Source organism: Bos javanicus, chromosome 14 (genome assembly GCF_032452875.1).
Source record: "Bos javanicus breed banteng chromosome 14, ARS-OSU_banteng_1.0, whole genome shotgun sequence".
Classification (NCBI taxonomy): domain Eukaryota; kingdom Metazoa; phylum Chordata; class Mammalia; order Artiodactyla; family Bovidae; genus Bos; species Bos javanicus.
In genome coordinates, this window is record NC_083881.1 from 72,087,553 (window position 1) to 72,231,731 (window position 144,179).

Below are 144,179 nucleotides of genomic sequence, written 5' to 3' on the forward strand. Positions count from 1 at the left end.
TTTCTCTTGTTTGAGCTCTGATGTGATCTTTATTTCAATGAAGTCTTATCATACAAACTTTTTTTTTTTTTTAATGTAGTTGCCATTAAGACAAATAGACTTAGGGCTTGATGAAGAAGAAAAAAATAACTCACAACCCGCTAAATCAGATCACATTTGTTTTTCTCAGTGCACAATTTTAGAGGATTCTGTTGTTTCTCATCTTAAGACCAATAATTCTAATAGAATTTATAATGATCATTGAATTGTGACATTGGTTTCTCTAAAGGATATTTAAAAGCATTCTTTATGCTTAGTCTTTGAACCATTTAGTTTTTTACTCTGATTTACCCAGTGTTGGATCCTTTGCCACACTGGCCTGTGTTTTAGTTCCTGGAACACAAAAGCATGTCCTACCTCTAAGTGTTTGCACGTGTAACTTCACTGCCAAGAAAACACCTGTTACACTCTTCATGATCAGCATCTCTGCTTCATGTCTGCTTCAGTGAAAGGCTTCCTAGTGATGCTCATAGTAGTTTCATTCATCTCAGACCTGGATATTGTTCATGGAGGAAAAAGAGTCAACCTTGTTCTCTGAGTACAGGTCCCCACACTGCCTAGTGTAATAACCTTGGTTCAGCATAAGCACTTTTACATTTCTTAAGGCTCAGTGAAAAGCGATGTATCTACAATTTATCTGGGCTGTGGGCACATGTTCTCAGTGTAGCAGCAGACATAACTCCCTGTGCTAAGGGAATGTGGACAGAAGACCAGCAAAATCCGTTCCAGCCAGCAGGGAGGCTGTGTCGTAACTTGGCTTCTGAAAAGAAAACATAGCTAGCTATCTGCACAAACTAATACCGAGCGTGTCTTAGAAGTTGCTGTAATGTGGGCAGGCAATGCTGAGAGTGGGACACTCAGCCACACACCCTTGTCAAGTAAATCAGTGTCAAGTAAGTTGGTTTGATTTCAGGGTGACAGAATGACAAGTAGAAATCTGGCTTCCGTGAGGTGGGGACTTACCTGTAGCCTGAATAATCTCTTTCTTTTTAATTGACTAGAGTTCGGAGGAGTTGGATGGGGGAAGAGAGGAGTGGAAGATGAGTGAAAGGAACCCAGGGGATAGAAGAGAAACAGGGCTCTGAATAACTACCAGTCTGAAGAATGTTCTCTGTAGTTGGGGAGATGATGCTTTCGGGGGGCGCCAATCTTGCTTCTGTTTGCAGACATTGGCGGGTGCATGCCTGCAGGAACATGAATTATATGTCTCTGTGCCTGATTTGTAACTACACCTGTACACTCTTAGAAATGCTAATAGAAAAATATAAATTTAGGTACAAAGGAAAATCTAATAAGAAGAGCATTTGAATGAGTAAGAAATGTCTAATTTTTTGCAGTCATTAGGACTGGAGGAACATGCTTAGAGTAATTAGGTAAGATTGATTTCGAGGCCGAACACCACCCACAATTTGTGTAGTCTGGGGGTCAGGCGGGCAGCTGCAGAAACCGCTCAGCTAATTATGAGAATTCACTGTTCGTTAATAGAATCTCTCTCCACAAACAGCAGCTGTGTGTTTGCTCACGCAAATTATTAATTCTGGCCTCGCCTCAGCTGCAAGTTTCTGCTACTCGGAAAGGAATCCTCAGATAGAAGTGTCAGTTATCACCCAAGCGATACTGAGGAAGGAAGAAAAATATGAAATGAAAGTAAATATCCTCTAATCACAGGTGTATAAAGATTTTGCATCTCCCTCCCTTTTCCGCCTTTCACTCCCAAACAATTGAATGCCAATTTGGGAACTCATTAATCTGTAGGCAACCCAGCGAGATCTAATTTATACCTGTCAGGGGCAATGGGCAGCAGCTAATAGGAAAGTAATTGCAATATAAGTCTGCTTTCCCACTTGATAGTACGCAAGATTCTAATGACAGCCCTTCTCTATTGGAGTATCAGACTGGTCAACAGATACGTCTTCTCTTTTCCAGACTCACATTGTGAACAACAGAGATTCTCCTTGGGTTTTATTATATACTACGAAGAAAGTGGTAACGGCATAGTAGAGGGCCCACGGACGTGCACCCGCTTATTCTCTGGAAGAAATGAAAAGCAGCATTTTTCCTGCCACACAAACTGTGAAGTAATATTCTCACATTTTTATTTTGCTACAAAAAATATCTGGCAGGAATCTAATATCTACATAATGTATTTTCTCCTGTTTCAAATTGAGATCGAGTATCTGTATTTAGTAATAATGTGGTTTGAGAGGTCAAGGAACTTAAAGGGACTTAGAATTTCTCATCCTGTATCAGAGTGTTTAGAAAACAGAGGATAGTATTTACTACATAAAAAGGAGGGAGGTATCTGTTTATTCCACACCTTTCTTATTCTTCCTGGGATTGTCTTACATGGACTTTTTCCATGAACAAATAGGAAACATTAAAGGTTGCCTAAGTTTACAGATTTTGTTTGGTAAAACTGTCTTTCAGACCTGACCTCGTATTTCTTTAGCCATGGTCCTCACTGAGTGATCTTCTAGGTGGTCCTTTGGTTCAGGACAGGGTCTGCAAAAAGCATAAGTTCTGGAACATGAAGCCTAAATCCAGATCCCCTGATTTACATGTGTTCTTTGTGTACCTTTGAACAACTTCATTAACCTCTCTATCATATGCTCCCTCCCCTTACAAACCTTCACGGGGTTATTATGGTCTTGAATTATCTAATTTGCCTGATTTCACTAAGATCTACAGTTTCAATAAGAATGGCCAAGTTTCTGCTTCACTATGTTCCATTTGATTGAAGATTGCATAGGATTCAGAGAGACCAGGGACCGGTGCCCAGTCATGCCATTCACTCTTTAAATATGTGATGCTGTGAGTATTAGCTAACATTTCTGAACTTCTGTTGTTTCATCTGGAAAAGAGGAAAGTTACGCCTTCTTGAAAATATGTACAGAGAAAATCGTACATTCTTTCTAGTACACAGGTGCCTCTAAGGCAGAAAACATTCTGCTTTCACATAACTGGACTTAGAGAAAATATTAGAACCAGCTCTGTCACTCGATATAAGAGCTATGGACAGATCTCTTGTCTTCAAAATCCCCTCCTATCTTGTTTGTAATGTCATGCCCCAACCACCTCATATCTGGGTCTGCTTAAGGGGAACCCAAACTATGAAAACACTCTCTGGCCTAGATTAGACATCCTGGTATTAATTCTACAAATATTCTGGTTTAGAGTGTGTTCCAGATAGCTATTGCTACATAGCACACCACGAGAAAACCTGGAGACTTAAAACAGCAGCAGAGTCTTCTGATGTTTTTATCTAATTAAGAAGGATCAGTGTCCACATTTAATCAGTTTCACTTTATTTAAGAGTAATGTTCATAATAAAGCCCTGGAATTAGGGGTGTGTGTGTGTGCTAAGTAGCTTCAGTCCTGTCCAATTCTTTGCAACCCTATGGATGTAACCCCCCAGTTTCCCTGTCCATGAGATTCTCCAGGCAAGAATACTGGAGTGAGGAATTAGGGATAGTAGAAAGGCAAATCAAAGAACATCAGACTGGCAAAATGGTATTTACTATAAACTTTATAGTGACTTTTAAAAAGCCTTTGTAAACTTTTGCTAACTTTATAATCTGCACCCCCCCTGCCCCCCAAGCTCCTGAGTCTTCCATTTGGGCAGAGTTCAGCAGGGAGGGCTCATCTTTATTCCCTGTGCCATCAGCTGGGCTTCTTTTCCTGGGGCTGGAAAATCCTCATCCAACATTTCTCATTTATATGGTTGGTAATTCAGTGCTGCCTATTGTGTGACTTCCTCACAAATTAGCGTCTGCATTACAAGAGTCCGTGTCCCAATAGACAAGGAGTGGAAGCTGCCGATTTCTTAAAACCTTAGAATTGTGTCACTTCTGTGTGCTATTGGTCAAGCAGTCACAAACTCTGAATCCAAAGGGAGATTCCACCTCTCCATGAAAAATATGTGCAAAGTATTTGGGGTCCATGTTTCAGAACTGCCTCAGTAAATGGTGGAACCATGGTTCAGTGCAGGAAACAGCTCTCACTCTAGGTATTTTAAGTAGAAAGTATGTAATAGAAATAGATGCTTATGAGAGTTTAGGATAGATAGAAGAAGCAAATTTTAGGGTGATCCCCCTCAGACTTCCAGAACAATACAGGTGGCCCACTAGGTCAGCTCCTATCTGGAGGCTGCCTCTGAAACCACGCTAAACACAAGACACCAAGGTGAGGGATATCATTGCTTCTCATTTCAGAGAGTCGGGAGAATGCACACTCTTTTCAATTAGGAAGTCAGATCAGGAAGATGCATCTGCTTGATTGCATCTCAGCATTCAGGAAGGTAGAAAATGGACTGTTGTGCAAGGCAGCCTTGTGTCCACTATGTTCCTAATCAGCTACCAATAGCCTAACGGTGGTTTCAAACTTCAGTGTACATCAAAATCAAATGGAAAGCTTAAACGAAAACACGGATTGCTGGAGCTACCTCAACAGTTCCTCAGTAGGTTGGGGTGGGGACAAGACTTTACACTTCTAACAAGTTCCCAGGTCATGTTACTGCTGCTGGTTCAGGGACCAAACTTGGGGAACCACTGGCCTAGAAGTCTCAGAAGGTGACCCTTCCTTCAGGTCCACCCACCAAGTCTCTATAATGGGTAGAAACTGGTTTGTAATCAGAACCATGCTTGTGAGATAGCATAAGAAATCCAATTTTTAACTTTCCAACACTTTCAAAAAGAAAAAGGTTGTAATGGATAAAGGAGCTAATCTAGACACTTAATACACAGAAATCTAAACCACTTACCACGTAAAACCATCCATGTACTATTCTGAGTTGTTTCCAGAAATTCAGAATGGATTAACGTTCACCACTATCAGATTCTGCTGTGTGTCTTTTTGCAATTATTGTAAAAGCAGTAAAGCCATCATTGTGAACATCAAAAAACTCTATTTTCTATGTGTGTGCATGTGAAAATTAAGTTTACAATGGAGTTTTCCATGGCTTGGTTTCCAAAAGAATCCCAGTATGCACATGCATTCTGTATGTGGAACATTTTCATGAAACCTAAAGGAAAGATATATATCACACTATCTTAAACTAAATTGGCACTTTCTCAATAAGAAAAATAATTTTATTTTTTTTATTGGTTCTCTTTCCAAATAATAAATTTTGGTACACATACCTTCCCATCAGCTTTTTATTTCCCTTTCTCTTTAGCAGATCAGCTTTGGTAACCATAAATATGCCTGTCTTATATTAATTCAATACTTCAAATATAAAATTGGAGATGAGAAATCTATATTCAGTGGTGATTTGAAGAAGGAGCAGATGAATTTTATGCTGTTTGCCAAGTTAGTTTTCGTTTGATTAAATAACGTGTTTGCACTAAACAGAAGAAGCAGGACAGGTATAAGAAGGAAGACAGCCTACCAGCAGACAATGAGTTGGCACAGATGATGATCTGAACATCCCATGGGTGATGGTGGCTCATGTGATAATTATTTCACAGGTGAGGCAACCTCATTATTCAGGTACATCAGGAAGTGCTAAGACAATTCCCAGCAGAAGTAAAGGTGGTGCTCAAACAGTAGAAACTCAGCTGGGTACATCAAATGACATGGGGTGTTTCTGAGTCTGAGGCTTTCTGATAGCTACAGGCTTGTAATAGTTTTGCCTTTCCTCTTCATAAGTAGATATTTTTGCTCTATATTCTTGTTTGATACGCAAAGCTGAGGGTCTCACTTAAAAGTATATGTATGTAGTTGTTGTTTAGTTGCTAAGTCGTGTTCTACTCTTTGTGACCCCCCAATGGACTGTAGCCCGCCAGCCTCCTCTCTTCACGGGATTTTCCAGGCAAGAATTATGGAGTGACTCATTTCCTTCTCCAGGTTTCGTCCCGATTCACGGACTGAACCCATGCTTCCTGCATGGGCAGGCAGAGTCTTTACCACTGAGCCTTCTGTTTAATTAGGCAGATATGCATCCAGAGCATAACTTTTCAACTATCTAATCCATAACTCACTCCTGATTTCAGCATCCATATCTCCATGCCATATCTCCATGCCTCAATATTTTTAAATGGCCACATAAATTAGAGCACCTTTAAGAGCCTTTCTTGAAAAAATAAATATCCCATGGCTACCTCCTAAATGATGATTGCTAAATCGGTTTTTAGTGAAAATGGCTGATGGTAGCCCTCTCTTTGTTGAAAGAAATTCCCCAAACAGATCTGCTAAGTTGTTGCAGCAATTTTTTGTATTAACTTCTGTAAAAAAGAGCATTTCATTAAACATGAATATAAAATTTTGCAATGAGTCAAATGCTATGCAAAAATGAGAAATAAGAAAGGGAGCTAAATAAGGAATTCTTTTGAAATGTGACTAAAATGTAAGTAAATTGAGATTTGTAAAAGCAGAAGTGTCTCCTTTAGGATTATATAGGTCCAGATTTCCTTTCCTCTGAATGTCGTAGTATCAATTCGGATCCAGCCATTTGGAAATCAGGCATTACAGCACTGCTGACCTGTTGATCGTCAGGACCACTAATTTGGCACCTAGCATATGCTGCCTAGTGTATTTCTCTGTTCGTTATCTTTAAGTTTGCTAAAAATAAACATATATTTTATCATTCAGAAAAAAAGTTTTAAAGTAAAACAGGTTACTCTGTGACTTTACAATGGTTCTCTGTCAATGTACTACAATTAACACAAGTATTTTGGATAGTTTATGTCTGAATAAGACCCATTTTTTATCTGGGAAAGTATCAGAGTCTCAGATGGATGGCATGGAACGCAAGGACTGAGAGGAGAAACAGAAAATGAAAACATAGGGCAATGGAGGCAGAAACTTCTTCCTGCAGCCTTGATTAACATGGCAAATGAGAAACAGCAGGGTTTACATACTCTGAGTTTTAATCTACATTCTTTAATTTGCTTTCATCGAGGTGCAGAAGAAAATGAGTTTTTGATAGGTTGTTCTAAAGGACTAAGGCTAAAGTTGCTTTTTAATGTCAAAGCTATACATTTTTAAAAGACGGAGAATTTTGTTTTAGCAACAATGTTGCAGTAATATCAATAGAAGAAAAATCATGGTCAAGCAAAATTATAATTTTTTAGTGATGTGAAGGAATATTTGTTTAAGAGTTCTAAGAACTGTGAGAAGTAATGACTGGTGAGATGATATGCTAAAACTGTGAGAATCCAGAGTTGGGCAAAAGACAAACAGATAAAGTTGCGTAGGAATTCAGGCAATTGTATCTGAGGGGTTGGGAAGAAGGTGGTGAATCATTTATTCCTCCACTCATTTGCTCATTCATTCACCACGTATTTCCTGAACGTCCCACTATATGCCAAGTTTTTGCTCATGTCGCTAATAGTCAGGATAGATCAGGAGGGGAGAGAGAATGAGACGCATAACATTCTTACATAACAAGGCTTACATAAGAAAATACAAGAGCAGGTTAATTTCCAAAAGGAATAGCATATAGAAAATAGAACGTAGAGATAGAACAGGTTTTGGAGAATAAACAAAAAACAGACAATGTGTTGAAAACAGTTAAGAATCGGGAATACATACAGCAGGAGCCAAATCAAAGCGCCTAGAAGAAGGGGCTTCCCTGGTGGCTTCTCTAGTGGCTCACACAGTAAAGAGTCTGCCTGCAATGTGGGAGACCATGTTCAACCCCTGGGTTGGGAAGATCCCCTGACGAAGGGAATGGCAACCCACTCCAGTATTCTTGATTGGGAAATCCCATAGATGGAGGAGCCTGGTGAGCCCCAGTCCATGGGTTCACAAAGAGTCAGACACAACTGAGTGACTCACACACAGAAGGGCCCAGGCAGGAATTAGTGAGGTTTGAACTGACGTGGGCCTTGAAAGGAGTTCAGTGGCTCAGACAGTAAAGAATCCAATTGCAATGTGGGAGACATGGGTTTGATCCTTGGGTTGGGCAGATCCCCTGGTGGAGGGCATGGCAACTGCACTCCACTATTCTTGCCTGGAGAATCCCCATGGACAGAGGAGCCTGGAGAGCTGCAGTCCATGGGGTCACAAAGAATCAGACACGACTGAGCAACTAAGCACATGGAAAAGAATGAAGGGAAATTGGACACAGAAATGTCAACAGGATTGGCTAAGGGCTAGATATAGGACCCGAATGATAGAAAAGATCCAGTGATAAATTTACAATTTTAGGCCTGACAATAAAGACATTAGAAACAGCATCCTTCCGAAATATAAGGTAGAGAAATGTATTTTTCTAGAAAGTTGTTTGGTTTGGGATGTTATTTTGTTTGAAATAACTGCAGTTAGCTGAAAATGTCCAGCAGACAGCTCAAAATGCAGGACTAAACATCAAACTTAAGGCATAAGACTTGGATGTGAGTGAAACCCAAAATCAAGTGATAATTGAATAAAGCTCAATATCAATAATTCCTCATACATATATATATATTATTAATTTATATGTTTATTTATCTCATTAGTCTTTGATTCTTTCATTAAAATTGTGTTTATCTAACTCTATATTCCCAGTACCAATAGAGCAAGTGGACCCTAGTATATGTGTAATAAATATGTAATAAACAGATGCATAAATGAACAAAATTGTATGCCTCCCCAGAACTTTGTAAGCAAGATAAGACTGATAATCAGTGACTGGTCTGGTCATATTTGTTGTTTATAACTAATCTATTCTGATTAGCCAATGTACCCATTCTGCTTGATCAGGATCCATGAAATACTAATTGTGAAATATTTTTAGTATCACCCCTGGAAATAGTTGTTCAGTTCAGTTCAGTTGCTCAGTCGTGTCCGACTCTTTGCGACCCCATGAATCCCAGCACACCAGGCCTCCCTGTCCTTCACCAACTCCTGGAGTTCACTCAGACTCATGTCCATTGAGTCAGTGATGCATTCCAGCCATCTCATCCTTTGTCGTCCCCTTCTCCTCCTGCCCCCAATCCCTCCCAGCATCAGAGTCTTTTCCAATGAGTCAACTCTTCGCATGAGGTGGCCAAAGTACTGGAGTTTCAGCTTTAGCATCATTCCTGCCAAAGAAATCCCAGGGCTGATCTCCTCAGAATGGACTGGTTGGATCTCCTTGCAGTCCAAGGGACTCTCAAGAGTCTTCTCCAATACCACAGTTCAAAAGCATCAATTCTTTGGCGCTCAGCCTTCTTCACAGTCCAACTCTCACATCCATACATGACCACAGGAAAAACCATAGCCTTGACTAGACGAACCTTTGTTGGCAAAGTAATGTCTCTGCTTTTGAATATGCTATCTAGGTTGGTCATAACTTTTCTTCCAAGGAGTAAGCGTCTTTTAATTTCATGGCTGCAGTCACCATCTGAAGTGATTTGGGAGCCCCCCAAAATAAGGTCTGCCACTGTTTCCGCTGTTTCCCCATCTATTTCCCATGAAGTGGTGGGACCGGATGCCATGACCTTCGTTTTCTGAATGTTGAGTTTTAAGCCAACTTTTTCACTCTCCTCTTTCACTTTCATCAATAGGCTTTTCAGTTCCTCTTCACTTTCTGCCATAAGGGTGGTGTCATCTGCATATCTAAGGTTATTGATATTTCTCCCATCAATCTTGATTCCAGCTTGTGTTTCTTCCAGTCCAGCATTTCTCATGATGTACTCTGCATATAAGTTAAATAAACAGGGTGACAATATACAGCCTTGATGAACTCCTTTTCCTATTTGGAACCAGTCTGTTGTTCCACGTCCAGTTCTAACTGTTGCTTCCTGACCTGCATACAGATTTATCTAGAGGCAGGTAGTTTTACTATTCCTAATTTGGGCTTCCCTGATAGCTCAGTTGGTAAAGAATCCACCTGCGATGTAGGAGACGCTGGTGTGATTCCTGGATCGGGAAGATCCCTTGCAGAAGGGATAGGCTACCCACTCCAGTATTCTCGGGCTTCCCTTGTGGCTCAACTGTAAAAGAATCCGCTTTTGATGCAGGAGACCTGGGTTAGATCCCTGGGCTGGGAAGATCCCCTGGAGAAGGGAAAGGCTCCCCACTCCAATATTCTGGCCTGGAGAATTCCATGGACTGTATAGTTCATGGTGTCTCAAAGAGTCGCTCAGGACTGAGTGACTTTCACTCTCACTTTCATTCCTAGTTCACCAAATAGGAAAATGATGTTTGAAAAGTTTGGAAATGTTCACACAACGTAAGCCAGTAAGAGCTAGAGGTGGGCTTCATGGCCTCTTCTCAGGTTGTCGGATCCTAAACTGTCTGTCTTTCATCAGTCTTCTGTCATAGTTTCAACTAGATGGCCAAGAAGCAAGGAAGTTTAGCTTAGACTGTTGTGATATAGTGATTTAAGAAATGCATAGTCTTTGTCCCCATTTCTGGCACAGGGCTCCTAAAACTCTTGAAATTTCCAAAGTGATGAGAGTCTTTTGTTGTGATAATCGTGACTTTTGGAAAGCATCGTAGGATGGGAACTGAGAGTTGGGACAGCCAGCCCTGTGACTTCTGACTTCCAGGGAGGAGAGAGGACCTAACGGTCGATAGTTCAGTCAATCATTCCCATGTAAGAATCTTCTCTTAAAAATGCCCAGAAGAAGGTGCTCAGAGAGCTTGTGGGTGAGTGACCTAGAAGGGCCGAGGGGGTAGTACCTGAAGAGCCCACGAAAGCTCCCCACCCTTTCCCCACACCTTGTCTCTGTTCTTCTTGTCCATCTGGCTGCTCCCGAGTTATATCCTTTTATGATAAACTGATGATCTAGTAGGTGAGATGTTTTCGCAGTTCTGTGAGCCACACTAGCAAATTAACTGGAGAAGGAAATGGCAACCCACTCCAGTGTTCTTGCCTGGAGAATCCCAAGAATGGAGGAGCCTGTGGGCTGCCATCCATGGGGTCGCACAGATTTGGACACGATTGAAGCGACTTAGCATGCATGCATGCATGCATTGGAGAAGGAAATGGCAACCCACTCCAGTGTTCTTGCCTGGAGAAACCCAGAGGCAGAGAAGCCTGGTGGGCTGCCGTCCATGGGATCGCACAGAGTCAGACACGACTGAAGGGACTTAGCAGCAGCAGCAGCAAATTAACGAAACCCGAGGGAGAAATCTTGGGACCATGCAGTTTACAGTCTGTCAGAAATCCAGGTAACAGCTGGGCCCTTGGCTGGCACGTGAAATGCCCTTGGTTGGGGCGGGGAGAGGGGTGGGGACATACAGCCTTGTAGAACTGAGTCCTTAACCTAGGAATCTAACACTGTCTCAGGTAGGGTCAAAACTGAGTTGAGAATTCCCAGACACCCTAGTGCTGTCTGAGAATCGCTTGTTGTTGTGAGCAAGCCCTGCTCCCCCCACCCCCACAAAACACACACACACACACATTAGCTTCACAATTGGTTCCACGAACCCCAGAGAGCTATACATTGTTGAGAAGCTTTATTTTCAACAAACTGGATCTGTCATGTTTCACACACATGCACGCACGCACACACACACACGCACACACACATACATACACATGATTTTATTGAAACTTGTTAATTTTAAATTCCTAGTTCTATTGGAAATTCTAGCCCTGCTTTAAATTTCACAAAGCATTAGGTTATTCTGTAACACTTCTTTTTTTTTAATGACTGAATAAGGTAAAATATATTCCTCTAACTAATTGATTATGATATACAGTATATGAAGATTTCAGAACAAGGAAGATGAACTCTCGCAGCAAGAATGCTCTGTGTTGAGTTTGAACTCCTCTCTGGTTGGTTTTCCATGTTTACATTCATTGTTAAGGAGCTGCTCTTGTTCTTTCTCCCTACTTCCCAAACACTGGGCACTTGCAATGCTGCATCTTGCATAAAAGAATATTTCCTGGCCTTTTGCTTCCTCCATGCACTTCTCAGATGGATCCATCTATGAATAATAGTATTTCCTGCTCCTGAATTTCTCTAGGACTTTATAAAGTGTCTTCAGTCTCAGGATGGTGTACTTTTCTGACACGCAGTCATTTGTATCATCTTTGATCTTTATTTTTGAACCAACTTTAGAGTTTTTTTCCATCTGCTTTGTGTTCTAGGATCCTCATTGATGTTTTTTATTTTACTTTATTTTTTTAATTTTTATTATTATTTTTTTTTTTTACTTTACAATATTGTATGGGTTTTTAATCTAAACAATTCTCTTTTACTCCTTCACTATTTCCACTTAGGATTTGTTTTCTCTTAAGGACTATTTTGCCTTACATTCTTGCTCTGTTTGTTTGCTTTTTGGTTTTCTCCTACTTTAATTTCCATTGTTTTATGGAGCCATTATACTTTCCAATAACACTAAAGATCCATCTACAAAGAATTTTATTTCAAAAGTTGTTTATCTCTATTTCATTTCTTTTTTTAACTCATGTTTATAAAGTAGGATTTCTTGACAATGATACTCGTATTTTGAACCAAATAATTCTGAGCTGTGGAGACTGTCCTGTGCATTATATTATAGGATGCTGTTGAATATCTGTGATATCCTCCAACACATACACACAAGTTGTGACTGCCAAAAATGACCTCAGATATTGTGGAATGTTCTCTGGAGGACTATATTGTTCCCAGTGGACAACCACTGGTGCAGAGGCTGATAAGTCTAGCTTATTTGAGTGATTTTGGCAGGCATTTAGGAGGGGCCACAGAATCTTGGGTTGAGCCCTGGTTCCTTCATTTATTAGCCTAAAATATTGAACACATAATTTCATTTATATGGGCTTTCAGTTTCCTTATCTGTAAAGCTAGGTGTGAACAATTACGCTAACTGGCTCAAAGAATAATCTTGAAGTTTCCATGAGATAATATGTGTAAAACTCACTGCACAGTCTGCAGCATCAAAATAATAGCTCTTCTTCTTTCTTTTTTCTTTTGGCTTATGAGAGATAAAAGAGAGAAAAGTCTCTAAAATTAGATTGGATCAGACAATGAAGCCTTCTATTTAAGACGGAAAATTGCCCCAGTTGGCAGGTTAACTAGATTGCCAACCCACTCCTTCCTTTTCTAATTTCCCAGACTATGAAGAAAACACTCAAAGGGCTTTGTTTCCATTGGAAAATTTCAAGCCCACAAAGTTCTCTTGGGCTTTCTAACCCCACTTGTCCAAAGCAATTAGTATGCCAAAAACCAGAGTTATGGCTCCAAGTTGAACTGACATCCTTTAGGCACTGATATTATTTTTAGATGGAGCAAATAAGTTGACAGTAAATGTAATGTGTTACCCACAGCACTTTAGGTCTAAAATATTTTGCCTATAAACATTTTAACACACGTTTCATCACATTAACATAATACGCAAAGAAAAGAGAAAAAGTGCATAGGATGAAGAAGATACACTTAACTTATCTCAGAGTGAGATTCGAAAAACAATGTCCTCTGGAAATTTGGTTTTCTCATGAGGTGCTCTCGAGTACAAAGAGGAAAACAGGCGCCACTTGGTAAGAAAAGAGATTCACGTCCTTGCATTTCATTTTTCCATGCTCACATTACACTGCAATTCAGTTGCCGCTTCAGCTTAGTGACCCCCTTAAATAACCTCATTTACATACACAGATTTTTTTAACTTGGTATAAGAAACAACGTGTGTGTTTCTTATACCAACGTGTGTGTTGCTTATACGTGTAAGTTGCTGGTGTAAGTTGCTGAGCTTTTCATTCAGTTGAGATCATTTCAAGACCATAATGATACCCCCTGAAATAAATTATTTAATATATTTTTTGGAAAAAAGAAAAGCAACTCTTCTGGGTAACTGATGAGAGGTAAGCTACAGCATTGGTTGTATATTCATTTTTCTTCAGTGTATGCAATTATCCACTCAGCCTGTACCCATTAATATTATTTTTCTTCCTAAGCTGGAATTATTTAAAGCCATTAGAAAATAATCCAAAGAATTCTATTTGCTGAATAAATTTTAATTTACATGGCACCAGGAATTTTTTTATTAATGGGAAATAAATTATTGCAATCTTTGGGAAGGAGACAAGTTAATAGCTTTGTGAAAAGCAATGGAGAGAAAATGATCTTGAAAAGGTCAGGTCTCCTGTCACAGTGTCTTTATGCACAATTAGAACAAGTCAAGAAAGTGGCTATATAATCAGGACCATGAATATGCATTATATCCTAATGAGAGTGTGAAGATGTAGCAGGCTTAGTGCTAAAGTCATGGTGGGGTGGTGACATAAAAATGGTAATTTGTGATGTAGTATTTAACTGTGTTTCTCTTCTTATGCAAAACTTAACTCTTTGGTAGCTAGTCCATCCTATCTCGGGTAATTAAGCTCTTTCTACTTTCCATGGAACGGCGCAACAACAAAAATAAAATTAAAAGGACAATCTTGTTCATTCTGTAAGAGAAAGAAATATCCAAACATTATCTACTGCCATGTTTGAGTTAATTTAAGGACTAAATTTTCCATTGTGCCATCAATTGCTTTCATCTTTCAGATAGTTGAATACGTCTGTGTGTGTCTGAGCACATGTGTAAGGATATTTTAACTCAGAATAAATTTTACTAGTCCTGTCTTTTAGGGGTCATATCTGAGCTAGCCACGTTACCTCTATTTTTCTATCACCTTTCTTCACTCAGTCCCCCTAGGATGTTGCACGAATCCCTAACAAAAGACAAGGAAATAAAAATAGCATCATGCTTTGATGGAATTTTTCAAAATCATGGTCAGTTTTCATCCCAAACACCCTATTACAGTGTATATTGTTTATGAGTGCTCTTTCTGTAGGAAAAATCCTTTAGAAATGACATTAGCAGAAATAACTGGCTACATCGAGAAGTTAACTTAAGTTCTTAAGTGGTCAATTACCTCTGGGTAATGGCAGCTTCCCTGGGTCATACTGCTGCTGCTCTGTATGCTATTGAGTCAGTTCTGTCTATTCTACATTTTAATTGAAAAGCAGTATGAACATTCTGATTCAGTGGTCATTTAATAAAAGATAATGATCACTGAACAATGATTCTGATTAGCTAATGGCAATTTAAAGGTTTATAGAACCTTTCACAATTCTGCCTGCTTATTCTGGAATATTAATAGAAGACCTTGAACTAAGATTTCTGTTTTTATCTTGATAGGAAGGGGAAAAAAATTGTATCAAAGCAGGAGCTTCTTTTCATTCATTTTTGATGGCAACTGTAAACAGATAATTTGGAGTGTTTTGACAATCAGAACCAATACGGTCTTTGTCTCCAAGTCTGCTAGAAGTGAACCCCTGTCATCCTGTTAGCGTGGTTTCATTTTTCAAAGAATTGTTTCAATGTTTCTGCCTAGGGACTCAGTTTATACTCTCTAGTCTTTTATATTGTGAGACCTTACCTTTAGGGCTCTGTAAAGCTTAAGAGTGACCCTTTGTTACAAATAGTACACAACGCTACCTTTATGCTGGGATTTCAGAACAAATCAACAAGCCCCTACATATCTCCTTCTATCTGATGCATTTCAACAATTAGAGACTCATTTATTTGGCTGTTTAAATTTATAGCGTTAAGAATAATAATACATATTACAAAATGCTACACAGAATTCAGAAACTAGGAGCTAAAGATGTTGAAAACAAATTTCATCCATTTATGATTTTCCCAAGGGTCAGCCCTAATTATATGCTAAATTGTATAATACTACATATTGCGTAGTTTTCTTTGTGTAAGACTAAAAAATATACATATGTGATTAAATATTCTCTTTCTTTCCATCAGTGCTATTCTTGCCTTATATTAATCATTAAGTACACATTGCTAACTACACAGACCTGACAAGCACCTGAATCAGAGACAGGAAACAAAAGTATCCACACTGGAACAAGTTGTAAAACTGAATTCATCACTAGCAATACAGTGATGGTATATAATTTTTTAGGGGAGATAGGTAAACATACTCTGAGATATTCACTAGATGTAATAAAAAACAAGCTTGATAATACTCAACTAAGTATCAATCAAAAACATTATCTGGACTTATTATCACGAATACTCTGAAATAACAAACATTCAATCAGCCAAAGACCAATCAGCTTGAAAGCTCTGGGCTTTGTTTGTTTCATTTTGAGTGTGACCTTTATTCAAAGGATAAGCCCCATGGACCTTGGTCAGTACCTATTAATATGCAATATAAACACAATTCTAAAAGTTGGCTTGCTTGGGTCATATTAGGGAATGTGTGTATCTATGTGGATTTAAACTCATTTAACAAGGAGTTTGGGTCCAGTTCTCACATTTAGTTTAATTGCAGTTCTATTTCTTAGTAGCCATTTGACTTAAGCAAGCTAATTAAATTTTGAGCTTAATTGTCTTTTGACCAAATGAACACAGTAACAATAGCCACTTCACACGGCTGCAGCAAAAGTGTGTCAGTGTCTTAGCAGAGGATCTGCTTAATAGCAGGGCACTGAGACAGGTTGGTTTCCTTTTATTTTCCTTCAGTCTGAAGTGGGACAGCTATTCCATTGCCCATGGCACCTCCTTTATAAAGTCATCCTCGGTGATGAGATTAAAGGTAGGTTCTAAGGCCCTGGAGTGCACTGCTTCCAATGGCTCCCAGGGAGAGGCAAGAAGAGACATCCCTGACAACTTCCCCCCTCCCCATCAGGGCAGACGAGGCAGAGAGCAGCGTTCTTTAGTCAGCGAGAAGAACTGGAGCTGTGGAAGCCGCATCGTGTTTCTCTCCCCTTCCGGCCACTCCTTCCCCTCCCTTCCCTTTCCCGTTCAGACTCCCTGGGGATGTGAAGGGGTTCGGAAACGTCCAGACTCCGGGCAGATGAAATGCAGTCCTCATCCAACAGCAGGCTGACATCAGAGCCTCTCAGCCTTGTCTTAGGAAAGTGTGTGGAGCAGAAGGAACAGAAAGGACAACTAGAAATAGTCAAAGAAAATAAAATGCAAGATAAAAATGGAAATTTTAAGAAGTACAGTATGGTTCAGTTCAGTTCAGTCGCTCAGTTGTGTCCGACTCTTTGCGACCCCATGAATCCCAGCACGCCAGGCCTCCCTGTCCATTACCAACTCTCGGAGTTCACTCAAACTCACGTCCATCAGTCAGTGATGCCATCCAGCCATCTTATCCTCTGTCGTCCCCTTTTCTTCCTGCCCCCAAGCCCTCCCAGCATCAGAGTCTTCTCCAATGAGTCAACTCTTCTCATGAGGTGGCCAAAGTACTGGAGTTTCAGCTTTAGCATCAGTCCTTCCAAAGAAATCCCAGGGCTGATATCCTTTAGAATGGACTGGCTGGATCTCCTCGCAGTCCAAGGGACTCTCAAGAGTCTTCTCCAATACCACAATTCAAAAGCATCAATACTTCGGAGCTCAGCTTTCTTCACAGTCCAACTCTCACATCCATACATGACCACTGGAAAAACCATAGCCTTATCTGTATACAATTATTAGTGCAGAACTGTAAATTTAATACTGAATCCTTACGGAGGTGAATGGTATTTTTTTCAAATGTTTACCACTGTCATAATAAATTATCAACATACTGATAAACTAAAAGTATTTTTTCTAAAACTATACAGTAATTGAATAATAATATAAAATAAAATCACAGATTATTGGTTTAAGAAGGCTTGGGTGCCATGAAAACAGTTGCATATTTTTCAAGAAATGGGTCTAATGTCACATATTCACTCACTAAGCAGATAGTTATTAAGAGGCCTAAATAGGGAAAAAATATTTTAAATGAGCAACCATTTAACTCCAAACTACACAATAAAAATTTTAAAAATACTTTGGTGTTGATTTTTTTGTAAAATGTATTTGAAGAAAAGCTGTGTTTTTCCAAACTGTTTTTCCATATCATGCCATATTTAATATTATTAGCATGCATGAAATGGGAATTTCCACAGGTAGGCTTCCCATTTGAAAGATGAAAACCTTGAGGCAAGGAAATGCTATAAAATCGACCAGGCCACCCAGGCAATTAATCTCAGAGCAAGAAATGGATGGAAATTCTTTGCTCCTTAAACATGATGGAATTTCTCTGTCCTTAGACAATACTAATTGATTATAGGATTTGCCTTTAGGACCAGAACAAAGTCTAATGTCTAAATAGCAATTGCCCCACCCAAGTTTTTTCACTTTTCAGAGTTACTGACTCAAAATACAATTACTTTAATGTCTATATTCTGAGTTCCTATAATGCTGTTGAGCTCAGACAAGGCTAAGTTTTTCATTATTCTTATAAGAAACTTGTGATCTAATAAAATTTACCAACCTGCAGGTTTATAAAACACCTTCATGATTCTCATTGTTTTCCAAATTCTGCTTAACCAGAAGGCATGTTAAATTAATATTATATTTTAAAAATATATCATGATGCACACATCCTCAAATTTCTGTCTGCTTAAGAATTTCATGGGCTGGTTGGTCAATTAAGACTCTGACTTAGTAGAGTCCAAGCATCTGAAAGGTCAACAGTCACCCTTATGTGATTCCAATGCCTGTAATGAGGACCTCACTTTCAGAAACTCTGCCTCAACCTCCTTTGTTGTTCTGCATTCATGCTGCCCCTGTGTTATTCTGGATTTAAGGTAGGTAGCCAGAGCTGCAGGTTACAGCACTCACACAAATGCTAAAGAAACACCGACCATAGTGTACAGGGAAGTCTGTGTGTTAGGGAGGATTTTTGTTTTAAAATGAGATGAAAGATGAAGACACCAATAAGAAGGAGGCAGGAACACATCTAACATGGAAGAAATGCATTGTTGGAAATGAGGATATAGGGCTAATCAGAGTAAGGCTACTCCAGAGTGGAGACAGATCAAGGTCCATTAAATGTGAGAGAAATCACCAAGAAGGAAGGCTGCCCAAGACCCAGTTCATCAGGTCAGATGATTACAGAATCCACTCCCCTTAGCTCCTTTCTCAGTCTTAGAAAAAAAAAAAAACAATAGTCATGCCAAGGAATAGCGAAATATTTTCCAGCTGCACCGATTACAAAGACTTCTGTATTAAATATGAACATTATGAAGGGACATGCTTGATTAGGGCTTCAGCATTCAAGTGATACTACCTTCTTCTAAAACAAATTATGGAAGACTGTGACTTTGAAGGATTGTATATCCTCAAACTCAAATGACGGAGTTCATTAATTATTTTAATATGCAGGAACCAGAATGTCTTTTTGATGCATAGAAATTTTTTGTTATCAGTGGTTCATCTGCCTGCCTTTTTTCATATTCAAATTCATTCATTCATTCAGGGAGTGTGTATTGTTTGATACTGTGTGTGAAATAATGTACAGAGAAAGAGGAATTTAAAAATTTAAAGTATGGTTTTTCCTAAAGGAACCTAACTTTAGATTATAGAAATTGGACAGATTAAAGAGGAATTTAAAAATTAAAAGTACGATTTTTTCCTAAAGGAGTCAAAATCTAGATTATAGAAAGTGGACAGATTTTAAAATAAACCAATATAAGATAAAAGGTAATCTCTTTATTAGAGAACTAGACAAAATGTAGAAGAAAAATCATAACTGGTATGAGCTCAAGGAAAATGAAACTATAATGAAGTAATTAGCCAAGTAATCCCTTCCAGTGCGGGATTTCAGGGATGTTGGATGGCTTTGGCTGTGTAGCTGAACTGGACTTCCCGCCCAAGTCTGGGATGCTCACTATCCATTTACATCCCAAGGATATTTGCAGTTTCTGATACAGATTGAGGTCTCTTATACGTCCAAGGCCAGGGGCAGCAGCCAGAGTGCCAGGCTGCAAAGGCACAGGAATGGCCGAGAGGAGCTACCCAAGTCCGAGGTCAGGGGCGGTGGCCGAGAGGAGCTACCTCACACCCCCATGCATGAGGCCAAGGGCGGCAGCCGGGAGGAGCAACCCCACATCCAAGGAGAGGTGGCTGAGCGGGTGCAGGAGGGCCTAGAGGAGCTATCCCACGTTGAAGGTCAGGAAGTGTGGCGGTGAGGAGATACCCCTTGTCCAAGGTAAGGAGCAGTGGCTGCGCTTTGCTGGAGCAGCCATGAAGAGATACCCCATGTCTAAGGTAAGAGAAACCCAAGTAAGATGGTTGGTGTTGCAAGAGGGCATCAGAGGGCAGACACACTGAAACCATACTCACAGAAAACTAGTCAACCTAATCACACTAGGACCACAGCCTTGTTTAACTCTATAAAACTAAGCCGTGCCTTGTGGGGCCACCCAAGACAGGTGGGCATGGTGGAGAGGTCTGAACAATGTGGTTCACTGGAGAAGGGAATGGCAAACCACTTCAGTATTCTTGCCTTGAGGACCCCATGAACAGTATGAAAAGGCAAAATGACAGGATACTAAAAGAGGAACTCCCCAGGTCAGTAGGTGCCCAATATGCTACTGGAGATCAGTGGAGAAATAACTCCAGAAAGAATGAAGGAATGGAGCCAAAGCAAAAACAATACCCAGTTGTGGATGTGACTGGTGATAGAAGCAAGGTCCAATGCTGTAAAGAGCAATATTGCATAGGAACCTGGAATGTCAGGTCCATGAATCAAGGCAAATTGGAAGTGGTCAAACAAGAGATGGCAAGAGTGAATGTCGACACTCTAGGAATCAGTGAACTAAAATGGACTGGAATGAGTGAATTTAACTCAGATGACCATTATATCTACTACTGAGGGAAGGAATCCCTCAGAAGAAATGGAGTAGCCATCATGGTCAACAAAAGAGTCTGAAATGCAGTACTTGGATGCAGTCTCAAAAACGACAGAATGATCTCTGTTCGTTTCCAAGGCAAACCATTCAATATCACAGTAATCCAAGTCTATGCCCCAACCAGTAACGCTGAAGAAGCTGAAGTTGAATGGTTCTATGAAGACCTACAAGACCTTTTAGAACTAACACCCAAAAAAAGATGTCTTTTTCATTATGGGGGACTGGAATGCAAAAGTAGGAAGTCAAGAAACACCTGGAGTAACAGGCAAATTTGGTCTTGGAATACGGAATGAAGCAGGGCAAAGACTAATAGAGTTTTGCCAAGAAAATGCACTGGTTATAGCAAACACCCTCTTTCAACAACACAAGAGAAGACTCTACACATGGACATCACCAGATGGTGAACACCGAAATCAGATTGATTATATTCTTTGCAGCCAAAGATGGAGAAGCTCTATACAGTCAACAAAAACAAGACCAGGAGCTGACTGTGGCTCAGACCATGAACTCCTTATTATCAAATTCAGACTGAAATTGAAGAAAGTAGGGAAAACCACTAGACCATTCAGGTATGACCTAAATCAAATCCCTTATAATTATACAGTGGAAGTGAGAAATAGATTTAAGGGCCTAGACCTGATAGATAGAGTGCCTGATGAACTATGAAATGAGGTTCATGACATTGTACAGGAGACAGGGATCAAGACAATCCCCATGGAAAAGAAATGCAAAAAAGCAAAATGGCTATCTGGGGAGGCCTTACAAATAGCTGTGAAAAGAAGAGAAGCAAAAAGCAAAGGAGAATAGGAAAGATATAAGCATCTGAATTCAGAGTTTCAAAGAATAGCAAGAAGAGATAAGAAAGCCTTCTTCAGCGATCAATGCAAAGAAATAGAGGAAAACAACAGAATGGGAAAGACTAGAGATCTCTTCAAGAAAATTACAGATACCAAGAGGACATTTCATGCAAAGATGGGCTCGATAAAGGACAGAAATGGTAAGTACCTAACAGAAGCAGAAGATATTAAGAAGAGGTGGCAAGAATACACAGAAGACCTGTACAAAAAAGATCTTCACGACCCAGATAATCATGATGGTGTGATCACTCACCTAGAGCCAGACATTCTGGAATGTGAAGTCAAGTGGGCCTTAGAAAGCATCACTATGAACAAAGCTAGTGGAGGTGATGGAATTCCAGTTGAGCTATTTCAAATCCTGAAAGATGATGCTGTGAAAGTGCTGCACTCAATATGCCAGCAAATTTGGAAAACTCAGCAGTGGCCACAAGACTGGAAAAGGTCCATTTTTCATTCCAATCCCAAAGAAAGGCAATGCCAAAGAATGCTCAAACTACCACACAATTGCACTCATCTCACATGCTAGTAAAGTAATGCTCAAAATTCTCCAAGCCAGGCTTCAGCACTATGTGAACTGTGAACTTCCTGATGTTCAAGCTGGATTTAGAAAAGGCAGAGGAACCAGAGATCAAATTGCCAACATCCGCTGGAGCATGGAAAAAGCAAGAGAGTTCCGGAAAAACATCTATTTCTGCTTCATTGACTATGCCAAAGCCTTTGACTGTGTGGATCACAATAGACTGTGGAAAATTCTGAAAGAGATAGGAATACCAGACCACCTGACCTGCCTCTTGAGAAATCTGTATGCAGGTCAGGAAGCAAAAGTTAGAACTGGACATGGAACAACAGACTGGTTCCAAATAGGAAAAGGAGTTCGTCAAGGCTGTATATTGTCACCGTGCTTATTTAACTTCTATGCAGAGTACATCATGAGAAACGCTGGGCTGGAAGAAACACAAGCTGGAATCAAGATTGCTGGGAGAAATATCAATAACCTCAGATATGCAGGTTTTTGATATTTCTCCCAGCAATCTTGATATGCAGATGACACCACCCTTATGGCAGAAAGTGAAGAGGAACTAAAAAGCCTCTTGATGAAAGTGAAAGAGGAGAGTGAAAAAGTGGGCTTAAAGCTCAACATTCAGAAAACGAAGATCATGGCATCTGGTCCCATAACTTCATGGGAAATAGATGGGGAAACAGTGGAAACAGTGGCAGACTTTATTTTTGGGGGCTCCAAAATCACTGCAGATGGTGACTGCAGCCATGAAATTAAAAGACGCTTACTCCTTGGAAGGAAAGTTATGACCAACCTAGATAGCATATTGAAAAGCAGAGACATTACTTTGCCAACAAAGGTCCGTCTAGTCAAGGCTATGGTTTTTCCTGTGGTCATGTATGGATGTGGGAGTTGGACTGTGAAGAAAGCTGAGCACCGAAGAATTGACGCTTTTGAACTGTGGTGTTGGAGAAGACTCTTGAGAGTCCTTTGGACTGCAAGGAGATCCAACCAGTCCATTCTGAAGGAGATCAGCCCTGGGATTTCTTTGGAAGGAATGATGCTAAAGCTGAAACTCCAGTACTTGGGCCACCTCATGCGAAGAGTTGACTCATTGAAAAAGACTCTGATGCTGGGAGGGATTGGGGGCAGGAGGAGAAGGGGAGGACAGAGGATGAGATGGCTGGATGGCATCACTGACTCGATGGACGTGAGTCTGGGTGAACTCTGGGAATTGGTAATGGACAGGGTGGCCTGGCGTGCTATGATTCATGGGGTCGCAGAGTCGGACACGACTGAGCAACTGAACTGAAACTGAATTAGCCAGGTAGACAAACGCTGAAGGTGTGCCGGGCATCACTCATAGCATGCACGGGTCAAGGTAGCCTGAGAGAATAGGACATGTTTGGAGGCCTGGAGAAAGATGATCCTGGATGAATTAGTAGGGACCAGCTCATGGGGGTTCTTGCATACTGTGCAAAGAAGTTTAAATGTTTCTTCTATGGGAGGGGGTTCCCTGGTGGCTCAGTTGGTAAAGAATCCGCATGCAATGAGGGAAACCCGAGTTCAACCCCTGGGTTGGGAAGACCCCCTAGAAAAGGGAAAGCCTACCCACTCCAGTATTCTGGCCTGAAGAATTCCACAGACAGAGGAGCCTGGTGGGCTACAGTCTGTGAGGTCGCAGTCAGACATCACTGAGTGACCTTCATGTTCACTTTTCACTTTTCTATGGAAGGAGGGAGATACTGTGAAAATTTCAAGCACAGTTTGACATTGCATTTTGAGGGTAGAAAGTTCATTCTAACAAGTTTGTGAAGAAAAGTCGGAATGAGAATGAGTCACAAAGATCCATCATGAAAGACTTAGTACATATTACAAAGACTTCCAGACACCACAGAGTACTATTGAAAGGTTTGAAGAAGGTAAGTAATCTTACTAGATTTGCACTTTAAGAAGTAAGTTTTCCTTTTCTGGAGACAATGTGAAGGCTGTGTTGAGACGACAAGACTGGCTTGAGGAATGAGCAGGATGTCTGGAGTGGGGGCAGTGAGGGGAGGCAACAGATACCTAGGCTTGTCATGAAATGAAAGCCAACAAGTTTGGCTTTGGTGGGATGTTGTGTATTAGAGAGATCCAAGTAGAGAATGACTCAGTTTTTCTAGATTCCAAAAATCCAGGTTCTGCCATATGCCAAATAGAGGCAGATTTTGAGGGGGAAAAGTATGAGTTTGTTGTTCAGATCTGTATAATTTAATGTAACTTAGAAAATCTGATTGCCATTAGAGGCAGATTTGCCACAGAGCAGATTAAACAGCTCTCAGGATCCCTTCCTCATACAGATCCCTTGATAGGTCTCAAAAGCTAACTTAGAAAATTTGTACTTATAGTTTTCTATAAAACTTCTATAGAAAAGAAGCTTATCTTCTATAAAATGGGTTTCCCAAGTGGCTCAGTGGTAAAGAATCTGCCTGCAATGATGGAGACCCAGGTTTGATCCCTGGGTTGGGAAGTTTCCCCTGGAGAAGGGAACGGCTACCCAATCCAGTACTCTGGACTGGAGAATTTCATGGACTGTACAGTCCATAGCGACACAAAGAGTTGGACAAGACTCAGCGACTTTCAGATTAGTGTAGATGACACTTCTGGGTTTGTGGGGGAAAATAACCATAAATGTGATCAAGAAATCCACTATATTGTCATTTAGAGAGTCTTTTATTAATGGTCATAGACCCTCTTTTAAAATTCTCCCTCTCTTCTTTTATTCTCTTGATGATAAACAGGTTGAAGTCAACTTGTAGCATATGTTTGTGTATATGTCTATGAATGTCCAACAGAAAGGAGGAAGACAGAGACAGAGAGACAGACAGAAAATGAGAAAGGTTGAAGCCTCTCTACTCATTTCACATGTTTTGACCTCTTCCCTGTTTTGTTTACATTCTTCTTGCTTCCTGGAGACCATCATGCTTAATTATTCAATTTTGAGTCTCCAAAATCTTCAAAAACCTCCAATTCAGGGGGCTTCCATTGTCTTTTCTGGAAACACCCCTGATTATTTTTAAACATTTTGGAAAATTGTGCATTGATATGTAACTATCCAATGTGATGAGAAGGATGATGGTGATAAAATTGCCTCAATATTTATTGAGTACCTCCTCTAATCCAGGAACTTGCTAAGTATTAAGGATACAGAAAAGAATGTATCATGTTAATTTCTCTCAAAGAATTCTTCATGTCATGAGTTGGAAAACTTTTTTCTGTAAAGGACCAGGTAGTAAATATTTTAAACTTTGTTGGCCATAAGGACACTGTCACGACTACTCAAGTCTGTCCTATATATAGCACAAAAGTCCCCTAGAAATACATAAATGTATTGATGTGACTGTCCTCCAATAAAACTATATTTACAGAAACAGATGGTAAGCTGAATTTTGCCTCTGAGCTACAGTTGATAGTCCCTGTTCTACGTAATTGGAGACATGAAATTTAAGGGCAGTAAAGTGTTATAAGTAATAGGATAGTACAAAGGCATGAAAGAGAAAGTGCCAGTTCTCTGCAGGTAGTTCTCTGCAGGTCACAAGAAACTTGATATAAAAGATGAATAAGGTTTTTTGTGACGTGTACTAGGAAAAGAACAGACAAACTAACATTTCCCAGGAACTACAAATGATTTGGAATAACTGGGCCACAGAACATAACCATGTTGTGCCAATCATAAAATTTTTAGCTCAAGGGAATTTTAAAGTTTCTCTTGCCCAATTACTCATCAATTCAGTGATCCTTTTATAACATTCCAGAAATAATTTGTGCAATGATATGCAGGGATCAGTGGCACAGCCTTAGCTGCTAAGTCACTTCAGTCATGTCCGACCCTGTGTGATCCCATAGACGGCAGCCCACCAGGCTCCCCCGTCCCTGGGATTCTCCAGGCAAGAACACTGGAGTGGCTTGCCATTTCCTTCTCCAATGCATGAAAGTGAAAAGTGAAAGTGAAGTCGCTCAGTCGTGTCCGACTCTTCGCAACCCGATGGACTGCAGCCCACCAGGCTCCTCAGTCCACGGGATTTTCCAGGTAAGAGTACCGGAGTGGGGTGCCATCGCCTCAGCCTTATGTATATAAGTAAAAGGAACACCTTGGGACTTGCTTGGTGGTCCCGTGGCTAAGACTCTGCACTCCCAATGCAGGGGACCCAGGTTCAATGCCCTGGGCAGGGAACGAGACCTCACAGGCCACAACTAAGATTCAGAGCAGCCAAACATAGAGATATATATTAAAAACCCAAGCAAACATCTTTACATCAAAGAGATATTTAAAGCATAGCTGATAGCTCATTAATTTCAAGCAAACGTCAACACAGTAACATCTTCACTAATCTCTCATTTCCTCCATAGATGCTGGTCTCTTACACCTCTCTTTCCTTATAGATTCAGACTCACAGCATCATTTGCCTCTTAGGAGGGACAGATCTAGGTTTGTGGAACCTGAGTATTATACTTTTGAGGCTCTCTTTACATCATCTTCTGTCATTGCTTAGTTGCTCAGCCATGTCCCACTCTTTGGGACACTGTGGACTGTAGCCCACAGGTTCTTTTGTCCATGGAATTCCCCGGGCCAGAATACTGGAGTGGGTTGCCATTTCCTTCTCCAGGGGATCTTTCCAAGTCAGGGATCAAATTTGGGTCTCCAGAATTGCAGGCACATTCTTCACCACTGAGCCACTAGGGAAGCCCCTTTTATAGAAGATAAGCTTCTTTTCTATAGAAGTTTTATAGAAAACTATAAATACATATTTTCTAAGTTAGCTTTTGAGACCTAGCAAGGGCTCTGTATGAGGACGTGGTCCTGAGAGCTGTTTCACCTGCTTTGTGGCAAATCTGCCTCTAATAGCAATCAGATTTTCCAAGTTACCCTAAATTCTATAGATCTAAACAATGAACTCATACCCTCCCCCCCCAAAAAAAAATCTGCCTCTATTTGACATATGGCAGAACCTAGATTTTTGGAATCTAGAAACACTAAGTCATTCTCTACTTGGACCTCATCCTAAAGGAGATCAGTCCTGGGTGTTCATTGGTAGGACTGATGTTGAAGCTGAAACTCCAATACTTTGGCCACCTGATGTGAAGAGCTGACTCATTTGAAAAGACCCTGATGCTGGGAAAGATTGAGGGCAGGAGGAGAAGGGGATGACAGAGGATGAGTTGGTTGGATGACATCACTGACTCAATGGACATGAGTTTGGGTGGACTCTGGGAGTTGGTGATGGACAGGGAGGCCTGGCGTGCTGCAGTGCATGGGGTTGCAAAGAGTCGGACATGATTGCGGAACTGAACTGAACTGAACTGAACTGAATACACCACATCCCACCAAAGCCAAGCTTGCTGGCTTTCATTTCATGACAAGCTCAGGTATCTGTCCCCTCCCTCCACTGCCCCCACTCCAGACCTCCTGCTCATTCCTCAAGCCAGTCTTGTCGTCTCAACACAGCCTTCACATTGTCTCCAGAAAAGGAAAACTTACTTCTTAAAGTGCAAATCTAGTAAGATTACTCACCGTCTTCAAACCTCTCAGTAGTGCTCTATGGTGTCTGGAAGTCTTTATAATGAGGTACTAAGTCTTTCATGATGGATCTTTGTGATTCATTCTCATTCCGACTTTTCTTCACAAACTTGTTAGAATGACCTTTCTACCCCCCAAATGCAATGTCAGATTGTGCCTGAAATTTCTTCAGTATCGCCCTCCTTCCACAGAAAAATGAAAAGTGAACGTGAAGGTCATTCAATCGTGTCTGACTGTTTGTGACCCCATGGACTTTAGCCCACCAGGCTCCTCTGTCCGTGGAATTCTCCAGGCCAGAACACTGGAGTGGGTTGCCATTTCCTTTTCCAGGGGATATTCCCAACCCAGTGATCAAACCCAGGTCTCTCACATTGCAGGCAGATTCTTTACCAGCTGAGCTATCAAGGAAGCCCCAACCACACTAAAAATGCCTTATTTATCTAAACTGCTGCTGCTGCTGCTAAGTCGTTTCAGTCATGTCTAACTCTGTGCGACCCCATAGATGGCAGCCCACCAGGCTCCCCGTCCCTGGGATTCTCCAGGCAAGAACACTGGAGTGGGTTGCCATTTCCTTCTCCAATGCATGAAAGTGAAAAGTCAAAGTGAAGTTGCTCAGTCATGCCCGACTCTTAGCGACCTCATGGACTGCAGCCTACCAGGCTCCTCTGTCCATGGGATTTTCCAGGCAAGAGTACTGGAATGGGGTGCCATTGCCTTCTCCATTATCTACACTACTAAGCATTATTTATCAATAAATTATTCTATTTGGTATCCAGACTTTTAGAGAAATATAAACACAGGCACAAGAAACTTGTCAGTCTTTGCAGCCAGTTTGGCTATTTGGAACACAAACAATAAAAGGAATTAAAATATAAACATCAACTGTATTTTACTTTATTGAATTCACAATTCAAAATCTCATAATTTCAACAATGTTGACAGAATTGAATAACATAATTAAAACAATTTTAGAATTAAAATATTTTGGATTCTCTGATGATTAGAAAGAATATATCTTGGAAAGAGGGCAAAACAAATGGGGACTATTTTTTTCAAGCTTATAAATTACAAAGTTGAATGTTAATTTATGAATAAAAAACCAGCACGATCTTTGAAAAAATTCATCTACTTCCCAAATACAGCTGTATGGTGCATCTGTATTTACCATAGTTTTACCATTTTACTTAAAAACCATAGTTTTACCTTTTACATATCAATATAAACATTAGAGTCAACATTTTCAATCAGATGGAAACCAAAGGTCTAAAGTTTCAACTTTTAAGGGTGAATAGAGGCAAAATAATTCCTTAGAAAAAGCCTTCTGTCTATCCATCCCTCTCTTGTTGTCTCCTTCTTATTGCTCAGTAATGACTAAGAGGCTGTGATAGATTATTTGCAAAAATGACCACAAGTCTCTTTTCCTTAGATATGAGCCCCCTTACAATGTGACTTTGCTATGCTTCTAGTCAGGAGATAGAATCTGTTTCTCTTTCCTTGGAATCCAGACTGGCCTTGTGATTAACTTTGATTAATGGAATGTGGTGGAAGGAAAGCTGTGTGACTTCCAAGGGGCTGAAAAGACCCTGCAGCTTCTGCCCTTGCAGAACCAGAGACCCCCATGCTCTGAAGACTCCAAAGGCACAAGGACATGGAAAGAGAGACCCTGCTATCACAACCATCCCAGCCACTTAACACGATTCTCCAGCTGAAGGAAGCCTCATGAGTAAGCTAGGCAAGAACAGCAAAAGAACTGCCCAGTGAACACAGGTAATAACTTGGTGATGTTTTCAGCAATGATGGGTCCTGGGTAGACCTCTTCTCAAGGATAGTAGTAACTTAGATGTCAGAGTAGAAATTGATGGAGATTATATCCAATATTTTTTCCTATTTCCACACTGAATAAATAAATAAATTTTGGAATGCTTACTTTGCCCCAACATCAAAATCAGTTAGAAAAGCTTGTTGACTGCTGCCAAAAGATGAATTCAATTGGATTTAAGGTTTCCACTTCCATAAGGCTTTGGTTCACCTCTAGTTACAGCCTCTAGCTTGTTTGCACATCAGCCAGCTCCATCCACCCCATACTACCACCAACCACCATTCCACATTTGACTCTTTAACTGATCTGGGACCACTACTCAGTCTCAAGTGTGGGAGGGGTTAAGGCATGAGCCAATCCTCCAGGCCCTATGAAAACACTCCACATTGTTTTTGCTTTCTGACATTGAGATTTATACAGCATCCTTGCTTCTGCTTGGCCAAGAATGTCTCCATATGTCTTCTATCTCCCACAGTCCATCAAGTCCCCAAACAATATAATAATTATCACTTCTAAGAATTTACTATGTGCAAGGCACTGTTTTAAGAGTTTCATAAGTAGTTGCTTATTATTTACGTCTTCTTTATCATCCGGTTGTCACCCTTAAGTCTTGTGACAATGTGTCTAGAAGCTACTCTTTATAATATGAAGCTACTTATATTATAGCTATTTCCTCTGCCTGGGGGTACTACCTAAAATCCAAAATACTTATTTAAAAAAGCATAAGAAATACTTTATCATTCCTACACAGGTTTTCAGAGAATCACAGGACACATTAGCATGAAAGTCTTGAGAAGTCTTATAGTTATTTTTTCAGTTTATTTAATCTTATTGAACTCAGGATTTCCTAAACTTATTTACCATGGTGGCTTTCTCCCTAGCCACTTACCAGTTTTTCAGACATATTTTGAAAATGGTAAATTATACTTTGGCCACCTCAGGTGAAGAGTTGACTCATTGGAAAAGACCCTGATGCTGGGAGGGATTGGGGGCAGGAGGAGAAGGGGACGACAGAGGATGAGATGGCTGGATGGCATCACTGACTTGATGCACGTGAGTTTGGGTGATCTCCGGGAGTTGGTGATGGACAGGGAGGCCTGGCGTGCTGCGATTCATGGGGTCACAGAGTTGGACACGACTGAGCTGAACTGAACTGAATCAGCGAAACAATGGAATTCTGATAATTTCTAGTTCCCCTTTATGCAGAGCTGGTGAAAACTCAGTGGTATAGCAAAAAGAATAACGTGTGTTCTGGTTTCATGTGGATCTTTTTCTTTCTTTTTTTTTTAAATATATCACACTTTTCTGGACCTTTGCTAGTCTATGGTGGAAAGTCACTGTTTCATACGCAGGCCCTTCATCCTAGTCATGGTGTATAATTTATTAAAGGCTCTTTTTAAGAACATCAGCAAGAGGACTCTTAAAGGTTCATTCTTTTTACTGCCCAGAGGTGGTTGGGCTCTGTTTATTGAATATTACATCTATTCCTAATTAGAGCGATATATTTATTATCTGCTGTCTGGGTTCTGGGTGATCCTTTTTCTCTTTGGGATGCAGGGAGGGAGGGTGCAGTCTTTAAATCTCCTTTTGGCAGGAAGCATAACTTTCTGATACAAATCTGAACTGGAAAATGTATCTCTCAGGCAGTGACATGCAGATACCAGAACACTTCCTTTTTCACATTTGCTTGTGGCAGCTAAAAGAAGTGTGGTAAGATATGAAGTATCTACCCTCAACATTCCCAGTGACTTTTATCTCTTTTTGAGGACAGAATATCCAGAAAATATGCTCTATGTATGACATTCTCCATTGTCCATTCTCTTAAAGAAACAGGCCAAGCCAATCTATAAAGACATTGGTGCATGACTGAAACTGTTAGGAAAGAAGCAAGAGAGCCACTACAAGTCCTCTGACAGATATAACTTCTGGCATTTTAATCTTACTCTGTGCTTTTGGTGGCAGTCAATTTAATGCCATTTTTATCCACTTAGTGCCAGGAATAGTTGGGTCTCTACTGTAGGTTTGAACTAACAGACATTTCCCAAAGCAATATGGAGTCATAAAGGAAGGAATTTTTATCATTCTGCAATAATCAACTTGGGGTTTCTTCTAAGAGAGCATTCTAAGACAAGATTGTCCAAAAGAAGTTTCTACAATATAGAAAAACTTCTGTAATCTGAATTTTTCAATACAGTAGCTAATAGCCACATGAGGCTATTGAGTATATGAAATGTGGCAAGTATATTGGGGAAAAAAATGAACCTTAAATTTCACTTACTTTTAATTAAATTTAACTTTGTATAGCTACTTGTGGCTAGTGCCAACTGTATTGAATGCTGCTAAGTCACTTCAGTCATGTCCAACTCTGTGCAACCCCACAGATGGCAACCCACCACACTCCCCCATCTCTGGGATTCTCCAGGCAGGAACACTGGAGTGGGTTGCCATTTCCTTCTCCAATGCATGAAAGTGAAAAGTGAAAGTGTAGCCACTCAGTCGTGTCCAACTCTTAGCGACCCCATGGACTGCAGCCTACGAAACTCCTCCCATGGGATCTTCTAGGCAAGCGTACTGGAATGGGTTGCCATTGCCTTCTCCACTGTATTGAATAGTGCAACAGAGGATGAGATGGCTGGATGGCATCACTGACTCGATGGACATGAGTCTGAGTGAACTCCGGGAGTTGGTGATGGACAGGGAGGCCTGGCATGCTGTGATTCATGGGGTCGCAGAGTCGGACATGATTGAGCGACTGAACTGAACTGAAAAAGCTTACAGTACAAGTAGCCAGTAAAACTGTCAAATCAAAGTGAAAACGTTAGTTGCTCAGTTGTGTCCGACTCTTTACAACCCCATGGACTGCAGCATGCCAGGCCTCCATGTCCATCACCAACTCCCGTTTACCCAAATTCATGTCCATTGAGTCAGTGATGCCATCCAACTACCTCATCCTCTTTCATCCCCTTCTCTTCCCATCTTCAATCTTTCCCAGCATTAGGCTCTTTTCCAATGAGTCAGTTCTTCGCATCAGGAGGCCAAAGTATTGGAGTTTCAGCTTCAGCATCAGTCCTTCCAATGAATATTCCGGAATGATTTCCTTTAGGATGGATTGGTTGGATCTCGTTGCAGTTCAAGGGACTCTCAACAGTCTTCTCCAAGACCATAGTTCAAAACCATCAACTCTTTGGCGCTCAGCCTTCTTTATGGTCCAACTATCACATCCATACATGACTACTGGAAAAACCATATCTTTGACTAGACAGACCTTTGTTGGCAAAGCAATGTCTCTGCTTTTTAATATGCTAAGTTGGTCATAACTTTTCTTCCAAGGAGCAAGCATCTTTTAATTTCATGGCTGCAGTCACCATTTGCAGTGATTTTTGAGCCCAAGAAAATAAAGTCTGTCACTATTTCCACTGTTTCCCCATCTATTTGCCATGAAGTGATGGGACCAGATGCCATGATCTTAGTTTTCTAAATGTTGAGTTTTAATCCAACTTTTTCACTCTTATCTTTCACTTTCATCAAGAGGTTCTTTAGTTCTTCTTCACTTTCTGCCATGAGGGTGGTGTCATCTGCATATCTGTGGTTATTGATATTTCTCCTGGCAATCTTGATTCCAACTTGTGCTTCTTCCAGCGTTTCTCATTAAACATCTCTCATGAGCTTTCCTTCACTGACCACAAAATGAGATATGAAAGCATACAGTTAGTAAATCTATATCTATATCTATATATAAATTCTGGACTGGTTTTGTGAGGATCCCTGTCCCTGTTCTTATGCCCTAGTAAGTGAAGTTCAACATCCGGATCTTGATTGGATAGTTCTGGGTCCTAGTGAGTTCAGAAGTCAGCCCATTCAACAAAAATAAGGTCTTCCCAAAGAGTCCTAAACTTAATTTTAGCCTGGGTTGACTCAGGTTTAACATTTAGTCATTTGTTTTCTTGCAAATTTAGCATGCTGCAAAACAAAATTGAAATATCAGTTAAATATATATATATATGTAGCTGAATACATTGAAACCTTTAAAAGGCCACAGGGGAGAATCTGACAACTAGGGATAAAGTTAACTTTGAAGTGACATAAGTACATACAACTGGCTGAAGCACTGAAGTAAGTATAATTTACTTGTCAATATAACAGCCCTTAAAAAGATCACAAAATCAGAAGGCTATAAACTATTACACTAAGGCTGAGTTATAAAATCTTTCCTACCATCAGCAGAGAAAACTGAACTGGGTGAAGCAAAGAAATGTAGAGATGTAGAGGAGAGAGAGGGAGGGACTGGGGATTTGGGGCTGGTAGATGCAAACTATCACATTTAGGATGTATCAACAACTAGGTCCCACTGTACAGCACATGAATTATATCTAATCTCCCGGGATAAACCGTAATGGAAAAGAGTATTTTAAAAAAGGAATGTATATGTGTGTAAAACTGAACAGCATTTGCTGTACAGCAGAGATTGGTGCAACACTGTAAATCAACTAAACTTCAATTTTAAAAATGAGCAGATGTAAAAAGAAGACAAAAAGTAAGATGTAGTTCAGGAACAATAAGCTAATTGAAAATATCAGTGCAAAATAACCAAATTCCAGTGAGAAATGAATTCTTAAATGTGATAGATCCATTATCTAATTTTGGTTTTAAATGCAAAGTAAAAATATGAGAACAGCTTTGACATCACACTGTATTATCTTTGTATACATGATATTAGAAATATGTGTGAATCCAAAAAAAAAAAAAAACTCACACGGGCAGCCTGGATGGGAGGTAATTTTAGGGGAGAATAGACGTATGTATGTGTATGGCTGAGTCCCTTCACTGTTCACCTGAAACTATCACATTGGTAACTATCTATACTCCAGTACAAAATAAAAAGTTTAAAAAATAAAAAATTAAATTAAAAACCCATGACTTCTAGTTTTTATCTCCTCAGCTAGTTACAAGTGAATCGTTATTAAAGTCCAACATTAAATGAATACCAAAAGACATAGCTACATTTATTTTACTCTGAATGATACATAATAATTTTAAATTCTTCTAACACAAAGACTTTTTCTTATACTTTTGTTTAAATGTTATTTGGGTTTCAGTTCAGTTCAGTCACTTAGTTGTGTCTGACTCTGTGCCCGCATGAACCGCAGAACGCCAGACCTGCCTGTCCATCACCTACTCCCGGAATCCACCCAAACCCATGTCCACTGAGTCAGTGATGCCATCCAATCATCTCATCCTCCGTCCTCACCTTCTTCTCTTGCCTTCAATCCTTCCCAACATCAAGGTCTTTTCAAATGAGTCAGCTCTTAGCATCAGGTGGCCAAAGTCCTGGAGTTGCAGCTTCAAATCAGTCCTACCAATGAACACTCAGGACAGATCTCCTTTAGGATGGACTGATTGGATCTCCTTGCTGTCCAAGGGATTCTCAAGGGTCTTCTCCAGCACCACAGTTCAAAAGTATCAGTTCTTCGGTGCTCAGCTTTCTTTATAGTCTAACTCTCACATCCATACATGACCACTGGAAAAACCATGGCCTTGTCTAGACGGACCTTTGTGGACAAAGTAATGTCTCTGCTTTTTAATATGCTATCTAGGTTGGTCATCACTTTCCTTCCAAAGAGTAAGCGTCTTTTAATTTCATGGCTGAAATCACCATCTGCAGTGATTTTGGAGCCCAGAAAAGTAAAGTCTGACACTGTTTCCACTGTTTCCCCATCTATTTCCTATGACGTGATGGGACCGGATGCCATGATCTTAGTTTTCTGAATGTTGAGCTTTAAGTCAACTTTTCACTCTCCTCTTTCACTTTCATCAAGAGGTTCTTTAGTTCTTCATTTTCTGCCATAAGGGTGGTGTCATCTGCATAGCTGAGGTTATTGATATTTCTCCCGGCAATCTTGATTCCAGCTTGTGTTTCTTCCAGTCCAGCGTTTCTCATGATGTACTCTGCATATAAGTTAAATAAACAGAGTGACAATATATAGCCTTGATGTACTCCTTTTCTTATTTGGAACCAGTCTGTTGTTCCATGTCCAGTTCTGACTTTTGCTTCCTGACCTGCATATAGGTTTCTCAAGAGGCAGGTCAGGTGGTTTGGTATTCCCATCTCTTGAAGAATTTTCCAGTTTATTGTGGTCCACAGTCAAAGGCTTTGGCATAGTCAATGAAGCAGAAATAGATGTTTTTCTGGAACTCTCTTGCTTTTTCCATGATCCAGCGTTTGTTGGCAATTTGATCTCTTGTTCCTCTGCCTTTTCTAAAACCAGCTTGAACATCAGGAAGTTCACAGTTCACATATTGCTAAAGCCTGGCTTGGAGAATTTTGAGCATTGTTTTACTAGTGTGTGAGATGAGTGCAATTGTGTGGTAGTTTGAGCATTCTTTGGCATTGCCTTTCTTTGGGATTGAAGTGAAAACTGACCTATTCCAGTCCTGTGGCCACTGCTGAGTTTTCCAAATTTGCTGGCATATTGAGTACAGCACTTTCACAGCATCATCTTTCAGGATTTGAAATAACTCAACTGGAATCCCATCACGTCCACTAGCTTTGTTCGTAGTGACGCTTCCTAAGGCCCACTTGACTATCTTATTATTAAATACCCTTGGGACACCCCTTTTTATTCTTGAATTGATTTGCTTGTCTATTTTCTTTAATTAAAGTTGAATTAAATTTAAATGCTATATTAGTTTTGGGTATAGAAAGTGGTGATATTTCATTTGTATGCATTACACAAACTTCAAAACATTATTACCCTCTTATTGACTATATTCACTGTACATTGTATTCTTATGATTTATTTATTATATAACTGATAGGTTGTACTTCTTAAACCCTTCACCTATTTCACATATCCACTCACCTGTTACCCTCTGTCAACTACTAGATTGTTCTCTGTATCTGTGAATCTATTTCCATTTTATTGTAATTCTCTGTTCTATTTTTCAAGTTCCACACATAATTGAAAACATACAGTATTTGTCTTTCTCTGACTTATTTCACATAAAGTAAGGCCCTTTCTGAATGCTGAGTATTAAGCCAGCTTTTTCACTCTCCTCTTTCACCTTCATCAAGAGGTTCTTCAGTTCCTCTTCTCTTTCTCCCATAAGGGTGGTGCCATCTGCATATCTGAAGTTGCTGATATTTCTCTGGGCAATCTTGATTCCAGCTTGTGCTTCATCCAGCCCAGCATTTTGCATGAAATATCAGGGTGACAATATACAGACTTGACATACTACTTTCCCAATTTGGAACAAGTCTGTTGTTCCATGTAAGATTCTAACTGTTGCTTCTTGTCCTGAATACAGGTTTCTTGGAAGGTAGATAAGGTGGTCTTCTATTTTCATCTCTTTTAAGAATTTTCCACAGTTTGTTGTGATCCAAACAGTCAAAGGTTTTAGTGTCATCAATAAAGAAGAAGTAGATGTTTTTCTAGAATTCTCTTGCTTTTACTAAAGATCCAACAGATGTTGGCAATTTCATCTCTGGTTCCTCTGCCTTTTCTAAAGCCAGCTTGAACATCTGGAAGTTCTTGGTTCACATACTATTGAAGCTTGGCTTGGAGAATTTTGAGCATTACTTTGCTAGCATGTGAAACAAATACAATTGTGTGGTAGTTTGAACATTTTTTGGCATTGCCCTTCTTTGGGACTGGGATAAAAACTGACCTTTTCTCAGTCGTGTGGCCACTGCTGAGTTTTGCAAATTTGCTGTGATATTGAGTGCAGCACTAGCTCAGTTGGAATTCCATCACCTCCACTAGTTCTGTTCATGGTGGTGCTTCCTAAAGCCCACTTGACCTCACACTCCAAGATGTCTGGCTCTAGGTGAGGGATCACACCATTGTTGTTGTCTGGGTCATTAAGATATCTTTTGTATAGTTCTTCTATGTATTCTTTCCACCTCTTCTTAATATCTTCTGTTTCTTTTAGGTCCATACCATTTCTGTCCTTTATTGTGCCCATCTTTGCATGGTATGTTCCCTTGGTATCTCTAATTTTCTTGAAGAGACCTTTAGTCTTTCACATTCTTTTGTTTTCCTCTATTTCTTTGCATTATTAATTTGGGAAGGCTTTCTTATCTCTTGCTATTCTTTGGAACTCTGCATTCAGATGGGTATATCTTAAAACAACATTAAAAAACTAAGATCATGGCAATCAGTCCCATCACTTCATGGCAAATAGATGGGGAAACAATGGAAACAGTGACAGACTTTATTTCCTTGGGCTCCAAAATCACTGCAGATTGTGACTGCAGCCATGAAATTAAAAGACGCTTGCTCCTTGCAAGAAAGCTATGACAAAGCTAGACAGTATACTAAAAAGCAGAAACATCAATTTGATGAAAAAACTCCATATTGTCAAAGCTATGGTATTTCCAGTAGTCATGTATAGATGTGAGATTTGAGCCATAAAAAAAGCTGAGCACCCAAGAATGTGCTTTTGAACTGTGGTGCTGGAGAAGATTCCTGAGAGTCCCTTGGACTGCAAGGAGATCAAACCAGTCAATCCTAAAGTAATCAATACTGAATATCCATTGGAAGGACTGATTTTGAAGCCAAATCTTCAATACTTTGTCCACCTGATGCAAAGAGTCAACTTATTCGAAAAGACCCTGATGCTGGGAAAGATTGAAGGCAAGAGCAGAAGGGGCTGACAGAGGATGAGATGGTTGGATGGCATCACCACGTCACTGAACATGAGTCTGAGTAAGCTCCAGGACAATCGAAGGACAAGGAAGCCTGGCGTGCTGCCATCCATGGGGTCGCAAAAGTCGGACATGACTGAGCAGCTGAACAACAACAACAACGATGGCGAAAAGGTCCTTGAGGTAATACATGTTGTCGCAAATGGTAAACTTCTATTCCTTTTTTAAATGTATTTATTTATTATTGAAGGATAATTGCTTTATAGAATCTTGCTGTTTTCTGTCAAACCTCAACATGTATCAGCCATCGGTATACATATATCCTCTCCCTGTTGAGCCTCCCTCCCATCTCCTGCCCATCCCACCCCTCTAGGTTGATCCAGAGGCCCCGTTTGAGTTTCCTGAGACATATAGCAAATTCCCATTGGCTATCTATTTTACATATGGTAATAAGTTTCCATGTTACTCTTTCTGTACATCTCACCCTCTCTTCCCCTCTCCCCATGTCCAGAAGTCTATTCTCTAGGTATGTTTCTCCATTGTTGCCCTACAGTCATCAAGATAGTATGGTACTGGCACAAAAGCAGAAATATAGACCAATGGAACAAGATAGAAAGCCCAGAAATAAACCCATGCACCTATGGCTACCTTATTTTTGACAAAGGAGGAAAGAATATACAGTGGGGCAGAGATAGCCTCTTCAATAAATGATGCTGGGAAAACTGGACAGCTTGTTGTAAAAGGATGAAATTGGAACACTTCCTAACACCATACACAAAGATATATTCCTTTTTATAACTAATAATATCTACACCTGCTTTATTTATTCATCTGTCAATAGACACTTAGGTTGCTTCTATATGATGGTTATTGTAAATAATGCTGAAATGAATATAGGAGTGCATTACCTTTCCAAATTGGTGTTTTTCATTTTTCAAATAAATACTCAGGAGTGGAATTCTTGGATTGTGTAAAAGTTCTATTTTTCATTTGTTTCAACTGTCACTTTATTGCAAATGGTTGAATTAACTACAGACTTAGACTATAATTTCATAATCTTTAGTTCAGTACCAAATTATTCAAAGTGAACTGCTTATTCAAAAGTGATCATGGAACAACTCAATGGCAGAGCAAGAAGGATCAGAGAAACATCTTACCAGTCAATAGATTGTTTTAATTCTCATATTATGTGAAACTCAAACTTCATTTTTAGGAAAGGTCAACTGTAAATTCAATTGGCAGCAATACACAAAGATTCTGTCAAATAGATTAGTCTCCATTATTTCTAGCTGTCTCAATTGGGGTAGATGCATTTACAGAACTGGCTGTGCTTGAGCCTTCTTTATGGGCAGCTTTGCATTGCAATGCACTTGGCATTTGCCTCCTTCTCCTGCTGTGCAGAGATGCTCTGCACCACGTGCTTCTCCACGTGGTTTATCACGTGCTCTTGTTCTCTTGATGTATTATATTCCTCACAGAGATATGACAGTCCAAGAAATTCTACACCTCCGTGTATACTCTATGCTGCTGCTGCTGCTGCTGCTAAGTCACTTCAAACTGGTCCCATTAAGTAACCTCCAAGGCCATAACAATGCTATTCTCTGGACATCAAAAAGGTAATAGAGCTTCTGAACCAGTGCCTGCTGTGACCATATAATTTTATTGCACATAAAAATTAGTCATAAACATTAAAAATGTTTTATGTTTAAAAACCTATAAATGCATTGTTGGTTAGTACAAATATTTTGTTATGAATTTGTTTGTGTTTTATGTTCATCTTTTACATCCTGGAATCACTAAAGCATAAACTGTTATATAAACTCAGCTATATGTATCAACCATCCTTACACAACTACTTGAAAATATCTAACATAGTGATGGTTTTTATTTGGGACTTTTCTCAAAGAATATTCAAATGTTATTTTCTGCCTTTCTACATTACACTAAAATGTAATGTAACATTTCAGTGTCACTGCTTTAGAAGAATCCCTTTCATCTTAAATAGCTATAAATTTTTAGCCCATTAATTGGACGTGATAAAGAAGTTCTATCAGTTAAAAATATGAATCTTATTGACACAAGGACAGAAAAATCCTTCTTTGAATACTGTCAACTATTACCCTTCTCACATACATCAGAAAACTGTGTTCTCACTCTCTAATTTAAATGCAATTGATAATTAAAATGTAGTCTTAAAGTTCAACCAGAATTTGTATTTCTGTAAATTATTTAAGTCACCAACATCAAAGGACTATATAAGTAGAATGACATACATTTCACACATTATAAGGAAAATCTGTATTTCCAGGTGTCAGCAGAAAAAAAGCAAATATGTACTTCATACAGATGTAAATTAAAATCTAGCAATCCTTTCACCAAAGGACATGTCCGCAGGATATTTCAAATCATGAAGTGTGTGGGTACACTCATTAACTCATGGGAATTAACCATCTGGCACATGATATCCTTACTGATCTGAAATAAAAATAGGTCTCTTTAAGCAAAACATTCTCCATTCAATATGCAGAACAGTCATTAATAAAATACTCACTGTTGGGTTGAAACACAAGGAAATAAGATCGGGGGCATAGAACCAAGTCATCCTTAAAAAGTTATTAGAGTCCCAGTGACACTGATAAAAGACTGCACAACAACCTTTTGCCTAATCGAAGATTTGACAATAAAGACTAGAAGTAAGACACAGAGCATGTGAAACAGAGGTTGCACTCACTGGCATGTATGGGAGTTTCTATTATAGGTCCATCTGTCTATCTCTATAACTAAGTGTTTACTTATAGCTATATTTTAAAAATACCTATCTACCCGCATAAATGCCTATAATAAGATTCCATAGATTAACAGTGGCTCCTTCCGCCTGCAGAGCTAGCTTTGGAAAACTGTGCCCTGCTGACTGAACCTAAAATGTACCTGTGTTAACACCAGTCTCATTTTATTTGAATCTCTGCTACCCTACTATCACCAAGGCAGCAACCCAACTCCTTCTTACCCCAGATAACTCAAATAGGTAGAAATGTTGGTAAATGTAAAATAATTTACCCTAAAATTCCCACATTGAGATAAAGTACACTGTAACTTTGAGTAAGGTAAATTATGGAATCTTATATATACCATTGATTAAGAACCACAAAAATTAAACATTTGCTGTATTATAAATCAATTCTTCAGTTCAGTTCATTCGCTCAGTCGTGTCCGACTCTTTGCAATGCCATGAATCGCAGCATGCCAGGCCTCCCTGTCCATCACCAACTCCTGGAGTTCACTCAGACTCATGTCCATCGAGTCAGTGATGCCATCCACCAATCTCATCCTCTGTTGTCCTCTTCTCCTCCTGCCCCCAACCCTTCCCAGCATCAGAGTCTTTTCCAATGAGTCAACTCTTCACATGAGGTGGCCAAGGTACAGGAGTTTCAGCTTTAGCATCATTCCTTCCAAAGAAATCCCAGGGCCGATCTCCTTCAGAATGGACTGGTTGGATCTCCTTGAGGTCCAAGGGACTCTCAAGAGTCTTCTCCAACACCACAGTTCAAAAGCATCAATTCTTCAGCGCTCAGCCTTCTTCACAGTCCAACTCTCACATCCATACATGACCACAGGAAAAACCATAGCCTTGACTAGACGGACCTTTGTTGGCAAAGTAATGTCTCTGCTTTTGAATATGCTATCTAGATTGGACATAACTTTCCTTCCAAGGAGTAAGCGTCTTTTAATTTCATGGCTGCAGTCACTATCTGCAGTGATTTTGGAGCCCCAAAAAATAAAGTCTGCCACTGTTTCCACTGTTTCCCCATCTATTTCCCATGAAGTGGTGGGACCAGATGCCATGATCTTCGTTTTCTGAATGTACTCTGTAATAGGGAGTCACGGTAGGGGGGATGTCATCATTTATTTTCTAAGCATCACTCGAGTGCCTCCTATGCACTCAAGCTTCTATTTGAGGCTCAAAGAGAATACTAAAGAAGCAAAGGCTGTTGCCCAGGAATTTACCATGCAATTAGGGTAAAAACCTACACATATACGAGTCAACTTGGAAATAATTCTAAGGCTACATGCCAGTTTAAGAGAGTGTATATTATGGAAAAATAAAATATCAAAGTTTAAGCAAGGTAAACTTATAAACAAATGCTTCTTGTACCCAGGGAACCTTAATGTGGGCTCTGAAAGAAATGGAGACATTGGGTTGAAGGATAGAAAAGGAGCTTAAGAGACTAGGTAGGGATTGGAGGGGAGAAAATTACCACACTTACTGGAATAGAAGACCCTGTAGGAAGCCATGGAAGGAGAGTCGGGAAAGACACATTGGGGTTAATGGAGATTCTGGATGTCTGCACGGGGGATTTGCAGAAACAGGGAGCCACCGTAAGTTCCTGAGCCAAGCGGCACTACGACAGAGAGCTCCTGGCAGCAAGATGCAAACTGCAATCCAACAGAAAGAGACTGAATGTAGAAGGCATGAGGACAAGGCAACCCATATTTGATTTTATGTAAATGGGCTAGGTCCCATGGTTTCCAACTATTGACAGACCAATCCATGGAACAAACGACATAGCAACTGATGGGAATGGGAAAATAGGGAACAGGCCCCTTCCTAACCCTGAGTATCTTCACAGTGTTTGCTTATTAACATATGAAAAGTCTGCTTCCCACCCTCCTTTGAATGCTTAAATGATCCCAGTATTTTAGTTAAGTCCTGAACCTCTAAAATTTCTCTGGGCTCATATCACATACCATCCTGGTTACACTATTCCTTCTTTCTTGGTTCCCTCAAACCCTCTCTCCGTTTAGTGTGACTCTCCCATACCCTACTTTAATTCTGAGGTTTTATACTGGTCCTCACTCCCTTGCTGGCTCTTTGGATTAATACTCTAATTTTAGTCTTACCATCACAACTCTTGCCTTAGAGCCTTTCCCCTAGTTGGAAGCTTCAACTTCTGAGAAGCATACATCCTCGAATCTGGGGTCCTTGTATATTTTGTGCCCATTTATGTCTTATATCTAGTTGGCTTTACACAAATAATTAAAAATGGAAAATTATAGCAAAAAGGGAATTTGGACTCTGTGCTACCAAATTCACTTTTTAAAATACAACTATTTTATTAATCATTCTAGCCTCCTATGTCCTCAAACTAGAGAATTCTTATACTATATCTGGGGCCACATTTATTAAGCACAGAGCTTCAGACAAAGCCCTCCACTTTGGGGATTCAGAGCAGTGCCTATGACAATTCCTTCACAAGCTGAGATGTGAAAAGTTTGGTAACCACACAGAAGATTATTTTTACCCTTACCTACTTGACACTATAGTGGGTGTCAGTCTGAAAGTTTCATAAAGAGCATTATGCCGGGGACCAGCCCCGGCTGATCCAGGGTATTCGAAGTGGGGACGGCGTCGGCAAGGATCAGGAAACAACTGCTTAATTAAACGTTAATTAAGGATATAAAGAGTAATAGAATGAGGATAGCTCAGTGAAGAAATTCAGTGGAGAAAAGAGGCTGAATAATTCAGCCAGAAGGTAAGAGAAAGAAAGACATGGTGAGACCAAGTTTCGGTGAACAAGGCCCGTACTTTATTTTCCAAAGTAGTTTTTATACCTTAAGCTATGCATAGAGGATAATGGGGGAAGGGGTAGAGTCATGCAGTAAGCCAGGCTTTCTTCCTGCAAACTTATCATATGCAAAAGCTTAGGTGATTTGCATCATCTTCTGGCCCGGAGGCCTTTTTCTCTAAAGGTGATTATTCTCAAGTCAGGCGCCAGCCTCCAAAAAGCATTAGATAAAGTTGCATTCCTACAGAGCAAAGGTGTGGTGGGCTATAACAAGAAAAAGAATTAACTCAAGGGTCCCAGGTTACAAACATTAAAGCTACTATTTACACCAATTATATTAATCAATACACTGCCAGGGACACAGCAGGTAAGGGATATGGAGACTTAGCAGCAAACATTGGCCCAACAAGTGAAAATCCCTTCACCAATACAATTTCTAATCAATCTTTTGACTGCTCAAAGGAATCTGTATTTAGACAGTTTAGAACATCTCATGCCTCTCACAGTTTGGAGGCTCTGAGCAATCACATGTGGCCGGAAAAACCTATTCAGGCAGGCTAGAGGACTTCCAAGGGAGTTTGTAGGTTGAAACACTGTCACACCCAGGAATTATTAACTGGAGCTATAAGCTAACTCTTTTTTCAGAGAGGTAGTGGGGGACAGCCCCCCGTAAAGTCAGAGGTGTAGGTGAAAGCACAAAGCAGAAAGTAGGCAGACTCTGGTTTTGGGGGTAGATTGCTTGAGAATTTCCAGGGAGACTCCTGAGGCTTGATCCCGCCTTTGCGTATGCCAAGCCTCCTTCCTCATGACCTTTGCCAGAGGCGGAGCTCGCTCCCCGCAGCATTACATGACTCACTGCTCAAATTCCTAAAGAAAATTTCTTTAAGCCAGACTTCCTCTTCTTGCATTTTGTGCTTTTCCTTGGAGAATTTTCCCCCAAACACTTACACACTGAGATGCATTTTAGATACTGAAATCTATGAAGTCTTAACCCCGGGTGGTATGACTATAAACATTTCACAAATTTTGAGAAGAATCATGAATTTTTAACAATTTTGCTGATGGCAGTGGACTTTTCTTATTGTTGTTAGCATACTCTTTTTCCAGCCCGCTCACTTTCCTATACCGTTAATTCCAGTTTTAAAACAAAACACCACAACTGTTGAAAACAGAACTGGGGACATTTGACCACTCGGTGCACAGAACTGGCTCTCAGTAGCCCGTCCCCAACCCCTAGCTAAGTGCCCTGGATTGGGCATGAAGTTTAAAATCTCAGACACAGAAGAATTCCACCAGGTGTTGGCAGTTCTAGAAAGGATAGAAAAAGCAGTGCTCTGATCCCACATTAGAGGCAGGAATTTTGAAGCCTGAAAATCTACTCCCCTTTATTAAGTAATTCATTCGTTCAACCACCACTTATCAGCACTGGTTCTTCCCATTCCAACATACAGAACATAAAAATAAACAAGATTTTGTTCCTCCCAAATATGTTTCTTCTTGATTTAAAGAGCCGTATGTAGCAGTCATGCATAATCTTTTCCATTTAAGTTTTCCAACATCTTTTACTTATCTTTAGGTCCTTTCAGTTATATCCTAAAGCTTCACTTATGACACTCTAGTACTTTACTTATGGTACTCTAGTACTTTCCTTATGGTACTCACAATACTATGGTACACAGGCCTATACTGCTGCTGCTAAGTCACTTCAGTTGTGTCCAACTCTGTGCAACCCCATAGACGGCAGCCCACCAGGTCCCTCTGCCCCTGGGATTCTCCAGGCAAGAACACTGGAGTGGGTTGCCATTTCCCTCTCCAATGCATGCATGCATGCTAAGTCGCTTCAGTCGTGTCCGACTCTGTGTGACCCTATGGACAGCAGCCCACCAGGCTCCTCCATCCACAGGATTCTCTAGGCAAGAATACTGGAGTGGGTTGCCATTTCCTTCTCCAAGGCCTATAGTAGATGCCCGCTAAATGTCTGTCAAATGATTGAAAAATCAAGGACCAAATATGCATACTATGTTCCAATCACTGTAGGTAAACAAGAAAGATATGATACTGATCACATTGTACAGTTTGGAGAGATTATAGCCAAACAAACACGTGTTTTTCTGTACAGGGTATATGAAGGGGAAAGTACACGGTACCCAAATTTGGGGTCAGGAGACCTGAAGTTGAAAGTATCAGCACAATGAAATGCCAGCTGAAGTGAAAGGACTCCTAGCTTACTCTAGGAGAACAAGATGCTCTGTATGTGTGGAGCAAGGAGACCCTTGCTCCTTGAGAGGTGAAAAAGTGAAAGCGTAGATAAACAGTGAAGTATGTTCTTCACTGGATACTTACTCATGCTATCCATCTGTTAAGGCACTTGAAAGCTAGTCCTGTCTCTTCTGCAAAACTATTTTGTCTTCTCTAATCTTCATTAAAGCCCCTACAACTCAACATTTCCTCCACCTCTTATTTGAATTCAACGTTACATGTTCTCTTTGGATCTAGGTCCTTTTCATTTTTGCAAATAGATCATTAACTTATTGAAGACAGCTATTATGATGTAACTCTTAGTAATTGATAATAAGGAAAAAACAGAAACTGCACAAATTTTTATCTAGCCAGGTTTTGCCCGATTCTAAAAATGTGAATCTGAACACTGTGGACACGTGCAATCAGTCCCATGCTAGAGTGAAAGCGATTTTCTGAATGCCCGAGCGATGGCAAGCACCGTGCTAAACGTGCCTGATGCTGAACTAAGCGCGACAAGGCTCATGCAAGCAGACACCACGAGCACAGATGAATAGCAACAGAGTACTGTGGATGCGGTGGTCAGTGTGGGCGCTCAGCCCCACAGAAGGCCAGAAAACAAAGGGATGCTAGAGAAAGCGCCCAGGGAACAGATGCACAGCTTCAGGTGAGAAATGGCAGCTGAGCTGACTTTTAAGAAAGAAAATGGATTTTGGAGGTGAAGGTTCAAGAGCTGGGTGGAGACACCTCTATCTCTCTCGAAGGGAGGTCATCTTTGGCAATGTGGCTGGCATGTGCAAAAGCTGAATATAGCCACTGAAGTAGGATCACAGTGAATATGCGGTAGAGAGACCTGGCGTGCTGCAGTCCATGGGGCCACAAAGAGGGAGACTCGACTGGGCAACTGAACAGCGACACCGGGATCACAACGGTGGAAACAGCTGTGGGCAAGACCAGCAGACGTGTTGCGGCTTACTGTGAAGGCCCTGATGCCATTTTGGCTTTTTTCCTGTGACAAAAAGTATTCTCATTATGGAAAAGGTAAGAAACAAGCTTATTAGTGTTTTAGGAACTCTGGTGTAGGAAGCAGAATGTAGCAAGAAAAGATGCAGGCAGAAAAAAATGCAGAGAGCTTTTTTTTTTTTAAGAGCTATTTTAATAGCTGAAGCAAAAGATGAAGTCTATAGATAAGTGGTCTGAAATGTTTCTGTAAAGAGTCAGAGAATAAATGTTTTAGGCTTTGCCACCACATGAGTTCTGTCTCAACTGCTCCACTCTGCTGTTGTAGCGGGGAAGTGGGCATAGACAGTACTTCAGCAAACAGAGGTAGCTGTGTTCTAATAAAGCCTTATTCACAGAAGCCAACATTGAACCAGATCTGGCTGGGTTATAGTCTGTGAACCTCTAGTCCAGATCAAGGTAACAGGAGAGACTAGTTTTAAGGTTTATTTCTAAGGTGGAATCGACCTGGTTCATGAGAGTAGGGAGACAGAGTCCAGTGTGAGTGTGGTAAGGCTGTATTTGAAGTGCTAGGGAATGAGAATGTTAGTGATACAGTCACTAAAACAGGAGCTGAACTGCTTTTTAGGGGAAAGATAATTTTTTTGTTTCAGATAAGTTCATGGTGACTGTGAAGACCCACAAAAGTAGATTATAGTAGAAAGATTCCTCTCCTGTTTCCATGGAGGGTCTCCTTGGAAGGCAGAGGGATTCCCACCAAGTCATTCTAAATGCCAGTTTTTGCATGCAGGCATCTAGAGACACTTCTCTAGTAAAGGAAATATTTATAGAATGTCTTTGCTGGAGCATCAGGCTGAGAACTTTTTACTCCCACGTGAAGTGGAAATTTCATATGCAAAATTTTTTCCTCAACCATCTAGATAGTCTTGGCAAACATATATTTTGACATTCATTACCCAAAAATTTGCCTGGGGGTTCTTTTTCACTTTTAAGAACCAAAAATAATGTTTTCCTGCAAGGTATTTTTACTAGAGTTTATATTTTAAAACAATTTAAGGTTCACAGCATTGAGTAGAAGGTATAAAGATTTCCTGTGTATACCATCTACCCCCATTCATACACAGTGTCCCATGATCAATATCCCTCACCAGAGTGGTACACTTGTTACAGCTGATAAACCTACATTGTCACATCTTTATTACCCATAGTTTACATTACCGTTTACTCTTGATGTGGTATGCCTGTGGGTTTAGACACATATGTGGAGGCATGAATCCACCATCATAGTATCATGAAGGATAGTTTCACTGCTCCAAAAATCCTCTGTGCTCTGCCTGTTTATCTGCCCCTCTTCCCAGCCCCTGGCAACAGTTGATCTTTTTACTGTCTCCAAAGTTTTGCTTTTTCCAGAATATCATATAACTGGAATCACATTGCAAGATTTTTTTTAATTTATTTATTTTTTATTTGAAGGACAATTGCTTTACAGAATTTTGTTGGTTTCTGCCAAACATGTTTTTTTAATTTATACCTTCCACATCTGTGTGTGAGAGCGTGTGTGTGTGTGTGTGTGTGTGTGTGTGTGTAGCAATATAGCAATAGGCTAACACTGTAATGTAACACCAGCCTTCCCACATTAGCCCTGAGGACACTGAGATATAGCAAAACAGAGATTATCCTACTCATGTTGAGAATGAACAAAAGACATTATTAAAAAATGGAAGATCTTAAATTGCTGACCCTATGATACACCCCTGATACTCACTGCTCTGTCAAAAAATAAAACTATCCTTTAGTTTAAAAAAAAAAATGGGGTTACTAGTGCTCTGTGATTCTGACAGAAAAACTGGCATCCAGGTTAAAAAAAAATTATTTTATGCAAAGAATGAACCATCCTCAGATAACCACCTAATTACTGTGCCCCAGATTTTACATAATGATGAGAACTGTCAGGATCCTTTCCAAGAGCTGATATCCACTTTAATCAGGGGTTTCAACCTAGATGTGGTACAGTTTTCTGTATCTTTATCCCTTTTAGCAATTAAGATAATCTGGATGTAAAGGCTGGCAAGGATGAATCCACTTGAGTCCTTCAAGTGATTGAGCTTGTCAAGCAACTGTACAGAGAGGGCTAAGCCAAAGGTTTTACAGAAATCTCCTGTAGCTCCACCAGGGCCAAGAACTTTCTCTTGGGGAAGATTTTTAATTACCTCATCTATTTCTGAAAGTAAAAGGGAATCAAGTAATTCCCCAGTCTTCTGCAAATCACCTAGACAACTTGGAAGGAGTGAGAACTGTTTATCCATTCCTGATATTGAGTTCTAATTTCTGTATCACTCTTTATCCTATTTTTGAAATAACTTACTAAGGAGCCCTGGGCCTGTGTTTGTCTTTTTTCTCCTTTGGGCACCTAACTCCCATTATAGTTACAAGTTTATTGTCAAAGCTCAGCAGCCAGCATAGCAATTGCTGGCTCGCATCCTCCCACTGGTGTAGGTACTGCCTAGCTGAGTGATGGATATCTTCACTTTATGGGTTATGAGTGAGCTCAGAGCTGCCGGAGTGAAGAAAAAGTTTGCTTATGACTTTTGGCAGAGGTTATCCTCCAAGTCTGGATTCTACCTTTATTTCCTAGAAAGGTTATTTTCTCAATCAACCTTTCCCATGTATATTTTTTATTGAACAGAAGAACTGAAGTTACAAAAATGAAACATGAGAGTAGACATCAGTGTTCAAGAAAACAAAAAAACTATCATAAATCCTTTTGAAAAATAGCTGGATACAAGTAAATTTGATAAATGAAACAAAGATTATTAATTTTCAAATGAGTAGAAACATTTTAACATCGATTAATTTGTGTCATCCAATGTGTTTTATGAAAATTTTGGAAATTAGATCAGGTAATCTATTTTACCAAATCAACTTTTAATTGTCTAAAGACTCTGAAACCTTCATATAACAAACATTTTATTTTGCTAAGAAGACACTCACTTTGATAAGTTAGGAGTTTCTCAAGTGGCAATGTTTTAAAAGATTTTTAAAAACGCTTTCAAATAGATCATAACTAGATCTAAATCCAATCAAGCTATAACTATACAAGTAACTAAGTAAGATTCATGTTTATAGATTTTTCTTTCTAAATAAATTAGTGGCAAGCTTTGTAACCCCTTGATTTGATAAGAGAATTTATTTTGCAAAATACAGTATTGCAAAGATTGGCTAGCTATTGATTCTTCATGTGCTATTTATTTAAAATTTGAAACCCCAGTGGTGGCACCCACGGCCAGATTGCTTACATAGTTTAGGGACCTATTGATTGGTGGTTTACACTTGTTTTAAGTGGCCACACAATCAGTGGAGCACAGAAGACCCAACTGTAAACCATCACCTAAATTCTCCTAAAACCGGATTCTTCTTGGTGGCTGCTAATTCAGAGACAAAGTACATCTTATACTACTTAGAAAGGATCCTGTATTTGAAGGTGCACCTGGAAATCTCTTGGGACTCTCATGATTGCCTGTGCTTTCTTTCTGCTACCACACCATGGTCTCTCAACTTTATTCATTCTATAGAAAAGTATGTTCTGTGGAAAAAAAATACAGTGTTATCTATTTCAAAATTTAAGTCACCATTCAAATATTTCATAACACATCCTACAGTTTTATTTATTGCCAAACACTGTTATTCTCATTTTTTAAATCTTCACCTTTTATATTCAATCCTAGCTTCTTCAAGTCACACGACATTTTACGTTTTAAGTTTTGCATTATTATTTGGACTCTGAAGCTTAAATATCTTCTATTTAGTTGTTATATATCTTACGACCTTTATTAATAAAATTAATTGAATTGTGTAACATTTAAGCAAATTTTAATGAGTTTCTTCAGATACTTGGCATTGGGCCTCCAAAATTTGTTCTGTATTTTCCAAGTTGTTTAGACAGCAACTTGATCAATATGCTAATTTTCTGGAAACTCTCTTCTTATTATAGTTGATTATTTTTAATTAACTCAAATTTAGTTGCTAATCTGTTATAATCCTTAGTGATGCATGGCACAAATATGTCTTTTCCTAGTAAGCTCACATTGATAGTCAAATTTCTGGCCTCTGTTCTCCTATTTAGACCCGTGAAAGCACTAATTATTTGTCCCCCTGGGTGAAGACGGGGAAACTAAAAGCCTTATAGTGCACTCTTTTATAAACTTGGAATTTTGCCCTTCATCAAAGACCTTGAAGAAAGGGTTGGAGAGTCTTTGCTAGAAACGTTAGTCTATAGTTCTAGTGGCCAATGAACTTTGATTTTTCTAGATATATCCTGTTTCAAATACTCTGTTCTGTTGTCTGATCCTGTTTTTATTTATTTTATTTTTTTTTAATTTTATTTTTAAACTTTACATAATTGTATTAGTTTCATCAAATATCAAAATGAATCCACCACAGGTATACATGTGATCTCCATCCTGAACCCTCCTCCATCCTCCCTCCCCATACCATCCCTCTGGGTCGTCCCAGTGCACTAGCCCCAAGCATCCAGTATCCTGCATCAAACCTGGACTCGCAACTCGTTTCTTACATGGTATTTTACATGTTTCAATGCCATTCTCCCAAATCTTCCCACCCTCTCCCTTTTGATTTAGAAAATATGATTACTTCTTTCTGGATTATCATCAGAACATACACTTTAAAGTACAATTCTCCAAAATTCCTGACTCTCCAAGCCTCATTCTAGGACATGAGTCATGTAACATGTAACATTCTAGGACATGAGTCATGTAACAATGACTGATTTATAGAAAGCCACTGAGTAACAAGAAAAAAAATTCAAATGTGCCTTTAAGTAAGGTGGTCTTTGCTCATCATAGAACCTCTTGGGAACTAATAAATCTGAGTACTGCATGATAATCATAACTTACATTCATGAAGCTTTTATAGTTTGTAATACACTATCACCTCACCTAAATCTCTTCATGGCAAATAGATGGGAAATAAATGGAAACAGTGACAGCTTTTATCTTCTCGGACTCCAAAATCACTGCAGATGGTAACTGCAGCCATGAAGTTAAAAGACACTTTCTCCTTGGAAGAAAAGCTATGACAAATCTAGGCAATGTATTAAAAAGCAGATATTTCCCTTTGTCAACAAAGGTCCGTATCAAAACTATGTTTTTTTCCGGTAGTCATGAACGGATGTGAGAGTTGGACCATAAAGATGGCTGAGCACAAAAGAATTGATGCTTTCCAATTGTGGTGTTGGAGAAAATGCTTGAGTCCTTTAGACAGCAAGGAGATCAAACTAGTCAATCCTAAAGGAAATCAACCCTGAATATTCATTAGAAGGACTGACACTGAAGCTGAAGCTCCAATATTTTGCCCACCTGATTCAAAGAACCAACTCACTGGTAAAGACCCTGATGCTGGGAAAGATTGAAGGCAAGAGGAGAAGATGGCTACAGAGGATGGAATGGTTGGATGGCATTGCTGACTCAATTGACATGAATTTGAGCAAGCTCCTGGAGATAGTGAAGGACAGGGAAGCCTGGTGTGCTGCAGTGCATGGGGTCACAAACAGTCAGACACAAGTGAGTCTCACATCCATCTCACATCCCTTTGAGACAGACATTGTGATCCCCAGTATACAAAGGAGTATGTTACTCAGCTCTAGCAATTAAGTCCAGGACTTGAACTGTGCTCTTCTCACCACTCTTCCGTGACCTGCAGTTCTTTTATGGATTACACTTCTTTAGGCATTGTAGACAATGGTTATGACGATGTGGTGACCCTTTCCTGACGCAGGAAGATTGCATAAATAGCGTGGCCCAGTGCCTGCACAACATCTCACTTAAAAAAGAAAAAAAAAAAAAGAAAAAACACAGCAACTGAAATCCATACTCTTTGACAATATGGCAGATCTTTGTTTTGAGTTTCCTTAAAGAGCACTGCAGTGGTTTCACACATTTCTTCAGATAGAAACATTTCTTAGATTTTTCTCCTCAGACACTGCTTTCTTACCCCAGAATTTCAAACTCCAAACTCTTGCTAAAACCTTTCACTATGCCTGACCATCTTCCTCTGCCCCCATAATCTTCACGTTGTCCACTGCCTGTCTCTTCACCACTCCCTTCCTCCATCTCTCCTGTCACCCCTCTCCATCGCTAAAGGTTTTTTCATCTACTCCTGACTAGTGGGCCACTGAAAGCATTGAAAGACTCCTGAAAGTATTGTGTTTTTTTCTTGCCTTCGCAGACTTTCCCCACAGAAAGTTTTGTTGGGAGTTCCATCTCAATAACAATACTACTTTGTAAGATGAAACAAAGAGGAAATTCAACATTTAGGGGGTGTTTTTTCTTTTTTTTTTTATGCCGAGTCCTGATGGGCAGTATGAAGTACTAGAAGATTATAAGATTTAGATTAACATTGCTTTACCTATCTATCAGCCATGTGATCTTGGGCAAGTTTTTTTCTATTTTGCCTCATTTTCACTCATAGTACTGTTATGAGAATGAAAAGAGATGATGTATGTTATTTGCCATATGATAGCTCATTGGTAAAGAATCTGCCTCCAATGCAGGGGACCCCAGTTCAATTCCTGAGTTGGCAGATCCGCTGGAGAAGAGCTAGACTACCCATTCCAGTATTCTTGGGCTTGTCTTATGGCTCAGCTGGTAAAGAATCCACCTGCAATGTGGAAGACCGGGGTTTTATCCCTGGGTTGGGAAGATCCCCTGGAGAAGGGAAAGGTTATCCACTCCAGTATTCTGGCCTGGAGAATTCCACGGGCTGTAGAATCCATGGTGTCCCAAAAGTTGGACACAACTGAGCAGCTTTCACTTTTAGGCATTCAGTAAAGAGTATTTTTGTAATGGCATAAAGCAAATTTTGCAAAAGAGGAAACTGAATTTTTCAGAAATTTATATACTGAACCTAGGTCACAAAGATGAATAACGGGGCCAAAAACAGAGCTCAGTGGACACCAAGTGACCAGGAGCAATGTGTTGACACTGTATTTATTTAGTGCAGGAGTAGTCAGTAGTGTACTTCCCATATGGAGAGTTAACTTTTGCCAAAGATCTACCTTTCTGTGACCTTAACCAAGCTTAAATATGGGTTTAGATTGGCAGTTCACAAGTTTGATCATCAGTATCACTTCCGCTCTCACTTCTGCCCATGATAACAAAAGCACACATGGTTACATACAGTAGAGCAGCTGAACTCATTACTACTTTTCTTGTCACACTTAAGCTTTCTCTGATAGCTTGAAATTCATGATTGTCTTTTAAAATAATTAAAATAAATGCTCATTTCAACTAAAAAGAAATCAATCACTTCATCTGAACTGATGGGAACAGTAGGGTTCCTAGAGTTTCCCTTATGCCTAGAAAGAGGTCAAAATATAGAATGTTCTTGTTTGACTTAATTTCCTTCAAATATACTTAATAGTATCTATAAAGATTATTTATTTGTTTCTAAATCCATTGGCATTTACATTTTTTTAAACTATAAATCAAGACAAAATTAATCAAGAACAAGTTTCTTTAAGAATAAGTTTCTTCAAAGCAATTTAAAATTCATTGATGATAATAATAAGTCCATTTATTGAACATGCTCCTCTCAATACCACTATTTTTTTTATCAAGAAAATGGATATCAGTCTTAGGCAAACTTTAAAACATGTAAAGTTTGACTCCATCATTTCTCTCCTCAACTTTCGAACTCAATGTGCTATGACACTTTTCTTCTCTGATAGCAACACTATATTATTATATATGTACATTCTCCTCTCAGAGCTGTTTGACTTTCAAAAGAGAACAACAAAAATGCCTATGTTTAACTCAAGTAATAGATGGTACCAAAAGAGACTAAATATTTTGAAACTGTAGTTTTAGAAGGATTTTTACATAAAGTATCACATTTGTCCCTCTGGGTAGCCATATGTAGATGGTATTCTGATATCCTTTTGTTTTCCAAGTGAGACCCCAGAGATAAAATGAGTGGTCCATGTGGCCAAATAGCTCAAACACAGACCTTCTTACCCCAAAGACCATATTCTCCTCACTATAGACTGACCAGCCTTCCCTCACATACAATGTCACTTTCAGACACTGCTGGGTAAAACACAGCAGAATGGAAAACAAGATAATGCATACAATGATTCATAAACAGTGGGAAATTCTACACTGATATCACCCATGGTGCATCCATCCAACAGCTATTTTGTTACACTGAAATCAGAAAATAATAGGACTGTGGTTCTGCCAGAGAGAGTAGCTGCTGCTGCTGCTAAGTCGCTTCAGAGAGAGGTAGAAGATGGCATGAATGCTGGGGGCTTCTTTTGCTCTACAAGGAAAATATTGATTGAGCCAGCTCTTCTAGGGCTACCTAGAAGAAATAAGAAGCTGACATAATAAAGCAATACCTATAGCCGGATATCTTTATTTGACAGATTAGGGAGCTAGGATGTGATCAGTATACAGGTTGACCTCTGAGATTATTGTGACAAATAAACTCAATTCCTCTCTTTCCTTCCTCTTTATTCCCTCATCTTCACTCTTCATGATAAAACACAGATTATTTTTTAGATTTTTGAAACAGCATTTTATTACAAAATGAATATTACAACAAACTCAACGCAGAAAAATTTTAAATACACAAAAATAAAATGTTCAAACCACCCTACATCTCACTACCCAGAGATAATCACAGTTAACATATTAATACACTATATAGTTGACCCTAGAACAACACAGCTTTGACCTGCACAGATCATTTACAAGCAAACTTCTTTCACTAAATAACTTCTAAAGTACTACAGGATCCATGGTGGATGAATCTGAGAATGCACAGATATGGATACCAAGGGCTGATAATGTTAATGCATGGGTTTTCTACTTCAAGGAAAGTCAGAGCTCCTAACCCCCCATGTTATTCAATGATCTTGTTCAGTGATCAACTGCCTAGCTTTCAAGTAGTATTTTTTCTTTAAAATATAGTGCATATATAAAATAGAATATTACTCAGTCATAAAAAGGAACAAATAAGGGTCATTTGTCATGACATAGATAGACTTAGAGTCTGTCATGTACAGTGAAATAATTCAGAAAAACAAATATCATATATTAACATACATATGTAGAATCTAGAAAAATGGTACAGGTGAAACTATTTGCAGGGCAAGAATACAGAAGCAGACATATAGAACAGACATGTAGACATGTGGCTGGAGGAAGAGGGTAAGATGAATTGGGAGATTGGGATTGACATATATACACTACCATGTGTTAAACAGATAGCTAGCGAGAACCTTCTGGATGGCACAGGGAACTCAGCTTGGTGCTCTGAGATTACCTAGATGAGTGGGATGGGAGAGGGTGCAGATTCTAGTGGAAGGAAATATATGTATACATACAGATGATTCACTTTGTTGTACAGCAGGAACTAACACAACATTGGAAAGTAGCTACACCCCCAATTACAAAACATTACATTATGCATAATAGTTTTATATATAATTTTATCATTTAGCATAGTGTACCTTTTCACTTACAGAAATTTCTGCTAAACTGATTGAATATGGGCCCACATTTTTCATTCAATCCTGTATTTGTGCTTCTTTTTGTACCTTCACACACCAACTCTGGACTTGGCCATGTGATTTGTTTAGGCCAGTGGGTTGCACTACACTTGAAGCAAACAGACTCACGGCAACAGATCTGCTTTTCAGACCTCTTTATAGCCTTTGCTCGATGATTGTTTTAAGCCAATAGCTTTAGGGGTATCTTAGTACACAGAGATAGCTAGCTGGCACACATTCTATAACAGATAAACACACATGAAACGTTTATTCTTCATCGTTGTATCATTCTATACAAGGTCAACCAGAGTGATCACTTTAAAATGGAAATAAAATCTTGTTATTTCCTATATAAAGCATTTCAATCACTTCCTCACTGTTCTGGAATAAAATTCAATCAACTCCTGGCCTATAAGCCCTGGATAACTGTCTCTTACCACTTATCCAATCTTATCCCTTGGCTCCTCCCTCTCAGGCATCACACTGCAGTTATAGGGGTCATTTTAAAATATCTCCATAGAGTCATTGTACAGGGTGTTCTCTCAACCTGGAATGCATGTATGCCACTGCTCACCCAACAGCTCTGACTTTAAATATCATCAGCCCAAAAGAAGCTTTCTTGATGATACTATCCAAAGAAGTATCCTTCAACACCCAGTTATTTTCATTCTCCCTTATTTCTCTATTAGCTCTTATCACAATAATAACCACTTCATTTCTTTGTTTCATTGCTTCCTGTCTGTCTACCTTTCTTGGTCATAAAATCAACGATAACCAGAGCCACGCCTATTTTGTTCTAACCCTAACCCAACATGTATCTCAATATCTGGAAACCTGTGGATTCAACATGTTGTGACTAAATATATGAAAAATTATACCAAAATTAAAATTTTAAATGTCCTATTATTGGACATACAGGAAACTTCCATATGTATATATTTTTTCATATATGCTACACTACATATTTATCAAAACTAAAAATTGTAAGAAAAAATGTTTAACATGTTAACTACAATGTTAATTACAATACAGTAATTAACACTGCTATATGATATATATGTTTTTGCACTGTGGTGTTGGAGAAGACTCTTGAGAGTCCCTTGGACTGCAAGGACATAAAACCAGTCAATCCTAAAGGAAATCAGTCCTGAATATTCATTGGAAGGACTGATGCTGAAGCTCCAATACTTTGGCCACCTCATTCAAAGAACCAACTCACTGGAAAAGACCCTGATGCTGGGAAAGACTGAAGGAAGGAGAAGGAGATGACAGAAGATGAGATGGTTGAATGGCATCAACGACCAGATAGACGTGAATTTGAGCAAGCTCCGGGAGGTGGTGATGAACAGGAAAGCCTGGAGTGCTGCAGTCCATGGGGTCGCAAAGAGTCAGACATGACTGAGTAACTGAACTGAACTGATATTATATATGAAATTTGTTGAGGGTAAATCCTAAGTTCAGTTCAGTTCAGTCGCTCAGTCATGTCTGACTCTTTGCGACCCCATGAATCGCAGCACGCCAGGCCTCCCTGTCCATCACCAACTCCCGGAGTTCACTCAGACTCATTTCCATCGAGTCAGTGATGCCATCCAGCCATCTCATCCTCTGTCCTCCCCTTCTCCTCCTGCCCCCAATCCCTCCCAGCATCAGAGTCTTTTCCAATGAGTCAACTCTTCACATGAGGATGCCAAAGTACTGGAGTTTCAGCTTCAGCATCATTCCCTCCAAAGAAATCCCAGACCTGATCTCCTTCAGAATGGACTGGTTGGATCTCCTTGCAATCCAAGGGACTCTCAAGAGTCTTCTCCAACACCACAGTTCAAAAGAATCAATTCTTCAGTGCTCAGCCTTTTTCAGAGTCCAACTCTCACATCCATACATGACCACTGGAAAAACCATAGCCTTGACTAGACGAACCTTTGTGGACAAAGTAATGTCTCTGCTTTTGAATATGCTATCTAGGTTGGTCATAACTTTCCTTCCAAGGAGTAAGCGTCTTTTAATTTCATGGCTGCAGTCACCATCTGCAGTGATTTTGGAGCCCAGAAAAATAAAGTCTGATACTGTTTCCACTGTTTCCCCATCTATTTCCCATGAAGTGATGGGACCGGATGCCATAATCTTAGTTTTCTGAATGTTGAGCTTTAAGCCAACTTTTTCACTTTCCACTTTCACTTTCATCAAGAGGCTTTTTAGTTCCTCTTCACTTTCTGCCATAAGAGTGGTGTCATCTGCATATCTGAAGTTATTGATATTTCTCCCATCAATCTTGATTCCAGCTTGTGTTTCTTCCAGTCCAGCGTTTCTCATGATGTACTCTGCATAGAAGTTAAATAAGCAGAGGGATAACATACAGCCTTGACGTATTCCTTTTCCTATTTGGAACAAGTCTGTTGTTCCATGTCCAGTTCTAACTTTCGCTTCCTGACCTGCATACAAATTTCTCAAGAGGCAGGTCAGGTGGTCTGGTATTCCCATCTCTTTCAGAATTTTCCACAGTTTATCGTGATCCACACAGTCAAAGGCTTTGGCATAGTCAATAAAGCAGAAATAGATGTTTTTCTGGAACTCTCTTGCTTTTTCCATGATCCAGCGGATGTTGGCAATTTGATCTCTGCCTTTTCTAAAACCAGCTTGAACATCAGAAAGTTCACAGTTCATGTATTGTTGAAGCCTGGCTTGGAGAATTTTGAGCATTACTTTACTAGCATGTGAGATGAGTGCAATTGTGTGGAAGTTTGAGGATTCTTTGGCATTGCCTTTCTTTGGGATTGAAATGAAAACTGACCTTTTCCAGTCTTGTGGCCACTGCTGAGTTTTCCAAATTTGCTAGCATATTGAGTACAGAACTTTCACAGCATCATCTTTCAGGATTTGAAATAGCTCAACTGGAATTCCATCACCTCCACTAGCTTTGTTCATAGTGATGCTTTCTAGGCCCACTTGACCTCATATTCCAGGATGTCTGGCTCTAGATGAGTGATCACACCATCGTGATTATCTGGGTCATGAAGTTCTTTTTTGTACAGTTCTTCTGTGTATTCTTGCCATCTCTTCTTAATATCGTCTGCTTCTGTTAGGTCCATACCATTTCTGTGCTTTATCGGGCCCATCTTTGCATGAAATGTCCCCTTGGTATCTCTAATTTTCTTGAAGAGATCTCTAGCCTTTCCTATTCTGTTGTTTTCCTCTATTTTTTGCATTGATCGCTGAGGAAGGCTTTCTTATCTCTTCTTGCTATTCTTTGGAACTCTGCATTCAGATGCTTATATCTTTCCTTTTCTCCTTTGCTTTTCACTTCTCTTCTTTTCACAGCTATTTGTAAGGCCTCCCCAGATAGCCATTTTGCTTTTTGCATTTCTTTTCCATGGAGACGGTCTTGATCCCTGTCTCCTGTACAATGTCATGAAGCTCATTCCATAGTTCATCAGCCACCTTATCTCTCAGATCTAGGCCCTTAAATCTATTTCTCACTTCCATTGTATAATCATAAGGGATTTGATTTAGGTCATACTTGAATGGTCTAGTTGTTTTCCCTATTTTCTTCAATTTCAGTCTGAATTTGGTAATAAGGAGTTCATGATCTGAGCCACAGTCAGCTCCTGGTCTTGTTTTTGTTGACTGTATAGAGCTTCTTCATCTTGGGTTCAAAGAATATAATCGATCTGATTTCAGTGTTGACCATCTGGTGATGTCCATGTGTAGAGTCTTGCCTTGAGTTGTTGGAAGAGGGTGTTTGCTATGACCAGTGCATTTTCTTGGCAAAACTCTATTAGTCTTTGCCCTGCTTCATTCCGTATTCCAAGGCCAAATTTGCCTGTTCCTACAGATGTTTCTTGACTTCCTACTTTTGCATTCCAGTCCCCTATAATGAAAAGGACATCTTTTTTGGGTGTTAGTTCTAAAAGGTCTTGTAGGTCTTCATAGAACCGTTCAACTTCAGCTTCTTCAGGGTTACTGGTTGGGGCATAGACTCAGATTACTGTGATATTGAATGGTTTTCCTTGGAAATGAACAGAGATAATTCTGTCATTTTTGAGATTGCATCCAACTACTACAGATGGTGACTGCAGCCATGAAATTAAAAGACTCTTACTCCTTGGAAGGAAAGTGATGACCAACCTAGATAGCATATTCAAAAGCAGAGACATTACTTTGCCAACAAAGGTCCGTCTAGTCAATGCTATGGTTTTTCCTGTGGTCATGTATGGATGTGAGAGTTGGACTGTGAAGAGGGCTGAGTGCAGAAGAATGAATGCTTTTGAACTGTGGTGTTGGAGAAGACTCTTGAGAGTCCCTTGGATTGCAAGGAGATCCAACCAGTCCATTCTGAAGGAGATCAGCCCTGGGATTTCTTTGGAAGGTATGATGCTAAAGCTGAAACTCCAGTACTTTGGCCACCTCATGCGAAGAGTTGACTCATTGGAAAAGACTCTGATGCTGGGAGGGATTGAGGGCAGGAGGAGAAGGGGACGACAGAGGATGAGATGGCTGGACGGCATCACTGACTCAATGGACGTGAATCTGAGTGAACTCCGGGAGTTGGTGATGGACAGGGAGGCCTGGCGTGCTGCGATTCATGGGGTCGCAAAGAGTTGGACACGACTGAGCGACTGATCTGATCTGATCTGACTGCATTTTGGACTCTTTTGTTGACCATCATGGCCACTCCATTTCTTCTGAGGGATTCCTGCCCGCAGTAGTAGATACAATGGTCATCTGAGTTAAATTTACCCATTCCAGTCCATTTTATTTTGCTGATTCTTAGAATGTCGACATTCACTCTTGCCATCTCTTGTTTGACAACTTCCAATTTGCCTTGATTCATGGACCTGACATTCCAGGTTCCTATGCAATATGCTCTTTACAGCATTGGACCTTGCTTCTATCACCAGTCACATCCACAACTGGGTATTGTTTTTGCTTTGGCTACATCCTTTAATTCTTTCTGGAGTTATTTCTCCACTGATCTCCAGTAGCATATTGGGCCCCTACTGACCTGGGGAGTTCCTCTATCAGTATCCTATCATTTTGCCTTTTCATACTGTTCATGGGGTTCTCAAGGCAAGAATACTGAAGTGGTTTGCCATTCTCTTCTCCAGTGGACCACATTCTGTCAGATCTCTCCACCATGACCTGCCTGTCTTGGGTTGCACCATGGGCATGGCTTAGTTTCACTGAGTTAGACAAGGCTGTGGTCCTAGTGTGATTAGATTGACTAGTTTTCTGTGAGTATGGTTTCAGTGTGTCTGCCCTCTGATGCCCTCTTTCAACACCTACCATCTTACTTGGGTTTCTCTTACCTTGGGCGTGGGGTATCTCTTCACTGCCGCTCCAGCAAAGTGCAGCTGCTGCTCCTTACCTTGGAGGAGGGGTATCTCCTCACCGCCGCCCTTCCTGACCTCAACATGGGATAGCTCTTCTAGGCCCTCCTGTGCCCGTGCAGCCACTGCTCTTGGACGTGGGGCTGGTTCTCCCGGCCGCTACCCTTGGCCTGGGGCATAGGGTAGCTCCTCCTGGCAGCCACCCCTGACCTTGTTCGCGGGGTGTCTCCTCTCAGCCGCCGCCCTTGACCTCGGACGCGGGGTAGCTCCTCTCGGCCGCTGCCCTTGACCTCGGACGTGGGGTAGCTCCTCCCGGCTGCCGCCCCTGACCTCGGACTTGGGTAGGTCTTCTCGGCCGTTCCTGCGCCATCACAGCCTGGCACCCTCGACCGCTGCCCCTGACCTCAGACGTGGGGTAACTCCTTTTGGCCGACGCCCTTCGGGCAAGGGGTCCTCCCGGCTTCTGCCCCTGACCTCGGACGTGAGATAGCTCCTCTCAGCCACGCTTAGTGCGCCAGTTGTGGTTGCAGCCGCTGCCGCCGTGCTTAGTGCGCAGGTCGCAGCTGCAGTCTTATCAAAGGGCAAAAGCATATCTTTTCTATATCTTTAATGTTGCATCCATATACGATGATAGAGGCTCCCTAGACTTGTGGTAATCATTTCATGATGTATGTATGTAATGTAAAGCATTATACTGTATACCTTAAACTTTTACAGTACTGTATGTCAATTATATCAGTAAAACTGAAAGGAAAACAATCAATGAGAAGAAAGATGGAAACCCAAAAGAAAATCAGAGAAGAATATGTCAGGAAAATATCATTAACAAAAAATAGAAATACAGATGAATATATATAAATATCATATCTCACTAGAAATGAGAAGTAAAATGCTATATAAAACATTATCTGCTATTATTTATAGTTTGAATTTTTTAATTGCATTTCAAAAATACAAAATTAGCACTCCTATACCCAGCTGACACAAGCAAAGATGGATACAATTTTTCTGAAAGCTTCATTGACATGAGATCTCATGAGTATTAAAAGCAGTCAAAAATAAGCAATCTGACCTTAAAGTTCCACTTGTGCTAAGTTATCTTAAGGAAATAGTAATGACAATTTACCACCTTGTGGAACCTACTCATATACCAATAAAGTGGTAGCCAAAAGTTTGCCCTGCACTGGTCACTTTCTTGTGCATATTTCTTAATTTAGTGGCTTTTTCCCCTAGGACAAGAGCTTTACAATGTATTCTTACCTCTGCTAAGCCTCTGTTTTATATTTTTTAGGAAGAAAAAAAAGCTCATTGCTCTACTAATGATTACCTACTTTCTACAGTTTTCTAAAGAATAAGTCACTTCGATAATATTGGAAGGCATAATAAGTTAAATTCCATAGAACAAAACTTAATTGCTCAGCCTCCTAGAGTCTCAAAATACTTAACTGGGATTTTAAAGTGATACTGCATGTGAAATTGCTTCGTCAGTTCGACTTGATTGTTTTATTAGTTTTTGTAGTGGATTCTTCACCCAGATAACTGATGTCCTTTTTCAGTCACCTTTATACAAATTCTTGTACTTAAGTGTTGGCTTACCCTCAGGATTCTGTTCTTGGCTTTCTTTTATTTTCAAAATATATGGAATCCCTGAGCTAATTTTATCTCCTATAATATCTTCAAACAGCACATATTGTCAATGGTTCACAATTTATGTTACTGTCCGTTGGTCTTCTGGTTCTGCTCTTTTCTTTTAGGCATTTATATGGATAGAGTTGTGCTTTCCAATTCCTTTGAAGTTACACATGCCTGTGTGACTTTCTTTGGCAAGTATAATGTTAACCAGAAGAGACACGTATGACTTCCAGGCAGAAATCTCTAAAAGACAATGTGCAATTTTACAAAGTTCTCTCCTGTGCAAGGGTCAGTCACTTTCCAGTTGGTCAGTCACTTTCCATAGGTACCTTCATCTGATATCTTTGAGTAAGACCTAGAGGGATATGTAACCTCAGCAGAAAATAAAATTTGTATTTAAGTCACTAAGATGCTGTGGCTGTTCATTACTGCAGCAGAACTTTGACTGACTGGCACTTCCCCAATTCCAATTTTTTTTTTTTTTTTAACCTGGACATCTACACTTTGATGTTCCACAGGCAAAGTATAACATAATCTTCCTCCCAAATTGATTTTTCCCTGGAGTCCTCCAAATTTCTTAATGGAACTTCTGTACAATTAGTTGTCCTGTGGTTCATTTTAATCCTTCTCTATTACACCCACATCTGATCAGTTATGGCACCCATTCATTCTAACTCCTAGGTACCTTCATAGGAAGCATCACACTCTGTTTTAACTGGTGCTTCCTTGGTTCCTGCCACAGTTATTACAAATCCTTCCCAGTCAAATTTCCAGTTCATCTACTTGGCACCCCTCCAAACAGCAATAGCATAATTAAGCTTCCTAAAATGTAAAAGTGACCATATCACTTCTCAGCCTGAAATGATTCAATATTTTCCTTTATAATTCAAGAGTAAGTCCAAAGGTTTAAATGTCATACAAGGCTTTTCAAGTTATTATCTCTGGCTACCTTTCAAGTTTTATTTCTCTCTCACACACACAGCCTTTATGTTCCAATAGTATTAAACTCCTCGGCTGAATATATCCTACTATTTCCTACTTTCATGCCTTTGTCTTTGCTTTTCTCAAATATCTGTATGTCAAGTCCCTAGCACTGGAGTATCCTGAAGATGAATGTAAAACAGTTTTAGTTACTTCTTGGAAGTTGCACGTGGGCTCTTTGCATGCTGTGCAATGGAAAGACCAAATAGCAAGCTATTTTGCAGAGAGAAAATGCTTTAATGTAGGGTTGCCAAACAAGGAGACAGCAACCAAGGCTCTTATCTGTCTCCCCAGTCAGGTTTTGTGTGGGATATTTATTGTGGGAGAAAGAAACAGGAGGGTGTTGGGGCTAAGAAACAATTGGTGGGAGGGTAAAGTCAATTTTAAGAGTCTTCTGAGCAGATGCAACTATCTTTCATGTCTCCTCATGGGCTGTATGTGTTAATTCAGGGGAGATTCATGTGTTCATGTTGTAAATTATCAGTGCATGACATCTAAAGTTCCCTTATCGTTCTAGTTCCCAAATACATCTGAGTGATATTCAGTCAAAGGAGAATATCAGCAAGCTGTTTCCTCATCAGTGTTCCTATTATTCTGTAAACTAACCTCAAAGGTCTCAGTTCATCATCTTTTACCTTATTTTAACCTGGTAGAAATGAGGGTACAATTGCAAAAGTAGATTGATTTGTTTTGAAAAATTGTCTAGGGATGGGGAAAAAATACACCAACTCATGTTTTATTAAGAAAATACTGTTTGTGTTTCTGAGTTGTTGTTATTCAATCCCCAAGTCATGTCCGACTCTTTGTGACCCCATGAACTACAGCACACTAGGCTTTCTTGTCCTAATCATCTCCCAGAGTTTGCACAAATTTGTCCATTGAATAAGTGATGCCATCTAACCATCTCATCCTCTGTTGACCTCTTCTCCTTCTGCCTTCAATCTTTCCCAGCATCAGGTTCTTTTCCAGTGAGTCAGCTGTTCTCATCAGCTGACCAAAGCATAGTAACTTCAGCTTCAGCACCTCCTTGCTGTGTGTCTGTAGACTCTCTCTATATTTTTTAATAACTATTCATCTTAGAATTCTCAATGTGAGAATAAAATTGTTAAGCCATTTTAAAGCTTCAATTAATAGAATTTTTAAGACTAGAATAAAATCCATTTAGAATGATTAAGGTCCCAAATATCATCATGTACCAGTGCAATGTCTTCCGGGTGAACATAGTTAATGAGTGCTATTTAGAATCAAAGCCAAAATGAATATCAAAACAAAACAACTTTGAACCCATAAATTGATGAAACTCTTCATATCATTACTTACTTCAACATGACATCCCTCCAATAAAATACAGGTGACAAAAAAGTTACAGATGCTGTCAGTAAGCTCCAAGTAGAATAGCCTCTGCTTTTAATAAGTGATTAAAATGGTGTCTAGAAAGACACTGAGCTCTGCTTCACCCACAGGCAAACCAAGATTGTAACTATTTACAGAGCAACTATCTATGAGAACAACCTGAATACCAGCAGAAAAGATCATCTGCAGCTGAAGATATAAAGAAGAAGCCATAATAAAATAGGTAGGGGGGCAGAGACACGTATGGTCAAGACCCATAGCTCTGGGGAGGCAAGCCACCAAAGGGAGGATAGCTACAATTGCAATGATTCTCCCCAAGGAGCAAACAATCCAAGCTCCACCAGAGGGCTCCCCAGAATGGGGGTCCTGCACCAAGAAGAGGAACCCCCAGAATATTTGGCAATGAAGGCCAGTGGGACATATTCAGGCGAACCACAGGTCTATGGGTAATAGAAACACCACTTTTAAAGGAAATTAATAAAATATTGCAGGCTGTGAGACCTAGGGGCAGTGATCTGAAAGGATCACATATCCACCTGCTGATCTTTGCAGAGGCTCTCAGTGAGAAAGGAGGCAGTTAAAACTCAGCCTGGGCACATGCATGCTGGCAGCAACCATGTTGTGGAGCTCATTCTACTACAAGAACACTAATACTGATAAGTGCCATTTGAAATCCTTCCTCAAGGTGTTCAGTTCAGTTCAGTCGCTCAGTCATGTCCAACTTTTTGTGACCCCATGAACCACAGCACGCCAGGCCTCCCTGTCCATCACCAACTCCCAGAGTTCACCCAAACCCATGTCCATTTAGTTGGTGATGTCATCCAATCATCTCATCCTCTGTCATCCCCTTCTCCTCCTGCCCTCAGTCTTTCCCAGCATCAGGGTCTTTTCCAATGAGTCAGCTTTTCCCATCAGGTGGCCAAAATATTGGAGTTTCAGCTTCAACATCCATCCTTCCAATGAACACCCAGGACTGATTTCCCTTAGGATGGACTGGTTGGATCTCCTTGCAGTCCAAGGGACTCTCAAGAGTCTTCTCCAACACCACAGTTCAAAAGCATCAATTCTTCGACACTCAGCTTTCTTTATAGTCCAACTCTCACATCCATACATGACCAGTGGAAAAACCATAGCCTTGACTAGATGGACCTTTGTGGACAAAATAATGTCTCTGCTTTTTAATACACTGTCTAGGTTGGTCATAACTTTCCTTCCATAACTCCTTGGAGGAGTAAGCATCTTTTAATTTCATGGCTGCAATCATCATCTGCAGTGATTTTGGAGCCCCAAAAATAAAGTCAGCCACTGTTTCCACTGTTTCCCCATCTATTTCCTCAAGGTGTGGCAGGACCCAGTTCCATCCACCAGCATCATGAAGCCTCCATGGAAGGCAGGACCTGACAATCAACAGGACTGAGACCCAGCCACTGCTAGCAGCATGCCCACAGAGGTTGAACTGGCCACAACAGAAGGACACATGCAGCCCACATAAAAAGCACCACCAGAACATACAGCTCTCATAACCACAGGTGAGTGCTGGTGGGCTTCACGGTACATTTTTATGTAAGGCCAATTCTCCAAGAGCAAGAAATGTAACTAAACTACATAGGAATACAAATACATAGAAATAAAAACAGTGAAAAAGAGAAAATGAGGCAACAGAGAAATGGGTTCTAGATGAAAGAACAAGATAAAACTCTAGAAGGAGAACTAAGTGAAGTAGAGAAGAAAAGTACCCAGTAAACAGTTTAAGGTAATGACCATAAAGATGCTCAAAGGACTTGGGAAAAGAATAGATGAAGAGAGTAAGAAATTGGAAGTTTTTTTTAACAAAGTTAGAAAATAGAAAGAAGAACCAATCAAGCCTGAAGAATTCATAGCTGAAATAAAAACTACACTAGAAGGAATATGCAGTAGATTAGATGATACAGAGGAACAGATCAGCAAATAAGGAGTAGTAGAAATCACTCAAGCTGAACAGAAGGAAAAAAGAGTCTAAAAAATGAGAGCAGTTTAAGATGTTCTGGGACAACACCAAGCGGACTTACATTTGCATTATAGTAATCTCAGAAGAAGAGGAAGAGAGAGAAAAGAGCAGAAAACATTTGAAAGCATGAGAGCCGAACATTTTCCTAACCTAGAGAGAAAAACAGACATTCAGGTCCAGGAAGCACAGAGAGTCCTAAAGCACAAATTGATCCAAAGAAGACCACCCCAAGACACATCATAGCTAAAATGGCAAAAATTAAAAGTAAAGAAAGAATATTTTTAAAATCAAAGAAGACAACATAGTATACAAGGAAAATCACAAAGGGCTATCAGTTGATTTGAAGTAGAAATTCTGCAGGACAGAATGGAGGAGCATAACACACTAAGGTGACAAAAGGGAAAAAAAAAAAAACTTCAGTCAAGAATATTCAATTTGGCAAAGCTTTATTCATATTTGATGGAAAGACTGAAAGTTTTACACACAGCAAAAGCTAAAAGCACCACCAAACCAGTTATAAAAGACATGTTAAAGGAACTTCTCTAATCTAAAAAGAAAAGGCTGAAAATAGAAATATTAAATCATAATAGGAAAACTTTTATTGCTAAAGGGAAATATACAGCAAAGATAACAGATAAATCAATCAACTTATAAAACTAGTAAGAAAGATAAAAGACAAAAGTAGTAAAATCTTGTACATCCACAATAAGCAGTTAAGGGATACACAAAACAAAAAGATGCAAAATTTAATGTTAAAAACAATAAACTAGCTGTTGTTGTTCAGTTGCTCAGTTGTGTCTGACTCTTTTTGACCCCATGGACTGCAGCACACCAGGTTTCCCTGTTCTTCACTATCTCCCAGAATTTGCTCAATCTCATGTCCACTGAGTCAGTGATTCCATCCAAACATCTCATCCTCTGTCACCCCCTTCTCCTCCTGCCCTCAATCTTTCCCAGAATCGGTGTCTTTTCCAATGAGCCAGCTCTTTGCATCAGATGGCCAAAGTATTGGAACTTCAGCTTTAATATCAGGATTTACAACGAATATTCAGGGTTGATTTCCTTTAAGATTGACTGGTTTGATTTCCTTGCTGTCCAAGGGCCTCTTAGGAAGGGAGGTGTCCTCTGCCTGTCTGAGTTATTGACATTTGTCCCAGCCAGCCCAGCATGATGCACTCTGCATATAAGTTAAATAAGCAGGGTGACAGTATAGAGCCTTGATGTATTCCTTTCCAATTTTGAACCAGTCCGTTGCTCCATGAAACTAGTGGGAGATGGTAGAAAAGCAGGATTGTTAAAATGTGTTTGAATTGAGATTAGCAACTTAAAATAACCATATAGATATATAGAGATATTATTTGCTATATATAAACCTCATAGAATCCACAAGCCAAACATCTATATTAGGTATCTACACACACACACACACACACACACACAAAGGAAAAAACCCAAAAATAGTGGTCATCAAAGTACAAGGGGCAGTGATAAAAGAAGAAGAAAGTGGGAAAGAAGAAACACAGAAACAAAGCTAAAACAAGTAACAAAATGACAAGTATATACTTATCAATAATTATTTTAAATATAAATGGACCACATGCTCCAACCAAAAGACATAGAGTAGCTGAACTGAGACAAAAACAGAACTCAGATATATGTTGCTTACAAGAGACTCATTAAAGATCTAAAGAAAAACACAGACTGGAAGTGAAGCTATGGAAAAAGATATTTCATGCAAAAGATGTTTCATTTCATGAAAATAAAAAGAAATATGAGATATCAATACTTACATCAGACAAAATAGACTGTAAAGCAAAGGCTGTAATAAGAAACAAAGAAGAATATTACATAATTATCAATGGATAAATCCAAGAAGAAAATATAATTATTGCAAATACATATGCACTGAACACAGGACAACCTCAATACATAAAGCAAATATTGAAGGACATAAAGGGAAAAACTAAAAGTAACACAAAAATAGAAGAATACTTTATCATCCCATTTACAGCAATGGACAAATCACCCAAATGTAAAATCAGCAAGGAACACTGATCTTAAAAGACATATTAGATGAAATGGACTTTAGCAGATGCATATAGAACATTCCACCCTCAAACAGCAGAATATACATTCTTTTTAATTATACAGGAACACTCTCCAGGATGAATCACATGGTAAGCCTCAGTAAACTTAAGACTCCTGAAATTCTATCAAGCATCTTTCCTAACCAAAATGCCATGAGACTGGAAATCAACCACAAGAAAAAAATGGCAAAAAACACAAACACTTGAAGACTAAACAATATGATACTAAACATCCAATGCATTTCTGAAGAAAGCAAAGGAGAAATCCAAAATTGTCTGGAAACAAATGAAAGCCAAACAAAATAATCCAAAATATATGGGCTGCATTAAAAGCAGTTCTAAGAGTGCATTTATAGCAATGCAAGCTTATCTAACTAAACAAGAAAAATCTCAGATAAACAACCTAACCTTCCACCTAAAAGAACTAGAAAAAGAACAAACAAAATCCAAAGTTAATAGAAGAAAAGAAATTATAAAGATCAAAGCAGAAGCAAATGAAATAGAGACTAAAAAAGAAATGGAAAATATCAATGAAACTAAGAGCTGGTTCTTTAAAAAGACAAAATAATAAAACCTTACCCAGACTCACCAAGAAATAGGGAGAAGACCTACATCAATAAAATCAGAAATGAAAGAAAAGTTACAGTCAATACCAAAGAAATAAAAAGGATAGTAGAGACCACTACAATCATACACAGTAATCTAGACAAAATGGGCAAATCCTAGAAATGTACACTCTCCCGGGAATAAGGAAGACATAGAAAATACGAAGAGAACAATTATCAATAATGAAGTTGAATCAGTAATTTAAAATTCACACACAAAAAATGTAGGATCAGATGGCTTCATGTGAATTCTACCAAATACTTAGAAAAGAGTTAACATCTATCCTTCTCAAACTATTCTTAAAAAATGCAGTTGAGAGGAGGATCTCCCAACTCTTTCTATGAGGTCAGTATTGCCTTGATACAAAAACCATACAAAGACAGCCCTCCCCCAAAAAAATTACAGACCAATCCCATGTTGGCGCTAGTGGTAAAGAACCCACCTGCAAATGCCGGAGATGTAAGAGATAAAGGTTCAATCCCTGGGTCCATAAGATCCACTGGAGGAGGAAATGGCAACCCACTCCAATGTTCTTACCTGGAGAATCCCATGGATTGAGGAACCTGGTGGGCCCATAGAGTCACAGAGAGTCAGACGCAACTGAAGTGATTTAGCACAGAGCATAGCACCACTTGTGAACATAAATGCAAAAATTTTCAACAAAATATTAGCAAATTGGACCCAACAATATATTAAAAAGATTACATACCATGTTCAAGTGAATTTAATCCAGGAATTAATGTATTTTTCAATATCTGCAAATCAATCAATGTTATACACCCCACTAACAAATTGAAGCATGAAGCCATGTGATCATCTCAATAGATGCAGAAAAGATTCTGACAAAATTCAATATCCATTTTTTATTAAAAAAAAAAAACTCTCAACAAAGTGGGTGTAGAGGAAACATACCTCAACATAATAAAGGCTATATATGGAAAACTCACCGCTGACATCATACCCAATGATGAAAAGCTGAAAGTATTTCCACTCAGATCAAGAAAAAGACAAGGATGCCCACATTCACCATTTTTGCTCAAAGTAGTATTGGAAGTCTTAGTCATATCAATCAGACAAGAAAAAAATAAATGAATTCAGATAGGAAAGGAAAAAGTAAAATTAATCATTATTTGCAGATGTGTTACTATACATAAAAACTTCTAAAGATGCCACTCCCCACCTAACAACAACAACAAAAATTACCAAAACCCATCAGTAAATTCAGTAAATTTGAAGGATAGAAAATTAATAACAGAAATCTGTTGCATTTCCATATACTAACAATGAACTAACAGAAACAGAAGACAAAAAAAAAAAAACGCATTCACAATTTTATCAAAAAGAATAAAATACCTGGGAACAAATGTAACTAAGGAAGTGGAAGACCTATTCACAGAAAACTATAAGAAATTGAGAAAAGCAGTTAAAGATGACACAAGTAAATGAAAAGATAAACTATGCTCATGGATTGGGATAATCAATGTTAAAATGACCATACCACCCAAGGCAATCTACAGATTCAATGCATCCCTATCAAACTGCCAATGGCATTTTTTTCACAGAACTAGAACAAATAATTCTAAATTTTGTGGAAATATAAAATATCTAAACTAGCCAAAAAAAAAAAAAAAATTGAAGAACAAAGCTGAAGGTATCATGTGCCCTGATTTCAAAATATACCACAAAACTACAATAAGCAAAATAGTGTGGTACTGGCATAAAAACAAACATATAGATCAATGGGTCAGAATAGAGAGCTCAGAAATGAATCCACTTACATAGGTAATTAATCTATGACAAAGGAAACAAGAATATCCAGTGGGAAACTACAATCCCATCAATAAATGGTGTTTGGAAAACTGGACAGCTACATAGAAAATAACCAAACTGGACAATTCTTGTACCACAAAAATAAACTCAGAATGGATTAAAGTCTTTAAAGTAAGACTTGAAACCACAGAAATCCTAGAATAAAGCCTGCTATACACTCTTTGACATTGGTCTTAGTAATAATTTTTTTGGATTTGTTTCCTCGGGCAAGGAAAACAAAAGCAAAATAATAGGACTATTTCAAACTAAAAATTTTTGCTTAACAAAGGAAATTATCAACAAATTGAAAATTTAATCTACCTAATGGAAGATGATATTTGTAAATGATATATCTGACAAGGGGTTAATATCCAAAATATACAAAGAACTCATACAACTCAACATCAAAAAAAAAAAAAAGGAAGTGCCATACAATCCAACAATTCTACTTCTAGACATTTAAGAAAAATTGAAAAATATATATGCACTCTTCTGTTCACTGCTGAATTATTTTCAGTAGCCAAGATATGGAAGCAACCTAAGTGCCCATCAATCAATAAATGAATAAAGAAAGATATTAGACAGAGAGACAGAGGCTCTAGTGAAATATTACTTAGCCACAAAAAAAAAAAAATGAAATCTTGCCATTTGCAATTATATGGATGGACTTAAATGGTGATATGATAAGTGAAATGAGACAAATACTGTATAAGAAAAATAATGTATATTTTCACTTATATGTGGAATATAATAAACAAAGCAAATGAACAAAGGGAAACAGCCATATATACTGAGAACAAATATGTGATAATTAAAGGGGAGAAGGTTTGGTGGAGGAGAGAAATAAGTGGGGAAGATTAAAAGGCACAAACTTCCAGTTGCTACTTAAATAAGTATGTAAGAAGTGTACGAGTAAGGGGAAATAGTCAATAACTATGTAATATTCTTCTATGGTGACAGATGACAACTTGACTTATGGTGATCATTTTGAATAATGTACAATGAATTCTCAGAGTGTTTGAAGTCACTTATACTTCAAAAACAAACAAACTCATTTAAAAAGAGAACAGATTTGTGATTTCTGGAGGAAGGGGTCGGGGAACAGGGTAATTACAAAGCTCCAGGTATAAGATAAATAAGTGCTAGGAATGTAATGTACAATATGGGTCTTCCCTGATGGCTCAGATGATAAAGAATTTGCCTGCAATGCAGGAGAACTGAGTTCGATCCTAGGCTTGGGAAGATCCCCTGGAGAAGGGAATAACTACCCACTCCAGTATTCTTGCCTGGAAAAGTCCATTGACAGAAGAGCCTGGTGGGCTACAGACCATAGGGTTGCAAAGGGATGGGCATGATAAATATAATTAACACTATTGAAAGTTGAGAGTAATTCCTGTGAGTTCTCATCACAAAGAAAAAAATGTATATTTCTTTAATTTTACATCTACATGAAATGATAAATGTTCACTAAACTTATTGTGATAATCATTTCATGATATATGTAAGTCAGATCATTATGCTGCTTGCTGCTGCTGCTAAGTCTCTTCAGTCGTGTCTGACTCTGTGCGACCCCATAGACGGCAGCCCACTAGGCTCCCCCGTCCCTGGGATTCTCCAGGCAAGAACACTGGAATGGGTTGCCATTTCCTTCTCCAATGCATGAAAGGAAAAGTGAAAGTGAAGTCACTCAGTCTTGTCCAACTCTTCACGACCCCATGGACTGCCGCCTACCAGGATCCTCTGTCCATGGTATTTTCCAGGCAAGAGTACTGGAGTGGGTTGCCATTGTCTTCTCCGCATTATACTGTACCTTATACCGTATATTTATACAGTCCTATGTGTCAATTATATCTTAATAAATCTGGAAGGAAAAAAAATAAAGAATAGCCTGTACCATATAAGAAGGTGTAATGCATGAAGCTGTAGTCATCCAACTCCGCTATTTGTCAGGAGCAGGATTTCTGGGAGTTGGAGGAGGTCAATGTATTTAACTGGAAAATACCAACACAAATTCTCATGACTACAAAATACAAAATGTTATGTATAAACGGCATTCCTCAACTTCAAGATTAAAACGGCATTCCTCAACTCAAATAGATTGTATGGTGTCCCAAACTTCTCATTTTCACCCCTTACCTGTCAATTTTCAGCCCGTACCTGTCAATTTTCAAAAAACTAGTCAGAAGCTATTTTTACCACTAAATTTGGGAAGGGATGCATGCTCAGTTGTGTCCAACTTTTTGCAACCCTATGGACTATAGCTCACCAGGCTCCTCAGTCCGTGGAATTTTGCAGGCAAGAATACTAGAGTGGGTTGCCATTTCCTATTCCAGGGGATTTTCCTGACCCAGGGATCAAACTCATATCTCTTGAGTCTCCTGCATTGGCAGGTCGAGTTTTACAATTGGTGCCACCTGGGATATTTGGTGAGGACTGATGATATAAAACTCCTTTCAGAGGACTGTCACCAGATGATCCAAAAGTTTAATTCAGCATGTCTTGAATGCTTTGTGATTTAAAGAGTCTCAAAATTTGCATTCAATCAGTAATAGTAATAAGAAAAAAAGTATTTGCATCACCAATTATCTGACTTCAGGCAGTTTCAGTTTGTAGCATTCTTTTTTATTTTCACTTTCAGTAAAAAATAAAGGAAAACAACCATTTTAAAAGGACATTTTGGTAGTATGTTATTTGTGATTGAGACTAACTTATTTAAATATATATATATATATTTTTTTTTTTTTTATTTACTTCTGGTAATAATTAACCAGAAAAGAAAATGCTGGCCAAAAAAAGAAAAAAATATATATGTATAAATAAAAGAGTTTGGCATCATACCCTGTTGATGTCTACTCAAGAAAAGCAAATCCCATAGCAGTCAATCTTTTAGAGTCTTTGGACAGCCCAGTGAATAGGAGTACAAAGCCTATTGTCCAACAGTGTCATTCAGGAAAGACTAATCCTTAGACAACAAAGAGATAACATGTTTAGCAATAACATGTTACATTCTATATTTTAAATTAGTAAATTATTTTTCAACATGTTTAGGAAATAATACTTTATTTATATGGACTTGTATTCCTAGAGATCATTTCTCAAATGCTTAATATCGTTTACCTCTCTGGGTCCAAGACTGCTTATCCTCTAAGACAGAAATTGGTGGAAGGAAGCATGTGTTTGTGAAGGGGTGCATCTGTACTTCTGAAAGGTGTTTCTTCTCAAATTTCATGATTCTGATTCAGCCTCCTTGCAGTCTGACTTCCCTGTTTGTGGAGTCCAGTCTAACTTCCCAGTTCAAAGATTCCAGTCTAAGGCTATAGTTTATAGCCTTTGGTAGACTGCTGGTGAACAGTGAGCTAGCAATGAATTTCTGCTTTAGAGATAAGGGAATGATACATTTCCATAAAAATTCTAATAGCCATGGAGAAAGACAACAGTATGAGTAATCTTTAAAATCACAATTTTGGAAGAATGCTAAGTTCTATCAAATAGTAAAATTCCATTTTGAAAATCAAACCACAGAGAGGCAAACAGTTCTACTATAATGTAAATAGTAAAGCTTACTACATATTTGTAAGAGTGAGAAATTTGATTTTGAAATATACAGACCTGAATGTGTGTTCCCAAATCATACCAATAAAAACATCCATTTCCCATTTTGTGTTACCTATCTAAATGACTTTTAACAATGATAGATAAAAATTAAAATTTTTGCATTGTTGACACTTTTTAAGTACAGTTCTTATTTTTCAGTTCTTTTCCTAAATAGTTTTACAATATGTATTTGGTCTCATAACTGAAGGTAACAAAAATAATCAATGTTGGACATGATTCAGAGTAGCTCTCTTGTATTTCTCCATGTCTTGCAAGTGAGGCACTGACTTACATTGTTCCTTTGTTTTCAGTGATGATTGTTGTATAAAAGGCCTTGGAAGATACATATAGCATTCTTTGCTGGAGCAAAACACAGAAATGCCTATCCAGGTCTTTAACTTCAGAGTTCTTTTCCTGCAGTTCAACCCACCCGTAGTAATATTGCCTGGAAAATTCCATGAACAGAAGAGCCTGGCCAGCTACAGTCCATGGGGTCACAAAGAGTTGGACACAACTGAGCACACCGAACTCAACTCTGAATGTAATCATCATCCGACCCTTTAGGACTAGGAAAACCAGCTCACAAATGCTGACACTCTGGCTAACTGCTAATGCTGTGAGGAGTAAACTGTCTTTTGTCCCTGACCCAGGAGTTTCATGTCCTCAACTTGCATTATTAAATGTCAGGCAAACTTTCAAGCTTATGAGTAAAATATCAAACTCTTCAGTCCTTGACAATCAGGTGTATTGAAGTGAAGATAAATCTCATAGTTGGACATAATGAAAGTTAGTAACGGGCCTATTATTTTATCGGGTTACAACAGAGATAGCCAACTTTTTCTTAATGGTCCTGTTAATAAGTATTTTAGGGTTTTAGGGCCTTACATTCCCTTTTACAGCTACTCAACTCTGCTGTTATAGCACAAAATCACCATAGCTAGTACACAAATGATAAGCATGGCCATATTCCTATAAAACTTTATTTGTAGATACTAAACTTTGAATTCTCTATAAATTCACATGTAATTAAAATTTTTAAATAGTTTTTCCAACCATTTAAAAAAAATTTAAAACCACAATTAGCTCACAGGTTATATAAAAGCAAATGTCAGACTGAATTTGGTTCATGAAACAACCACTGGAATAGAAAATGATGGCCAAAAAAAAAAAAAAATTAAACATATTAGTTTATTTTTTGTTCTTTCTGTTTTAAGATATTTGGAAGAACTACAGACACATGGAGGATTTAAGATAGGAAATGGTTTTATAAGGAGAGTATAAAAATTGTCTCTTAACACTTCACTTTCCAACTTCAGATTCTAATGATGTTGATTTGTTTGCTTTATTGTCTAGAGTGCTTATATGAACTTTCACTTTCACTTTCAAAAAGGATAATTAGATTAACTTTTCAATTTCCTTTGAACAATAATGATTTTAATAATTTTTGTGGTATTTTGCATATATTCTTTAGGTATCTTTTAATTTAGTCTTCCATGAGACCCTTTAACTGGTAGACATCATACATACATATAATTAGTTTGTAAGGCCTCAAAAGCCTTGTGCCCATAAAGAACAGAATAAGCAAAGACATTTTCCTGCCATGTTATATTATATTAAATTTTATTGTTCTTTCTTGCCATCTTCTGTTTGACCACATCCAATTTACCTTGGACTTCCCAGGTGGCACTAGTGGTAAAAAAAACCAGCCTGCCAATGCAGGAGTGTAAAAGATGTGGGTTCGATCCCTAGGTCAGGGAGATCTCCTGGAGAAGGGCATGGAAACCTTCTCTGTATTCTTACCTGGAGGATCCCATAGACAGAGAAGCCTGGCAGGCTATGGTCCATAGTGTTGTCGAGTCAGACATGACTGCAGCAACTTAGAATGCACGCATGAATTACCTTGGTCAAGAGGGAGATGCCTAGAGTGAACATCGATATTTCAGGAATCAGGGAACTCAAATAGATGGGAATAGGTGAATTTAATTCAGATTACCATTATATTTACCACCCCTTAGAGTAGCCCTCATAGTTAACAAAAGAGTCAGAAATTCAGGACTTGGGTGCAATCTCAAAAGTAACAGAATGATCTCAGTTCATTTCCAAGGAAAACCATTCAACATTACAGTAATCCAAGTCTATGCCCCAACCACTATTGCTGAAGAAGCTGAAGTATAATGGTTCTATGAACACATACACCAAAAAAAAAAAAAAAAAGAAGACTTGTTCTTTTCATCATAGGGGAATGAAATGCAAAAGAAAGAAGTCAAAAGATAGCTGGAATAACAGGAAAGTTTGGTCTAGGAGTATAAAATGAAGCAGGGAAAAGACTAACAGAGTTTTGCCAAGAGAACACATTGGTCATTGAAAATACCCTTTTCCAACAACACAAGAGATGACTCTACACATGGACATCACCAGATAGTCGATACCAAAATCAGGCTGATTGTGTTCTTTGCAGCTGAACATGAAGAAGCTCTATACAGTCAGCAAAACCAAGGCCTGGAGCTGACTGTGGATCAGATCACAAGCTCCTTAATGCAAAATTCACCCTTAAATTGAAGAAAGTAGGGACAACCACTAGGCCATTCAGATATGCCTAAATTAAACTCCTTATGCTTATAAGGTTAAAGTGACAAATAGACTCAAGGGATTAAATCTGACACATTGCTTGAAGAACTATGGATGGAGGTTCAAAACACTGTACAGGAAGAGGTGACCAAAATGATCCCAAAGGAAAAAAAAAATGAAAGAAGGAAAATTGGTTGTTTAAGGAGGTCTTACAAATAGCTGAGAAAAGACGTGAAGGGCAAAGCAGAAAAGGGAAGGATATACCCAACCAAATGCAGAGTTTCAAGGAATAGAAAGGTGAGATAAGAAAGCCTTCTTGGTGAACAATACAATGAAATAGAGGAAAACAATGGAATGGGAAAGACTAGAGATCTCTTCAAGAAAATTAGAGATACCAAGGGAAATTTTCATGCAAAGATAGGCTATAAAGGACAGAAATGGCAAGGACCTAACAGAAGCAAAAGAGATCAAGAAGAGGTGGCAAGGATACACAGAAGAACTGTACAAAACAATCTTAATAACCTATATAGCCACTCTGGTTCGGTCTCACCTAGATCCAGACATCATGGAGTGTGAAGTCAAGTGGGCTGAGGAAACATTACTATGAACAAAGCTAGTGGAGGTGATGGAATTCCAGCTGAGGTATTTAAAATCATAAAAGATAGTACTTTTAAGGTGCTATATTCAATATGTTAGCAAATTTGGAAAACTCAGCAATAGCCACAGGACTGGAAAAGCTCAGTTTTCATTCCAATCCCAAAGGAGGTCAGTGCCAAAGAATGTTCAAACTACTGTATAATTGTGCTCATTTCACATGCTAGCAAGGTAGTGCTAACAATCCTTCAAGCTATGGATTTTAAATACATGTACCGAGAACTTCCAGATGTCCAGGCTGGATTTAGAAAAGGCAGAGGAACCAGAGATCAAATGGCCAACTTCTGTTTGACCATAGAAAAATCAAGAGAATTGCAGAAAAACATCTACTTCTGCTTCATTGACTATGCTATAGCCTTTGACTGTGTGGATCACAACAAATGGTAGAAAATTCTTAAAAAGATAAGAATACCAGACCAGCTTATTTGCCTCCTTAGAAACCTGTATGAAGATCAAGATGCAACAGTTAGCAACATACATGGGAAAATGGACTGGTTCCAAATCAGGAAAGAGGACGTTAAGGCTACATATTGTCACCCTGCTTATTTAACTTATATGCAGAGTACGTCATGAGAAATGCTGGACTGGATGAAGCACAAGCTGGAATCAAGATTTCTGGGAGAAATATCAATAACTTCAGATATGCAGATGACACCACACTTATGACAGAAAGTGAAGGAGAATTAAAGAGCCTTTTGATGAGAGTGAAAAAGATGGCTTAAAACTCAACACTGAAAAAACTAAGATCATGGCATACAGTCCCATCACTTCATGGCAAATAGATGGGGAAACAATGGAAACAGTGACAGACTTTATTTTTCAGGCCTCCAAAATCACTACAGATGGTGACTACAGCCATGAAATTAAAACACGCTTGCTCATTGGAAGAAAAGTTATGACCAACCTAGACAGAATATTAAAAAGCAGAGACATTACTTTGCCAACTAAGGTCCATCTAGTCAAAGATATGGTTTTTCCATTAGTCATGTATGGATGTGACAGTTGGACCATAAGGAAACCTGAGCACCAAAGAATTAATGCTTTTGAACTGTCCTTCTGGAGAAGCCTCTTGAGAGTCCCTTGGACTGCATGGAGATCCAACCAGTCCATCCTAAAGGAAATCAGTCCAAATATTCATTGGAAAGACTGATGCTGAAGCTGAAACTCTTGGCCACCTGATGCAAAGAACTGACTCATTGGAAGACCCTCATGCTGGGAAAGATTAAGGCAAGAGAAGAAGGGGGCAACAGAGATTGAATGGCATCACTGACTCAATGGACATGAGCTTGAGTAAACTCTGGGATTTGGTGACGGACAGGGAGGCCTGGTGTGCTGCAGTCCATGGGGTCATAAAGAGTCAGATGCAACTGAGGGACTGAACTGAACTGATTGTCACCCTGCTTATTTAACTTATATGCAGAGTACCTCATGTGAAATTCTGGGCTGGATGAATCACAGGCTGAAGTCAAGATTGATGAGAGAAATATCAACAACTTCAGATATGCAGATGATACCACTCTAATGGCAGAAAGTGAAGAGGAAATAAAGAACCTCTTGATGAAGGTGAAAAAGGAGAATGTAAAAGTTGGCTTAAAACTCAACATTCAAAAACTCTAGTCAAGGCATCCAATCCCGTCACTTCATGGCATAGATGGGGAAAAAAATGGAAACAGTGGCAGATTTTCTTGTGGGGGGCTCCAAAATCACTGTCGATGGTGACAGCAGCCAGGAAATTAACAGATGCTTGATTTTTGGAAGAAAAGCCCTGACAAACCTTGACACTGTTGTAAAAGCAGAGACAACACTTTGCCAACAAAGGTCCATATAGTTAAAGTTATGGTTTTTCCAGTAGTCACGTAAAGATGTGAGAGTTGGACCATAAAGAAGACTGGGCATTGAAGAATTGATGCCTTCAAACTGTGGTGGTGGAGAAGATGCCTGAGAGTGCCTTGGACTACAAGGAGACCAATCAATCCTAACAGAAATCAACCCTGAATATTCACTGGAAGAACTGATGCTGAAGTTCTAATACTTTGGCCACCTGATACAAAGAGCCGACTCATTGGAAAAGACCCTGATGCTGGGAAAGATTGAAGGCAGAAGGAGAAGGGGACGACAGGATGAGATGGTTGGATGGCATCACCGACTCAATGGACATGAGTCTGAGCAAACTCCAGGACATAGTGAAGAAGAGGGAAGCCTGGTGTGCTGCAGTCCATTGGGGTCACAAATAGTAGGACACGACTTGGTGACTGAACAACAAAATGATTCACTCAAAGTCAAACATTATTTAAACCATTTTGATAACTTAAAGGAAGCATCTAGAACAGTGCCTGGCAGTTAGTACAGGTCCAATATATAATATCTTGTCCGCTATTAACAAATGTTGGCTTTATTATTAATATTACCTTGAAGTTTTACTTCAGCTTACCTGAACTGAGTCATGTAAGATTTTCCACATCTTTCATTTATTTCCAAACAAGAAAGCAAAATATGCACTCATTTGCATAATGCTTATGTCTGAATTTGGATTCATACCTATATAAAGTTTGCTTTGGTGAAATGTATGTCTCTGTTTCTTCTCAAGGAAGGAATTTAGAAACAATCAGCAAACATTTGAAATAGTGAATGAGTGAGTGAAACTGTCATAATCAACTTGACCTTAAACTCACTGACTTACCCAGAACATACAGTTCAGAAGGCAGATTTCATAAAGATTCTTAAACTAGATTAGCTGTGTTTTACTTTTCTGTTTAAATTATCCATTTTTTTCACCATGAATACAGATTAATGAGTGACCCAGCAGAACAAGACCCCACAGTTTGACCCTAATCAGCACCAAATAATATCCCCGAGTAAATATATTGCCTGATTTGCTGCATAATAGCCTTTGAGCAACACCCAAGTCACAAGTCAACAGGTGGCTTTGTGTTTCTCACACACACATTCCTATACCGAGATAGTATTTTCAGGCAAGACTTAAAATTTTCTGTAGGCTTGAAGTAAACCTATTCTTTATAAATCAATATTAGACTAATAATATTAGCTTTTTGCCAAGAGAAGAGTGATAACCCTATTGCAGCTTGGTTGACGACAAACACTTTGGTAATTTCTTAGAAAAAGAATTTCCTGTTGATCATTAAAAGCCAAATTTTGTGTTACTTCCCCACCTGGATTAAATAAATACTATTAGTTTTTCAACTGTGTACAATAAATATGGATTTCAAGACTTATTTGTCTGTATTTCTTAAAATATTTATGAACATTGAACAGATGAATTTGTTTTAAACCTATTTTTTTCATTTGAACACTTTTCCCGATGGTTTTTAATATGGATACTGTTCATCCCATATTGAATAAAGCAACTTTTACTTTATATAATATCTTGACCCAAATCATATTGTCTCCATAAATATTTTACAGTCTGTGGGCAACAAAATCATGATTACCACAGTCACGTCTGCACTGGCAGGTAATACACCATAAAACATGGGTTGTTTTCTCTCCTCTAGTTTTTGAGAGAGGGAATTGGTGTCTGCATTTGCCCAAGTGGGTTTTTTTTCTTTTCTCTTTTTTAACACTAACTAGCTCCTTTGGGGTAAGATGTTAGAAACATGGGTCTGTGCCAAGTTACTTTCTGTATAAAATTCATAAAAGAACAAGAAAACATGGCTCATTTTACTTCTTTCCAGCTGGTTTTCTCTGAAAGAAGAAAGTTTGAGGCTTTCATTATCCTGAATAATAGAATGAAACTACTCCATGACTGACTGGGAAGAAGCTATAGTGCTATTGAAAAGAGCAAAGTAAAATAAAGTGGAGATATTTCTTTCTTTTAAGAGCTGGCAATCTTCTCTCCTTTTAGTGACTGATTTGTCACATACTTTGAAATTAGAGTATTTCATATAAACATCGATACTTTGAAAATGTGCTTAAAGAGATTCAGGAAAGATAATATGGTTTATAAGTTCCTTAGGTCACCTTTTGCTCTTATAGTACAAAAAGCACTGATACACTTGATCTCTCAGTGAAATGCAACCATCTTGATAATTGAACAAGGTGGGTTTTTGCATTAGTGCTTCTCTCCCCACAACCCCAGAAATGGTACAATCATTTTATTCTTGTTTAATTCTTACCTACTAAGGTAAGCTAAATAAAATTTGTATATTCAGTAAAAGATTTCTTTAAATATCTAGGAACCAGGCAGTCATTTCACAGAGAAACCCCTTTAGCATTTGTTTCTATTAATTAATTATCAGTCTAGCCAGAAACTACCCTGTCTAAATAGTTTTTAAAATAATAGAGAAGTAACAGAATGAATACACATTTTTGTGTTTATGCTTTTTCTGTTGGCTCACGATAAAATAGCTATGTAACTTTTGTGTGAAGTAATAATAAAGTATGCTTCTGTGAATTTATGTAAGTATTCAGAGGAAGCTTGACTTGGCAATCAAATGATATTTAATACATGATATGATATAGTTCTTGGAAAGGCAAATGCAATCATCTCCATAGCACCTTATAATCACAACTGGATTGGTATAGTGACTATTGCTTGTGGACCTTCATGTCTTTCCTCCCAGCTTCTTCCTTCCAATAATAGACACTGCTTTGCTTGGGCAAGGGTTGGAAATACAAGCAAGGCAAAGCCTGGCTACAGTGAAAGCTGCGAGGGACAGGCACCAGTATTCAACCAGCGTAACTGGGGGATTTTTCACATTGGTGCTTACGGAGAAAAAGTCTTTTTCTTTTGTATGTTTAAGACACTGTAAAGATGCAAATTTGGAGCTCCCAATCACTGAATCTCCTACAGTGGTTTCAGCAGTCCAGGAAATTGAAGTTGGCACGTAAAACAGATCAGAGATGAAGCAAAGGGAACTCTGATGGTGTTTAAATCTTGACTTCCATTTGTCCCCAAAGCAACTCTATTCCTCATTTTCACATAATCTGGTCATGTAAGGCAACAAATCCCTCATTTTAGCTGAAATATTTTTACTTGGGTTTCTTTCTTTCTCAGCAAAAATAGTCCTGACCAAGGAATGTATGAATACAATTAGCTTCTGTTAGATGTCAGTTTAGAAAGATTGAAGGTACACCTGGCCCAAATCTCTCTTCCATCAGTTTTTCAAGATCCTAGGAAAACCTTGAGATTCTAGTTCAAGCGTATATGTCCCCTACAATAAACAAGCATTAAGAAATTGTTTCTGATCTCTGGTTTGCAGATGTCAGAATAAATACAATATTATCTTCTTCTTCTCTTGAAAATCCTCTAAAGTACTAGAAGAATTTTTTACATTTATATATGCTAAGAAACTTTATTTTTATAAGATTAAATGTCTCTAGTAGTAAGACTAGAAACACAAACTCTATCTTAAACAAAATTGAGTGTTGTCTATTCCACCCAAATATAATTTTTTAAATGACAAAAGTAAAGATCACACAGAGGTACAGAATGTCACTTGTAACTACTGATCTCAAATAAAGAAGACTCAGTTCTTCAAAATACGTCAAAGTGCCCAGAAGATACAAATAAGGAAGGAAACATACTGATTCTGATAATGATATTGATTGCATGGATTACAGTTGGTAACTTGTGTAGGACCTCACTAACACGAAAAGAAGCAGGGAACGCTGGGCAGAATGAGGAAACATATAGTCAGGCTATTTTTGCAGGAAGCAGTCTACATATGAGACACCATAGGGGAAAGTGAGTCTAAATTTCAAGCAGCCCTAGAGCTGCATATTCTCATTGCCTGAGAATAAATAAAGATTAAGACAATCCCCTACCCCAATACACACACACAAGAATCTTGAGAGTGAGCCAAGAACACTAACCCAGAACACTGAATTAGTCTCTCCTCTCCATGAAGCTCCTTCTGAACAAAATATTCAGGTAGAATTCTTATAATTTAAAAATGACTAATTATTCAAGATTATCACAATAGTATCTATATACAAATATTACAGATAAAAGGATAAACAAATGGCAGGCAAAAATAGTCAACACTATACATATATATGCATGCATGTGTGTACATATATACGTACAAACGCATGCATATATAAAAAGTGCGATTAATACCTTGCCATAAACTAACGAAAGGTGAAATAAAGCAATATTTGATGGATATATAAACTGAAGGCAGCAACAGCTAGGATAAGAAAAGGAAGAGAAACTTAGAGGTCACAGTCACATTATAGTCAACACAAAACAAACGCTGCAGATTATACAGCTAGACATACAGAAGATAGGAGTGAGAAAAATGAGCAAAAGTAAATGAAAATGAACCTAGATATTAAATATTTTTTAGAAAGATAATAATAGATACAAGGTATGATAAAGGAGATTCAATATATGCATAACTGGTATTTCTGAAATGTGAAATCTCAGTAAATAGGAAAAAAAATGTCAAAGGTTCTATAAAAGAAAATTTTCCAGGAAAAAATGTTTTCAAATAGACAAAAAGCTCACTATGCTCCAAATAGCTGTGAAAAGAAGAGAAGCAAAAAGCAAAGGAGAAAAGGAAAAATATAAGCATCTGAAACCAGAGTTCCAAAGAATAGCGAGAAGAGATAAGAAAGCCTTCTTCAGCGATCAATGCAAAGAAATAGAGGAAAACAACAGAATGGGAAAGACTAGAGATCTCTTCAAGAAAATCAGAGATACCAAAGGAACATTTCATGCAAAGATGGCTTAATAAAGGACAAAAATGGTATGGACCTAACAGAAGCAGAAGATATTAAGAAGAGGTGGCAAGAATACACAGAAGAACTGTACAAAAAAGATCTTCACAACCAATATAATCACGATGGTGTGATCACTGACCTAGAGCCAGACATCCTGGAGTGTGAAGTCAAGTGGGCCTTAGAAAGCATCACTATGAACAAAGCTAGTGGAGGTGATAGAATTCCAGTTGAGCTATTCCAAATCCTGAAAGATGATGCTGTGAAAGTGCTGCACTCAATATGGCAGCCAACTTGGAAAACTCAGCAGTGGCCACAGGACTGGAAAAGGTCAGTTTTCATTCCAATCCCAAAGAAAGGCAATGCCAAAGAATGCTCAAACTACCGCACAATTGCACTCATCTCACACGCTAGTCAAGTAATGCTCAAAATTCTCCAAGCCAGGCTTCAGCAATACATGAACCGTGAACTTCCTGAAGTTCAAGCTGGTTTTAGAAAAGAAAGAGGAACCAGAGATCAAATTGCCAACATCCGCTGGATCATGGAAAAAGCAAGAGAGTTCCAGAAAAACATCTATTTCTACTTTATTGACTATGTCAACGCCTTTGACTGTGTGGATCACAATAAACTCTGGAAAATTCTGAAAGAGATGGGAATACCAGACCACCTGATCTGCCTCTTGAGAAATTTGTATGCAGATCAGGATGCAACAGTTAGAACTGGACATGGAACAACAGACTGTTTCCAAAAGGAGTACGTCAAGGCTGTATATTTTCACCCTGCTTTTTTAACTTCTATGCAGAGTACATTATGAGAAACGCTGGACTGGAAGAAACACAAGCTGGAATCAAGATTGCCAGGAGAAATATCAATCACCTCAGAAATGCAGATGACACCACCCTTATGGCAGAAAGTGAAGAGGAACTAAAAAGCCTCTTGATGAAAGTGAAAGAGGAGAGTGAAAAAGTTGGCTTAAAGCTCAATATTCAGAAAACGAAGATCATGGCATCCGGTCCCATCACTTCATGGGAATAGATGGGGAAACAGTGGAAACAGTGTCAGACTTTATTTTTCTGGGCTCCAAAATAACTGCAGATGGTGACTGCAGCCATGAAATTAAAAGACGCTTACTCCTTGGAAGGAAAGTTATGACCAACCTAGATAGTATATTCAAAAGCAGAGACATTACTTTGCCAACAAAGGTTCATCTAGTCAAGGCTATGGTTTTTCCTGTGGTCATGTATGGATGTGAGAGTTGGACTGTGAAGAAGGCTGAGCACCAAAGAATTGATGCTTTTGAACTGTGGTGTTGGAGAAGACTCTTGAGAGTCCCTTGAACTGCAAGGAGATCCAACCAGTCCATTCTGAAGGATATCAGCCCTGGGATTTCTTTGGCAGGAATGATGCTAAAGCTGAAACTCCAGTACTTTGGCCACCTCATGCAAAGAGTTGACTCATTGGAAAATACTCTGATGCTGGGAGGGATTGGTGGCAAGAGGAGAAGGGGATGACAGAGGATGAGATGGCTGGATGGCATCACTGACTCGATGGACGTGAGTCTCAGTGAACTCCGGGAGTTGGTGATGGACAGGGAGGCCTGGCGTGCTGTGATTCATGGGGTCGCAAAGAGTTGGACACAACTGAGTGACTGGTCTGATCTGATCTGATGCTCCAGATGGGAAAAATAATGATACAAATGGTCATATCCTAGTAAAGAAGCTAAAATTAAAATATAAAGAAAGATTCCCTTAAGCTATAAAAGTGCTGCACTCATTATGCCGACTATTTGGAAAACTCAGCAGTGGCCACAGACTGGAAAAGGTCAGTTTTCATTCCAATCCCAAAGAAAAGCAATGCAAAAGAATGGCCGAACTACCACACAATTGCACTCATTTCACATGCCAGCAAGATTATGCTCAAAATCTTACAAGCTAAGCTTCAGCAGTATGTGAACTGAGAACTTCTAGATGTACAAGCTGGATTTAGGAAACACAGATGAACCAGAGATTAAAAAGCCAACGTACGCTGGATCATAGAAAATGCAAAGGAATTAAAAAAGAAAATCTAATTTTGCTTCATTGACTTTGCTAAACCTTTGACTGCGTGGATCACAACAAACAATTAAATACTCTTAAATGGATGGGAATACCAGACCACATTACCTGCCTCCTGAGAAACCTGTATGTAGGACAAGAAGGAACAGTTAGAACTTGACATGGAACAATGGACTGGTTCCAAATAGGGAAAGGAGTACTTGAAGGCTGTATATTGTCACCCTGCTTATTTAACTTATATTCAGAGATCAGTTCAGTTCAGTCGCTCAGTCGTGTCCGACTCTTTGTGACCCCATGAATCACAGCACGCCAGGCCTCCCTCTCCATCACCAACTCCCGGAGTTCACTCAGACTCACGTCCATCGAGTCAGTGATGCCATCCAGCCATCTCATCCTCTGTCGTCCCCTTCTCCTCCTGCCCCCAATCCCTCCCAGCATCAGAGTTTTTTCCAATGAGTCAACTCTTCGCATGAGGTGGCCAACGTACTGGAGTTTCAGCTTTAGCATCATTCCTTCCAAAGAACACCCAGAGCTGATCTCCTTTATAATGGTTGGATCTCCTTGCAGTTCAAGGGACTCTCAAGAGTCTTCTCCAACACCACAGTTCAAAAGCATCAATTCTTCGGCACTCAGCCTTCTTCACAGTCCAACTCTCACATCCATACATGACCACAGGAAAAACCATAGCCTTGACTAGAGGGACCTTTGTTGGCAAAGTAATGTCTCTGCTGTTCAATATGTTATCTAGGTTGGTAATAACTTTCCCTCCAAGGAGTGTCTTTTAATTTCATGGCTGCAGTCACCATCCACAGTGATTCTGGAGCCCAAAAAGATAAAGTCTGATACTGTTTCCACTGTTTCCCCATCTATTTCCCATGAAGTGATGGGACCAGATGCCATGATTTTCTTTTTCTGAATGTTGAGCTTTAAGCCCACTTTTTCACTGTCCTCTTTCACTTTCATCAAGAGGCTTTTTAGTTCCTCTTCACTTTCTGCCATAAGGGTGGTGTCATCTGCATATCTGAGGTGATTGATATTTCTCCCGGCAATCTTGATTCCAGCTTGTGTTTCTTCCAGTCCAGCGTTTCTCATGATGTACTCTGCATAGAAGTTAAAAAAGCAGGGTGGAAATATACAGCCTTGACGTACTCCTTTTCCTATTTGGAACCAGTCTGTTGTTCCAGGTCCACTTCTAACTGTTGCTTCCTGACCTGTATACAGGTTTCTCAAGAGGCAGATCAGGTGGTCTGGTATTCCCATCTCTTTCAGAATTCACCACAGTTTATTGTGACCCACACAGTCAAAGGCTTTGACATAGTCAATAAAGTAGAAATAGATGTTTTTCTGTAACTCTCTTGCTTTTTCCGTGATCCAGCAGATATTGGCAATTTGATCTCTGGTTCCTCTTTCTTTTCTAAAACCAGCTTGAACTTCCGGAAGTTCACGATTCACGTGCTGCTGAAGCCTGGCTTGAAGAATTTTGAGCATTACTTGACTAGCGTGTGAGATGAGTGCAATTGTGCTGTAGTTTGAGCATTCTTTGGCATTACCTTTCTTTGGGATTGGAATGAAAACTGACCTTTTCCAGGCCTGTGGCCACTGCTGAGTTTTCCAAGTTGGCTGCCATATTGAGTGCAGCACTTTCACAGCATCATCTTCCAGGATTTGAAATAGCTCCACTGGAATTCCATCACCTCCACTAGCTTTGTTCATAGTGATGCTTTCTAAGGCCCACTTGACTTCACACTCCAGGATGTCTGGCTCTAGGTCAGTGATTACACCATCGTGATTATATTGGTCATGAAGATCTTTTTTGTACAGTTCTTCTGTGTATTCTTGCCACCTCTTCTTAATATCTTCTGCCTCTGTTAGGTCCATACCATTTCTGTCCTTTATCAAGCCCTTCTTTGCATGAAATGTTCCCTTGGTATCTCTAATTTTCTTGAAGAGATCTCTAGTCTTTCCCATTCTGTTGTTTTCCTCTATTTCTTTGCATTGATCGCTGAAGAAGGCTTTCTTATCTCTTCTCGCTATTCTTTGGAACTCTGGATTCAGATGCTTATATCTTTCCTTTTCTCCTTTGCTTTTCCCTTTTCTTCTTTTCACAGCTATTTGTAAGGCCTCCCCAGACAGCCATTTTGCTTTTTTGCATTTCTTTTCCATGGGGATGGTCTTGATTCCTGTCTCCTGGACAATGTCACGAACCTCATTCCAGAGTTCATCAGGCACTCTATCTATCAGATCTAGGCCCTTAAATCTATTTCTCACTTCCATTGTATAATCATAAGGGATTTGATTTAGGTCATACCTGAATGGTCTAGTGGTTTTCCCTACTTTCTTCAGCTTAAGTCTGAAAAAGCATGGGTGGCTGTGACGGCACACAAGCGTGGCTAAGAGGAGCTACCGCGCATCTGAGGTCAGGGGCAGTGGCCAAGAGTGCCAGGCTGCGACAGTGCAGGAGCGGCCAGGAGGAACTACCCTCCTCCCGAGGCCAGGGGCGGTGGCCTGGAGGAGTTAGCCCAGGTCCAAGTTCAGGAGGGGCCACGGTGAGGAGTTACCCCTTATCCAAGGTAAGGAGCAGCAGCTGCGCTTTGCTGGGGCAGCCGTGAAGAGATACCCCATGTCCAAGGTTAGAGAAACCCAACTAAGACGGTAGGTGTTGCAAGAGGGCATCAGAGGGCAGACACACTGAAACCATACTCACAGAAAACTAGTCAATCTAATCACACTAGGACCACAGCCTTGTCTAACTCAATGAAACTAAGCCATGCCCTGTGGGGCCACCCAAGACGGGCGGGTCATGGTGGAGAGGTCTGACAGAATGTGGTCCACTGGAGAAGAGAATGGCAAACCACTTCAGTATTCTTGCCTTGAGAACCCCATGAACAGTATGAAAAGGCAAAATGATAGGATACTGAAAGAGGAACTCCCCAGGTCGGTAGGTGCCTAATATGCTACTGGAGACCAGTGGAGAAATAACTCCACAAAGAATGAAGGGATGGAGGCAAAGCAAAAACAGTACCCAGCTGTGGATGTGACTGGTGATAGAAGCAAGGTCCAATGCTGTAAAGAGCAATATTGCATAGGAACCTGGAATGTTAAGTCCATGAATCAAGGCAAATTGGAAGTGGTCAAACAGGAGATGGCAAAAGTGAATGTCGACATTCTAGGAATCAGGGAACTAAAATGGACTGCAACGGGTGAATTTAACTCAGATGACCATTGTATCTACTACTGCGGGCAGGAATCCCTCAGAAGAAATGGAATAGGCATCATGGTCTACAAAAGAGTCTGTAATGCAGTACTTAAATGCAATCTCAAAAACGACAGAATGATCTCTGTTCGTTTCCAAGGCAAACCATTCAATATCACGGTAATCCAAGTCTATACCCCAACCAGTAATGCTGAAGAAGCTGAAGTTGAACGATTCTATGAAGACCTACAAGACCTTTTAGAACTAACACCCAAAGAAGATGTCCTTTTCATTATAGGGGACTGGAATGCAAAAGTAGGAAATCAAGAAACACCTGGAGTAACAGGCAAATTTGGCCTTGGAATACGGAATGAAGTAGGGCAAAGACTAATAGAGTTTTGCAAAGAGAACACACTGGTCATAGAAAACACCCTTTTCCAACAACACAAGAGAAGACTCTACACATGGACATCACCAGATGGTCAACACTGAAATCAGATTGATTATATTCTTTGCAGCCAAAGATGGAGAAGCTCTATACAGTCAGCAAAAACAAGACCGGGAGCTGACTGTGGCTCAGATCATGAGCTCCTTATTACCAAATTGAGACTTAAATTGAAGAAAGTAGGGAAAACCACTAGACCATTCAGGTATGACCTAAATCAAATCCCTTATGATTATATTCAGAGTACATCATGTGAAATGCTGGGCTGTATAAAGCACAAGGTAGAATCAAGATTACTAGGAGAAATATCAGTTCAATAACCTGAGATATGTAGATGACACCACCCTAATGGCAGAAAGAGAAAAGGAACTAAAGGGCCTCTTGATGAAGGTGAAAGAGGAGAGTGAGAAAGCTGGCTCAAAACTCAACATTCAAGAAATGAAGATATGACATCCAGTCCCGAAGTGAAAGTCATTCAGTTGTGTCTGACTCTTTGCAACCCCATAGACTATACAGTCCATGGAATTCTCCAGGCCAGAATACTGAAGTGGGCAGCTTTTCCCTTCTCTAGGGGATCTTCCCAGCCCAGGGATCGAACCCAGGTCTCCCTCATTGCAGGCAGATTCTTTACCAACTGAGCTATGAGTGATGATAGGTGGGGAAATCATGGCAAATAGATGGGAAAAATGTGGAAACAGTGACAGGTTTCCTTTTCTTGGGCTCCAAAATCCCTACAGATGGTGACTGCAGCCACAAAATTAAAAGACACTTGCTCCTTGGAAGAAAAGCTGTGACAAACCTAGACAGTGTATTACAAAGCAGAGACATCACTTTACTGACAAAGGTCTGCATATTCAAAGCTATGGTTTTTCCAGTAGTCATGTATGGATGTGAGAGTTGGACTATAAAAAAGGCTGAATGCCAAAGAATTGACGCTTTTGAACTATGGTGCTGGAAAAGACTCCTGAGAGTCCCTTGGACTGCAAGGAGATCAAGCCAGTCCATCCTAAAGGAAATCAACCCTGAGTATTCATTCATGGGAAGGACTGTTGCTGAAGGTGAAGCTCCAATACTTTTGCCACTTGATGCGAAGGGCTGACTCATTGGGAAAGACCCTGATTCTGGGAAAGATTGAAGGTGGGAAGAGAAGGGGATGACAGAGAATGAGATGGTTGGATGGCATCACCAACTCAATGGACATGAGTTTGAGCAAACTCAGAGAGAAAGTGAAGGACAGGGAAGCCTTGGCACTGAATTCATGGGGTCACAAAGAGTCGAACATGACTTAGTGACTGAATAGCAACAGTAGGGAGAGAAATTCAGATTAGCCTCAGATTTGTGCACAATAAACTTCAAAATGGAAATGAGTTGTCCAACAAGCTTTAAGTTTTCAGAGAAAGTGTAATCACAGTCACTAATGGCGATTCTCCTTGCCTAGGGAAAGCTTCAGAAGGGTACCGGAAAATAGCAGAGGAGTTTGAAAGGTTAGCAAGGCACTGTGGATGTCGAGTCACTTTTGTTTCCTGACCACCTTCTTGTTTCATTATTTTTAAATTAAGAACCTGCCTGTTTCTCCCTACTTTCCCATCATCTGTAATTTGGATTTTCAAGACACTGTAAAGACGAAAGTTTGGAGCTACCAATCACTGAATCCCCTACAGTGGTTTCAGTCAGTTCAGGAAATTGAAGCTGATCCATAAAGGGACACATAATTCCTGCAGTTCCAGACAGGAGTTTTCCCCTGTTAGCTGTAGAATAGTGAACAACATATATCTGTTCCCATCTAAAATAATCCTTGTATTTCTACACTGAATTCTAGTCTGGCCCCATGATAGTCAAGGTTTTTGCTCTTGCAAATATACTTTTTTTTTTTTGGTTTATTATCTTTCTTTTCTGTTGTTTCATCACTAGGACATATTGCCTTTTCCCCATTTGGATTTGTTTTCTCATCCCTGTTTCTCTCTTCAACTCTCTTGCTAGATTTTTCTCCCAGCAGGTCACTAAAAAACTCTCTGTTAATGTCTTCAGCCACTTTCATCTTTCCAAATATAATCATCTGTCACTCTTCACATTCTATCCTTTGGCCTAACTAACATGATCACAGAATCTAGAGGATGTATACCCTGTTTTGGATTTATTGGGGTTAAATAGACTTCTGTGGGAATAACTTAGAGCAAAAGCCTCTTAAAAGACCCACAGCCACCATAGAGTTTTCAAAATAATCTTTATAACCCCAAATTAGCCTTGTTACTTTAAAACACAGTTCACCAGAAATGGTGCCAATAAAATGGCAGAATAGGAAGTCCGAGCCCTCTTTTCATCCTCCTACAAAAACACAGATTTAACAATGCTCTATGGATCAAATAACTCTATGAAAACATAGTTCATTTCACAATTAAGGACTCTACTTCTATTCTTGAAGTCTTCTTTATTTAGAGTCTGTGTTTAAGCCAGGTGTTTTTATTTTTTTTATTTTTTTTTTTTAAACTTTACAATATTGTGTTAGTTTTGCCAAATATCGAAATGAATCCACCACAGGTATACATGTGTTCCCCATCCTGAACCCTCCTCCCTCCTCCCTCCCCATACCATCCTTCTGGGTCGTCCCAGTGCACCAGCCCCAAGCATCCAGTATCGTGCATCGAACCTGGACTGGCAACTCGTTTCATACATGATATTATACATGCTTCAATGCCATTCTCCCAAATCTTCCCACCCTCTCCCTCTCCCACAGAGTCCATAAGACTGTTCTATACATCAGTGTCTCTTTTGCTGTCTCGTACACAGAGTTATTGTTACCATCTTTCTAAATTCCATATATATGCGTTAGTATACTGTATTGGTGTTTTTCTTTCTGGCTTACTTCACTCTGTATAATAGGCTCCAGTTTCATCCACCTCATTAGAACTGATTCAAATGTATTCTTTTTAATGGCTGAGTAATACTCCATTGTGTATATGTACCACAGCTTTCTTATCCATTCATCTGCTGATGGACATCTAGGATGCTTCCATGTCCTGGCTATTATAAACAGTGCTGCGATGAACATTGGGGTACACGTGTCTCTTTCCCTTCTGGTTTCCTCAGTGTGTATGCCCAGCAGTGGGATTGCTGGATCATAAGGCAGTTCTATGTCCAGTTTTTTGAGGAATCTCCACACTGTTCTCCATAGTGGCTGTACTAGTTTGCATTCCCACCAACAGTGTAAGAGGGCTCCCTTTTCTCCACACCCTCTCCAGCATTTATTGCTTGTAGACTTTTGGATCACAGCCATTCTGACTGGCGTGAAATGGTACCTCATAGTGGTTTTGATTTGCATTTCTCTGATAATGAGTGATGTTGAGCATCTTTTCATGTGTTTGTTAGCCATCTGTATGTCTTCTTTGGAGAAATGTCTATTTAGTTCTTTGGCCCATTTTTTGATTGGGTCATTTATTTTTCTGGAGTTGAGCTGTAGGAGTTGCTTGTATATTTTTGAGATTAGTTGTCAGTTGCTTCATTTGCTATTATTTTCTCCCATTCTGAAGGCTGCCTTTTCACCTTGCTAATAGTTTCCTTTGTTGTGTAGAAGCTTTTAAGTTTAATTAGATCCCATTTGTTTATTTTTGCTTTTATTTCCAGTATTCTGGGAAGTGGGTCATAGAGGATCCTGCTGTGATGTATGTCGGACAGTGTTTTGCCTATGTTCTCCTCTAGGAGTTTTATGGTTTCTGGTCTTACATTTAGATCTTTAATCCATTTTGAGTTTATTTTTGTGTATGGTGTTAGAAAGTGTTCTAGTTTCATTCTTTTACAAGTAGTTGACCAGTTTTCCCAGCACCACTTGTTAAAGAGATTGTCTTTAATCCATTGTATATTCTTGCCTCCTTTGTCAAAGATAAGGTGTCCATATGTGCGTGGATTTATCTCTGGGCTTTCTATTTTGTTCCATTGATCTATATTTCTGTCTTTGTGCCAGTACCATACTGCCTTGATGACTGTGTAAGCCAGGGGTTTTTAACATGATGCCTATAGACCCCTTAATAATTCTCAAGTGGTCTTTAGAGAGACTGTGAACTCCCTTAATTCTTATGCAAATTTTGTATAAACTTACAAATGAACATTGTTTTTATGGGGAGAAGGCCCACAGCGTTCAACAAATTGATATACATGAATTAAAGAAAGGTTGGGGAGGTACCACAGTGCACATGTGAGACTGTTTTTAAAAGCATAATATCCTGCAGCCCAATCAGACAAGAAAAACAAATAAAAGGAATTCAGTTTAGAGAGAAAGAAGCAAAACTGTCTCTGCTTGCAGATGACATGATACTATGTATAAAAATATCCTAAAGATGCCACCAAAAAACTACTAGAACTACCAATGAATTCAGTAAAGTTGCAGGATACAAAATTAACATACAGAAATCTGTTGCATTTCTATTCACTAACAGCAAACTATCAAAAAGAGAAATTAGGAGAACAATCTCATTTACAATTGCACCAAAAGCAACAAAATATCAGGGAATAAATCTAAACAAAATGGTAAAAGATCTGCACTCAGAAAGCTCTAAGGCATTGAGGAAAGAAATTAAGGATCACAAACAAATGGAAGAATGCATTGTGCTCATGGATTGAAAGAATTAATATTGTTAAAATGACCATACTACCCCAGGCAATCTACAGATTCAGTGCAACCCCTATCAAAGTACCAATAGCATTTTTCATAGAACTAGAACAAATAATTCTAAGATTTTTACAGAAACACAAAAGACATCAATTAGCCAAAAGAATCTTGAGAAGGAAGATGAAAGAGCATGAAAGTATCATGCTCTGTTCAAACTAGACTGCAAAGCTATGGGCCCTTCAGTCTTGAAGCTGGGCAGGTACAGGACTTGCAGGCCTGCAGGATGCAGTCCACTAATCAGAGCAATGTTTTATTGGCACAAACACACACACATAGATCAATGGAACAGAATAAAACGCTGAGAAATGAACCCATACTTACATGGGCAAATATTCCATGACAAAGAAGGCAAGGGTATAAAATGGGGAAAAGAGATAGCCTTTTCAGTACATAATGTTAGGAAAACTGGACTGCTAAAACGACACACTTCAGTAGTGTCCGACTCTGTGCGACCCCATAGACGGCAGCCCACCAGGCTCCCCCGTCCCTGGGATTCTCCAGGCAAGAACACTGGAGTGGGTTGCCATATCCTTCTCCAGGAAAACTGGACAGTTACATGTAAAAGAGCCCAATTGGACTAACCTCTCATACCATGTACAAAAATAAACTCAAAATAGATGAAAGATTTAAATGTGAAACCTGAAACCGTAAAACTTCTAGAGGAAAACATATGTAATATGCTCTTTGACATTGGTCTTAGCAATTTTTTTTGGATCTGATTCATCAGGCAAGGACAAAAAGCAAAATAAACAAATGGGACAACATAAAACTAAAAGGTTTTACATCAACAAAGCAAAAAGGTCACTTACTGAATGTGATAAGCTATATCTGATAAGGGGTAATATCCAAAATACATAAAGAACTCATACAACTCAACATTGAAAAACAAAAATTAAAAATGAGCAGAGGGCTTGAACAGATATTTTACCAAAGAGGCCAACAGACACATGAAAAGATGCTCAGCATCACTTCAACATCACTAATCATCTGGGAAATGCAAATCAAACCCACAATAAGGTATCACCTCCACCCGTTGCAAAGGCTGTTATCAGATAGACAATAAATAACAAGTGCTGGTAAGAATGATGGAGAAAAGGAAACTCTTTTGTACTGTTGGTGGGGAGGTAAGTTGGTGCAGCCACTATAGAAAACAGCACAGAGATTCCTCAAAAAAATTAAAAATGGAACTACCATATGATCTAGCAATTCTACATCTGGGTTTTATCTGAAGATTTAAAAAAGCACTAATTCAAAAAATATTTGCACCTTTATGTTTGTTGCCACATCATTCACAATAGTCAAGACATGGAAACAACCTAAGTGCACATCAGTAGATGAATAGAGAAGTTTAGATAGACAGATATAGATCAATAGATGAATAAAGCTTTATATATGTATACACACACACACACATAAAGAATGAAATCCTGCCATTTGCAGCAACATAGATGAACCTAGAAGGCAATGAGTACTCTTGCCTGGAAAAATCCCATGGGCGGAGGAGGCTGGTGGGTATAGTCCATGGGGTCGCTAAGAGTCAGACACGACTGAGCGACTTCACTTTCACTTTTCACTTTCATGCATTGGAGAAGGAAATAGCAACCCACTCCAGTGTTCTTGCCTGGAGAATCCCAGGGATGGGAGAGCCTGGTGGGCTGCCATCTATGGGGTCGCACAGAGTCGCACACCACTAAAGCACTTAGCTGCTGCTAAGTGGGCAGCAGCAGCAGCAGCAGTAGCAGATGGACCTAGAGGGTATTACAGCAAGTGAAATAAGCAAAAGAAAGGTAACGTAAGATACCTTTATGCATGGAATCTAGAATACAAAATGAATTATTAAATATAACAAGCCAAAAATGGGCTTCTAGATATGAATAACAAGCAGGAGGGTGCCAGAAGTGGGATGCTATGAGTGAAATAGATGGGGAAGCTTGCTGCTGCTGCTGCTGCTAAGTCGCTTCAGTTGTGTCCGACTCTGTGCGACCCCATAGTCGGCAGCCCACTGCAGTGGGTTGCCGTTTCCTCCTCCAATGCATGAAAGTGAAAAGTGAAAATGAAGGTGCTTAGTCATGCCCAACTCTTGGCGACTCTATAGACTGCAGCCTACCAGGCTCCTCCGTCCATGGGATTTTCCAGGCAAGAGTACTGGAGTGGGTGCCATTGCCTTCTCCCATGGGGGAGCTTAAGAGGTACAAACTTCCAGGTGTGAAATAAATGAGTCATAGGGATGAAATGTACAGCTTGGGGAATATAGGCAATATAATTAATTAATTATCTCTGAGTGGTTACAGAGGGTAACTCGACTAATCAGGGTGATCATTTTGTAATTTATAAACATATTGAATCACTATGTGGTACATAGAGAACTAACATGGTGTTGTAGGCTGATTATACTTCAAAAACAATCTGAGAAAAAGAAATTAGATTACTACCAGAAGTGGAGAATGAGGGGAGGAGACACTGGATGAGGACATGAAGAGGTACAAACTTCCAGTTATTAGATAAATAAGTACTGAGAATGTAATGACTACAGCATGATTAATATAAGTAACGCTGCTCTATGTTACATATGAAAGTTGTCAAAAGAGTAAGTCATAATGTTCTTGTCATAAGGAAAATGACCTTTTTGTTTTATTTTGTATCTATATGGTATGATGGACCTTCACTAAACTTACTGTGGTAATCATTTCCTTGTGGTAATCAAGGCAAATCACTAAACCTATACAGACTCGTATGTCAATTACATCTCAATAAAATTGGAAGAAAAAAATATACGATACTCAAAATATTATCATGCTCTTTCTTACAAACTATTTTGACCCTTGTGTTAAAAGGGAAAACTGACAGAGGGATCATTTCTATGAATGAATCATGTTTATGTCCGGAAGTGTTTAATTCCGTGAGGCATCTTAGCAAAAGGAGCAGAGACATGCTTTAGAAGTGAAGGTACCTAGTCCTCGTGTGCTACCAATCAGCTGGGCTGGGCTGGGCCGTGGAGTTTCATTCACTAAGACTGGACTTTGGAGATCCAACCACAACCTTCTGTTCTCTTTCCTCCCTTTTCCTCTCCCTTTATCTCAAACCATTATTCGAGAAGTAGTTATTTAGCAGGGAGAATCAGCCCCACTTCCCCAATCAACATCTTTCTCTCTGTCCCTGCCAAGAGTTGGGGGGCGGGGGGAGTACTGGGTTTGGCAGCTGTCAACCCATCATTACGGGCTCACTGTCCCATCTGCACCCCGTAGACTGGTGCAGTCCCAGGGGGTTTTACCCAAACAGGCTCCCAGGGGAACAGTAACATACCTCTTGATTTGGCCCGTGAAGTTATACTTGTGATTATTAATAGACAAGATAAGAGGCTAGTGCTCTATTCATTCATGCTAGAGCTAATTATTCAATTTGATCTAAGCTGATTAGAATACTGATAGATAACCCACACCATGTTTAGAGCTACAGCCAGCAGTGGCCAAGAGCCTTGACACAGTGTTTGGGTTTATCAGGGAGAAAAGGAGGGCGGGGGTAGGGTGGGGGAGAAGGGAGAAGCTGCTTTGGTTGATTAGCGATGTGCTGCATGGGACCATTTATAATGAAGCATATCATTTAAATTTTCCTTTACAAATGAGTCCAACACTCGTTGCAGACTGCAGGCTCTGTTAATTGTCACAAACATTGCCTTTTTTTTTTTTTTTAACATTATTAGCTCTTTGGCAGGATCTCCATTGTTGACTAAAAACTTGGCATGATCAGGGCTTGCTGAATAATTTAGGTGGTTGGCAGCTGGAGAAGGAGAACACACACATCCAGGCAGACAGACATGCTGCTTGAGCTCTTTATGTAATAGGATTGTATACAAAGCAGAGTATAGTCAGCAGTGACTTCTGTGTCTGTTTATAGGTAAACACTGATGTTAGTTTTATAGGAAAACTGGAGGGACACTTCTCACAAATTGTATGCAGCATACGAGACAGATGCACTGGAGGACTGTTCAAATGACTCGGATCATCTCCGACTCTCACAGAATGTGATTGCTGGAGTTTTCACCCGCCAGTACTTACACTGCCTCTTCAGTGGGGTATCTGAGGCCTTAACTGCTGGCTACAGTAGCTCTGATAGGAAGCAGAGGTACCTAAAGCCCTGAAAACTTTGAAGCAGCAGACCAGAAAGATTCTTGAGTCACAGAGACCCTGAGATGCACTCATTTAGGAAGTCCATGTGTATAATTATGGTTGGTGGGAACATACTACCACTGCCTTAGGTGGAAGGCCAAAAGGAAGGTCACAAACAGAATGGCAAGTACTTAAGTACACACGTGATACTTTTGTTCATTAACCAGATACATGGATTCTCTTTTGACTGAGCATACTGTACTATCAGGACTCCACAAGATTCGAAAGACAAAAATTCAACTCAAACCTTCTTTAAACCAATAAGATTTATCCACCCAGGTAAGTGGAAACACAGAGGTGGAACTGGGTGGATAAAGACTCAAATATTCATACCGAGATACTGTGTTTCTGCCTCCACCATTGGAATTTTCTTCTTTTCATTCTCAAAAAGGCTCATCCTTTTAACAATTGGCCACCACAACTTCAGCCTCATACCACGGCCTATGCAAAGTCAGTAAAAAAGACTGAGTGAGATGGCACCAATGACAAGTCTTGGATTGAGTCTTAAAGTTCTGAAGATTAAGCAATATTACCGTTCCTTCCTAAAGCATTTACCAGAGAGCTGGGGCTGGGTTTGAGGGAGAGTAAGATACCCAAATAAAAATTGAGAAGTAAGAATATTGGATGACCAAAAAAAAAAAATTTACAGTATAATGGGTACAATTTTCGTTAGCTTGTTTTGTTTTAGAAGCTGAGGTCAGTTTCTACTTATCTGTCCTATCTGCTGGTCTGAAGATAGTTTTTGAACAACAAAATATATTAATGAAATAATTAAGTGAGTGTAAGAAAGGCAATGCAAAAGAATGCTCAAACTACTACACAATTGCACTCATCTCACACACTAGTAAAGTAATGCTCAAAATTCTCCAAGCCAGCCTTCAGCAATACATGAACCATGAAGTTCCAGATATTCAAGCTGGTTTTAGAAAAAGCAGAGGGACCAGAGATCAAATTGCCAACCACTGGATCATCTAAAAAGCAAGAGAATTCCATGAAAACATCTATTTCTGCTTTATTGACTAAGCCAAAGTCTTTGGCTGTGTGGATCACAATAAACTGTGGAAATTTCTGAAAGAGATGGGAATACCAGACCACCTGATCTGCCTCTTGAGAAATCTGTATGCAGGTCAGGAAGCAACAGTTAGAAGCGGACATGGAACAACAGACTGGTTCCAAATAGGAAAAGGAGTCCATCAAGGCTGTATATTGTCACCCTGCTTATTTAACTCATATGCAGAGTGCATCATGAGAACGCTGGGCTGGAAGAAGAACAAGCTGGAATCAAGATTACTGGCAGAAATATCAGTACCCTCAGATATGCAGATGACATCACCCTTATGGCAGAAAGTGAAGAAGAACTAAAGAGCTTCTTGATGAAAATGAAAGATGAGAGTGAAAAAGTTGGCTTAAAGCTCAACATTCAGAAAACTAAGATCATGGCATCTGGTTCCATCACTTCATGGCAAATAGATGGGGAAACAGTGGAAACAGTGGCTGACTTTACTTTTATGGGCTCCAAAATCACTACAGATGGTGATTTCAGCCATGAAATGAAAAGACGTTTACTCCTCAGAAGGAAAGTTATGACCAACCTAGATAGCATATTAAAAAGCAGAGACAGTACTTTGCCAACAAAGGTCCATCTAGTAAAAGCTATGGTTTTTCCAATAGTCATGTATGGATGTGACATTTATACTATAAGGAAAGTTGAGCGCTGAAGAATTGATGCTTTTGAACTGTGGTGTTGGAGAAGACTCTTGAGCATCCCTTGGACTGCAAGGATATCCAACCAATACATCCTAAAGGAGATCAGTCCTGGGTATTCATTGGAAGGACTGATGTTGAAGCTGAAACTCCAATACTTTGGCCACCTGATGCAAAGAGCTGACTCATTTGAAAAGACCCTGATACTGGGAAAGACTGAAGGAAGGAGGAGAAGGGGACAACAGAGGATGAGATGGTTGGATGGCATCACCGTCTCAATGGAGATGAGTTTGGGTGAACTCTGGCAGTTGGTGACGGATGGGAGGCCTAGCATGCTGTGGTCCATGGGGTCACAAAGAGTCAGATACAACTGAGTGACTGAACTGAACTGAGTGAGTGTATAGCCATAATCAGACCTATTCAAGCCTTGATGATCCAACAAGAGCTAGATCCCCAGACGTACATAACCATGGTACAATGAAAATTTCCTTAGAGAGCAATAAGCTGAGTACTTGTGCACTAGCGTGGCCACATGCCCAGCCTATAGAAAGTCAGGTCAGCCATCTCTGATCCCAAGCTCCATAGTCATTTCCTGTCTGTGCTAAATACACTGATCCTTGAACTTCAGGTGCTCTTCTGATAGGAGAGGAACCCAGAGCCTTCGAAAAGCTGTTTTAGTATCCTCATTTTTTAAAATCTGCTTGATTATCAGGTTTGTAGAAAATCAAGGTGCAAATTATGTGTGTCTGAGTATGAGTCCTGTCTTGTCAACTTTTTTATTAGGACCATCCTTTATAGTTTGCCTACCACATGCAAAATTTCACAGCAGAGCTAAGTCAATTGACCCTTATCAGGGTAGAATCCATGATCATGAAGCTATCCAACTGTGCTGATCTGCCCATTTGCAGAGGTTTCATAGGATGTCATAAGCATATTCAAACTGTGCAACTTCCAATATGTGGATCTGCTCCATGTTCTTACTAGCAAGAACTATCTTGATTCTAGCCTTTCAAGAGTTCTATTTTTTTAAGGGCTTCCCTCTTAGCTCAGTTGGTAAAGGATCTGCCTGCAATGCAGGAGACCCTGGTTCGATTTCCAGGTTGGGAAGATCCCCTGGAGAAGGGATAGGCTACACACTCCAGTATTCTTGGGCTTCCCTTATGGTTCAGCTGGTAAAAAAATCTGCCTGCAATTCAGGAGACCTGGATTTGATCCTTGGGTTGAGAAGATCCTCTGGAGAAGGGAAAGGCTGCCCACTCCAGTATTCTGGCCTGGAGAATTCCATGTGTACAGTCCACAGAGTTGCAAAAAGTCAGACATGACTGAGTGGCTTTTCATCTGTTTTTTGAAGAGCAGCAAACAGCACTGTGACTTGCATCACAGGAATGTCTCCCACCGTGGTTAGCTCCCTCATCTGCTTTTTCACAGGGTGCCAATCCACAGTATAATTTTGCCAATGAAGATTGAATCTTCTGACCAATCAATTCTGCAACTTTTGTGCAGACAAAATAAATGATATGTAGATATTGTAGGATTCTAATAGGACTGGTAAAAGTGAAGGATACTGATTGCTACTTCATATATACATATATAAACACATAAGATATATACCCTATGTGTGTTTTTTTATCATCTTGAGTCAAGAGAAAAGATACTGTAACTAATATGACAGAATCAAAAAAATCAAGAAATTTAAACTATAAAAATTAAAGGAAAAAATTTAAATATTTGTTATGTTCTTTTTAACCTTTTGATTTCCCAAATCTTTCTATTTCTGTCTGGCTCCTTCTTTCACTCCTTAATTATTTATTTATTTACTTACTTGTTCATTCATTCTACACATGAGTTTTAAGCAATTAATAGATGTCAACACTATGTCAGATCCTGCGAATGAATGTAAGATTTTAAAAAAAAAACATACACACAATCAAAGTCTTTTGGAGATTAAATACAGTGAGGTGAGACACATCTGTCAATACTCGATTAAAATCCCTTAGCAAGAGTTACAAGAAGATTGCACAGAGCTCTTATTGGAGGTGTGGAATTGTCAGGGAACAGTCGTTGGTGGAAGTGATGTCAAAGACAAGTCCTAAAGTTCTAGCCATATTAACTACAGGTAAGAGGTTTGCCAAAGACTGGGAAGAAAGAGAAATATCAGTGTTAGGGAAAGGCCAAGAAAGTATTCTTGAAGCCTAGAATGCCAAGAACAAATGAAATTGGAAAGGTAATCAGAACCAAGTCATAAAGGAATAAAAATATACCCTTTATATGTTTGGATTTGATCACAAAAGATCATTCTTGAAGAAGAATTCAGGGTAAAGATTGATTTAAGATCTGCAAGAGCAATTACATAAAATGATAAAAATCTGAAATAAGGAAGACAATGGCAGTGAAGAGGGATGGAAGGACACAGAATCAAGAGATTTAAGGAGATAGAACTGATGAAATTTAATTCATTCTTCCTTCTAACAGTTTCTAGCACAGGTTATTCTCTTCCTTTGACTTCCTCTTCCACCTAACATTTCTAAAACCCACCAGCCTCTCTATTGTCTACTATGACTCTTTTGTACTTCCTCCAGTTAAATGAAGGAAATACAGCTCATATATTTACCTAATAGCCCACTGACTATGGTAAAACATTCAGAAATCTTTAAAACCACTCTCCTCAGTAGTGTGAAAATTTGAATATGCCACAAAAATCAAATGCTTTTGCCAAAGTAACACTACCATGTTGCACAAACAGGGGTATCACTCAAACAGAGGTCAGTGGAGCTGTGATGCCGCAGTCTTACACTTAGGTTCAGGTTGCTAGGACAGTGGACAGTTATTAACATGACATCCTTGGGCTTCTGTATGTACCTTCATTCTGGCTTCTAGAGCTGCCACTCAAACCGTAAGAAGAAGTTTAATTACAAATACACACAAAAGCAATATTTGTTTCTCTGTGTATTCTGGTTATAAGTGTGGTTCTGAACCAACAAAAACTACAAGCTGAATATAACACAAGCATTTGAATCTCATTTCCAACAATATTATTGGTATCCTTGTGTTTCCAGAATGAACATCTGATTACTATTAAACTTTATTCTCTTAGAAAAATAATTCTCTTCAATTACATAAGCATTTTAGAATTGTAGCCAAAGAAATATGTTTCAGTAGTTCCTTACAGTATACATTTCATTACATATTAATGAATCAAACAAATCAATGTTTTAATAGACCATTAAATGACTTTTTCATGCTTGCATCCATCCTTCTAAACATGCAATCAGATGAAGTCAGATCTACATTATGGCTGCAGATTAAAAGCATCATGGCTCATAAGTTTCTCCAGATATAATTTTAAGCAAGTTTCAGGAAATATATGACACTGATGAATTCCAAAATCCTTGATTTTACTTCTCTCTGTTACCTTTGTAGTAACTAAGTGATGACATTGGAGTCACATGAAAAAGTAGCCAACAGATTCAGAAAACTGTATGAAGAGCCAACTAAAAAGGATGTGTGTGTCCATAACCATTAGTGAATAATTGGTGGCCCTTGGAAGCAGGAAATATTCTACTAGCAAAATGTTGTAAGAGAAAGGAGATGAAAGACTTAGCATCCATAGTTCAAGTGACTAACAAAATTTTACTATAGATATTTGAGGCCTATTTTTAGTGCTTTAAAAAGCTACTGTGATGACCACATTATGCAGTTTTCAAATTGTAGCATATATTTGGGATGAGGCACAAGTCCTCAGAAGGCTCTTTTTAATATCCCATCCTCACTGTAAAATTGAGACAGAGTTGTATTTCCTTTTTTAAAATGTTTATTTCATATTGGAAAATAGTTGATCAGCAATGTTGTGTTAGTTTCAGGTACAAAACATTTTCAGATTCTTTTCATATTTAGAATACTACAGAATACTGAGCAGAGTTCACTGTGCTATACAGTAGGTCTTGTTGGTTGTCTATATTAAACATTAATATAACAGTGTGTCAGCCATTTCCCTCCTCCCTTACCCTCTTGGTAACCATCCTCTCCTTCTTTAGGTCTGTGAGTTTGCTTCTGTTTTGGAAATAAGTTCATTTGTATCATTTTTAAGATTCTGCATATAAGCAACATCCTTGAGATGTGTCTTTCTCTGTTTGGCTTACTTCACTTGGTATTATAATCTCCAGTCCATCTATATTCCTCTAAATGGCATTATTTCATTCATTTTAATGGCTGAGTAATATTCCAGTGTGTGTGTGTATGTGTGTGTGTGTGTGTACACACCACATCTTCTTTATCCATTTACTTATCAATGGACATTTGGGTTGCTTCCATGTCTTGGCTATTGTTATCAGTGCTACAATGAACACTGGAGGGCATGTGTCCTTTTGAACCATGTTTTTCTCCAGATACATGCTCAGGAGTGAGACTGCAGGGTCATATGGTAGCTCTGTTTTTAGTTTCCTAAGAAACCTTTATACTATTCTTCATAGTGGCTGTATCAATTTACAGTCCCATCAACAGTGTAGGGGAGTTTCTGAAAAAAATAATTGCATTTGATAATCTGAACGAATGTCTTGTTAAATGCGGTTTTATTTTAAGTAACAGTATCTGGTGGATGGGGATGGTCTGAGTGAGGTCCCTGCTTCTTTACCACGTTCATCTCCAACCTTCTATTTCTTGACCACAACAGCTTGCCACACTGCCATTGTGAGACCCTTTGAAGCAGTAGATTCAACAAACCTCATCCACTGCAGATGCTCAGATATAATCATTGGGTAGGGGTCTTTTGGGAAAAAATCCTCAGTCGTTCTAATGTGCAGTCCACTGTGAGAACCACTAGTAGCTCATTGACAACAGAGGCTTTGTGTGTTTTACTTACCTCTTTGGCAAAGCCTAGGACATCATAAAATTCAAGAAATGTTTGTTGAATGAATAAATGAAACTGACTAAGGGAAAGAAACAAAGGAAGAGGAATAAAAAATTGGGGACTAAATCAATTGACAAGCTGCTTCATTTTTCATTAATAAAAATGGATTTTTTTTTTCTAATGTAACAATGGCAACTCTTAGCTCTTTGACATTACAAGAGCCTCTGGAGCATGAGATGCTTTTAATAAAGTAGCTCCTCTTTGTTATAAATCATTCATGGGATAAGAGACTCTTACAGAACTAGCAGTGTTACTTTGATAAATCTCGTAAAGAGTGTAGCAACAGACTCATAAAAGGGTTCACGATGAAGTCCAAAGGTCCATGGCTACTTGTGTACACATTGCTCTAGTATATCCAAGACGAAGAAATAGAGCAACTGGAGACTGATTATCATGTTCAAATAATTAAGATTCACTTCTTTTTGAAATAGAAGCTAGCTCTCTAAAGCTATGAACAATATTCATATAAAATGATGAGGGTCTTGGATAGAAAGAGAAACTTTAAAAGCATAATTGTATATTATATTCCATTTGTATCTCTTCCAGAAAGTACATAGATGCTACCAAGAAAGAGTCTTAAAAGGAAACATGCTCAGTCCCTCAGTCATGTCTGACTCTTTGCAATTCTTTGGACTATAGCCAGGCTCCTTCATCCACAGAATTCTCCAGGCAAGAATACTGGAGTGGGTTGCCATTTCCTTCTCCGGGGATCTTCCTAACCCAGGGATTTAATCCGCATCTTCTGTGTCTGCTGCATTGGGAAACAGCTTATTTATCACTGAGCCACCCGGTAAAAGAGGACTAATAATCATGTTGAGAGTTAAATCATTTCTTGAACGCTTATCATGTGCAAGAGACCTTGCTAAGACTATGCATGTGTTATCTCATTTGATTCTCAAAATATCCATTTGGGATAAATGTTACTATTCGTCTTTGGGAGGCTAATTAACCTGCTAGAAGCTTTATAGTAGTAAGTGCCAGGAGTGGCTCTCAACCCAAATCTGTTGACAGTAGGGCCATTGTCTACCTCTCTCTACCTCTCTGTTTTATGGTGCACTCAGAGACCTCCAGGGATATATTGTGTACCCTATAAACTTCAAAACAAATCTCAAATGTATGTCCTTTTTTTGCAAGAACTTTTCTTGCATTCTTCTGCTACCGACTTATGGGCCTGTTTGATCATGAGAGCTAATTTTGAAATAGTTTTAATGCATAATATAATTAAGCATTTTTATTGAGCTGATGACAGGTAAAACGAGCACAGGGCTTCCCTGGTAGCTCAGCTGATAAGGAATCCACCTGCAATGCGGGAAAACCTGGTTGGATACCTGGGTCGGGAAGATCACCCTGGAGAAGGGATAGGCTACCCACTCCAGTATTTATTGGGCTTCCCTGGTGGTTCAGACAGTAAAGACTCTGCCTGCAATGCAGGAGACCTGGGCTCAACCCCTGGTTTGGGAAGATCCCCTGGAGGAGAACATGGCCACCCACTCCAGTATTCTTGCCTGGAGAATCCCCATGAACAGAGAAACCTGGTGGGCTGCAGTCCACAGGGTCACAAAGAGTCAGACACGACTGAGTGACTAAGCACACAAAACTAGCACAAACCAATTTCTCATCTCACATATAAAACTTAAAACCCTAAGAAACTCAAGTGTTCTGATGACATTTGATTTTATCCTATTTCCGAGAACTTAAAACACCAATCACAGTCACCAGCAGCTTCACTGGTTACTATGTTCAAGCACTTCACTAGAAATTCTACATGTCTCATTTATCATTTTACTTTCAAAAGTATTCTTTTAACTATTGCTGCTCATTAAATGAGGAAATTTGAACATTGAGAGGTTATGTAACTTGCTCAAGATAAAAGTACTGGTAGATGGCACAACCAGAATTAAAACACAGATGTCTTCCACTACACTCAAACTACCTCCCAAGAAATAATTGATGATTTCTACATTAGACAGCAGTATATTCAATTTTTTTCTTACACTTAATTAGTAATTTAAGAATCTTCTTTTTTTTCCCAGTAACTAGTTCTTTTACAAACATGCTGTTGATCCAAATAAGCAAAAAATGTTAGAATGGATTTTTGGGTTTCAGAAAAAGACTGAAATGATGTTAAGGGTTGAGGAAGAAATACCTCCGTCTTTTAAGGTACCAGTTAAATCAGGAAATGACAAGGTGCTTGCACGGAAGATGATGTTCATAACCACTTGGCTTTGACCAGAGATGCTTCTCAGAGAAAAGCTAGGACTTGAGTAAAACATTTTTCAACTCATCACAGCCAAGTGTTTAATTTTTTCAAGCAAACCAAGTGCAATTTGTGTTTGTTTTTGAAATTATGATCTCTACTTTGCAAGTGAAATTCCACACACCAAAGTGTGAGTTTATTTTGATAAAACCACATTTCAGATTCCACATGCAACTATAAAATCAGGACATGTGGTGTGGGGTTTTCATAAAAGTCAAAATCTGGTAATTAGCACCAAAACTGTTCCTTGAAATTTGAAAGTATTGGAGATAATAGAAATAAAAGCTTATAGAAATGCCAAGAATTTTTGTTCTTGCTAAATCCTACCCAAACACTACAATGCACCAAGGTGATATGTATTTTGAATCTATTATACCTGCTTATTAAGAGGGAAAGAAGACATGAATATATTTTTGCAACTTTTTTATTTCTATAAAGGTTCCTCCTGGTTTTAAATTGTTCAAATTTTAAGGTTGAGCTTCACCAACTGGGAAACTATAATACAGACCTGAGCATGGTTACTGGCCTTTAGCAGAAAATGAAAACACTGCATAAAATATTTAAGAATAGCTCCATTGCATCCAAATAGGTATCTTGATGTGAGGGACAGAGAAATGACCCAACAAGTAATTTAAGATGGATTACATGGGAAGAAATTGAAGTCCCAGAGCCCCCGACCCTTTGACCGATATCCACTTTTGTCCCTTTTAATAGTGTGCGTGTGAATGTTTGTGCATACTTTAATTCTGCCAGCTTTAACAGTAGTTAAAAAAAATAAAATAAAATCTACCTTGGCAAGTTTCCAGCCCAAATTGGTGACTGGATGCCTGATTCTGCTGATTTCAATAGCGGTATCACCTCCTATTCTCCACTGCACCTCAAGCCTGTGTTATTATTTAGTAGAAGAGTAGCAGGATTTAATGTTTCAAGACTTGGCAGTAGATTGCCCCAGCAGTCCTTAAACAACAGCATACTGTATTTATTTGTATATGGCATTTAATCCAATGTATGTAATTCTATCTCCAAATTCAGCATTTGTTGGCCATTAAATAGGGAATGATTCTGTTTAAGTCAAAACAGCAGTCAAACAGGAACAATAGTGTATTATAGCTTGGATGTGAACTAAGTAGTTGATACCAATTTTTTGGAAAACAACCAACATCTTTTATTTTGAATAATGCACTCTTTTTATAGAAAAGTAAGTCAAACCTTTAGTTATGCAGGAAAGCCATTTTAAATACTCAAAAGGAATTAACTTGTAATGAAATACCTCAAAATTTCTTAGAAAATAATATCACCTATGAAACAAAAAGTAATGAAATATTGACGTTCTAACATATGTATTAAAAATATTTAACATAGTATCCATTTTAAGATATTTAACCTTATTAACAGTTAACCTTTTATATGTCTTTATTATGTATAAATGGGAAAGTGACAGAATTTTGTTGGACAAAGAAAAAGAGGTTTTAAATACCTAAAGATTTTAAATTTTAAATCACTTAGATTTAAAGATGCTGCTGCTACTGCTAAGTCGTTTCAGTCGTGTCCGACTCTGTGCAACCCCAGAGATGGCAGCCCACCAGGCTCCCCCTTCCCTGGGATTCTCCAGGGCAAGAACACTGGAGTGGGTTGCCATTTCCTTCTCCAATGCATGAAAGTGAAAAGTGAAAGTGAAGTCGCTCAGTCGTGTCCAACTCTGCGACCCCATGGACTGCAGCCTACCAGGCTCCTCCGTCCATGGGATTTTCCAGGCAAGAGTACTGGAGTGGGTTGCCATTGCCTTCTCCGGATTTAAAGATAGAAAAATATAAAAATGATCTGCACTTAGCCTCTGTGTAGCAACATGCGAATGTATTTTCTTAAGTATGAAAGCCCAGATTATTTATGTTGTAGGTTCCAAATTATTGATTCCATCCAAGTTGCACCATTTTATCTTCTTGATATTGAGTTTGGACAAGATCATTTAGCCAGGCACCGGGCATGTGAAATTATGCTACCATCTGGGACTATGAGAACAAAATGTGGAGAGCCAGGGACCACCAGCCAAATGATGGTCCCACTGCCCAAAATCTCTTATGATGTCTCCAAGTGGCCTCATGCTTACTGTGTTCCTCTCTGGCTGAGTCTGCACAGCACAGAGTGAGCAAATAGTCTGTGATAGAAGAAAAAAAAAAAAAAAAAGAAGCTGGCTTTGAAAACTCTTCTGCAGAGTAGGACATTACCACTGACTATCTTGGAAACTTGGACAATATCTTCACATTCTATGTCTGTTTCCTTCTCCGTAAAATAAAGAAGTTGGATCAGATGGTCTCCTTGGGTTCAAGTAACTCACTCCAGTATTCTTGCCTGGAGAATCCCATGGTCTTGAGGAGCCTTGTATCTCTTCATCGCCTGTTATATTAGGTGCTAGAACTGCAAAGAAGAGTGAGAGAGAATCTTGTCCTGCAGGAAGTTCCAGTCTAAAGGGGAAGTGATATGTAAATAGACCATTTTAGGATAGCATAGTGTTAAGGGAAATATTTTCCACAAGGCTCTATAAGAATCCATGCTTTCTTTAAGAATCTTTGCTAGTAATTTTTCTCAACAGATTTTCCTCAATAAGAAGAAATATTGTACCCTTACCTTCATCAGGAGGAGGAAATGTTAAAAAAGACTTGGGGGAAGGACATGGGACAAAAGCCATGGTTTGCTTCCAAGAAGAGACGGAGAAAAAAAATGGGAAAGGGAAGCCAAGAAAACTCACATTCAAATGACTTAATTATCTCTCAGCTGGCTTGTATAACACTGTAGTCTATCTGTCCAAGTTGGCCTCTGAGCAACCAAAGAAATTCTCTGTCGCCTTCCCCAATAAATATAATTTGTACACTAACAAATGATCAGATAATTCTGGAAATCATTTAAAAAGTGGTCAAGAACCAAAAAGGTGACCTTGTTCCAGCCAAAATGTAAAGGACATTATTGATGATTTTGTATGTTTAGCAAATCTTCCCCCTGCTAACCATTTCATTTTCAAAATCCATAAATCCTTAGGGTTGAAATACTAGTAAATGCAGTTTTTTATATTCTGGAATTTAAAACCAATGGGTCTGACCATTTTCTTTACCAAACTCCAAATAAGTGTGAAGGACTACCTGCCCAGCTGTATATGCCTATATGCTTCACTCCTTTGGATTACTCCAAACAGTGATGTACACACTGATAATTTATGCTGCCAAGATTTTGAAGGCAAAAATAATACTTTAAATAAGAAGATTGGAGGTTTTCCTGAAAATGATTGGAATATAGCCTTTGTGATTTTCTATACTCTTTTCTTGCTGTGTGTTGGGTTCAGTGCTTCAAAATGGGAAAATATATATCTGAGAGTTGAAGGGAAAAAAACATCCTTGCCAAGCAGATGTTGGTAAATTGCCAGCTGAAACAAAGTTGTGATGCTAGTGACAACAAGATTGGTTTCTAGAGGATATTTAGAAAGCAGAGAGCCTGGCTTTGCTATCGTTTCCCTCAGGAAGGGCCTAGATGATGGGCCACAGCACATTATCAGTTAGCATCTTGCTTCCAAACATCTGGATTCCTAGCCTCATCCATTTAAAAATGATTTACTCACTGTAGCTTGTTGTTTGTTGAGATTTCAGCCAAAATAGAAAACATTCAGCCACCTCTTCTCCAGACATCCATTTTCTACCTTTAGATTCTTATTTCTTCTTACAAATAAATCTAACACAAAATTTTATTGGCTGTTTTTTTTTTTTAGAGTGTACCCTTGTCAAATCAAGAGTAAAATGAAATTCAAGCAAGCCAAAACAATGAGTCTTTTTGTCTCAGTTACTCAGACAGTTAAGAGTAAAATATATTTAGAGCTTAAATTATACCAAAAATTGATTTGTATTTCACATCATTTTATTGGTACAGAACAATGGTTTACAGACAACTTTTAACATCAGAACAATTTGCAAAAATTTTAAGGATAAATATACTCAAGCCCTAGCCCAAACCTATAGAAGCAGTTAAGATACAGGAGTGTTTTACTGAAAAAGACTCTCAACCTTGATTAAGAAGCACTGTTCTAAAATGTTCTTTCATTTAATATTAGGTGTTAAGCACCAGACACAAATTAGACTATGACTGCATTCTGTGTGTGTGACAAGGGAAGGAGAGGCAGCCTGGGTATATGCAAAATATAAAAGAATTTACAGAGAAATCATTAAGTCAAGTACACAAGCTTGGCAGAATTACTAAACAGAAGTTTTTATTTAAAATTAATTATAGGAGATCCAACCAGTCCATTCTGAAGGAGATCAGCCCTGGGATTTCTTTGGAAGGAATGATGCTAAAGCTGAAACTCCAGTACTTTGGCCACCTCATGCGAAGAGATGACTCATTGGAAAAGACTCTGCTGCTGGGAGGGACTGGGGGCAGGAGGAGAAGGGGACGACAGAGGATGAGATGGCTGGATGGTATCACTGACTCGATGGACGTGAGTCTGAGTGAACTCCAGGAGTTGGTGATGGACAGGGAGGCCTGGCGTGCTGCGATTCATAGGGTCGCAAAGAGTCGGACACGACTGAGCGACTGATCTGATCTGATCTGAAACTAGTCACAGAGACTTAGAAATAAATTTTTTAAATTAAAATTTTAAAGCACCAAAAGTGTCAAATATCAATAAATAAATACATCAAAGGATGTGAATTAAACTATAAAGCTGTATTATTAAGACTAAATGAAGAGACTAAATGAGAGACACATCATTATTCGACAATAGATTCAATACTGCAAAAAATGTGAAATCTTTCCAATTTGTTAACTATGATACAATCTCAAAAAAATTCACAATAGATTTCATTTCCAGGCAGGGGAGCAGGCAGGACCTGACAAACTGTTTCAAAAATACACAAGAAAATGCAAAGGGTTAAGAACAACCAAGACATTCGAGAAATGGTAAGTGAACATCCTCTAACAAATATCAAGACATTACAAAACTACAATATTTACATTTCAGACATTGTGGTCTGGGTACAAAATATATGGATATAGATATATTTACCAGTTATTTACCAATGGAAGAAAAAAAAATCCAAGAAACGTGATTTATGATGAAATGTCAGTGCAGAATCATAGAGAAAAGAAGGTAACTTTTTTTTAACAATAAATGATAACTCAGATAATTTCATACTTATATAAAAAATGGATATCTCCATATATAAAGCTTAAGTCTGAGCTTCCCAAGTGGTGTTAGTGGTAAAGAACCTGCCAGCCAATGCAGGAGACGTAAGTGACATGGGTTCTATCCCTGCATCAGGCAGATCCCCTGAAGGATGGCATGACAACCCACTATAGTATTCTTGTCTGGAGAATCCCATGGACAGAGGAGCCAGGTGGGCCACAGTCCACAGGGTTGCAAAGAGTTGGACATGAATGAAGCAACTTACCACATAGAAGGCTTAAGTCTAATTTAGACCTAAATGTGAAAAAGCAAGACAAAGTTTTAAAAAAATAGAATAAAAGAATGTTTTTCTGATTTCAGGTCAGGAATTCTTTTTAAAAACATAGCAATAAGAATTGGTATATTTGATGACATTAAAATTTTTAATGTCTGTCTTGTAAGTCATCATTGAGAAGATGGAAATGCAAACTATGAAGTAGAAGATGACATATTCAATGTGTAAATTTCACAAATAATAAAGAGACTTTCTATAAGTCATTCTTCATTTATTATCATGGAAATGCAAATAAAGCACCATGAGATGTCATGATAAACCCTCCTGGAAAACTAAAAATAAAAAGAGTGAACATAACAAGTATTAAAGAAAACTTGAAGTCACAGGGACCTTCATACACTACAGGTGGGAGAATAAATTGCTACTAAGGCGATGGCACCCCACTCCAGTACTCTTACCTGGAAAACCCCATGGATGGAGGAGCCTGGTGGGCTGTAGTCCATGGGGTCACTAAGAGTCGGACACGACTGAGCGACTTCACTTTCACTTTTCAGTTTCATGCATTGGAGGAGGAAATGGCAATCCACTCCAGTGTTCTTGCCTAGAGAATCCCAGGGATGGCAGAGCCTGGTGGGATGGCAGAGCCTGGTGGGCTGCCGTCTCTGGGGTCGCACAGAGTCGGACACGACTGAAGCGACTTAGCAGCAGCAGCAGCAACTGCTTTGGAAAAGCATTTGAGAGCAGTAAATTATATGAAGAGTACATCATGTGAAATGCTGGGCTGGACAAATCACAAGCTGGAATCAAGGTTAGTGGGAGAAGTATCAACAACCTCAGATATGCAGATGATACCACTCTAATGAAATTGAAGAGGAACTAAAAAGAGCCTCTTGATGAAGGTGATAAAAGAGAGTGAAAAAGCTCCTTGAAACTCAACATTCAAAAGACAAAGATCATGGAAGCAGGTACCATCACATCATGGCAAATAGAAAGGGAAACAGTGGAAGTGTTTATTTTCTTGGGCTCCCAAAACACTTCAGATAGTGCCTGCAGCCATGAAATTAAAAGGTGCTTGCTCCTTGGAAGACAAGCTATGAGAAACTATACAGTGTATTAAAAAAGCAAAGGCATCACATTGCCAACAAAGGTCCTATAGTCAAAGCTTTGTTTTTTCCAGTAGTCGTATACAAATGTGAGAGTTGAACCATAAAAATAGCTGAACGCTGAAGAATTGATGCTTTCAAATTGTGATGCTGGAGAAGTCTCTTGAGAGTCCCTTGGACTGCAGGGAGATCAAACCAGTCAATCCTAAAGGAGATCAATCCTGAATATTCATTGAAAGGACTGATAATGAAGCTGAAGCTCCCATATTTTTGTCACCTGGTGTGAAGAGCCAATTCATAGGAAAAGATCCTGATGCTGGGAAAGACTGAGGGCAGGAGGAGAAGGGGTAAACTTTTCCAAGCAAGAGTACTGGAGTGGAGTGCCATTGCCTTCTCTGAATCCTATCCTAGGCAGTTATCTAAAGAAAAATGAGTCATGAGACATGCAAAAATGTTCATGTAGGGATTATTTATAACAATTGAATGCCCATCAGCAATAAAATAGTGCTATATTTATGCAATGGAATACCATGAAGCACACAAAAGTAACAGACAATATGCAATGACATGGATGTTATTGTTCAGTCACTCAGTCATGTCTGACTCTTTGCAACCCCACATATTGCAGCATGCCAGGCTTCCCTGTCCCTTACCATATCCTGGAGCTTGCTCAAACTCATGTCTATTGAGTCGGTGATGCCATCAAACCAGCTAATCCTCTGTCACCTCCTTCTCTTCATGCCCTCAATCTTTCCCAGCATCAGAGTCTTTCCAGTTAGTTGGATTTTCACATCAGGTAGCCAAAATATTGGAGCTTCAGCATCAACATCCATCCTTCCAAAGAATATTCAACACTGATTTCCTTTAGAATTGACTTGTTTGATCTCCTTGCTGTCCAAGGGACTCTCAAGAGTCTTCTCCAACACCACAGTTCAAAAGCATCAGTTCTCTGGTGCTCAGCCTTTTTTATAGCCCAACTTTCACATCCATACATGACTACTGGAAAAACCATAGCTTTGACTATAGGACCATTGTTGGCAAAGTGATGTCTCTGATTTTTAATACGCTGTCTAGGTTTGTCATAGCTTTTCTTCCAAGAAGCAAGTGTCTTTTAATTTCATGGTTGCAGTCACCATCTGAAGTAATTTATGAGCCCAACAAAATTAAGCCTGTCATTGTTTCCATTTTTCCTCATTGTTTGCCATGAATAGATGGGACCAGATGCCATGATCTTCATTTTTTGAATGCTGAGTTTGAAGCCAACTTTTTCACTTTCCTCTTTCACCTTCATCAAGAGACTCTTTAGTTCCCCTTCAGTTTCTGCCATAAAGGTGGTGTCATCTGCATATCTGAGGTTATTGATATTTCTCCTGGCAATCTTGATTTTAGCTTGTGCTTCATCCAGCTCAGCATTTTGTATTATATACTCTGCATGTAAGTTAAATAAGCAGGGAGAGAATATACAGCCTTGATGTACTCCTTTCCCAATTTTGAACCAGTCCATTGTTCCATGTCTGGTTCTAACTGTTGCTTGTTGACCTGCACACTGGTTTCTCAGGAGGCAGGGAAGGTGATCTGGTATTCTCATCTCTTTAAGAATATTCCATCTGATCTGCACAGTCAAAAGCTTTAGCCCAGTCAATGAAGCAGAAGTAGATATTTTTCTGGAATTCTCTTGCTTTTCCTATGATCCCACTGGTGTTGGCACTTTGATCACTGGTTCCTCTGCCTTTTCTAAATCCAGCTTGGACATCTGAAAGTTCTTGGTTTATGTACTGTTGAAGCCTCACTTGGAGGATTTTGAGCACCACCTTGCTAGCACATGAAATGTGGGCAGTTGTGCAGTAGCTGACATCCTGTAGCATTGCTCTTCTTTGTGATGCCAGAGCATGGATGAATGTCATAGAAATTATATTGAGCAAGAGAAGCTAGACACAATAAAACATATTTTTTTTCTATAGAGTTTGAAATAAGCAAAACTAATTATAGTGCTTAGAGATGAAAATTCTGGCATAGATAGTGTAAAGAAAAATGAAGAAGCAATCATTGTAAAAGCCAGGATAGGGGATACATCTAGCAGGAGAAGGTGTGGGATGGGACTCAAAGATCTGGGATGTCATCAGACTGCCATATATGACCTGGTCAGTGGCTACGTGGTTGCTCATTTCATAATACTTTATTATATTTTATATAATGCATTCCATATGTTTCAGTGTGCATGTTATATTTCACAATTTTTAAGTTCTGAATATAAAATGATACAATGTAAAAACAACCCAAGAAGTGTTTCTTGAAAACACTGCATACTGCTGCTAAGTCACTTTAGTCGTGTCCGACTTTGTGCGACCCCATAGACGGCAGTCCACCAGGCTCCCCCGTCCCTGGGATTCTCCAGGCAAGAACACTGGAGTGGGTTGCTAGTTCCTTCTCCAATGCATGAAAGTGAAAAGTCAAAGTGAAGTCGCTCAGTCGTGTCCGACTCTTAGTGACCCCATGGACTGCAGCCTTCCAGGCTCCCCTTCCCTGGGATTCTCCAGGCAAGAACACTGGAGTGGGTTGCTAGTTCCTTCTCCAATGCATGAAAGTGAAAAGTCAAAGTGAAGTCGCTCAATCGTGTCCGACTCTTAGCGACCCCGTGGACTGTAGCCTACCAGGCTCCCTTCCCTGGGATTCTCCAGGCAAGAACACTGGAGCGGGGTGCCATTGCCTTCTCTGGAAAACACTGCATAAGTTGACACTATTGACTATTTACCACTTCATCCTATATTAAACTTTCTAAACAAAAAAAGAATAACCTATGGTTAATAAGCACTGTGAAGGTACAACAAGGGTCCAGTCTAAACTCATTATCTCACATCTCCAACCTTCTTTCTCTTCCTATAAAACCTATTTCATTGAATCTATTCATTGCATTCTTTTCCTTTAACTTATTTTAAATGGAACAAAGATGAATATTTTTAATGACAAAACTTGCAATTCACAAAGATAGACATCATAAACCATCAGACACCTTAACAACAAAGAAACGAAGATACCTAAAGAAAAAATCAGAATATAAGGGAAAAGAAAAATTATATAATCATAGTGAGATATATTAACATTTCTCTAAGAATATTTAATCGAGTGCAGAAAAAATAAGAGTAGGAACATCTTGAGGATGTTATTAATGATTTAAATGTTGGATCATAGAAAAAGCAAGAGAATTTTGGAAAAACATCTACTTATGCTCCATTGACTACACTGAAGTTTTTGACTGTGTGGATTAAAACAAACTGTGGAATATTATTAAAAAGATGCGCATACCAGACCCCCTTACCTGCCTCCTGAGAAATCTGTTTGCAGGACGAGAAGCAACAGGTAAAACTGGACATGGAGTAATGGACCGGTTCCAAATCGAGAAAGGAGAATGTCAAGGCTGTATACGTCACCTTTTTATTTAACTTATGTGGAGTACATCATGCAAAATGCCTGGCTGGAGGAAACAAATTCTAGTAAGTTCTCTTTTCATTTTTATTCTGCTACAAATATTTTCTAATTTTGCTTGTTATCACTTCTTAGATACATCCATTATTTTAAAGTGGACATTTAAGATCCAAATATATGGGTTTTTTTAAAGTATCTTTAATAATAATTTCTCATTTTGATATTAATTTCTAATTTAAATTCTTTTTTCTCTGCAATCACCCTCTGAGTTTTTCCAGTCTTTTAACTTTCCTGAGATTTTCAATGGCTAAAAGTCAAAGATATCTCTTGGTAAATGTTACATTGCACTTTAAAATAGTTTCCTTTGATGTTGATTTCTAAATCCACAGTGATAAAAGAACAGACTCTGCATGATTTCAGTACCTTTAGGTCATGAAAGTTTTGCACTTTGTTTTACATCCCTGGATATGTCACAGTGTTTCCTGGTTTATAGTCCGTGGGAACTTGAATAGAATTTGTATCCTGCTGTTGTGTGACAATCATATAAATCTTAATTATATTGAATTGATTCATAATGCTTTTCAGGTAAACTATATCCTTCTACTTTTCTGCCTATTCATTCTATGAATTTTTGGGAGTTTGATACGGAAACTCCAACTAGAAATAATAATTTATCTATTTAAAAAAATTATAATTTAGAGTGGAGCTGTATGCAACTTTGTTCTGTATTTCCTAAATCTCCTGTAAATGTGTTATCATACTTCCATAATTTAAAAAACAATAAGAAAGTAATAGCCTTAAAGAAAAGGCAAACCAAAATTTTAAATAAAAAACTGCAATGAAAACAAAACAAGAAATGAACAGGCTAATGTGCACAAAGTTCCTACAACTATGCCAGCACAAATTGGTCAATAAATGTGAGCTCTTGTGATTCATGCAGTACATATATATATTAAGCACCACTAATTGGATAGGCATTAGGAATGTACTTAGTGAACAAAACAAATGTGGCTGTGGCCTCCACGGAATTTTCAGTACAAAAAAAAAAGAAAAGAAACAAGTAAAATACATTCCTGAATAAGTGACTATTTTTTGGTTTTGGTTTTAACTGAGGAGCTATTGCATTTCTTTGTAATTTTTTGCCTCACTTCCCTCTACCCTTCCCAAAAGAGTTTCTGAACTGACAGCCAGGGAGGATTCCCCCAAAAGACACTATGCTCCCCACTTTGCAGTTCTCAGTTGCAAATGACAAAGAAAAGCAAAAATGTCTTCAAGTCCTATTTGGAAGCTATGTTAATATTTTCCCATCCTATCTGCCAGTCTTCTTTTCTATTCCATTTTTCCCCCTCTATTGTTTTGAACAGCAAATATGTGTACAACAGGAAAAAAGATGGAGGAAAGATGTTTCTGAGGCGGAGAGACAAGGGAGAAAGAGAAACAGAATTGAATCAGAATATATAAGGGGTTGTTGTTTACCAACTGAGCTGTGAGGGAAGCCCTTAGTCACTTAGTCATGTCCAAACTCTCTTGCAACTCCATAGACTGTAGCCCACAAGACTCCTCTGTCCACAGGATTTCCCAGGCAAGAATGCTGGTGTGGGTCCCATTTCCTTCTCCAGGGGGATCTTCCCAACCCAGGGACTGAACCTTTGTCTTCTGCGTTGGCAGGCAGATTCTTTTCAACGGAGCCACGAGGGAAGACTAGTATACGGGGTAGATTCTGTTATTCTAAAGTTGAATTTTAATTACCTTAGCATAATATATCTCATTCTTCCTTTACAGGCAATCAAGTCAAACTACAATGTCTCTACAGATACACTAGTGAAAAATGTTACTGTTTTTAAGACAATTAATACTTCAGCAGAAAAACAAAGAAGCCATGTAAATATGTACGAAAAAACCAGCAATAGGCTTTTGACTATCTTGGGTCTCCAGTGTTCTTTCTGTACCACGTATATTACAGAAAGAAAAGGAGCATTCTCTCACACTAGTCATTTATTATTTATTTTATGCTTTAATTATTTGTGGAAATTCCTGACAGCTTTTTATTCAGCTGCTTCTACTGACAGTCAAGTTTGTACATTAAGGAGAAGGAGGACGAATACCAACTTGAAAGGAGAAAACCGAGCTGGAAACTGAGTGGCTATGAACCATGTCGTTGAAAATTTGGAAATAATTTGATTTATGGCAAATGGTAAAGAAAAAAGAAAAGAATGATCCTATGACACAGTTTGACTTCTTCCGAGGAGGTATTATGAGAGTGTTATTGCTACAAGGAAAGGTAGCTTAAAGTCACTAGATTCGGACGTTTTCCTTCACTCTGCTCCACCTGTCATATCATGGCCCTCTATTACTACAGGAGACCTTGTAAACCCCTGGAGAGAGATAGCACTTGGTTTTGGAGCAAGGACATGATGGTGTGATAATAATGATTCAGGAAATTAATCTGGTAGTGTGAGGATTTATAGGAGTCCATTCATTCACAAATAAAAACAGTGCCATGCACTATTTTAAGTATTAGGTTGGGAGACTGTGTAAGCAATCTGGATCAAAAGAATGAATATTTAAACCAGAATAGTGGCTCTCATGTGCTTACCTGGTGGCTCAGCAGTAAAGAATCTACCTGCAATGCAGGAGACCCAGGAGACGCAGGTTCGATCCCCCAATCGGGAAGATCCCCTGGAGGAGGGCACGTCAACCCATTCCAGTATTCTTGCCTGGAGAATCCTGTGGACAGAGGACCTTGGTGGGCTATAGTCCGTAGGGTCACGAAGAGTGGGACATGACTGAAGCGACTTAGTACACATGCACAGTGGCTCTAATATACCTTCTTTGGTTTGCTGTGCATTTGGTTTAGTTGCTGAGCTGTGTCTGATTCTTGTGTTCCCATGGGCTGCAGCCTGATAGGCTCCTTTGCCCATGGGATTTCCCAGGCAAGAATAATGGAATAGGTTGCTATTTCCCTCTCCAAGGTCTTCCCGACCCAGGGATTGAACCCAGGTCTCCTGCTTTATAGGCATCTCTTGTATTGCAGGTGGATTCTTTACTGATTGAGCCATCAGGGAAGATGAATACCTTCCTAATTCCTACAAATTTGTTTATTTCAATCAGAAAGCGTTTCTGTGTCTTTGGATACTGGCTTTTGTTTTTGGTTTATTGGGGTTGTTGACATCTTCGTTGTTGTTTCTCTGTTTTCATTTTTTTTTTTTTTCAGGCATGATCAATTAGGTTTACTCACCCATGCATAAAGACCCATTCTTGTATTCGAAAGATCAATAGAACTCATTGACCATCCAAGAGAAGACCTGTTTTGAAGACTTCAGCCAAGGTTTTATTCTCTTATTGTTATTTATGACACCCAAATACAACAGTTGTGATTTCTGGAGACGTATTCAGTTATACACTATTCTTGCTACTTTAAACCCAATATAGCTATTCCTTATAACAAAATAGAAGGGAAATTATAATTATTATTATTCCTATTTACAGATTGAAAACTTGAGATTCAGGGAGGTTAATAATAGCTCTATAACTAGTTAACAGTGGAGCCAGGTCTTAAATTGTCTGTCTCAAAAGCCCTTGTTCTTCAGAATTTTACTTATTCCTTCCACAAAAATTTGACCTTAAAGAGTAGCACAATGATAATTACAATGCCTCTAAATTTTTATCAAAATGGGAAACTGCTCTTGATTTTCCCTTCTTTTGTAGCAGCACCTCAGAGGATTTATTCCAGCAGCTTCTGACAATACAGCGAGCACGTGAGACAGGCATTATCTGTTCCCTGCGCACTCGCACCAGGAGCTCACGTTTCCTCATTGCCTTGCACATCACACTCTTTTTCTTTGAAGGGAATCCCATTTTCCCACCTGCATCCATCATTCATCTGTCATTCCATTCAACTGGCGAGGTTTTTAACTGGAAGGTTTTTTTTTTTTTTTTAATCTTTCTTGGCTAACTTTGTCTCTTGAGGTCTCTGCTCTGAATGCAGTTTTAAAGCTCAGCTCATTTTCTTGTCCCCAGTCTATCGTCTTGGGAGTAGCAATTAACACAGGTGCAGGATTTTGCTTTTAACATATTAAAAGATAAAGCCAACCTGCGTGGGTTGGTCTGAGCTTCCTTTTGATTTTACAGGAGTTACACTGCAGTATCCTTTGCACAACCTGAGCAAAATAATTTAGGTATGATTTAAGGAGGGAGCTTCAAGGTGCTGCTGCTTAAGGTTTGAAGAGTGACCCATACAGCAAGAGCATGACCTCTTCTCAAACACCCCTTGGAGCAGCAGATGTACTCCGCTGAAATCTCACCTCCCTCTTCTGATGTAGGTGATGAAAGTGCTTCTGAAGAGGAACAAAGACCTGTGTTATCACAAAGCATAGCATTTCCCCATTGCATTTGAATTCAGTACATTTCTTTTTCAGTTTTGCTAAGATTACACCAAAATGTAATTACCTTAACACTATTCACCTGGGAACCCTGAACGCAAGAGGGAAGCTTCCAAATGATAGAGATGCTTTTCCCCTGAGTCTAGAATTCTGCCTGGTTTCATCAGATATAATCAACCCAGGCAGCACTGGAAAGCAATGTGCATTTTTACTCTGCTCTAGAACCCCATATTTGCTCCATGTGGGGGTACATGGGTACTTATTTTATAGTTTAGGGTTTTGTGGACTTAATGTTCTCCTTCCCACTTTTTCCCTATTTAGTCTGCCCAGAAGCCCTGTGAATACTCATGTATTTTCTGCAAATAAAATTCCGTTTAGGGCCAGCTTTATTTTAAAATATTAGTTGAACCAAGTAACGTAAGCTTGGGCCTGAAGGAGAACTTAAATTTGGATTAATATCCCCAGGCTGGTGCCCCAGGCTTCAAGTACTTTTGAAAGCAGGATAAAATTTCAGGCCAGGCACACAAGGAAAGTAATTCTTTTCCTTTTTTGAGTTCTTTAGTTAAGAAGTAAAATTATTATTTTTTTTAATTTTATTTTATTTTTAAACTTTACATAATTGTATTGGTTTTGCCAAATATCAAAATGAATCTGCCACAGGTATACATGTGTTCCCCATCCTGAACCCTCCTCCCTCCTCCCTCCCCATACCCTCCCTCTGGGTCGTCCCAGTGCACTAGCCCCAAGCATCCAGTATCGTGCATCGAACCTGGACTGGCATCTCGTTACATACATGATATTTAAAAAAAAAAAAAAAAGATGTAAAATTAGAGTAGCTGTAATTCTAATTTTTTAACCCTGACCTCGTCATCTAAACAACCATTATCTACACACAGGAAAGTTGTGTGTTTTAGAAAAAAAAAATCAGTATTTTGTATAGCTTTTTCTTCATTCTTTTTAACTGAGGTACAGTTGATTTACAATATTATATTGGTCTCAGGTGTACAACATAGTGATTCAAAAATTTTACAGATTATATGCCATTTATAGTAAAAATGCTGGCTGTAGTCCCTGTGCTGTGCAATATATCCTTGTAGCTTATTGATTTTATACATAGTAGCTTGTATTTCTTAGTTCCCTTCACCTATCTTCTCCTCCACTACTTCCTCTCCCACTTGTACCCACTAGCTTCTTTTCTGGATCTATGAGTCTGTTTCTTTCTGTTATGTTTCTTAGCTTGTCCTTTAGATTCCATACATGAGTAATATACAGTATGTGCCTTTTTCAGTAAGATTTATTTCACTAAGTATAATACTCTCCAAGTTCATCCATGTCATTGCAAATGGCAAAATTCTAATCCTTTTTTACAACTGAGTAGTATTCCATTGTGTGTGTGTGTGTGTGTGTGTGTGTGTGTGTGTATGTGCATGATTTCCAGGTGTCACTAGTAAAGAACCCATCTGCCAATGTATGAGACATAAGAGACGTGGTTCAATCCCTGGGTCAGAAAGATCCCCCGCAGGAAGGCATGGAAACCCACTCTGATACTCTTGCCTGGAGAATCTCATGGATAGAGGAGCCTGGTGGGCTCCAGTCCATAGGGTCACCAAGAGTCAGACACAACTGAAGTGACTTAGCATGCACGCATGCATATATGTGTACACACACACACACACACACATATATATCACATCTTCATTCATCTGTTGATGGACACTTCTGTTGTTTCCATATCTTGGTTACTATAAATAATGCTGACATGAATATAAGGATGTCTATATCTTTTTGAGTTAGTGTTTTCATTTTCTTCAGATATATATCCAGAAGTGGAATTGTTGGATCACACGGTAATTCTATTTTTAGTTTTTTGAGGATTCCCATACTGTTTTCACAGTGGGTGCACCATTTTACATTTCCACCAACAATGTACAAGAGTTCCCTTATGTGGCTTGCTCTTTAAGAAGCAAAATATTTTTTACTTGAAGTTGGCAAGGGGGACAGTGAGAATAAAGAATTATGAGAAAAAGAAAATAAAATAGGAATGACAATAAAATTTTTATATGTTATTAAATATATTATATATATTTAATTATTTGATTAATTAAATCAAATTTTAGAGATTGATGCATGTAACACAAATAGCACAGTACCAGTCATGTTAAGTTCCAGACAGAAAGAGAAAGAAGAGAACTGAAGTACTTGCCATCACCTTCATCTTAATTATAATTGTATTTCCAGTTATGATGCAGTATATTACTTAAAATACAGTATATCTTACTTCATTTGAAGCTAGTAACATCTCTGAGTACAAAGCTAGGACACCAAGTGATAGCCTTTGTATTACAGTTAATGTTGGCTGAGGTCAACAAAATCCTTATTGGGTCAAGCTCAACACCAGGTGCTGAAAATGCAGTGATGAGAGGGAAAATGCCCAGTTCTGGGTTGAGAAGACAGTTTGAAATATATATATACCTCAAATCTCACTGAAACTGTAGCAAAGAATTTGTTTTCTAGAAACAAACACAAGCCATTAAAATATAGAGCCCTAGAGAGACAATATGAGCAATAAATTGTTGGAGTCATAAAGAATGTAGCCCAGTAGTAAATGACCTAGACGACAAGAGAAAGTGAAGTACCAAACTTATAGTAGAGAGCTTGAGATCAACCACGGATATTCCAAATGAGGCCTGAACACGTATATTCATAGACCGAGCAGAGGAGAGGGAGAATACATCAGTTTTCTACGGAAGAAAGAAGTGTTCTGTCCCTGGGGCATAGATGGGGAGTTCTCACATGGTAGCTCCCAAAACAACCTGAGCTCTCCCTGAGCTTTAATGTGCTGAAGGATCCCCATGGATCTAGCTCCCTGCCCAGTCCTAGAAATGAGCAGGGAGGCAGTCAGAAAGACCAAAACTCTCTCTCTCCTGAGGAAGGTTGCTGAGAGCTTCAGGGACGGGATTGGATCATCTCTACTCCCACTCTCACACCACCAGCAGCCCTGCCCAGAGACTAGAAGTTTATTCTCCGCAGAAAGTAAAGGATTTTTGGCAAAGCACAACAGACAGACGCCACACCAAAAAGAGAGAAATTAAGTGGCCACATGTGTGTTGATGCTAACTGAAGAAGCCCCCAGACCTCTTCCTCCAGTTGACCCCCAGAGATTATACAATTAGGCTTACTCTTTAAGCAGGAGAGAAAAAGCAATTTTTTTAGTGGTTCTAACCAACTCCCTTCCCGCCTCACAAAGGGGCCTAAAGACATTGACACTAGGAATTCCCCTGGAAATGTCTCACTCAGATTCTCTGGCAACAAAAATCATAGTCAGATAGCCCTACTCATGCCCTCAGAGTTTCCAAACGGCTTGTCAATGCTCCAATCTTAATCATAAGTGGACAATCAAGAATAACAAGACATTTAAGAGAAACTTCTGATATGGAGTCTAGCACTAAAGCAAAACAGAACAAAAGAAACTCGGAGAAAACAGAAACGATGTAGTGAGGAAAAAATCAACAATAATGACAACAGCTGTTTTACTATCCTTTGAGGCATAAAATTTTATCCATGAAATGATGTAAGATTTTATTCACAAAATAGAAACTGATGCTATAAAAAGAACTTTTAGAATTTACCAATACCATAGCAAAAACAAAAACTCAATAAAGGGCTGAAAGAAAATGTTAGTGTAATTGTCACAAATAGGTTAAAAACCAAAGAGATGGAAAACATATGAATATTATTCTAAGAGGCCTAACATTCAAAGAATAAGTTTTCAGAATGAAAGTACAAATAAAATTTGGAAGCATTATTAAAGAAAAAATGTAAGAAAATTTCCCACAACTGTAAACCATATGTATTCAGATTGAAAAGGCCTATGGAATGACCAACAAAATACATGAACATCGTCCCATATCAGGGTTAATTATTTTGAAATTTCAGAAACCTAGGAACAAAGTTCTACAAGCTTATCAAAAACAAAACAGGGTCTACCACGATCCTTTTCTCTCCAACCACATTGGAGATAGGGGCTAAGAGTTCTATACTTCTGTGCCACCCCACCAAGCACTGCACAGAGAATGTAGAAGAGAGGGATAACTACAGACTGCTTAATGGAAATGTAAACGTCGTCCTTAGCAAGCTCATGGAAGCTTCACAGTTGAGGGATGCTACAGACCCTCTTTATCCAGATGAAAATGAAGTGAGCCTGAAGTTACGTGGCTTGTCCAGGGCACAGGGCTAGGCATCTGAAAACAGAGATCCTTTAAGTTCAAATCCTACTGAATTCTCTCCATCATCTTAAAAAAGGTGACTTCAGCTCTTGAGATTGTATTTCTCCATCTACACTATTCAAGTCAAGATGCAGAACTAAGACTCCTCTTTTTTGAACTACGAAGCTCACTGAATACTGTGCTATCTATTATCAGACCACCCCAGGAAGACTTGTTCCTCATTGGTGATGGGGGAAACATCCCTTCTGTACTTATCAAGAATGCCATCACAAGGCTTCCGGTTTAAGATGGCAGAGTAAAAGGATGTGTGCTCATGTCCTCCTGCAAGAACAGCAAAATTGCAACTAGCTGTTGAGCCACCATCGACAGGAAGATGCTGGAACCCACCAAAAAAGATACTCCACATCCAAAGACAAAGAAGTCACAGTGAGATGGTAGGAGGGGCACAATCAAGATAAAATCAAATCCCATACCTGTTGGGTGCATGGCCCACAGACTGGAGAACAATAGTAACAAAGAAGCTCTCACACTGTTGGGAAGGTTGGGAACCCCATGTCAGGCTTTCCAGCCTGGGGACCTGACAAAGAGACAGAATCCTCAGGGAATAAGGAATCTGACATTAAAGACCAGTGAGATTTGATTATAGGAATTCCATGTACTCTGAGGGGAACAGAGACTCCAGTCTTGGAGGGCACAAAGAAAATTTTGTATGCACCAAGACCCAGAGGAAGGCGGCAGTGACCCCACAGGAGGTTGAACAAAAGCTACATACTAGTGTTGGAGGGTCTCCTAGGAAGGCATGGGTTGGCAGGGGCTCACCACAGGGACGGGGACACTGGGAGGTCCCCATTGCATAGATCCTCTTGGAGTTCACCATTAACCCTGCCATATTAGACCCCAGGGCTGGGTCGCCTCAGAACAAAAAACTACCAAGGAGGGAGCACAATCCCACCATCAGCAGATCATTGAATTAAAGCTCTACTGAGAAGGCCTTGCCCACCAGAGCAAGACCCAGTTTTTCCCATTGCCAGTCCCTCCCACTAGGAAGCTTACACAAACCTCATAGCCTCTGCCATCAGAGGGTGGACAGAAGAAGCAGTCTCATAGGCTAAAACAAAAACCATATTACAGAAAGTTCAGTTCAGTTCAGTTCAGTCGCTCAGTCATGTCCGACTCTTTGCGACCCCATGAATCACAGCACGCCAGGCCTCCCTGTCCATCACCAACTCCCAGAGTTCACCCAAACTCATGTCCATTGAGTCTGTGATGCCATCCCACCGTCTTATCCTCTGTCATCCCCTTCTCCTCCTGCCCCCAATCCCTCCCAGCATCAGAGTCTTTTCCAATGAGTCAACTCTTCACATGAGGTGGCCAAAGTATTGGAGTTTCAGCTTTAGCATTAGGCCTTCCAGTGAACACCCAGGACTGATCTCCTTTAGCATGGACTGGTTGGATCTCCTTGCAGTCCAAGGGACTCTCAAGAGTCTTCTCCAACACCACAGTTCAAAAACATCAATTCTTCAGCGTTCAGCTTTCTTCACAGTCCAACTCTCACATCCATACATGACCACTAGAAAAACCATAGCCTTGACTAGATGGACCTTTCTTGGCAAAGTAATGTCTCTGCTTTTGAATATGCTATCTAGGTTGGTCATAACTTTCCTTCCAAGGAGTAAGCATCTTTTAATTTCATGACTGCAAATTAATCAGCATGAAAAAGCAGAAAGTTATGTCACAGATGAATGAAAAAGATAAAACCCAGAATAACAACAAAATGAAGTGGAGATAGGCAATCTTCCAGAAAAAGAATTCAAAATAATGATAGTAAAGATGATTCAGGATCTTGATTTTAAAAAATGGAGACAAAGATTGAGAAGATGCAAGAAATGTTTACAAAGACCTAAAAGAACTAAGAACAAACAGATGAATAATACACTAGAAGGAATCCATAGCAGAATAATAGAGGCAGAAGCATGAATAAATGACCTGGAGGACAGAATGGTGGAAATCACTGCCGTAGAACAGAATATAGAAAAAAGAATGAAAAGAAGTGAAGATTGCCTAAGAGACTTCTGGAACAACACTAAACACACTAACATTTGTATTATCAGGGTCCCAGAAGGAAAAGAGAGAGAGAAAGTAGCTGAGAAAATATTTGAAGAGATAATAACTGAAAACTTCCCTAACGTGGGAAAGGAAGTAGTCAACCAAGTCCAGGAAGCACAGAGTCCCAGGCAGGACAAACCCAAGGAGGAACACACCGAGACACAGAGTAATCAAACTGACACAAATTAAAGAGAGAGATAAAGTATTAAAAGCAACAAGGGAAAAACAACAAATAACATACAAGGGAACTCCTTTCAGGCGATGAGCTCATTTCTCAGTGGAAGTTCTACAAGCTGGAAGGAAATGGCATGATATATTTAAAGTGATGAAAGGGAAGAACCTACCCCAAAAATACTCTACCCAGAAAGACTCTCCTTCATATTTGATGGAGAAATCAAAAGTTTTCCAGACAAGCAAAAGTTAAGAGAATTCAGCACCACCAAACCAGCTTTACAAGAAATGCTAAAGGAATTTCTCTAGGCAGGAAACAAGAGGAGGGAAAAGCCTCAGCTACAGAAAACAAACCCAAACAATTAATAAAAATGGTAATAGGATCATACATATCAATAATTGCTTTAAATGTAAATGGATTAAATGCACCAACCAAAATACACAGACTGGCTGAGCGTATGAAAATATGTGTATGTATGCTCTTCCACTTACCACATCACTCTGCTTAACTGCCCCCTCCCAATTGTATGTAATTATTTTGGCTTGCATCTGTAATTATCTTTCATTTTTGTCTGGCTGTTGATTGGGAAAACTGATAAACATCTTTTACTATTCTAATTATGTAACTATTACTCACTTAATACCACTGTATCATGATTGGTCAATAGAAAAATGATCATGCTCTATATTACCAAAACCAGGATCTAATAGAAAAACCTATAATCACAAAATCCAGATGCGTATCAGAATTATCTTGAATTTTTTTGAAAACTACAAATGCTCAGGTATTGCTTTTTTTCTCCAGAGCTCCAGATATGTCTCTAATGAGCAGCCTTGTTTAAAAACAACTGGACTATATGATGATCTTCTACTTTTAGTTTGTTTCACTTTTTCTATTTCACTTCAGTGTTCCCATTTCATTTAGTTTATGTTCTCCAATTTGTCCATTTTGTTCTCTTTTTTATTTTTATGTTCTTTCTCAAGCTTTGATCAAGTATAGTAGAAAAGCATTTGTATACATATAAATAAATATGTATAATATATATATTTTAGAAAATTCATGAGTTTTTGCCTAGCAAAAAATTATGACAATTTGATTCCACATTTGACTTAGTATGAATAGAATGCTAAATTTCTAATTTTAAAATAGATATGCTGCTGCTGCTGCTACTGCTGCTAAGTTGCTACAAGCAACAAAAGTGAAAGAAAGTGAAAGTGAAGTCGCTCAGTCCTGTCCAACTCTTTGCGACCTCATGAACTGTAGCCTACCAGGCTCCCCTGTCCATGGGATTTTCCAGGCAAGAGTACTGGAGTGGGGTGCCATTTCCTTCTCCAGGGGATCTTCCCGACCCAGGGATCGAACCTAGGTTTCCCACATTGCAGGCAGACGCTTTACCCTCTGAGCCACCAGGGAAGCACAAGCAACAAAGGTTTACTGTATAACATAGGGAACTATAGTCAATATTTTGTAAAGACTTATGATGGAGAGTAATTTCAAAAATAATCTATGTGTATTTGAACAACTGAATCACCTTGCTGTGCACCTGAAACATTCTAAGTGAACTATACTTCAATAACAGAGAAGGCAATGGCACCCCACTCCAGTACTCCTGCCTGGAAAATCCCATGGACGGAGGAGCCTGGTAGGCTGCAGTCCATGGGGTTGCTGAGGGTGAGACACGACTGAGTGACTTCACTTTCACTTTTCACTTTCATGCATTGGAGAAGGAAATGGCAACCCATTCTAGTGTTCTTGCCTGGAGGATCCCAGGGACGGGGGAGCCTGGTGGGCTGCTGTCTATGGGGTCACACAGAGTCGGACATGACTGAAGTGACTTAGCAATAGTATACTTCAATAAAATATATATATATATATATTAAAAAATACAGGGGACATATAAAGGAACAGCGATCTTAATATCACAGTGGAAGCAATGGAGCAATGCCTTCAAAAGTCTGTAATAAAATTATTCTTAACATAAAATTCTATGCCCAGCCAAGTGTTCCATCAATTGCCAGGGGTAAAACAAGGATATTTTTAAATATTCAAGATGCAAAGCATACAAGCAACGAATAAAACCAGAAAGCAAAAAGAAATGTGCCTACCTTAGTAAGAGAGTGGAAAATGTCTGTCAGCAAAATATAGGAAAAAACCAATAAATCAGAAAACAGAGAGAGAAAGGAATCCAAAACAAGGCAAAAAGGAATGGGAGGTGTATGAAGGGAAAAGCCCCACAAAAGCACTTATTCAGACTGAAGCAGTGCGATTCAGGAGACAGGATTTGGGCAGCTGTCACCGCATCCTTTGTCATTTTCAATATGACTGAACTACTGAATGATGCAGTCTTTTGAACAACAGAGTAAAACCAAAAAAGAAGAAGGCATAAAATCCAGGAAGTGGTTAAACAAATTCAAAAGAAAGGTAAAGGGAATTCCAAGTACGAAAGAAAAAAAAAAAAAAAACTTAAGATATTACGTGGAAAGCTCAGATGAAAGAATTTCTCGAGTGATTTCTCTAAGAAAAAACTATGTAACTATTCATGCTCTAATGTTGTGAAAATGATGCTCAGAGGTTAATGCAAAGTATGAGAAGAATAAGTGTGTAGCCATGAATCAGGTACAATAATACATGCAGCTCAGTTCAGTTCAGTCACTCAATTGAACTGAGTGCAGTTCAGTTCACTCAGTCATGTCCAACTCTTTGCGACCCCATGGACTGAAGCATGCCAGGCCTCCCTGTCCATTACCAATTCCCAGAGTTTACTCAAACTCATGTCCATTGAGTCAGTGATGCCATCCAACCATCTCATCCTCTATCATCCCCTTCTCCTCCCACCTTCAATCTTTCCCAACATCAGGGTCTTTTCAAATGAGTCAGTTCTTTGCATCAATTAAAGCATTAAAAACCTGGGTGAGAAAAAGAATAAGTGCAAATGGAAAAAAATAATTAGAAACAAACTAAAATCATATGACCAGCATTCATTTGTAAATAGCCTTTACATAAGCATAATAATGAATAATTAAAAATGAATAATATTTATTCAAAACTACAACTACCTATAATGGAAAGATGGGGGGAAAAGAGTAGTCTGAGAAAACTAATCTAGAAAGTCAATAGGAAATATATGAAACAAAGATAGGAATACATACACATGCTTAGAAATACAAAGGTGCAAAATGCCTGAAGATACTGTTAAAAAAAACAAACCTGGTCTCCGGTTGTAAGGGATCTGGTTGACAATGAAGTACAATGGGTAGGGAATTGTTCAACTATATTATTAATATTTTAGTAATATTCAGCCTTTTAAACTATATATACATGTGTTTATATATTATGTTGGGGCTTCCCTGGTAGCTCAGTAGTACAGAATCCACCTGTGATGCAATAGCCACAATATTGATAAAAAATTTAAGTCATTAAAATATCTAGGTTAATCACCATTTTATCTCCTGTACCCAGCCCATTGACCATGACATAGTAGGCCTTTTAAATTACAGTATAGTTAATTTATTATGTCAGTTTCAAGTATACAGCAAAGTGATTCAATTATATACATATATAATATATATTTATATTTATATATATATATAAATATGTCTGTGGATCACAGCCTTTTCATGGCAAAGGGGCTTGCATAACTCAATGAGGCTATGAGCCATGCCATGTAGAATCACTCAAGAAGGACAGGTCATAGTAAACAGTTCTGACATAACGTGGTCCACTGGTGAAGGAAATAGCAAACCACTCCAGTTTTCTTGCCTTGAGAATCCCATGAAGAGCAGAAAAAGACAAAAAGATACAACCCCAGAAGTGGAGCCCCCAGGTCAGAAGATGTCCAAGATGCTACTTGGGAAGAGCAGAGGGCAGTTACTAACAGCTCCAGAAAGAACGAAGTGGCTGGAATGAAGAGGGAACAGTGCTAAGCGGTGGGTGCGTCTAGTGGTAACAGCAAGAGCCAATGCTCTAGAAAACAATATTGTACAGGAATATTGTACTTAAGGCTGTGTAATATTCAACTGTATATATTGTATAGGAATCTGTAATGTTAGGTCCATGAATCAAGGTAAAGTGGAAGTGGTCAGGCAGAAGGCATCAAGATTGAACATTCAGTCTTAGGAATCAGTGAGCTAAAATGGATGGGAATGGGTGAATTTAATTCAGATGACCATTATATCTATTACTGTGGGCAAGAATTGCAGAGGAAAAAAAAATGGAGTAGCCCTCATAGTCAACAAAAGATTCTGAAATGCGGTACTTGGGTGCAATCTCAGAAACAATAGAATGATCTCAGTTCATTTCCAAGGCCAACCATTCAACATCAGAGTAATCCAGCTCTGTGCCCCAACCACTGACGCTGAAGAAGCTAATGTTGATCAGTTCTATGAAGACCTACAACATCTTCTAAATCTAATAGCAAAAAAAAAAAAAAAGATATCCTTTTCATCACAGACGATTGGAATGCAAAAGTAGAAAGTCAAGAGATACCCAGAATAACAGGCAAGTTGGACCTGTTACAAAACACAGGTCAAAATAAAGTACAAAATAAAGTAGGACAAAAGTTAACAGAGTTTTGTCTAGAGAACACCCTGATCATAGCAAACAAGCTTTTCCAACCACCCAAGAGACAGCTCTACACATAGCTATCACCAGATGGTCAATACCAAAATCAGATTGATTATGTTCTTTGCAGCTAATGATGAAGAAGCTCTATACAGTCAGCAGAAACAAGACCTGGAGCTGATTGTGGCTCAAATAATGAGCTTCTTATTGCAAAATTCAGGCTTAAGTTGAAGAAAGTAGGGAAAATCACTAGGCCATTCAGGTATGATCTAAATCAAGTCCCTTATAATTATACAATGGAAGTAACAAATAGATTCAAGGGATTAGATCCAGTAGACAGATGTCTGAGAAGCTACAGATGCAGGTTTGTAACACTGTACACGAGACGGTGACTAAAATCCTCCCAAAGAAAAAGAAATGCAACAAGGCAAAGTGGCTGTCTGAGGAGGCTTTACAAAAGCTGAGGGAAGAAGAGAAGCAAAAGGCAAGGGAGAAAAGGAAAGATATACCCAACTGAATGCATAGATCTACAGAATAGCAAAGAGAGATAAAAAGACCTTCTCAAATGAACAATGCAAGGAAATAGAGAAAACAATAGAATGGGAAAGACCAGAGATCTCTTCAAGAAAATTGGAAATATTGGGGAAGATTTCATGCAAGAATATGCATGATAAAAGACAGAAATGGTAAGGAACTAACAGAAGCAGAAGAAATTGATAGGTGAAAGAATATACAGAAGAACTATATTAAAAAGGTCCTAATGATCCAGAAAACCATGATGGTGTGGTCACTCACCTACAGATGGACATTCTAGAGTCTGAGGTCAAGTGGACCACAGGAAGCATTACTACAAGCCAAGCTTGTAGAGGTGACCAAATTCCAGCTGAGCTATTTAAAAATCTTAAAAGGTGATGCTGCTAAAGAGCTGCAGTCAATATGTCAGCAAATTTGGAAAACTCAGTAGTGGCCACAGGTCTGGAAAAAATGCTTTCATTCTCATCCCAAAGAAGGGCAATGCCAAAGAATGTTCAAACTACTCCACAACTGTGCTCATTTCACATGATAGCAAGGTTAATCCTTCAAGCTAAGATTCAGCAGTACATGTACTGAGAACTTCCAGATGTATCAGCTGGATTTCAAAGAGACAGAGGAACCAGAGATCAAATTGCCAACATTTGTTGAACCATGGAGAGAACAAGAGAGTTCCAGGAAAACATCTACTTCTGCTTTATCAGCTATGCTAAAACTTTTGACTGTGTGAATCAGAACAAACTGAAATATTCTTAAAGCAATTGAGAATACCAGACCTCCTGAGAAACCTGTTTGTGAGTCAAGAAGCAACAGTTAAAACCAGACATGGAAAGATCAACTGGTTCAAAACTGGGAATGGAGTTTTGACAATGTACAAGTCTGTACATTGTCACTCTGCTCATTTAATTTATATACCGAATATATCATGTGAAATTTCACGCTGAATGAATAGCAAGCTACAATCAAGATTGCCAGGAGAAATAGCAACAACCTCAGATGATGCAGATGATACCACTCTAATGGCAGAAAGTGAAGAGAAACATGGCAAATAGAAACATGACAAATAGATGCAGTGACAGATGTTATTTTCTTGGGCTCCAAAATCCCTGCAGATGGTGACTGCGGTCATGAAATTAAAAGACGTTTGCACCTTGAAGACAAAGCTATGACGAACCTACTTATCATTGTTCAGTCACTAAGTTGTGTCCAACTCTTCACAAGTTCATGGACTGAAATACCCTAGACTCCTCCATCCTCCACTATCTCCCAGAGTTTACTCAAACTCATGTCCATTGAGTCAACGCCATCCAACCATCTCATCCTCTGTCGTCCCCTTCTCCCACCTTCAATCTTTCCCAGCATCAGGGTCTTTTCCAATGAGTTGGCTCTTCATATCAAGTGGCCAAAATATTGGAGCTTCCGCTACAACATCAGTCCTTCGAATTAATATTCAGGCTTCATTTCCTTTATGATGGACTGGTTTGATCTCCTTGGAGTCCAACGGACTCTCAAGAATCTTCTGCAGCACCACAATTCAGAAGATCAATTCTTCAGTGCTCAGTCTTCCTTATGACTCAACTCTTACATCTATACATGAGTACAGGAAAAACCTTAGCTTTGACCATACAGATCTTTGTCAGCAAAGTGATGTCTCTAGTCTCTGCTTTTTAATCTGTGGTCTAGGTTTGTCATGACTTTCCTTCCAAGGAGCAAGTGTCTTTTAATTTCAGGGCTGCAGTCACCATCCACAGTGTTTTGGAAACCCAAGAAAATAAAATCTGTCACTTCTTCCATTTTTCCCCTCCTATTTGCCATGATGTGATGAGACCTGCTGCCATGATCTTCGTTTTTTGAATGTTGTGTCTCAAACCAGCTTTTTCACTCTCCTTTTTCACCCTTATCAAGAGGCTCTTTAGTTCTTCTCATTTTATCCCCTTAGAGTAGTATCATGTGCATAACTGAGGTTGTTGTTATTTCTCCCAGAATCTTGACTGATTACAAACCTAAACAGTGTATTAAAAAGCAGAGACATCACTTTGCCAGCAAAGGTCCATATAATCAAAGCTTTAGTTTTTCCAGTAGTCGTGTACGGATGTGAGAGTTGGACCATAGAGTAGGGTGGAAGCATATAGACTACCATATGTAAAATAGATAGCCAAATAAATTTTGCTGTATGACTCAAGGAGTTCAAACCAGGGCTCTGTAACAACCTAGAGGGGTGGGAATGGGTGGGAGGGAGGTTCGGGAGGGAGGGAACATATGTACACCTATGGCAAATTCATGTTTTTGTATGCAGAATCAAACCAACACTGTAAAGCAATCATCAATCAATTAAAAATAAATAAGTATAATTTTTTAAAAAGAAGGCTGAGCACCGAAGAATTGACTATTTTGAATTATGGTGCTCGAGAAGACTTTGAGAGTCTCTTGCACTGCTAGGAGATTAAGCAAGTCAATCCTAAAGGAAATCAACTCTGAATAGTCATTGGAAGGTCCATTCGTGAAGCTGCAATTCTCTGGCCACCTGAAGTGAGGAGCTGACTCATTGGAAAAGACCGTGATGCTGGGAAAGACTGAAGGCAAAAGAAGAAGGGGACAGCAGAGGTGAAATGGTTCGATAGCATCACTGACTTAGTGGATAAGAATTTCAGCAAATTCTAGGAGATAGTGGAAGATAGAGGGCGTGGCACATTGCATTCCATAGGGTCACAAAGAATCAAACATGATTTAGCGACTAAACTACAACAACATCTATATATACAGCATGCTGCAATTCATGGGATTGCAAAGAGCTGGACACGACTGGGTGGCTGAACAACATTATATATATGTATACACATACATGTGTGTATGTAAATACACATTCTTTTTTCAGATTCTTTGCCATTATAAGTTGTAAGATGTTGAGTATGGTTCCTTGTGCTATTCAGTGGGTTCTTACTTACTTGTTTTATATGTAGCAGTGAGTATGTACTGTAAGCACTAATTTATCTCTCCCCCAGCCTCCACTCTCCTCTTTGGTAACCACAAATTTGTTTTGTATGTCTGTGAGCCTATTCTGTTTTGTAAGCAAGTTCATTTGTATCATTTTTTCAGCTTCTACCTTTACATGATATTACATTTGTCTTTCTCACTTCACTTACATGATCATCTTTAGGTCCATGTATGTTGCTGAAAATGACATTATTTCATTCTTTTTAAAGCCACATAAAATTCCATTGTTTATATGTACTGTCTTCTTTACCCACTCATCTTTTTAAAATTAATTCATTAATTTTAATTAGAGAATAATTACTTTACAATATTGTAATGGTTTTTGCCATGCATCAGTGTGAATTGGCCACAGGTATATACGTGTCCCACCCCCCTCATCCTGAACCCCACTGCCACCTCCCTCCCCACCCTATCCCTCTGGGTTGTCCCAGAGCACCAGCTTTGGGTGCCCTGCTTCATGCACCAGTCATCTACCAGCAGATGAAGGAAGTTGTGGTACATGTATGCAGTGGAATATTATTCAGCTATAAAAAGGAATCCATTTGAGTCCATTCTAATGAGGAGCCTATTACACAGAGTGAAGTAAGTCAGAAAGAGAAAGACAAATCCTGCATGTTAATGCACATATATGGAAATTAGAAAGATGGTACCAATGATCCTACATGCAGGACAGCAAAGGAGACACGGAGGTAAAGAACAGAATTTTGGACTCAGAGGGAGAAGGCGAGGGTGGGATGATTTGAGAAAATAGCACTGAGACATGAACATTCCCACATGTAAAATAGATATCCATTCGTCTCTTGATGGACATTTGGCTGTTCCCATATCTTGACTATTGCAAATAGTGCTGCTGAGAACATTGTGGTGCATGTATCTTTTCAAACTAGAATTTTCATATTTTCTGAATATGTGCCCAGGAGTGTGATTGCTGGATCATAAGGTAACTCTATTTTCAGCTTTTTAAGGAACCTCTATACCTTTCTCCATAGTGGCTGCACCAATTTGTACTCCCACGAACAGTGTAGGAGGGTTCCCTTTTCTCCACACTCTCTTCAGGATTTACTATTTGTAGACATTTTAAGGATGACCGTTCTGATGTAAGGTTAGCAGTAAGTTGTAAGGTTACAATCGAATTTATTGTAAGTGATGGGGGGCAGGGGGAAGGACAAGTCATGATCTTATCCTGCAGGAGACTTCAACAGAATGAATAGAGCATATGGAGAATAATCCATAGGGTGGATCAGTTAGTTATGTCGCTCTACTTTGGGAAGAGCCACAACTCTTGGATACTGCTGAATAACTCCTTCACCTTCACAGAGGTTCAGAGGTGACTTAGAGCAGCATAAAGACATAAAGAGTAGTCACACTCATGGTGGTGGTGGCTGCAGAAATATGTATCATCATAATATTAGGCAGCAATGTGTGTCCTGCTTATCATCATATTAGAAATCACAACATCTGGAGAAATATCCTATATTTCTCTAGAGCAGTAGCTGCTGCTGCTGCTGCTAAGTCGCCTCAGTCATGTCCAACTCTGTGTGACCCTATAGACGGCAGCCCACCAGGCTCCTCCATCCCTGGGATTCTCCAGGCAAGAATATCAGAGTGGGTTGACATTTCCCTCTCCAACACATGAAAGTGAAAGTGAAGTCGCTCGGTTGTGTCCGACTCCTACCGACCCCATGGACTGCAGCCCACCAGGCTCCTCCATCCATGGGATTTTCCAGGCAAGAGTACTGGAGTCGGATGCCATTAGTAGAGTGTATGCAAAAGAGTACAGCTTTGAAGCAAGACAGACCTGAAGGCAATCAGTTCCTAGAGTTACTGCACGACCCTGGGACAATCATTTAACCTCTCTCTGCTTCTGCTTTCAACTTTAGAATGACATGGCAACACCTATATAGCAGGAGTTCTAAAACAATGAGAAAAAGTGATGATAACACCTTGGTGTAGAGTAAACATTCAGTGTAGGGAGCTGTCCTTATTATAGTTAGACTGAAATAAAAGTTCTCTGATATTGAGAATTTTGTTTGTTTTGTTCTCCAGGACTTAAAATGGTGCCTAGCATATCGCAGGAAGACAATATTTGACAAACGAATAAACTATTATTTCAAAAGGAACATTATTTAGTTTAAAAACTGTGTTTGGGGCAATCAGTTTCCTCCAAGAACAAGACTGGTTATCTGCAGAAAAAAATACCTCGTCCAATTAGAGAATGCCTCACCTCTAATATTCCGTTAATTTTGAGGGCCTCTGACTTTCAGCATTATAAGAGCTGAGGTTATAATGAAGAGGTCACAAAACTCCATCTCAAACATGTCCCAATATATCTTGAGGTTTTGTTGTTGTTTACTTTTGTTTGATGTAGTCTCCAAAGATGTCTCCATGATATTTAATCATTATTCTTTCTCATCAGGCTGTGCTGTGTTCTGCTTAGTCACTCAGTCATGTTCAACTCTTTGGGACCCTATGAACTGTAGCCCGCCAGGCTCCTCGCTCCATGGGATTCTCCAGGCAAAATACTGGAGTGGGTTGCCATTTCCTTCTCCAGAGGATCTCCCCAACCCAGGGATTGAATCCAGATCTCCCTCATTTCAGGTGGATTCTTTACCGTCTGAGCCAACAAGGAAGCCCAAGAATATTAGAGTTGGTTGTTTATTCCTTCTCCAGGGGATCTTCCTGACCCTGGAATCAAACTTGGATCTCCTGCATTGCAGGCAGATTCTTTACCAGCTGAGATACCAGGGAAACCCATCCTTTCTCATTAGAAAGTGTTTTTATCATCAATATTAAGATATACAGTAACATACAATTGTACAATCCGAGCATTTTTGTTCACTCTAAAATGCATTATCCTCTGTATCTCCTGTTTAGATTGCAGGTACCTCTGCAAAAAGAGCTTCCTTTATGACAAGGAAACCATTCAAGATGGTTAAGAAACTTTAAATGAGTGAAAAGCATTTTTCTCTGAAACAGTTGCTTTATTACCCGACCCACAAAATCAGATTATAATAAGGAAAAGACAAAAGCAGCTTAGCTACTTTCCAAACTCTTTCCCCCCTCTCTGTATTTCTTCCTTTTAAATGTATTTTTTCTGCTGTCCAAGACCATCTGGAGAACATAAACAACCATTTGAGAACCCAGATGCCCAGCCACTGAGAATTCCCTAATTGAGTTATGCTGCAGTCAGCTGCGCTGAGCCACACCCAGAGTCCTGGCGCACTCCACACACTGCTGTAGAAGTCACAGAGATTCTGAGGTTTCCAACTGGGAGGTGTGCTGCTCCAGGAAATATCTGTTCTGCCCTCCCTGCAATTTCCCATTTACCGGCATTTTTCACTGATCTTGGAAAACACATGGCCAGCATCTGTCTGTGAATAACTATTTGTCATTGTATAAAACATCTATGAAATGTTCTGCTTCTAGAGATTTCTGCAAAACAAAACACAAGCTATGCCTTTTTGGAGGAATTATTTCTCTGAGCCAAGCTATAGAACAACTACGATACTGGAATGAAAGATACATGTATCTTGATTTTGCCAAAAATAGAAATGTCCCTTTAAATAAACCTAAATGCTAAAATAATTATTTCCATTTTTATAGTGGTCTTTTGCTACTGTTGTTATTCACAAGGAAAATTCTTAGGCCTTGTACCAATAAATCTTCACACTAATTCTCAGATTTGGGCATTATTATCCTATTTTTGCCTGTGATGCAGGATACCAGGTTTTGATCCCTGCGTCAGGAATATCCTCTGGAGAAGGGAATGGCAATCCACTCTAGTATTCTTGCCTGGAGAATCCCATGGGCAGAGGAGCCTGAGTTTATGTTAATGAGATGACTTTTAGGAAGCAAGTAAGGATGGAAACTGATCACCAGAGGAGTATCATGATTAGAGGGGTGGAATTTTCAATCCCATGCCCTAAACTCAGACAAAGTGAGAGGGGCTGGAGGTTGAATCAATTGTCATGACTAATGACTGAATCAATCATGCTTTGATAATACAGCCTCCATTTTTATGGGAATTTGGCAAACACCTGGGTTGGTGGGCACATGGCAATCCTCGAAGAACGGCACCTGGAGAAGGAACAGGAGTTCTGCGCACAGCCTTCGCAATATCACACCCTGTGCATTTCTTCTGTCTGACTCTTCCCGAGTTACATCCTTTTGTAATGATCAAACCTGAGGGTGGTTGTGGGACACTCCAATTAATAGCTGGTTGATCAGAAGGATAGGTAATTATCTGGACTTGCTATCTGCATCAGAGCTTGGGAGGGCCGAATACTTAACTTGTGGGACCTGACTCTTATTTCCAAGAAGTCAGTATCAGATTTGAATTAAATCATAGGGCATTTAGTCAGCATCAGCTAAGAACTGGAGAATTTTTTGGAGGTACTGGAAAACACACATCAAATGAGTATAAAAAACATATATAAGAAATCTATGACATAATGCAAATCCTATAATAAGGTGTCAGAGGTCAGAAGTGGAAGCAACCCCCTGTCTAAACAGTTGGGAAGTCTTCACAGAGAAGGTAATCCCTGAATGATCTCTTAGTGAATAATTCAGAATTTTATGCATTAAGCAAGGTTGAAAGGATAGAAAAAAACATACACAAAAGTGTAGCAATATAGAGACAGGTGGTATTTAAGGCAGGGTGAGAAGTCTGATTGGAGCAAAGATGTTGGGGGAATACCTAGAAGTTATGTTCTAAGCTGTGAAGGTTGGATGATCCTAGGTAAATCAACCTATGCTGTGCTGTGCTTAATCGCTCAGTTGTGTCCAACTTTTTGCAATCCCATGGACTGTAGCCCACCAGGCTCCTTTGTCCATGGGATTCTCCAGGCAAGAATATTGTAGTGGATTGCCAGGCCCTCCTCCAGGGGGTCTTCCTGACCCAGGATTCGAACCAAGGTCTCCCACATTGCAGGCAGATTCTTTACCATCTGAGCCACCAGGGAAGACCAAATCAACCTAGTGGAAGGTTAAAACAGAGGGGTGATATGATTAGATGTGCTGTTTCAGAGGGATAACCTGTGCCAGAAGTAAGGCAAAGCAAAGACAGAAATGAGGTGGCCGGTGGATATATGGATGAGGAACTTGAGAAACCACGCTGGATACGGCTTTAGTAGTCATCATCGAATAAATAAAGAAGTGCAATTGGTTCTCATTATTCATGGTTATTTTGGTCAATAAAGTCACCACAAGCACTAAATTAACAAATATTGAGATAATGCTCTTAGGGGAAATAAATGATTAGGTTACTTTGAGTCTCTTGTCATAACGTTTTTGTCAATCAATACATAGCCCTGTTTAATGTTGTTTTTCAGTCTGTAAGTTATGTCCAACTCTTTGTAGCTCCATGGACTGCAGCACACCAGGCTTCTCTGTCCTTTGCTATCTCCTGGAGCTTCTCAGATTCATATACATTGAGTTAATGATGCTGTCTAATCACCTCATCCTCTGCTGCCCCCTTCACCTTTCATCTTCAGTCTTTCCCAGCATCAGGGTCTTTTCCAATGAGCTGGCTCCTCGCAACAGGTGGCCAAAGTATTGGAGCTTCAGTGTCAGCATCACTCTTTCCAATGAATATTCAGGGTTGATTCCCTTTAGGATTAACTGGTTTGATGTTCTTGCAGTTCAAGGGACTGTCAAGAATTTTCTCCAGCACCACAGATTGAAAGCATCGATTCTTGGGCACTTAGCATTCTTTACAGACCAACTCTCACATTCGTACATGACTACTAGAAAAACAATAGCTTTGACTATACAGACCTCTGTAGACATCAAGGAGATGTCTCTGCTTTTTAATACACTGTCAAGGTTTGTCATAGCTTTCCTTCCAAGGAGCAAGCATATTTTTAATTTCATTGTTTTCATGTATTTTCCTGTGGAAAACACCTTATTTAATATATATAGATGATTTATTAACATTGAATGGCAACAGCACTAAAACTCATGCCTGAGTGAAGATTATCTAACACACATATTGATATTTTCTCTGCCAGATACATCACAGCCTTCCTGTGCTTAGGAATACTACACAGAACTTTAGCATTGTGCTTGAGACCATTATAAATAGTGAAATAGCCCCACACACATATCCACACTCACACACAAAAAAAACCCATGCACAAAATGCAAAGAACATGATTGCAAAAAAGACTGCAAAAAGAATACTTGCATACAGTATGAGAATTGAATCAAGAAGGCAGGGCATCACTATGAACTCTGACACGAGGTGACT